General features: G+C 43.3%; 4 protein-coding genes across 12 annotated transcripts in view; all 4 read left to right on the top strand.

The window, feature by feature from the left end:
• The window catches only part of sema4c (sema domain, immunoglobulin domain (Ig), transmembrane domain (TM) and short cytoplasmic domain, (semaphorin) 4C), a 106,966-nt gene extending 73,116 nt beyond the window's left edge, over window positions 1-33,850 (top strand). The window contains exons 3-16 of one of the 4 annotated variants that reach the window (XR_014600585.1): window positions 7,523-7,677; window positions 11,352-11,414; window positions 12,244-12,342; window positions 12,568-12,664; window positions 15,917-16,036; window positions 18,020-18,171; window positions 19,790-19,965; window positions 22,857-23,001; window positions 24,501-24,714; window positions 27,161-27,276; window positions 28,898-29,055; window positions 29,419-29,510; window positions 30,111-33,095; window positions 33,766-33,850. Coding sequence is in view for 1 of the 4 variants with exons in the window: in XM_084054269.1 (XP_083910395.1) it covers window positions 7,523-7,677; window positions 11,352-11,414; window positions 12,244-12,342; window positions 12,568-12,664; window positions 15,917-16,036; window positions 18,020-18,171; window positions 19,790-19,965; window positions 22,857-23,001; window positions 24,501-24,714; window positions 27,161-27,276; window positions 28,898-29,055; window positions 29,419-29,510; window positions 30,111-31,024 (2,501 nt within the window). In the remaining 3 variants the exon portion in view is untranslated. Of the gene's footprint in view, window positions 1-7,522; window positions 7,678-11,351; window positions 11,415-12,243; window positions 12,343-12,567; window positions 12,665-15,916; window positions 16,037-18,019; window positions 18,172-19,789; window positions 19,966-22,856; window positions 23,002-24,500; window positions 24,715-27,160; window positions 27,277-28,897; window positions 29,056-29,418; window positions 29,511-30,110 lie in introns of all 4 variants that reach the window. The other 3 variants (XR_014600586.1, XR_014600587.1, XM_084054269.1) reach the window with 3 other exon arrangements.
• Window positions 33,851-39,858: 6,008 nt separating this feature from the next.
• Window positions 39,859-54,788, top strand: cdca2 (cell division cycle associated 2). Of its 2 annotated transcripts, none has more exons than XM_084055917.1 (14): window positions 39,859-39,937; window positions 41,594-41,723; window positions 42,600-42,733; window positions 43,160-43,298; window positions 44,381-44,526; window positions 45,464-45,628; window positions 47,150-47,267; window positions 49,131-49,483; window positions 49,947-49,998; window positions 50,094-50,165; window positions 50,509-50,702; window positions 51,258-51,329; window positions 52,039-52,171; window positions 53,277-54,788. In XM_084055917.1, exons 2-14 carry the CDS (start codon window positions 41,597-41,599, stop codon window positions 54,311-54,313), a joined length of 2,742 nt encoding a protein of 913 aa, XP_083912043.1. In that variant the 5' UTR covers window positions 39,859-39,937; window positions 41,594-41,596; the 3' UTR covers window positions 54,314-54,788. The 2 variants fall into 2 exon arrangements, with proteins under 2 accessions (XP_083912043.1, XP_083912042.1); XM_084055916.1 differs by having other exon boundaries at window positions 51,255-51,329.
• Window positions 54,789-75,753: 20,965 nt separating this feature from the next.
• Window positions 75,754-123,977, top strand: kat6a (K(lysine) acetyltransferase 6A). 5 transcript variants are annotated; one of them, XM_084055908.1, is made up of 17 exons: window positions 75,754-75,864; window positions 77,994-79,491; window positions 96,806-96,914; window positions 100,233-100,348; window positions 101,654-101,735; window positions 103,327-103,441; window positions 103,923-104,254; window positions 105,004-105,116; window positions 105,841-105,956; window positions 106,614-106,755; window positions 109,405-109,566; window positions 111,537-111,630; window positions 113,600-113,831; window positions 114,472-114,673; window positions 114,954-115,763; window positions 116,917-117,187; window positions 118,046-123,977. In XM_084055908.1, exons 2-17 carry the CDS (start codon window positions 78,805-78,807, stop codon window positions 121,462-121,464), a joined length of 7,002 nt encoding a protein of 2,333 aa, XP_083912034.1. In that variant the 5' UTR covers window positions 75,754-75,864; window positions 77,994-78,804; the 3' UTR covers window positions 121,465-123,977. The 5 variants fall into 5 exon arrangements, with proteins under 5 accessions (XP_083912034.1, XP_083912033.1, XP_083912032.1 ...); XM_084055907.1 differs by having other exon boundaries at window positions 114,472-114,679; XM_084055906.1 differs by having other exon boundaries at window positions 103,923-104,260.
• Window positions 123,978-125,891: 1,914 nt separating this feature from the next.
• ap3m2 (adaptor related protein complex 3 subunit mu 2) lies at window positions 125,892-135,862 on the top strand. The gene is made up of 9 exons (XM_084055923.1): window positions 125,892-125,967; window positions 127,557-127,841; window positions 127,971-128,142; window positions 128,883-129,020; window positions 129,853-129,938; window positions 130,210-130,343; window positions 131,724-131,931; window positions 132,841-132,985; window positions 133,506-135,862. Exons 2-9 carry the CDS (start codon window positions 127,569-127,571, stop codon window positions 133,604-133,606), a joined length of 1,257 nt encoding a protein of 418 aa, XP_083912049.1. The 5' UTR covers window positions 125,892-125,967; window positions 127,557-127,568; the 3' UTR covers window positions 133,607-135,862.
• Window positions 135,863-144,179: the final 8,317 nt, after the last annotated feature.

Here is a 144,179-nt window from a genome sequence, read left to right as displayed (position 1 = left end):
CCTGTTATTATCTGTCCTATGGTACCACATCAATACAGCAGGGAATTGTGGACAAAAGTTCTTGGGTCTGAGAGGCTAAATCTCGTCCAACGGTTGTCCGTGGCTCAAATGCCGAATAAATAATGGACCTTGATGTGAAAAGGGTTGATAACCCCTGGAGTAGAGAACCTGCCTGGGAAGCAGAAGGTCCCAGGTTTGTATCCTGGCCACGGCAATGTGTGGAGCAAGAAACTTAACCCCTAACTGCCCCCCCCCCTGTGCTAAAGTGAAGTCTGACCACTTGGGCAGCAATCAGCTGGGTGAAGCCCAATGCTTCTAATTAGATGCAATCTAATTATTATTAGAGTGGCCACTTGGAAATAGATACGTTCCTGTTTCATTTGCTGGGTTTGTGTCGAAGTGTCCATGAGCAAGACGGTTAACCCCCGAACTGCTCCCAATGAGCAGGTTTGTGCTCCCTTGCATGGTATATACTGTGTATATATATATATATATATGTGTATATATATATATATATATATATATTGCACATTGTTTGGCTATTAAAAAATGCAGATATACAAGCTTTTAGATCTGCTATTTTTTAAACATCATGAAAATGTGTGAAAATCTCTGAATATATATATTTCTTAAAGCAAACATTTTTAACTCAAATCTTTGCTTCTGGGGGTCCCTGGGAATAAATCGGGGTCCTTGACATGAAAAAGTTTGAGCACTACTGATATAGCAATTGCTATAACAGGACTGACTCTGAGGAAGATGCAGTAGCATCGAAAAACATCAGTCACTACTCTATTTGTACTAGCACTTTAATAAAAGAGGCTTTAATTGTCCGAGCTGAACACACACACACACACACACACACACACACACACACACACACACACACACACACACACACACACACGTTGTGCAAGTGGATGTTTACAGACTTTGTGAGGTTGTGATCCTCTGATCATATCGGTTGCCGTGGCGATAACCTCAGAAGGGCTTCTCAGAGCAGCCTCTCTGATCTGTCCATTTTCCTCATCTTTCTGCCGCTCTACCCTCTGCTTCTGTCGCTGTTGGACGGAAACCTTGTATGTTCTTTTTTATTATTATAAAATACATATATTATTAAATAGTGAAAATAGCGTTCCACAAGCTCACAATGCGTTGCATGCTTGTAGGTCTGCTATTTTCACTGCTTTTGTGCAACACTCTTGCATGATGAAGTAGTGAATTCATTAACGAGAAAAAAGTTGAAATATGGAGATACAAGGTTTGTACCCGGCAGCAAGGTTCTATTGTAGTTGGTGTGTGTCATTACTGTGCTCTCTGTTTCTCCTCTGTAGTGCTGGAAAGAACCTAAGTACATGTACTAAAGTACTGTACTTGAGTACAATTTTTAGGTATTTATTTCCTTTGCTTGAGTATTTCTACTCACTACACCTGAGGCAAATATGTTTTACTCCACTGCAATTAGTTTGTAGATTTTAGATTATTATTATTACAAAACATACATTAACCAATTAAGTGAATATAAGCTTGTAGATCTATTTTAACACTTTGTACTTTGGTACTTTAATTATAATTTGATGCTAATACTTTTGTACTTATACTCAAATTTTGAATAGAGTACATTTACCTGTAACACAGCATTTCTAATTTGGTATTGCTACTTTTACTTAAGTAAAAAAATCTGACTACTTTTTCCACCACTGCTCTTTGTCCCTTCCGTTCCCTCTTTCATTTGTTTTCTCTTTTCTGCCCATTTCGGCTGGCTTTCCGAACTTTTGTCTCCAGTATCAAAGGCCTTGTAATTTACTCCACTCCGCCCTCGGACATGTACACATGCACACACTCATAAAGGCCCACCACACCAGTGGTGGAACAAGTACTCAGATGTTTTACTTAAAGGGGAAATCCACCCATTTTCAATATTTAACTATGTCATTAATATAGCATAAAGGAGTTGTGTGGAAATAAGAAAAAAGTTCCCCCCTTTCTGTGTTGCCTTGAACTGGAGGATTGATTTTGGGTTTAACATTGCAAATTACAACATGATGAGTCATCATGTTGTAATTTGCAATGTTAAACCCACAATCAATCCTCCAGTTCAAGGCAACACAGAAAGGGGGGAACTTTTTTCTTATTTCCACACAACTCCTTTATGCTATATTAATGACATAGTTAAATATTGAAAATGGGTGGATTTCCCCTTTAAGTAAAAGTAGCAATATGGTTTAGAATAGGGGTCTTCAACAGGGGGTCCGGGACCCCTAGGGGGTCCTCAGAGTTACTACAGGGGGGCCACCAAATCTTTGTGTGATAGGATTTATTTTATTTTATACTTTAACCACTTGAACCCTAGCATCTCTGTTCTGAGGAGAACTTGAACTAAAAATAGCAGATCTACAAGCCTACAACACCTTGGGCTACGAGGCCTTGTGAGCTTGTAGATCGGCTATTTTCGGCAAAGAGGTTTTGGTGTAGACACTCAAGTATTGAGTGTTTAAGTTGTTAAAAGTCTGAAAATACACATTAACATGAATCCAACACAACACTGATGATAATGCTGTTAAACAAGTCTATGAAGCTATCTATGAAATATATGAAAGAGTTTAATCTGCAACACAATTTTATACAATATGTAGTGGGGGTCCCTACTTCATCTCTCTCTCTCAGATATGGGGATAAAGAAAGAGAGGCAAGGTTGACATGGCTTTTACATTTGCAAAAGAGGGATGAGGGGTACATAGGGAGAAGGTCAGGATGCTGAAGATGGAATAGCTAGGTAAGAGTAGAAAAGAGGAAGGCCAAAGGTCGATCGACACGGTCACGACTTTTTTCTGTTCTGGCCCCACAGTGGTGGAATGAACTTCCCACTGATGTCAGGACAGCAGAGTCACTGCCCATCTTTCGCCGCAGGCTGAAAACCCACCTCTTCAGGAAACACTACCCTTCCTCTTTGCCTGGCCTACTTGTTGTTAACTAGTTGTACGAATGCTTGTTTTATTGTTGAATTGTTTATTGGATCTTGTTTAGTCAATACAATTATTTGTTTTTAGCTCCTGCTCATTTGACTACTTTGTCTCATCTGTTTAAGGAAATAGGTAGCTGATATATTGCACTTTTACCTTAGCGCTAGGTATGCTCTTGGTTGCTTGTTATTGCAGACAATGCACTTATAACCTCTGGTGATTAGTAGCTTTCGTTCCCTACCTTTGTTGATTGCACTTATTGTAAGTCGCTTTGGATAAAAGCGTCTGCTAAATGACTGTAATGTAATGTAATGTAAAGAGGAGGTTTATGGATGTTTTAAACCTGTGATGTGACAGTATAAACCTGTGATGTGACAGTATAAAGATGATTCTGATTTCGAGAGAGGACATGCAGGTGGCAGGAGTCTCAGAGGAAGACACAGAAAACAGAAGCAGATAGAAACAGATTATCCACTGGGAATTAGCCCGAAAGACAAAACTTTGAATAGAGGACTTGTATTTCTACATTGATACTTTCTGAGCCTCTGAGCAGGTAGTGTCAGTGCTGCCCCTGTGTGGCGCTAGGTAGTACATGCATCAAAATGACAGTAGATCAATGAGCAGGTAGTTTCAGTGCTGCCCCTGGTGGCAGGCTGTACGTGGTACATGCATCATAATGACTGCACCTAATGAGCTCAGAAACTTGTACTGGTACAGAGATGTGCCCACTGCAGTATGTATAGTGTGTGTGTGTGTGTGTGTGTGTGTGTGTGTGTGTGTGTGTGTGTGTGTGTGTGTGTGTGTGTGTGTGTGTGTGTGTGTGTGTGTGTGTGTGCGTGTGCGTGTGTGCGTGCGTGCGTGCGTGCGTGCGTGCGTGCGTGCGTGCGTGCGTGCGTGTGTGTGTGTGTGTGTGTGCGTGTGAGTGCGAGCGCAGGTATATGCACGCGCGCGCGCGCGTGTGTGTGTGTGTGTGTGTGTGTTTGTGTGCGAGTGTACTGTGAATGTGTTCTCTAGTAAGCGTGCCACACTTTTTTTGCCTAGTTGTGTGGAACAGCAGATGTGCTCAAATCTCCCCCGAGGATGTCTACTCTCTCTCTCTCTCTCTCTCTCTCTCTCTCTCTCTCTCTCTCTCTCTCTCTCTCTCTCTCTCTCTCTCTCTCACTCTGCCTCTCCCTTCTCTCATCTGTGTGTCTCTCTCATCCCTCCATCTTTGTCTACCTCATTCTATCTCTCTTCTCATCCAGTAGTACATCCATACATACATATCCAGCAATGTTTATACGCCACTGCTTTCTAGATAATAAGACAAGTACTTCAATACGTGTTCCCGCCTGTCTGCCTTCTCTCCCTCCCCCTCCCTCTCTTTCTTATTTCCTCTGAACATAGTGTGTGTGTGTGTGTGTGCGCGTGCGTGCGTGCGTGCGTGCGTGCGTGCGTGTATTTTATTGTTTTTTTTCTGTCTCTCCCTCTCACCTTTCACATTTTTACACGTACACACATTTGTATTGCTACACCTGTAAGGAGCTTCCACTGATTGTCATTGATTACATTCTTTCCACAAAGACTAACCCTAACAATAGCCCTTGTATCTTCTTAACACTGGCTTTAATCACACACATTAACTAAAAGAATTCCAGATATACAAGCTCAGAACCCTAAAACAAAAGATAAAAAAGTAGAGCCTGACCAATTTATCAGACAGTCGATGATATAGGCCGGGAATCTTTTGCTACCTAATGTCGGTGTCGGCATCAGCCAGAAAAATCCAGTATCGGTCGGGCTCTGCAAATAAGTAGAACTGCAAACCTCCTCAATGCTCCAGGACTTTCCTCACCTTTTTCTCCTTGAGAGGACAGAAGTTCCAGAACGAACACACAGACAGCACCTCCACCACGAGCAACCCACTTCCTCTCCTCTCTACAACCTCTCTCAATTCCAACTAGGCCACTCATCACCTGACCACTTTTAGCTTTCCATAAATCATATGCAACCCTTCGCCGCCTCTCCCTGGAATTCAGCTGCTATTTCGAGCCGTAAAAAAAAAACAGCCAGGGAAAGGGAGTACGTACGTATGTACATTCATTCTTCGGAGGAATAATGTTATAATTCCATTCACGAGAGCATATTTCTGCCAGGGGCCAGGTGTGTCAGTGCTGAAACACTGGGGTCCTCCGGGAGGCGTGCGATGGAGATAGAGAGGCGGGGAGGGAGGGAGGCAGGGGACACGACAGGCGACAAGAGCACTTATAATGAAAACTAACGGCTGGTCGCTAAGCCCTGCCTCGCTCCCTGACTCTCTCACTCTCCCTCCTTCCGTCTGTCTCTTGACTCTGTGACTCACTCTTAACTCCATCACTCTCCCTGTCTGTCTCTCTCTGTCTGTCTGTCTGTCTGTCTGTCTGTCTGTCTGTCCATGCAAGTATGTGCGTACGTGTGAGTACAGCATTTGAATATGTCTGCGTGTGTTTGACTGTAGAGGATTTTTCATTGTTATGATATTGCATCAGTGCTGTGGTAGTTTTGATGCTTTCAGATGCAGATATCAACCCCATGACCTAATACTGCCAGTCTTCTAACTGTGTGATCCCCTTTGTTGTCTCCCTTTCAGCTTCCCTTATGTCTAAACAAAAATACAAAATGGGGATGACTACCCAATTATAGGAAACTTTCATACAAAGAAAATATCCTTAATAATTCTCTGCAGTGTTTTGTCAATTCTGTTCAAATCTTTATTGTGCTGTTAGGGGACATTGGTGTGGAATACAGTTTATGACAGAAACGCATAAGAAATCATTTCTTAATATATCATATAGAAGCACCAAGATCAGTGAAGTGGTCAACAGCTCAGTATAATGCAAATTGCACTGATCTCATAGTCATACAGGCATGAAAAACTGCATGGTGTTATGTTTGCTGAACTGTAAACACAAGTTATGATAAATGGGTCTGCCTGCGGTTCACCAGAGCCAGCATGTAGACAATTAGTTATTTCCCCACAATTGTTTGCGTTGGTTTCAGGACAGGGAAATCAAATGCAAATGCATTTACATACACAAACAAATAGTACGCTGCAAATAGACAAATCAAGTTAAAGCAGTGGTTTCCAAACTTTGTAGCTTGAGGCCCAAATTACACATTTGGTATCTCCCCAGGACCCAAACGTACAAAAATACATTATGAATTAAGCCCTTAACCCCCTATTTAAATGTGAAAATAGCCGACCTACAAGCTCACTGCTATTGTGAGCTTGAACATCGGTTCTTTTCACTATATCTAAACATTGTTGTCTCCGCCAGGCCGATAGGCATGGCGAGAGAGTATGTTTTACCCTCCGTCCGTCCGTCCGTCCGTGTGTCCGTCCGTCCGTCCTTCTGTCTGTGACCAGCTAATCTCCGCCACCGTCGGCCCGATCGCTGTGAAACTGCACACACACGCTCCCTGGATGCCACAGCTGAACCTCTGCCCCAAATTTTTCAGATCAGCCAGTCATAGCGCCACCATGAGGCCGACTTTTGCAAAACACATTTTTTAATGTTACTCCTACAGATTTTCTCCAAATAACACACAAATCGGTACACAGTATCTCTATAGCCATGTGATCAACATGGATCTGTCCGATTTTCCATATTCCATCCTGATTGGCTAAGATTGGCTTCCAAAGTTAGTAGGATTGGTTTATTTTGAACAAAATGCCTCAAATCATGAACGCAACATGCACTTTCCGTGCAATTTTCCACGTACATTCCCACTTGGCCCAGGAAGAATTGTCACTTGAAAACTTTCAAATCAGCCTCATGGTGGCGCTATAACAGGCCGATTCACGTTTTTAGCTATAACTGCACCGATCTGCGTGCAACTTTGCATGCACACTCCTTATATTAGAGGCCAAGGAAAAGCCTTTGCCGTGCATTTTTCACATATGCCTTTTAGAGCGCCACCAGGAGGCTGAGATTTGAAAAACACATTTTTTGCTCTTACTCCTTCAGATTCTGTTCAAAAATCACGCAAATCGGTACACAGTCTCTCTATAGTCATGTGATCAAGATGGATGTGTCCGATACTTCATATTCTATCCTACTTGGCTAACATTGGCTTCTAAAGTTTGCAGGATTGGTCCGTTTTTAACAAAATTCCTCAAATCATGAACGCAGTGTGCGATTTCTGTGAAATTGTTCACGCACATTCCCACTAGGCCGAGGAAGAAATGCCACCCTTTTCACATTGGCCTGTTATAGCGCCACCAGCTGGTCTAATTTAACAAACCACATTTTTGGAACAAAATGCCTCAACTCATGAATGCAGTGTCCGATTGCCGTGCAAGGCCTAAGAAGAAATGCCCTTTTCACATTGGCCTATTATAGCGCCACCAGGAGGCCATAATAACCTAGCTGACCTGGCGGAGACTTGTGCTCCGAGGAGCACTTTTTCTAGTTTTTAATGGAATGGACATTAAATATCACTTATTCTATCTCTCTCTCTCTTTCTCTCTCTCTTTGTTCCTGTCTCTGTGTGTGTGTGTGTGTGTGTGTGTGTGTGTGTGTGTGTGTGTGTGTGTGTAGATGTGTTGGACAGCATGGCAAGGTTCAGCTCTCCGGGAGTGTGGAACTACACTATGGTGACACTGTCAGAGCACGAGAGGGTTCTGTATGTAGGGGCCCGCGAGGCCCTGTTTGCCCTGGACCCAAACAACATCAACAGACAGCTACGGCCACAGGTAACACACACACACACACACACACACACACACACACACACACACACACACACACACACACACACACACACACACACACACACACACTTCAATGCACTGTAATTGATTCTACTAAATGCAATTTTAATACAGAAGATTCAAGAATTAAAGCTGCCACAGTGCCTGGCGGCCTATTGCCAATGCCATTAAGACTGACCTCGTTGCTTAGGCAGTTAAATGGAAAGCGGTGCCAGTCTATAAGCCTCTATAACGCCCACTTAGCAGACATTCAACCATTGCAAATAGCATGTTTTGCAGCACATTAAACATCCCATTTTTACTACTTTTCAAAAATGTTATTTAAGATCCCATTTTTGACTACTTTTCAAAAATGTAATCAATTATTTAAGGTCCTTAAAAAGTTGATAGCTGACACACTTCTTTTTCTGGGCTCTTTTTGGGTGTAATTCCAGTTTTCTTGTCTGCGGGGAGAGCTGTTGAGTGAGTTTGCTGCTCCCCCACCTCTCCCCCGTTCTTCACCGCGTCTTTCCGTAACTGGTCGTGTCTCTTGGTTTCATGTCTTTGAAACCATATTTACATTGAAAGTTCATCTTCTAAGCATGTGCTCGTGGAGAGGTTTCCTTCTACAGACAAGACATCATTTCAGTGTATTGCGTAGCGATCTTTATAGTCTTTACAGGGGCAAATGCCATGAATTTCTTATGCTTGGTTGGGGATGAAAGGGCGGAAATGATGTTAATGCAGCTATACATTTGATTTTATCCACAACTTATACAGTTAGTATTTATTTAGTGATCTGCATGAAAATTAATGAAACATCGCTGTTACGTTAATACAGTGTGGCAGTGGCTCAGGAAGTAGAACGGCTGCTTGGGAAATGGAAGGTTCAATCCCCGGCTCCCCCTGAGTTATTTTCAAAGTGTCGTTGAGCAAGACACTGAACCTCTAACTTCTCCCGAAGAGCAGATTGATGCCTTGCATGGTTTCCTCCGCCACCGGTGGGTGAATGTCTGTGTGAATGGGTGAATGTAATGCACATTGTAAAGCGCTATAAATGCGCTATATAAATGCACCATTTATCATTTACTCTTCTAATATGACTTCACTCCGAATTATCCATAGCCAGCAATACACAGGCGTGTCATATTTTACTATTAGACGTTTGGTATTTTCCGGACCTCTCATGGAAGAATAGCCTCGGAAATGTAATTTCTCCCATAATCAAAGTGATGCCCTTACACTGCGGGGGGTGCAGAGTCGTCAACAATGAAGCTGCGGTTCAATATTATCCGGCGATGAGTCGCACAGAACATGGCAGTATGTGTAATAATCCATCTAGTTCACCAGTCACTAAGCCTTTGATGAAGGAGAAATGGATATTATGCCATCAATATTGTCAGTTTTGTTGGATAGAAGCATTTAACCATTGTCACATCTGGATTAGAATGTATAAAAAAAACATGCTAAAATTACTTTTCCAGCTTGAGGGATAGTATTGTTACAGAATGCTCGCAGTGTGCACTGCGCACCAGCAGCCAATATGCAATCCATCTCAGCTTAATAGAATGATTTTGAAAACGCCAAATGACTTGCCTCAACAAATTTGTTTATACAATGAATAATAGTAAAATATATCACTTCCATGCGGCTGTTCTTCTCAGCAGACAAAACGCAGGCAATGAACTTGACATTGTATATTCCTCACATGTGTCGCAGGCTCACAGCTATGGCAAAGTTCAAGTTGCAGCCATAGTTTATATCATGTTCATTCTAATGTTGATTAGCATAAATGGAGTTCTTTTGCTTTAATAATTGTTAATACCACCAAATAGTACACTAACGTGGTCAGGGTGGGAACCCATAGTTTTATGCATTATAATTTCTCCTTGTAGCAATTAGTGTTACATGAAATATGATGAAAACCAGTATGTTTCCTGGGGTGTCCAGGGATAGAAAATGTCTCATTTTCGGGGGAAATATTAAACCCTAATTTCCATTTGCCTGTGAGGCAACAACTGGCTAGGGAATCGCAATGACGCATAGCAAACTTTATAATCGTCACCTAAATATTTGTTTACATACACAACACTGACTACAATGCTACTTTCACGGGAGGGTATATCCTGGTTTTACAGACAACATGCAAGACCCCAAATTATGAGTAAAAAGAAAAATCATGTTATGGGACCTTTAACTTGGTGTCCCTATGTTGGGCATGTTTTTATAGGCAAATATTTTCAGAGACAGCATATCTACAAGCTCATAACACGTTGCGATGCAAAACGATATGAGCTTGTAGAATGGCTATTTTCACTATTTTTGCACAACACCGTTATGATGGCGTAATAAGTCATTTAACTTGAAATTAACAATCCATAGTCCGGATATTACAGTGCCCTGGGATCGTCAGCTTGCAGACATACTCAATACCTCAGATATGCATAGATAAGGGCTGAAGTTGGCTCAATTTGGCAAAGAATGATTGTCTGAAATGGATTGTGTGAGGGCACACACACACAGACTCATATTTACATTGAGCCGCCTCAGTGAGTCAATCTGTTTGGCTGTGCTCTCTCAATTGTTGTCTATTTGGATCAATACTGTTAAAACGGTGTGATGAAGGAGTATAGGGAAGCAGGGCTGAGAGAGACATACACAAAGCTGCCGGCTACGTACAGGGGATTGTTATCTGATTAAGCTCCTGCAACAAGCCTTTATTAGATGTGCACACACCCACCCACATACATGGAGACAAAAACCTGGCACGTGCAACACCAACATTAAAACAAACAACCGTCAAACTAACTCTTTCCACGAATGCACATACAAACAAACTCTCTCTCTCTCACACACACACACACACACACACACACACACACACACACACACACACACACACACACACACACACACACACACACACAGACACACACACACACACACACACACACACACAGCTGCAGATTGTAGCGAGTAGCGTGTGTTGTGAGCATCCCTTCAATCTGAGGAGCACATGTTGTCAGTTCCCTTGTTGAGAGGCAGAGGGATGGAGGCATGTAATGCAATGTGATGATGGAGGATTGGAGGGAGGGGTGAAGATAGAGGGAACATAGAAAAATGAGCCAGGAGGTAAAGGGAATAGTCCACCTGTCTCTCTGTGTCCCTGCATCTCTCCCGCCATCTGCCTGTCGCTCCCTCCTCATCCCTCTGCCTCCTCAGCTCTTTGTCTCCTAGTCCTCCTTCCTTTATCTTTGTCTTTGTCTTAGATGACCCCACCCTTTTCCTCTTGTTTTAATCGTTTTTCTCATTTTCTTTCCTGCCCCTTTTCTGTCTTTTCTCTGTTTTGCCCATTTTTCTTTGTCTTTCTTTCATTTCATGATGTAAATGTAATAAGATTGTTTTAGCCGGGATATTGTATCATATGGATCATTGGATGTGTGATATCAGCAAATATTGAATCATCTGACAAAGTGTCTGGTATTGTAATGAAGGTTGTAATTTACACCCCTACTACTGCACTTAGGTGTCACATTAATCAAATCCTATCTCTGTCTCTTTCTTTTACCTCTCTTACTCTCTACTCATCTCCCTTTGCTCTGTCACTCATGCCCCCCCCCTCACCCCCGCCCCACCCCCTCTTTCTTCCTCTACCTCTATCTCCTTCTGTCTCTCAGATTGACTGGCCAGCCCCCCAGGATAAGAAGAGGGAATGTGCCACCAAGGGCAAAAACAACCAGGTACAGTTCTCAAGTTGATCTGATTGTAGATTCAAAATCATCCTCTTGTTTCATGCCTTGTTCACAGCCTTGACCTTGACTGAGCCGCATAGTGTGTTTATTATATGCCACAGAGATCTCCTGTCTCTCTCCACTGTACTGTGGTGTAATGGGCTTGCCTACCGAGACCCTGTAACTAAAAGGTCAGGTTTGGTTCCTAGTGTGTGACCCCCCCTTGATATGATAGAATACAGGTTTACATAATGGTGTAGGTGCACTCTCTCCTGCTGGATTTAATGCTCCTATGTTTCTATATGATAGTACGTTATCTGAATGAACACTACATAGAGGGGCGGATCTGCCAGGAACTTTTCTCCCACATTTTTCTCTTCATTGATTGTGTGTTTTTGTGCACAATAAATAAATAAACATATACCTACATAAATAAGTCAATCACAAAATGGCCATAATTGCAGATGCTGTGATATACATATTGTGTTCCAATTGGAACATCAATATGATTTGGATGTGTTGTTCTGCATTATTCATTGCGTCGGTGCACACTTCAACAGCATCTGTTTTCAATTCATTTCAATTGAAAGAGTTTTATATTGTAGACAGAAAGGCATTAAAGTAGCACTTCACAAAAAAATTAAACAAGCTGAGTCAAATTAGCGTGGGATGATCCTGACCTCTCTCTCTCTCTCTCTCTCTCTCTCTCTCTCTCTCTCTCTCTCTCTCTCTCTCTCTCTCTCTCTCTCTCTCTCTCTCTCTTTCTCTCTCTCTTTCTCTCTCCCCCCCCCACTATCTCTATCTCTCTCTCTCTTGCTCTTTGTGTGTCTATCGACAGACGGAATGTTTCAACTACATCCGTTTCCTGCAGAGCTACAACCATACACACCTGTACACCTGTGGCACATATGCCTTCCAGCCCAAATGCACTTATGTGGTGAGTGTGTGCGCATACTGTATACTTGACACGAATACTATTGAAGAGCATGGTGAGAGCTGAGACTGTGTTACACACAGAGCTCACAGCTGTATCGTCACACACACTGACCACTGACCACCTGTTTCCATGCCTGTGTGTGTGTGTGTGTGTGTGTGTGTGTGTGTGTGTGTGTGTGTGTGTGTGTGTGTGTGTGTGTGTGCGTGTGCGTGTGTGTGTGTGCAGAACGCGGACTATTTTGTGCTCAACAATAACGCCCTAGAGGATGGGAAGGGCAAGTGTCCCTATGATCCTGCCAAAGGTCATACTGGCTTGATAGTGGGTAAGTGCCCATCTTTTTCTTGTGTGCGTCTGAGTCTGTCTTCAACTTTATGTATGAATGTTTGACGGTGTGTTCCACATACACGTAGTGTGGGTGTGAGTGAATCAGTTGTTTGCATGCATTATGTTGGATCAGATTTTTGTTTGCCCAGTATTGCTGCCGTGCACCTCCTGCACATTTATTCTAAGGCTTCATCGTGATATTCATATTATATTACTATGAATGGTGTTGATCATTTTAATATTTGTTTTCCAATTGTAATACGAATACGAGTAAATGCGGACAAAGAATTTCCAGCACAATTTCTTACTCTGTGCCAAGAATTGTTTCCATAAAACCTTGGAGAGAGAGCGAATGATACAGCTTAACATTTTTGTTTGTTTGTTTGAATAAGGCAAGGTCAGTTCATTTGTATAGCACATTTCATATACAAAGGCTTTAAAATGAAATATTTCCACCTTCATGCATCATTAAGAGAATTTATCAGATTCTTTACAGCACCTGAATCTAGTCCTTCCCCAGACTGCAGACCAGTGAGCAAACAAATGAAACTAAATAGCACTTGTTTATTGCCAGCAACATAAAATAACTGGCTAATAACAATAAGGGGTTTATACATCCATTTATTGTCTCCGCCAGGCCGAAAGGCATGGCGAGAGAGTATGTTTTACCCCCTGTCCGTCCGTCCGTCCGTACGCAAATTGATACACAGTATCTCTATAGTCATGTGATCAACAGGGATCTGTCCGATTTCCCATATTCCATCCTCATTGCCTAAGGTTGGCTTCCAAAGTTTACAGGATTGGTCAGTTTTGAACAAAATGACTCAAATCATGAACGCAGCATGCGATTTCCGTGAAATTGTGCACGCACATTCCCACTATGCCAAGGACAAATGCCACAAAACTTTCAAATCAGCCTCATGGTGGCGCTATAACAGGCCGATTCACGTTTTTACCTATAACTGCACCGATCTGCGTGAAACTTTGCACGCACACTCCCTAGAGGCCAAAGAACAACCTTTGCCCTGCATTTCTCACATCTGCCTTTTAGAGCGCCAGCCGGAGGCCGACTTTTGGAAAACACATTTTGTGCTCTTACTCCTTCAGATTCTGTGCAAAAATCACGCAAATCGGTACACAGTATCTCTACAGTCATGTCATCAAGACGGATGTGTCCAATATTTCATATTCCATCCTAATTGGCTAACATTGACTTACAAAGTTTGTAGGATAGGTCCGTTTTGAACAAAATGCCTCAAATCATGAACGAAATGGCACCCTTTTCACATTGGCCTATTATAGTGCCACCAGGAGGCCAAAATAACCTACCTGACCTGGCGGAGACCTGTGCTCCGAGGAGCACCTTTTCTAGTTGTTTATTGTTTTGTTCAGTGATATAGCGATAACAGTAGCTGGAGTATCACACCTTTATACTTACTTAATTACTGCCCTTTATTTAGCCTGCTGGAATGTAGTAGTGCAGCAACTAGTCTCTCAAGCCAGACTATCTCTGCCACAATCGGATGCCACAGAGAGCCTTATTCTGCCTGTACTTCTTCCCATGTACAGACTGTTAAGCGGAAGAACATGTTTGTCTAGACAGATTAGGTAGCAACAAAGGATTGCCACTGCTGTCTGTTCTGTTCTGTGTCTTTATAGTACCCCAGGTGTGATGCTGGGTCTTCAGCTCTTTTACGCCTAAAGGTTTTTGCAATCTAGGAGTGTGACAAATAAACAATCCAAAAAGGCGTCTGCGAATATTTCACATCAAACTATTCATCTAGATGATGCCTGTATGCCATTCATACAGGTTGATGCTTTTACTCGCGGTGAAAAATCTACCTTGTTTTGCTTTTTTCACCGCATAATATTGGCGTTCTGTGTGGATGCTGTCTAATAAACACTCCCGTCGTGTAAATGCCTCAGTTCATACTTTGACGTATGACGGTATCACTCGTCGAAGAAACTCTGTTTTTAGCGGTGCCAACCGCTAAAAACGTGGCTTTGACTCCGTGTCTGTGTGTCTGTGTTTCTGTGTGTCTGTCTGTGTGTCTGTGTGTGTGTCTGTGTGTCCGTATGAGCCCGGGATGAGCACGGCAAAGAAGCAACACATACAAACACACGCACACACACACACACACACACACGGACTTGGAGATTGCCTATGCCATCTCTCCTCTCATTGGCCACACGTGCCACCGGTTATCAAAGAGGGGTCCAGGGACCCCCAGGGACGTCCGCCCGTATGAGCACGGGATTTTAAACAGCTATAACTCCACTTTGCAACATGCCACCAAGTCCAACTTTGGTATGTGGACTTAGACCACCAATACGGGACGAGCATCAATTGCTCAAGCCCCGCCCCCTCTGTCTTCCCATTGGCTGGCCTTTAAACAGCCATAACTCAAGTTCGCAGCATGCTACGGAGTACAAATTTTGTACATGGACTAAAACCACCAATAGGGACGAACTGTAATTACTTAAGCCCCGCCCCCTCTGTCTGCCCATTGGCTGGCCTTTAAACAGCCATCATTCCAGTTTGCAGCATGCTACCAAGTCCAAATTTGGTAAGTGGACTCAGACCACCAATAGGGACGAACTGAAATGAGTTAAGCCCTGCCCCAAAGGCACCGCTTCCTTCACACAGGGTGTGATTTTTTACTTGAAGATCAGGTATTTTTGGCATGAGACGGAGTATAAATTAGGCTTTATCCTGCAATGTTGGAAGGGAGCTTGCCACAACAAATCTGGATCAGAATTATGTCACATTGCATTGTGAGTCTGAATTCAACGTTGATGCGTGTCAATCAATCGTTGCCTGTATGCGACACCTATGGTGCGTATATACATGTATGTGTGTGTGCGTGCGTGCGTGCGTGAATGGTCGTGCAGGTGCACAAATGTGCACACATTCATTTAAGTGTCCCGGTTCGGAGGCTTGAAAATATGGTTACCCTATAGTCACAGGGGGGCAGAGGTCTATGGTGCCCTGACGCCTGAATTATACTTAGTTGCACACAGGTGTCACACACTGAAAATAGCAGATTTAGAAGCTCTAAATGCTTCACATGCTATGAGTATAACTCTAATGATGATCTTAAGTATAGTTTTATCTCCACATACATGTTGATCCTGTAATGTGGGTACAGAACCTTCAACCTCTCTCTCTCTCTCTCTCTCTCTCTCTCTCTCTCTCTCTCTCTCTCTCTCTCTCTCTCCCCTCTCTCTCTCTCTCTGTTTGTCTGTCCAGATAAGGAGCTGTACTCTGCCACGCTCAACAACTTCCTGGGTACAGAGCCTGTGATCCTAAGGAACCTCGGACAACAACACTACAGCATGAAGAGTGAATACCTGCCCACCTGGCTCAACGGTGAGACAAACAGAGGGAAGGGTAATGGTGACAGAGATAAGTAAAAGAAGAGATAGAGAAGATAGAGAGAGGGACAGAGGGAATGATAGAGACGGGGAGGGCGAGATAGAGATAGGAAAGAAGGGGGGATGAATGGATGGAGAGAGAAATAGAGACGGACAGGATGGAAGTAGGGAGTGGGAGGGAGGAAAGGGGAGGGAGAAAGATCAAGGAAATGGAGAAAAGAAAAGATTGGGTAATGTAATGATGAGGGGATGGATGGAACAGAGGGAGAGAGAGAAAGGGGGTGGAAGGAGAGAGAATGAGACCTATAAGGAGGAATGACGAAAAGAGGGATGGAGGCCAGAGTGACTGAGAAAAGGGAGAGAGAGAGAGAGGCTGGAAAAGGAGGAGGGAGGAAGAACAGTAGACTGAAAAGAGGAGAGAAGGAGCAGGAGGGGATTAACTCGATAAAAGAGAACAAGAGAACTCAATAAAGACAACAAGAGAAAATCTCTAAGAAGGGATGATAGAGACAAGACGGGTGTGTGTGTGTGTGTGTGTGTGTGTGTGTGTGTGTGTGTGTGTGTGTGTGTGTGTGTGTGTGTGTGTGTGTGTGTGTGTGTGTGTGTGTGTGTGTGTGTGTGTGTGTGTGTGTGTGTGTGTGTGTGTGTGTGTGTGTGTGTGTGTGCCTGCGTGCCTGCGTGCCTGCGTGTTTGCGCGCGTGCGTGCGTGCGCATGCATGAAGATGGAGTGCTAAAGAGCGAGAAATGACACCAAAGAATGAGAGTAGGAAATGAGGCGCAGACTGAGGGAGGAAGATGACGAAAATATCATTATCAGGTGTGGGGACGTCGAGCGAGGGAATGAGTCAGAAAAGGAAAATAAGTAAAGAGGATGAAGTGTCAGTAACAGGAAATGTATGACTAACAGCCAAGAAAGAGAAGCAAACATTAGGTCCTAATGTTAAGATGATAATGATAACGAGATAGAGGGGGGTGGGGCGGGGGGGGAGAAGAACAAAGTCAGGTGATAGTAGTGAACCAGTGAAATATAGATACAGAGAGAGATGTGAAAAAGAAGAAATATAGGAGGGATTGAAAGAATCACTACGAGGAAACAGACCCACAAAGACTGCTGGAGAGAGAGAGAGAGAGAGAGAGATATAGATAGATAGATAGATAGATAGATAGATAGATAGATAGATAGATAGATGCATGAAGATAGATAGATAGATAGATAGATAGATGCATGAAGACAGACAGACAGACAGACAGACAGACAGACAGACAGACAGTCAACAGACAGACAGACAGACAGACAGACAGACAGACAGACAGACAGTCAACAGACAGACAGACAGACAGACAGACAGACAGACAGACAGATGGATGGAAAATAGAAGAGAGATAGATGGGGTGAGATCAGGTGTAAGAGTGGAGGAGCAGGCCAGACATATGAGTAAGACTGCTAATGGAGACATGCAGAGAGAGAGGGAACAGGTAATAAGCAAGACGAGGAGAGGATGGTAGAGGAGACAGGGAAAACAGAAAAGAATTAGGGAGAGATGATTGGAAAAAGGAGTAGCTCCTAGGAGGAACCTACGTGTGTGTTTGTGTCTATTAGGATTTTATTATCCTTGCTTCTCTTTTTCGCTCTCACTCTATATCTTTCTTTGGATGTGATTTATGTTTTTAATATTCTGTGTGTTTATATTCTTCCTCATAATCGTGTGTGTGTGTGTGTGTGTGTGTGTGTGTGTGTGTGTGTGTGTGTGTGTGTGTGTGTGTGTGTGTGTGTGTGTGTGTGTGTCTGTGCGCGTGTGCGGGCGTACATGCGTGGCTGCATGCTTGTGTGTGTGTGTGTGTGTGTGTGTGTGTGTGTGTGTGTGTGTGTGTGTGTGTGTGTGTGTGTGTGTGTGTGTGTGTGTGTGTGTGTGTGTGTGTGTGTGTGTGTGTGTGTGTGTGTGTGTGTGTGTGTGTGTCTGTGGTACTGTGTGTCCAGAGCCTGACTTTGTGGGTTCTGCGCTGGTGAGGGAGAGTGGAGGCAGTAAGGAGGGGGATGACGATAAGATCTACTTCTTCTTCAGTGAGCGTGCTGTGGAGCTGGACTGTGACACAGAGCTCACTGTAGCCCGGGTGGCTCGAGTCTGCAAGGTACAGGACACTTTCAATGCCTCCGTCTCACACACACACACACACACACACACATTTGTCATGTAATTTAGATATGATGCTCTTATACCAGTGAGTGTACATCTCACTGTTACTAGCAAGGATGTATTCCCCCATATCTTCCTTGGTGCACATTGTCTCAAGAAGCACTTCAGCTGTTGATGGATATGCAATTTGCTGTTGCAGGGATCAAATCTGTGATCTTATGCTGACCATCCTATCACATTAAACTCGACGGGGGTCGCATTTCAAGAGTTGTTCTACTTTTTCAACTGACTGGGTAGAATATGAAATGTATGAGTGCCTAGTGGCACAGCCAGCTGCACTAACCACATGTTCCACGAGGACCAGCGTTCGATCCGACTCCCATCATGTCTCTCTGCCCTCGGTTTCCTGTCTCTCTACACTCTCCTATCTGAATAAGTAGAACATTTCAAAAAATAAAGGGTCTGGGACTGGGGGTTTTTTTCACTCTTTTTTCCCCCCTTTATGAGGTGAACATAGAACAGAGCAGGACGGTGCAAGTTCAGGAACTTTATGATAATTCAATCACACCCACTGAGCGTATTATACACAGGATTCAAACATTCTAGAGGCTGAGCATTGCTTTATGAACTTGGAAGGATACAAGAAGGCATTGTCCCCACTGGGGATGCTCAGTGGCCAGCAGTAAAAGACTGCAGCCATACAGAACTGCTCCCAGGCATAATAAGAGGATGAGTGTGAAGCAAACGTTGTTTCTGAATAAAAGGTAGAGAATATTACTCACTTGCTTTCCTCCCACATGTTTTCCCTGCGGGACCAGGGATTCACACACTTTGATGTGTACTGTGTATTTAAACACACTGTCTAAGGCCCTTTGTCCGTTCGAGCACCTCTTCTTCAGCTTGTAGCTTTTCGAGTGCAGTTTTCCTTCTGTATACGGTTGAAATATCTTCCAACTCCTCGCCTTCAGCGCTCTGAGTGCTGAAAACAAACCAAGCTCGATGCAATATCAGGAGATTGCAATAACATGTCCTGGTCCGTAAGCCTGAATTACACTTGGTTGCACGCCGGTGTCACACACCGAAAATAGATCTACAAGCTCACAGTGTGACATGCTAAGTATAACTTAGGCTTCACACATAGCCACACACTACAGTACATCTACCTGTAAACAGCAAATACAGATGGCATATCCTTTGCTTTACTGTCTCTGTGTCACTGTACATGCAATGAATGTTTTGTCTGCTGTTTGATAAATGATCAACTATCTGAATGTACCTTCTGAGATGTTACTGCACCATTTGCCAAAGAAAATTCCTTGTGAACAATAAAATGTTGTAGTGGAATATCATGAAAGCTATCGCTTTGTAACGGTTTTCAGAGGTTTATAGTCAACACAAAACCACAATAGTGGATAACTAGCCCCCAGCCAGAGGACCGAGTTCCATGTCCCAGTGTTTATCCTGCTCAAGTGCCCTCGAGCAAACGCTGAGCCTCGAGCCCTTAAGAGGCACCATTATATTCCTGACCTTGCAGTCAGCCTCTCACATGGAGAGCGGCCTTCAATGATAATGATCATACATAATTAACCTCCTGTATCCTTCCTCCTTCTCAGGGTGATTTGGGGGGTACCAGAACCCTACAGAAGAAATGGACGACATTCCAGAAGGCTCGTCTGGTGTGCTCGCTCCCTGAGCGTCATGTCACCTTTAACAGCCTCCGGGCTGTGTTCATCCTGCCAGGGCAAGACTGGAGAGGGACTACCTTCTATGGCATCTTCCATGCACAGTGGTGAGTGAGAGCCCACCACTCAGCACTGTTGTTATTATTATTGTATACTTAAGGCAAAACTAAATGGGGGAAAAGCATGTAGTATCATATATTAAAATAAGCACTGAAACTAACACCACAGAAGGTGACTAGAACTATAATATTAGCTAAAATACATCAATGAATAATACAAATACTTACAGTATGCCTATATTTACAGTTATATTTATTAATAGTTATCCACTGCGCTAACCCTTTCGGTCCAAGTGCAAACTACCTACTTTTATTTTTGTATTTTTTAAATGTTTTGTTTTTTTACTTTTATTTAATCTTAGTTGTAATTCACTACTCTTAAGTATATCTATCCATTTTTTCATCCCTACCATGGTGCTGCTATGACACCTGGATTAAAGGTCTATCATAACTAGAAAAACTAAAGCTAAGAAAATCACAATGAGAAATATACTAGTTAAACTGATATACTTCGAACGTTATTTCTGGTCCTGTTTCAATAACATATTTTGTTATTAGGGTTAGTTAGGGTATAATGATTCCATGGACTTCATAATTTATACATGCTAAATCACTATCACATCAAGCTGTACTGAATAAAATATGGATTTCTTATCAATTTGATACCATTTGTAGTAGAGTGAAACCATATTATGGCAATGCAAGGCAAATTAGTTATATTTCTAGTTTTCTAATTAGAATAAGACCAGTCATAACAGATTTTTGATAACTTATGTTTCGATACCAATCAATGAACTATGTCTTAAAATGTATTTGGATAACAACAAATGGGTAGCCGCTTGTAAATCAGGGCCCCATGAAACGCATCATGCTGAGCTCACTATATGTATGAAGATTTATCTAAAAAACATGTGTCTTCCTGTCCATGGAATCCTCCTAGATTTTCACCTTTGGGTTGCACCCCTTCCAACTATTGTTACAGTACTGGTGTTGTTTTTAATATTCAGGTGTCTGTGTGCATAGCTTGCATGGTCCTTTGGTGCTACCATGCACCCGCATGGCTCAAAGGCAGAAATGGAAGCAGAAATGGAAGCAGAAATGGGAGCAGAAATGGGAGCAAAGGAATAGCAGGGGGTTAGTTAGATGAAATTTGGGAGTTGGGAGACTTGTCTCTAGCGGGCAATGCCCTTTCATGTGAACCCCTTTGTGTTCAGATATCATATCACAAAGGGAATCGTCTTTTGAACTGGAGCCTTTTAATTCTGTTTCCACATCTCCCACTGTCAGTATAAAAAGCTGAATCCCCGTTTATCCTCTCTGGGTAACGTGCTTAAGGGAATCCTTAAAGCCCTCTAGCTTTTTTACAGATAGCATTGGGGATAATTGGACCTTATGTAAATTACTACTTGAAGTTCAGCTCAGCAGTCTGAGCAAACAGATGAGTGTTTTACAGATCAGAAGATGACAGGCACTGTGCTCTGGTGTGACGTGTGGCTGATAAAAACATGTTTTGTGTGTGTAATCGTGTTCTCAATGACCCATCTCAGAATCTACTTCACAAGACCAAATCAAATTATTTCAATGAATGTGACCTTTTCCTTTCTCCTCTTACCAGTTGTTCTGTCACAAGGTGGAAAAAATAACAACAAATAAATAAAGTTTCCTTATTTAAGATGGCTTATTTCAAGTTAGATTTAATGTTGTTTCCAAGTGTAGGATGCCTGCAGAAAAAAATGTAATGAACGTAATGGACGTTCCCGCAAATAATCACATTAAGATAATGAACTAAGGAACGTTTGTCAGCTGCTGAGTACGTCGTCTTTCTGCTGTCTGGTTCAGAAAGTTTATTGCTTGTACATCAAATTGTCTTAGGCTACACAAACAGCAGATACGGGCTTCTGTCCTGCAGTTTAGTTCGAGATGGCTGCCGTAAATTCTCTTTCCAGACAGTATTTCTTAACCACTTAAACCCCAGAATCCGTATTTTGTGGGGAAAGCTTTAGCTGAAAATAGCAACTGTTTTTCCCCCCTTTCACTAATTTAGTCGTTATGCCAATTACCCTCATGCGTATAGTCCCTGTCACTGCCAACCCGTACTGTTGGTCTGCGGAGGGTATAGACAAGCACATGTCTTCTCTGATACACATGGAGCTGCCAACTGCTTCTTTTCACCTGGCAGTGGGGTATTTCACTGGGAAGGGCATGAGGCATGTGGAGGAACATGCTATCCCTCAGAGTCGTTCTCCCTGCTGAACACCTGTAGGAGTTGCCAGTGCAGTGACAGACAACACCCTACCCTGCTGGCTTCCCACCCACGAACGCAACCAATAGGCTCTATGCACAGCGGCCGTATCGGACAGAAATTGGGCTTCTTCCTTACTTCCCTCACAGGTCTTACCAATTATACTAATGAAGGCTCTGTTTGATGTTGGTCAAACAGAGTCGTGGTGCTGATATTGTGCATGTTGGCTCACTGAAAACACTCTGCTACACCAGTGGGTCTCAAAAGTGGGGTCCAGACCCCAGGGACTCATGGTTCCTTCAGGGGGTGCAACTCAAAATTAAAACGTTTGAGAACCGTACAGATCTAGTACTTAATCACTGTACAAACCCTGCAGCCACAAGAATTTGACAAAATGACATGCAGTATGAGGGTACCACCATCATATAGTGCCATACGTATATCAGCTTAGTTTTACAGTACTCAGCCCTATAATAGTGCCCATAACCTTCCCAATCAGATTATATTGGATCTATCGCACTCCCAGTTTTCATATGGTCCCTCTAGAGACTAGAGAGTAGAGAGTGAGTCTCTGTTCTTTTCACAATACATTTCCTCTGAATAAAGTCAGTCCTACTTTTGAGTTAATAACAAGAAATGATTAACATAGCAACATACTAATGGTTGATTCTCTGCTTGGTTCTTGTGTTTGTCCCAGGGGTGATGTGGACGTGTCCGCTGTGTGTCAGTACCAGATTGGGGAGGTGAAGAAGGTGTTTGATGGGCCTTTTAAGGAGTACAGAGAGGCCTCCCAGAAATGGGCAAGATACAGCGGCAACATCCCCAGCCCACGACCTGGAGCGGTAAGAATGTTGGATGGATGAATGGAGAGAGGGAGGGAGAAGCGAGAGAGCCGAGAGAGAGAGAGGGTGAAAGGGAAAGGAAGGAAGGATGTGTAGAACTCATGATTGAACGATGGATGGGGTGAATGAGGGAAAGAGCGAGAGAGGGACGGTATGATATAGAGAAGGAGACATGATGGGGAGACGGGGGAGGGAGCCATGAGAGAGGGAGAGAGAGAGACAGGGGGAGAGAAAGACATGGTGAGGAAGGGATGTGGAGAGAAGGAGGGCTGAAGTAGAGAGGCGCAGAAATCGCATATTCCCTGCTTAGTCATCTTTTTATTTGTGAAATGGATTTTTAAGCCAATAAAAAAAGAATACTGATATAAAAACACATTACACCAGATATGATCCAATCAGATACAGACACTTTCCTTCAAAAGACTCTCTCGCTTCCAAATGTAACAAAGGATAACAACAATAATAGGGTAACCGGGGGAATGGACAGAACAAGTTGCAGAAGAGGAAGGCGTAGACACAATAAGCAGAGGGAAGAACCTGACGGATAGAGGGGAATGAGGGATGAATATGGTATTAGGTGAGAGAGGATAAGGGGATAAATGCATGAAAAGTAAAAGAACTGGAGGGCATGAAAGCTGTATAAGAAAGAATAAGAGGAGTGAATAGATGGATTATACATAATGAAACAAGAGCTAGGGGTTGATAGATGGTATGTGAAAGAGGACAGAGCAATAGATGGTTGATAATAAGTGAGTAAGTACAGAAGGGAGGATGAGAGGTGAGTAAGAAGGAATAAATAAGACTCAAGAGTAAAGGAAACAGTAGAAAAGGGAGGAGTGGATGAAAACGAGCGAGGAAAAGCATAATAAAGGAAATGATCTTAGGTGGGGCGATAGAACGATTACTTTGGAATGGTGGAGGTGAGAACGGTAGTGGAATAAAAGGCGAGTGGAAAGAATGAGGTGGTTTGACAGCCATGGCGGGAGAGAAGAGAGGAAGTGGCCCAACAAGAGAGGAAGAAGTTGGACTTCTATAGATGGACTAAATAATGCAAAAGAGATGAGGAGAAGAAGAAGAAAAGGGGATGTGGAGCGAGGAGGGCAAAACTACAGTGCAGTGGAAGAACCACAGGAAAAAGAGCAAGAGAGCACAGTGAAAAGGCAGTGAGGGCAATGTGGGCTAACGAGCCATGACAACCTGTCCCATCTGCAAGTAACAGGTTTTCTATCTCTCTCTCTCCTCCCTTTATCCCTCCTCTATTCTCTCCCTCTGCCTTTCTTTCTTTCCTTCTTTCTTTCTTTCTCTCCTGGCCTCCTTCAATTCTACTTACTTTCCTTACTCCTGTTATCAATTCCTTCTCCTCCTCTGTCCTCCTCTATCTCTGACTTTCACCCACCTCCACTCTCCTTCTGTTGTCCTTTCCCTCCCCTCCCTCCTTCCCTTCCCTTTCCACATCCCCTTTCCCCCCTCTCTCGTCCTCCTGCCCTCATCCACTTCAGTGCATCACCAACTGGCACAGGGAGAACGGCTACAACAGCTCACTGCAGCTTCCTGATGCCACACTGAACTTCGCCAAGAAACACCCTCTGATGGAGGAGAAGGTGGTGGGGCGCCCCCTGCTGCTCACCAAGGGCATCAACTTCACCCGGCTGGCGGTGGACCGTGTCAGCGCCCTGGACCAGCGCTCGTACAACATGCTCTTCATCGGCACCGGTAAGGCTTTCATATTTTACATACACTACAGACGTTACCTTGACTCTGAGGAAGACCAAATGTCAAGTCGAAACGTCAGTCACCCCATGCAAAATAATTAATACGTGCAAACCATTCGAGTGCTCCAGCATTTTATTTGGGTAGTCTCTTCTGAAGTGCCCAGGTATTTTTCTTTCTGACTACATTACGTTATGTTTACCTTTTTTTTAATTAGTCGAGCTGCGAAGCGATGTGAAACCACTACAGTTACACTGTTTACTGCACTATTGCTGAAAACGGCACACAACAAACTTTGGGCTGAAACACAGTACCAGAAACCCCAAATGAAAGACAATTAGCCAAGCGGCTCAAGCACAGGCCTGGCTTAATGCACAGGCTTTAGGGGCTGCAGCCCTGGGCACCAAGCTCTGGGGTGCAGCAAAAATGAAAAAAGGCCGTGCTGTTGCAAGTAACAGCGCCGAAAGGTTGTCCTAGGGCTGCTGAAGTAGCGCTAAAGCGATACGCACCGGTAGCCTCACCAATCACCCTGCTGGTGAAGCAACACTTTTATCTCGGAAAGGAAAGGAATGTGAGGCATTTGTTGAAGAAATTAGCCCTCATACATCCACCAACGTGCCATCTGGATGGGCATCAGTTTGTTTTCAGTTAAGGCTTTTACTGCCATGCTGGGATTACAATCTCTCACACATCCAAGGAGATGTGGATGTATGCATCTCCATTAATCTCTTCTGTCTGGAGCCGCAGGGCCCGTACGCACGTCATTCTCTACTTTGGCACAGATATGGGATGAAACGGCCCACACACCCCCTCCCCTGGAACCTTAATCCTAGCTATCAGAGTAAATAAGCGGCAGGCTGACAGTGGATTTGCGGAGCGTCTGTATTTGAATGCAGGGCCGCCTCATGAATGGCGAAGGCAGAATGCAGTGCTTACCATTCAGCTTGGTGCACAGTCAAGGCTTCTGTGGGGACTGTCAGTGTGACAGCGGCAAGACTCGGGTCTTCTTCACCTGCCAGCACAACATAAGCACACACACACACACATGCACGGACAGGCACACGCACGCACACACACACGCACAATTGCACACATAAACAATTAACCCATTAAGACCGGGAACGCATCAGTGTCATTTTAGATTTCTTTGGCTACTCAAAAATAGCAGATCTACAAGCTCATAGCGTGGCACCGAGTGCCACGCTATGAGCTTGTAGATCTGCTCATTTTGAAAAATTGTGAAAATGTGTGCAAATCTTTGAATATATATTTTTCAAAACATTTTTGGCTCTCTTACAACTTGTGGGGGTCCCTGGAACAAAATATTTTGAGATGGGGGTCCACGGCCATATCATTTTTGAGAACCACTGATATTATAGCAAATATATTTTTTCAAAAAAACTGTTAGGATTTAGAAGACATTTGTAGAATCCCCTGGAGCAAAGATTTGAGTTACAAATGTTCGCTTTAAAAATACATATATTCAAAGATTTGCAAAAATGTTTTCACAAAATGTTTAAAAAAAATAGCAGATCTACAAGCTCACAGCGCGGCCGCGCTGTGAGCTTGTATATCTGCTACTTTTTGAATAGCCAAAGAAATCTTAAAATGACACCGATTCATTCCCGGACTGAATGGGTTAAAGCTGAACCACGTATTCACACGGTGACAGTCATTCAGTAAGTCAGCCAGGCACAGTCATCGCTGCGTGTCGAGCTTCATAGCACAGGCTCAACAGGGCCCTTGGCATACAAACACTCAGTCTGCCAATTGGGCTGCAGGGCTTGATTAGCTATTAACTGCAGTGAGGCGACAGTTTAGAAAAGAGAGAGCGTGAAATAGAGAGAGAGACACTGAGACATGGAGAGGGCTAGAGAGATGACGAGAGAAAGAGAGAGGGATTTACTGTATTTAATATATACTGTACATATATATAGTGAGCGAGTGAGCTAGAGAGAGAGAGAGAGAGAGACAGAGATTACTTGTTGAGGGTGCTTTTAGTTGACACTGGTTGCTAACAATGAGAGGCAAGCAAGAGGGTGTGTGTGTGCGTGTGCGTGTGCGTGTGCGTGTGTGTGTGTGTGTGTGTGTGTGTGTGTGTGTGTGTGTGTGTGTGTGAGAGAGAGATCTTCTCTCTCTCTCTCTCTCTCTCTCTCTCTCTCTCTGCAATGCACATGTGTGACAGATATGGACACATACAATATGTGCCCCCCCCCCCACACACACACACACACACACACACACACACACACACACACACACACACACGCACACGCACATCAAGGTCACCCCACTAGCATGTGCCTCAATCCCCTTTGATTGCAGGTCCTCCTTGATCACAATACCCATTACCCAACATGAAAAGAACACAAAATCTCATTTTCCTCTCCTCTCCTCTCCTCTCCTCTCCTCTCCTCTCCTCTCCTCTCCTCTCCTCTCTTGCCTGTAGCTGAGGGCTGGCTGCAGAGGGTGGTTATCTTGAACTCGGAGGCCCACGTCATCGAGGAGATCCAGCTGTTTGAGACGGCCCAGCCTGTGGACAGTCTCACCATTTCCCACAGCAAGGTACTTGAATGAGAGACCGAAAGAATATCCTTGTTTTCAGTTTCAGCGCTGAGTGCAGATCTTCTCAGATCCACTTGGGTATTACACATAATGATAAACAGGCCAGTATTAACCCATTAAGACCGGGAACGGATCTGTTTGTTGTTTGGATTTCTTTGGCTATTAAAAAATAGCAGATATATAAGCTTGCTCGTAGATCTGCAAATATCTGCTATTCAAAAATGCTATTAAAAAATAGCAGATATACAAGCTTGTAGATCTGCTATTTTTTTTTAATTGTGGAAAATGTGTGCAAATCTTTGAATATATGTTTTTTAAACCGGACATTTTTAACAACAAATCTTTGCTTCTAGGGGTCCCTGGAACAACATACTGTATTTTGACATGAAAACGTTTGAGAACCACTGATATTATAGCAACATATGTTTTTTCAAAAAAACTGTTAGGATTTAGACGACATTTGTAGAATCCCCAGAAGCAAAGATTTGAGTTACAAATTACACTTTAAACAATATATATATTTTCAAAGATTTGCAGAAAAAAATCAAGATTTTTCAAAAAGAAGAGATCTTAAAATCTTAAAATGACACAGATTATTTTTGGTCTAAATGGGTTAAACAGAAGGTAATAGAATCTGAACCGACCCGAACCCTATTGATAACAAAACACCGACCCGGACCTGTATGGGTCTCAGGCATTGTCGGGTATTTTCAGTACGGGTAGACCTGTGAAGACCTCTGGTCCTTGTGTTCTCTGCCTGGCTGTGTTGCTGCCTCCCTCTGATTCCACCCCAGTCCCTAAACACAGTCCCCAGTCCTTATCTCATTAATGCCGACTTATCCAGGGCCAGGCGTTTCATAACCAGCTTTGTGAGAACACCGGAACCAAGATTGGATTGGTAGAAACAAACAGGGGAGCAGAATGTTATTTGTAATTGAGAGTGATTATCCAATTATCTCCGCTAACCCTGTCTCTGAGTGATTCTCTCCGTCTCTCTCTCTCTCTCTCTCTCTCTCTCTCTCTCTCTCTCTCTCTCTCTCTCTCTCTCTCTCTCTCTCTCTCTATCTCTGTCTCTGGTCTCACAATTTTTGGTGTGTTTATATTTTCTTTTTTTCATCCCTCTGGACAGCTGCAGGGCTGGATTTGTTCTTTGTGCTCTTTTCCAATTCACCCTCCTTTTCTCTCCTGTTTCCTCTCACTTTCTGAGTCACTGTGTTTCTGTCTTTGTCTCTCTCTCTCTCTCTCTCTCTCTCTCTCCCTGCCTTTTACAATGTCCATCTCTTACTACCTCCTGACTACTACTCTCGCTTCCCCATCCCCCCTTTCTCGGTTTTTCTGTCACTAACTCCTCTCTCCCTCACTATCTCGCTCCAACACATCACGTCTTACTCTCTCTTCCGCGATTGCAGGTGAAATGTTCCAAATAAGACACGCTTACATTGTCACTCAAACAACTATGAATATTTACACACTGTTTCTCTCTCCCCACTTCGTCTCCTCCCCTCCCTCTCCCTTCACCACTGTCCCTCTCTCCCTCCCTCATGTTCTCTCTTTATCTCTCTGCCCCTCCTTGCTAACCCCTCTGTCCATCTTTGCCCCATGTCTCTCTCTCTCTCTATAGAAGTATTTGTACATAGGCTCTCGCTCTGAGGTTCTCCAGCTGCCCTTGGCCAACTGCAGCCGCTATCAGTCTCAGCCAGACTGTCTGCTGTCCAGGGACCCTTACTGTGCCTGGGACAGTGAGGGAAGGGCCTGCGTCCGCATTGACCTCCACAGAGGGTGAGCCTGGCATAGCGCACGTGGAGTGCCCTGGTGCTCGCACTACGTGAAGTTGTATCAGTGGTTGTGCACACGTATTAGTTTTGTTCATGTGTAATAGTTGTGTGGGTTTTGTGCATGTGTAATAGTAGTGTGGGAGACCACATGCACACGCGTGTGTGTGTGTGTGTGTGTGTGTGTGTGTGTGTGTGTGTGTGTGTGTGTGTGTGTGTGTGTGTGTGTGTGTGTGTGTGTGTGTGTGTGTGTGTGTGTGTGTGTGTGTGTCTGTGTTGTACTGTCTATCTTGCACACTTCTCATCTGGCTTGTATTTATGTGACTGTCTAGACTGTCTCTTCATGTCTCTCCTTTCTGGTCCTATTCAGGTCCACCTCGTCGCTGTCACAGGATCTGATGTTGGAGAGATTCAGCCGGGGGAAAGCCAAGTTCGACAAGCCGGTGTCCATCCCCAGCCCTGGTGAGTAGGAGGCAGGCTGGGACTGACAGGAACATTTAAATTCTGTATGCTGCTTTGGTAACAGTTTCTGAAAGGCATGCCAACAAAAGCACTGAAATTGAATCAAACTGGTTCAGGAGGATGAGAGCAAGAGGGAGGGGGAGGAGAAACACAGGGTGAGAGAAAGAGTGAAAGGGAGAGGAACAGGACCACAAAAAGATTACAGACCTAATTTGTTATTTTATCTTTGAGAATTGTTATAATAGTGAATGCAATCTAGTTTGTCACCTTCAGCTGAATAATGGCATCTGAGGCACCTCACTACTGCCCCCTCGTGGCCACAGATGGTCACTGCAGGAGGAAGGGAGAGAAGGAGGTGGAATGAACTCAGACTGGAGTGAATCGTTTTGATTGAACTGAATGAATTGAATTAAGCAGAGAGAGAAACGTTGGCCGCGGCAGTTTGTGAATGAGAATCAATACACTTGACACTTGCCCCTAACTCTCTCCCTCCCTCATCTATTCCTCCACTCCTCCTCCCTTCCCACTTACCCTTTCCCTTCTTCCTTCACCATCCCCACCTGCTCCACCCTCTCTCCCCCTGTCCTTCTCCCCTCACAGAGCACTCCCGGTTGCGTAACGTAACGGTTGTGGTTGGGTCAGACATGGTTCTCCCTTGCCAGCTGGTGTCCAACCTGGCTCAGCCTTGCTGGGTCCTCAACGACCGCGAACTGCAGCTGGGTGGCGATCCCGAGGCCGGGGGCCCGCGCTTCGACCGCACCTTGAAGGCACTGGTTGTCCCCGAGGCCGGCCAGATGCAGGCGGGCCGCTACGTCTGCTACTCAGAGGAGCAGGGGGTTAAGTTCCAGACAGAAAGATACCAGGTGGCGGTTGTGGCCAGTGCTCCGGTCTTCATGGAGGCCCGGGCACCGGATGGCAGCATGGGCTTGTTCTGGGTGCTGGTCATCACTCTGGGCGCTGCGTGCCTGCTCCTCCTGGTGGCTGCACTGTACCTGCGCAGGAGGCTGAAGCTGGCACTGGGTAAAGGGGCAGACATGAAGCCACTGGAGAGCACGCTGGTCTACCCCATCACGTTGCCCAAGGAGCCGCCCACCTTTGTGCCCAGCAAAATGCCGAGCGACGAGGACCGCTTCTGGGAGACGGGCGCCAATTACTACTACTCGGACGGCTCGCTGAAGATCGTTCCCGGCCATGCCCTGGGGCCCAGCAGTGTCAGCGGAGGTTCAGCCGCATCCCCCAATGCCATCCCCGGCCAGCCCATCCACTCCCCCAGCCGACTCAGCCTCACTAACATCAGAGGCTCCGGTAGCAATGGTTACATCCGCCTGAACCTGAGTACGGCAGGGGAGGAGAGGGCTAGCAGTGCTGGTTCTGGGGGCTGCGGGCTGGGCTCTGGGCTGGGCTCAGGGTTGGGCGGGAACGACTATTCGAGCCCCTTCAAGGAGGAACTGAGACGTACACTGCAGCAGAGGAGCGTGCTCCCTGACGCTAACCCAGAGGAGTCATCTGTCTAAGGCCTCCCTTCTGCTCCATCTGCTCCTCCTCTTCGTCACCTGTCCTGCTCCTTGTCCATTCCCCTGAGTTGGAAACAACGAAAAGCAACTAACCTACCTCCTACCTTTTCAGAGGACGCCGCTCTCTCTCTCTCTCTCTCATCTCGCTCACTTTCAGCGGCTCGCTCTCTCTCGGATCCCCATTGCACACTCTCTCTGCCAATATGCCTGTTTGGCACACTCTATGACTCTATGAGACATTAATAGCACACACACAGCATGTGACATACCCACTGACATAGTACATTTACACACCGTGGTCCACCAGTGCCCGTTCCTGTTAAGCCTGATTAATACTTAGTTGCGTGCGGGTATCACGCACCAAAAGTAGCCAATCTACAAGCTCACAACGCGTCGCAGTTATGAGCTACTTGAACGGCAATTTTTGGAACGCGACACCCGTGTGAAACTAAGTATAACTCAGGCTTATTAATTGTATTCCTGGCACCACACAGTCTCGGTTTAAAGTCCTTCTGCTTCCACTGTGCAATCTCCCCATGTGTAAATTGTGTATTTATATGGAGAGGCATATTTGAACACTGAGGAGATCACCTCAAGCATGGAGGGTAATGGAACAAAATGTCAGTTTGCTTTTCCTGAAGGGCACATCTCTTATGTTGAGTGGACCAATTAGACAAGACAAGGTTTTCAGCATCTGTGCTGAAAACCAATGATGAGCAGGCAAGTGCAACAGACTGATCATATAAAAGTAGCTTGCTTCTTTTTCTTCCTTGAGACTTTAAGAGCTTTCTGCACTTAAAAAGCCGGGGAAAGTGGCCTCCTGTTTTTTTTTATACCTGTGAGCCAAGTGTGTTGAGAGAGGAATAAAAAAGACTAACGAATCTCGAAGCACGACGACAATCATGTCCTCCTGTCTCAGGAGCTTTTTTGCCTGGAACAGAAAGGACGGGATGAAAGGAGAGAAAAAAAGAGGGAGAGTCAGGGTGAGAGAGAAAAAAAATGAAGTGAACTTGGATTGAAAGAAAGACAGACGCAAGGGGGTTTTGAATGAAGGACACACTCTCAAGACTTCCTCTTCTGCTTGATTTGTATTTTTTTCACGTGGTCTTTACTCCCCCCTGCCTGACAAAGACCTCGAACCCTTTCCACTCTAATTTGTTGTGATGGTTTGAATTAAGACGTTTCATGTTTGTTCTTTTTTTCTATGTCTTACAAACTATTGCAGTGTTTTCAAACGGCGATCAATGGAGGCTGTACGCCACTACTCTGTGAATGAGAATGTGAAGGTGGGCACTTACATTCTCCCGCTTAATCACGATAACCTTCAAATGCACCTTCATGTACAATAAATAAGTGCATTTGTGGCCACATTTATTACAGTCACAGCACATAATGGATATTTGTCTTGCTTGGGGTTAGACCATTGGGACTCATAGATATTCCTCTCTTGATAGAACAGTTATTTACATTCAGCCCTTACAAAGAGACCAGTAACTGAGCACTCAATCCCAAATTGAAGCCGACGTGAAGGCATTAAAGCATGGAGAATGTAGGTGTTCCCTCTAACTGTTGCAGCCGCTGGATGTCTCAATAAGTGCATTATGTTTCAAGTGTTTGTGTGAGGGAGAGCTGGCAGCTCATGCTGCCGAGAAAGGAAGCACTTCCTCTCACTCACATCACATTATTCTGAATGCCAACTAGTCCTGAACCTGCTGTGGAGAGCTGAGCTACATCAGCATCTGGACAAGCACTCCCCTCCCTCAACCTGGCCCACCCCACCCCCCACCAACCCTCAACCATTGACCGACTCCCAGAGACTGACCTGGGGCTACTGTGGACAGAAACTGAAAATAAATGAAGAAAACTGACACACACAGTCATACTGCTTTATAGTAAGTGTGATGCGCTACTATGGGACAATAATGCAGAACTCTGAGACACATACATACTCGCACACACACATACACAAGCGGCCTGTGTCGACAGACAAATGGACGGATATACAGGTGGACTGATGCCCTGTTGACAAAGTGACAGCTCCAGGCAGGAAACAGCAGTGAAGCCGTCAGAGGTATTCTGTTTAATTACATTTCACACAGAAAGATTTGACCCAGCACTAACCTTTTAATCATTCCTGTTTTAGCTTCTTGTCTGGCTTCGGTTCAGTGGTCAGCGGTTCATTTCTCAGCCTTAAGCCACATGGATAAATCATATACTCTGTATCCCCAATTTGCTTTTAAGAGGATTTTGTCAGATCACTTCCAAATCAAGCCAAATGTATTAGTTAATCACCTTTACTTAGTTAAACAATTTTGCCACAAGAGGGAACAAACACATTTGAAATGTTAAACCAAAGTGTGTGTGTGTGTGTGTGTGTGTGTGTGTGTGTGTGTGTGTGTGTGTGCATTTGTGTGTTTGTTTGTTTGTGTGTGGGCCTCTTTGACAAGAATGAGAACACGCATGTCCTCCTGAGAAAAAGAGGAACAAACTACTAATCATAAATAGAAAGGTCATAAGCGATGCGTCACATTGTTGGCTTGAAATGTGTTATTTTCAACAAGCAATACCATCGTGCAACAGAGTATAAATTGGGTTTATTATCCCTACATTGTATTGTAGTATCAGAGGACACAGTTTGGTTCCCACACAACAACTTGTTCACTCTACTCCCAGCACTCTACTCCCAGCATCAACCATCACTGACCTGTCCCTCTTTGTCTCCCTGTCCTTTGTCCTAACAGAGGTTGACGGCTTTTGTTTTATGGGGGACAAATCTGCGGGGACCAGAGGAGCGCACACACACACACACACACACACACACACACACACACACACACACACACACACACACACACACACACGCACACACACATGCACAGTGCACACACGCACACAAACACATACACACAAGAAAGAAGGGGGAGGATGAAAATAATGTGGTATTTTTTTCCCACCACCTAGAGACAGCTGTAGGGGATGTAAAATATTGAACTGATCCCAAGGTTGAAGAGGTACATGTTGAACCATCATCAGCACCACTCTCCATCCTAGTGTTGCATGATCCCTTTGCAAGTGGACTGCACTGCCTTCGACTTGACCATAGGTCATTAAAGTGCATCATTGTTTGGACTTTTTACAGAGACTAGTGGCATTTCTCAAACACTAACGTACTCTCTTTGAACGTGTCTGATTTTATGATTCAAGACTTGTACAGGTTTTCATTGCACCATCTCACCATGTTTACTTTTATTGCTGTGCCTCTTCACCTTCCGGATAAGCCAAAGTAGACTGCAGTTGCTTTTGTTATATGTTTTCAAAATACATTATTTAATTTTATGTGATTTCCAGGTCAATATTTAAGTCTCAAAAAAGCCCGTCCATTTTTTGTGAAACTGAGCTGAGCTGGCTTCTGCGACTTTTGTGCATATTTTAACTTTGAGCACTCTTGTGAGCCTAAAAGAAAGAAGGAAAGAAAACAACTTGTTAAAAAACCTTCCTGTATTTTCTTTCTGTTTATGTCGGTAGCAATCTGTTGGAGTTTCTATCCCTGTTTCCCATGAATTACCAGAGGCGTGCATAAACCAACCAAAACTTTATAGAACTTTATACAAATTAACAGCCTGCCCTAAAACCAAATAATGTATCCCTTGATTTCAAAAGTGGATAAGAAATGTATGTGTAGCCTATAACTTCACAAAGTAGTGTTACATTTGTAACAGCTTTTTTCCTGAAGCCACTACCTAAAATGCACCAGTGCTTCAAGTTAGTAGTTGGTTGTAATACATCTTGAGAGTTTTCTCTATACAAGTGTAAAAATGGATGGGTCTATTTTTGCATTTTCAGAGTTAACCACTAGCCCACGAATAACACAAATAACCGATGAATAACAAAAATAACCGATTTACAAGCTCGCAATGTGAGCTTGTTCATCTGCTATTTTTGCTCTTTTTGCCCAAAATGCCCAAAGTATGGACATCGTAACAAAAAAAGAGAACTTTTTTTTTCTTAAAGGGATACAGGTCTCAAGCTTGACAATACCTGCATGCATGATGTACTGTACATGTACCAATCCTGCATCCGCTCAGTTATTACACATTTGTTCGCTCGTAATAGTTTCTGTCTCACAAGGCTTTAACTTCTGCTGTTTTTCCTGTTATAAGTTGTATTATTATTATTAATCTATTATCATCCTTATTTTTTATTTTTGCTCAATTTTTGGCTTGTCTGTTATTGATCTTTTATGTTTTGTTTTTAAAGGATGTTAAGTAACTTATTTTGCTTGTACAAACATGTTGATATTTATTATCATTGTACATATGTCCTTATTTTTTATATGTGTATATATACATGAATAAAAATAGAGATCTACTCAATTTGTGTGTGCTTGTTTGTTTGTTTGGGAATATGTCAAACTAGTAACAATGTATCAGAGCTGTTGTACAAAGTTATTTTAAATATTGTAAACATGTTATGGATTGTGCTACATTTTAAACAAGTTGCTATAATGGAATTTGTGAGAAATGCAGCATTCAGATGCAAACCAATGGATCACTGTTTTATAATGCATTCATTAACGCAACTCTCGATCACAAGGTGTAGAATGTAGAAAATGGTTTACAACTGTACAAAGCATTGTATGCAACTCTCCAATACAGAGTGTGTCTAATGCTCATTTCAAAACTGCTACAGCACAGACTGTGTTTGTCAAGTCTTGTGTTGTTTACTAGTGTGGCTTGTGACTGGGTGTCAAAAGAAAGAAACTTGCTTCATGTGGTAGACAGCCCCAGCTGTGGAGAATGGCTGAGTGTTGCAACCACATATCATTGTTGTCAGCTGGGCTGCAGCAACCAAGTCTTGCACGCACGCGCGCACGCACACACACACACACACACACACACACACACACACACACACACACACACACACACACACACACACACACACACACACACACACACACACACACGCACACACACACACACATGCACACACACCCATACACACATCAGTGAAGAATTTGATTAGTGTGACTTGTCAGTGAGTTTGTGGATGTGATTATTTAAGAGTGAGTGAGCATGATCAATATGTGTATTTTTCGTATTGTGCGTGTGCATGCGTGCGTGCGTGTCTGCTTGCGTCAGTCAGATGGATGCACGTGTGAAGCGTAAGCAAGGGAAAAGTCGAGCATAAACAGGAAGAGCTTGATGTACAGTGAGATAACAGAGAAAGAGAGCTTGGCAAATGAAGGAAGTCAATTCCCATGTAACAGTGTGCCTCTGCGGTCCAAAGCCAATCCCCTTCTTATGATATATGTTTGAAACAATCTGCTCTGTCACCCTGTGTAACCTCCTGCAATGTAAACAGTCTGTGAGAGGAGGTGAGAGAAAGCTGCCTGCCAGATCGATGGTTTGAAGGTAATTACCAGGTCAGCTGTCAGCGAACAGACTGGGAGAGGGAAACCAGTTGAACTCCAGCTGTGTTTGTTTGTAATAAGAGTGCAGGAGAGCAGATGGATCCAAGGTAGCAGAGAGGGGACCAGTGTATTCTCTCAGTCCAGCTGTATTGCTCAAAGGGAAGTTGTTAATTTCTTAATTCGCAAAACATCAAATTGAATTGATTTTCATTACTTAGTCGTAATGGCGTGCACCTGGGTAGTGGTGTTTGCTCACTATAAATGTGCTTGTCAGAGACTGGGAAACAGGTAGACCGACAGAAACAGACAGACAAGCCCCCAACACTATGATTGAGACCTACTGGTCGGATCGGCAGTGCAATGTACTGTAGGTGTGAGGGCCGCATAGCAGTCTGAACCTCTAGTGTACTATAATTACATAGCCTAGAGTGCCCAATTATCCAAGCTTTGGAAATAAAACTAGAGGAGGAGTTTGGTAAAAAAAAACTCCTCATCAAAATGTATTTCAGTTACATGCATTATAGTAATACATTCATTATGTATGTGTGTATGAATGATTCATACATGAGTAGAGAATGATTAGGCCTATATCAGAATCATCATAAACCAGTAAATCAATCAACCCATACTACTACCTGCCATATTTTTGACAGAGCTTCTATGGGCTTTAGCGTTAACATACACATACACCGACTTCAGGAAAAGTGTATCAGCGCTTCATCTGGGACTTCTCTGCAAGGGCAGCACCTTATCTGATCTTACCAGCACTGCAAAAAAACAAAACAGGAAAAGGCCTTAAGGACCTCTAAAAGAGGCCCTGGTGCCCATGCTGTTGATCTCACTTCAAACTATACCCTTCACAGTCCAAGCTTCTCACCGGGAGATAGGGGGGTCCTTCTTCAAGGAGATAGAGAAGAAAGAAAATGGCCTATCAGCAGGGATACTGTATCCCAGGTCAGTGTTGGACCACTGACACTCGCTTTACTCCAAGTAAATCTCCTACTGGTAGTGGAGATTTGGAAGCATTTTAACACTGACTTTAGAGAGATTGACGTTAATTCCTTCCTGCCCACCTTCAACATTTACTCACTTCAGTCAAATCTTCCTGTTAACCCTGGAATGCACCATTGCATTTTCATATCATCTACCTGCCCTTCAGACTGCATGCCCACCTGCTTTTTAAAAGCTGTATTTCAGACGGATGGTCCAGACCTTTTATCCATTATAAATTGCTCACTGTCTACTGGTATCCTCCCCTCATATTCTAAACATGCCACTTGTCTACCCCATCTATTTTAAGTCATTTTAGACCCATCTCCAAGCTGCCATTTTTATCGTAGACTTTAGAAAAGTTTGTCTGCACGCAACTTATTTCTTATATGAATAACAATCATATCTTTGAAAAAGTATTTGAGACAGAGCTGTCTTTTGGCAGGTGACCAAAGTGGTTAAATTCTGCTTTACCCAGTTGAGACAACTAGCACTAGTTAGGTCATTCCTTACTGCTGCAGACCTAGAAAGGATTATCCATGCTTTTATTTACTTGTTTATTGCAATGCACTTTATTCGGGTATCAGCAAGTCAAATATTTAACAACTGCAACTGATACAAAATACTGCTGCCACGCTCTTCACACAGCACATTCCACCTTCCGTCCTTGCTGCCCTTCACTAGTTACAACAACATGTTAGTTTTAGAATTGATTTTTAGATTTTACTACTTGTTTTTAAAGGCCTGAATGGTCAGGCTCCTGCTTATCTCTGTGATCTTTTAACTCCCTATGAGCCGTGCCGCTGGCTGAGATCATCCAGCAATGCCCTACTGATGGTTCCAAAGTCTCGACTTGTCACTAAAGGTGACCAGGCTTTTGCCGTAAGGGCCCCTCGGCTGTGGAACTCCCTGCCTGGGATCTCGGGCAAGCAAACTCAGTATCCTCTTTTAAATCTCTTCTTAAAACTCACTTTACAGCTCTTTCTTTATTGATGAACTGTTGTAACCTTTATGTTATTTTATCTTGGCCTTCTATTTTTTGCCACTTCTGTTACTGTAAAGCTTTGTAACTTGTTTTTGAAAGGTGCTGTGTACAAAAATAAAGTTATAATTATCACTCGATTACTCGGATCAATTTAACTAGCACTTACGTTGCCTACAGACTGTATTATGACGGAAGAATTTGGAAATTGTCAACAGTCTGGCTCAGAGACTAGGTCAACAACCTCGTGTCACAGGCCAGATCTGACTTGATCCCAGACTACAACGGAAGACCCTCTTTTCACAGTGTTATTATAGTAACATAATGAGGGCGGGTGGGTGGACGGACCTCTGACGTCACTCTGACTCAGCCATAACCATATGAGGAGTTCCCAATGCAGCTACGACCAAAAGTGTGTTGTCTAACTAACCTCAGTGTGTCATCAGCCGCAAACAAATCGGTCAGCTCCATATATGGGCACAAAATAGGGCATGCCCATACAGTATATGAGGATCAGCTATCTCCAAATATGGGCATAAAAGGGACAAGGACTGACAGATTCAGAGATCCTGTTTGTCCAGAGCGTATGGTCCAGAGCCACAGATCCGACTGCTATGCCCATATATGCACATATATGCTATATTACAGTACAGTAATATACATTCATTATGTATATGTATGAATGATTCACACATGTTTTTTTTATTTTATTTGATGCATATCAAGTAAGAAGGGATACATAATAGGCTATTATACTCCATGTGTTACTATAATTTACACACACACACACACACACACACGCACGCACGCACGCACGCACGCACGCACGCACACACACACACACACACACACACACACACACACACACACACACACACACACACACACACACACACACACACACACACTCACACACACACACACACGCACGCACACGCACACACACAGTTTCCGTATCCTCTCTAGGCCAATGAACACATGTTAACCGACCTCCTATTGGCTGCTTCAAACTGAGTCCCGCCCCCATAGAGCTAAAACCCCACCCCCTCTCCTCGAGTCACCGCCAGTGTTGCCATGTCCGCTGATTATAAGCGAATTTGGGCTTCTTTTTCTGCAATGTTGTTTAAATATTGCTAGTTGTGGCTAGCGGGTTTGTTTTTTTTGGGCTTGTTTCTTATATGAAGTGTAGTTGCTTATTTGGTCTTGCTTCTTAATGTTGTTTAAACCAGTGTTTAACATTTTCAAGTCAAGGACGGAGGACTCCCAAATTAATATGTATTTCTAAAATATTTTATGCCATACAAGATTTGTGTTGTTAAAATGTTTCAAAAAAATATTCAAATGTTCTTCCTTCTAAATAGCCAATAAAAATGGCTCGCTTATTTTAGGCTTGTTTTCATAGGTTTGTGGTTGCTTATTTCTTTCGCAAAATCTGGCAACAAAGGTCACCACCGGGCGCTGCTTAAAACCGAGGAAATCAAAATTCCTACGACCGACTACGTTCTGTGCTGCTATCCTCCTTCCTCAGGTATTAAATAATGCTGTGTTATCATCACTGCCACGTTTGTATACGTTTGCATTATAATAGATTTGTATAGAATATAGAAATGGTAAATATTTGTTGTTGTGGTTCAGAAGTTTGTGCGGACGGATCTTACGTCGTCCTCCACAGTTGGTTGGTTGTTCGTCTGAGGAGCCAAATTTGAACGTACTTAACGTTAGTTTAGCTGCTCAGCAAGAGTCAGCATTGTTGTTATATATATTTCAAATAATAATAATATATACAATCTAGTGAATCTACAACAAATCCTTGTTATAGCTCCTTGTGTCTGGCATGCGTTGTTTCTACGACAGGAATGAAGTTCGAATGCCTTGATAGTTTTTAGCTTAGCTTAGCATGTTGTTAATAACAAACAGGGCTGCGCTTCATCGTCTTGACTGTGGACGGCACGTTTATTTGAATATAACGTTGGCTTTGTTTGAACGGATCCAACTCACGCGAAAAGCAGCATACTAACTAACTCAGGACATAATAACATTAGATACAATGTAAACGATACCATCCAGACCGATGCTAGGTTCATTGTTTACCTGGTAGCCCTATCCTATTTTCTGTGAGGCATTATCATTGTTGTTCTCTCTTCAATCTACCAGTATATCTATTAACCATGTTTTATTGATAACAGTACTGTAGAGTTAATGCATACTCTGTGGGCTTTACATTTCAATAGCAGATTAATGTATCTATTATGTGTGAGTGTGGTACGTTACACTCATATCTATAATGTTTTGCATGCTACACTACTCTCCCATGCTGCTGAGCTTACTACTTGGTTGATACAATTACTTAGCTATATAAACTGCTTTGTTTAATACATATTCAAATATATAAATAGGTTTTATTTCTCTACTAGGGCAATGCCTGTTGGGAACACATGCCCCTCCGATTATGCTGTACCCGTTGCACCTGTTGTCCGACTACTTAGTACAGTACCCATTATCATTACATATCGATCTCCATATGTGGGCATACAAGGGCCACAGACAGGTGCAGAGATCTCATTATGTGCATTAAACGGGACACGCAAGTGGACAGACAGACAGATATTTGGATTTTCTGTTCTGAACAACCGCTGGTCCAACACACCCCCGGGTCCTTGGTTGATTGATTGATGTACTTTATTTAGTAAGACATGAGAAAATCAGTACATGGAAGTACAAATTCACAATACAAGGTACTAAACTGGAAGACTCATTATTAAGCACTAAGCTTGCTTAAGATGAGATCCCCATGCACACAAATCATGATGATTGCTGGTGATACACACAGCAACTGACTCTCTGAGCAAGTTTGAAGTTGATCGGTGGGGTGGTTCTAGAGTTTTGTGACAGACACACACACGCAGACATTTCTGTCTGTGTTCCTTTTATGTCCGACTTCACACCAGGCACTGCACTCCTCGGCTCCTGCCATACCCGTGACAGCGTCAGACAGACGGTTCTCGAGATACCCAAAGGACACGCATTCAAACTCAGTCAAACGCGTGCACACAGAGATTAGCCTAATTCATAGAAGGATGTATACTCATCAACATGTAAACCAAACAAGATTTTAAAAGATAATTCTGTTTTGACTATAACCTTTTGCATGAGACTGTCATTCAAGTGTTTTATGTTGCTGTAGATCATGGCCGGTGTAGAAGACCCACCCATGGGTGAGGGTGATGCCTCATCCCCACTGGATTTCTCTCTTACACCTATTCAGTTTGGCATCTCCACCCAGAGTTTCACCCCAGCATCTTCAAGCCACAAAGGTGAGAGCCACAGGTCATTTCCTTCATTCATTGTCATTTCATAGTAAATAAACATGAAGACAAACTTGGGGTTATAAGTCAGGGTTTCCCCTAGGCAATCTTTTTCCAAAAAATGTAACGGCCATATTTAATAAACGTCACGTACATGTCAGCAGATATGTGCATGTGCAGTGCACCTGCAAAAACAAGTGTATCGAAAGGGTAAAATACAATTGGCAAACAATAAAATATACTAAAACAAGGCTTAATCAATGATGTCTAGCATCAAGCCATCAATAGAAAATGCAATGTGAAACAAGGGAATAAAATGATGAAAAATAACAATATAATTATTGAAAGGGCTTTACAATAAAAAATGTAAGAAGCGACTGTTCCATCCTCCGAATCGGATGTCAAGACGATATATTTGATAAGAATCGGAGCAGCAGGAGTGGTGCTGCTGAGTTTTCTGTTCCGCACTGTTGTGAGGAAAAAGGGCTGAGCCAGAAGGCCAAGCTCTCCATCTACAGGTCAACAGGTCTTCATCCCTACTCTCACCTATGGTCATGAAGTATTAGTATTGCCTGAAAGAACAAGGCTATACAAGCAGCCAGGGGTGGCTGGCATCTCCCTAGTCCTGAGACATTCCTGCTGGCTCACAGAATGAGAAATATGAGGTAACGAGATAATTATGTTGCCTCATTTTTATTATGTGCTAGATCTTATCTAGCACACTGGCTACCAAAACCAATCCAGATCCACAGTTTTTGACATTCATAAACTACAAACAAAGCATAACGCAAAACAAATTTGTATGATCAACATTGCACGTTTGTGCTATCAATATGTGCATGCTGTTGCGGTGTAATCACATTCAAAGCTTTCTATTTACTGCAGACAAGACTCGTTTGGCTCAGCTGAAGAAGAGACGGAGGTCAGCTATCGGGGCCCGGGGCTCACCAGAAACGAACGAACTCATCCGGTTCATGGCAAAGCAGAGAATGAATACTCCTCCCACTCCACACACTCCAGTGAGTCACACCTCAGTGTGCTTTTGAGTAGACTGTTGGGGACTGCGCTGATGTCCCACCCAGTAATCATTGTTGATGCATGTCTATACTTGTACACAAACAATTCAACTTATTCAGATGCTTTCCTGGTAAAGATAACTGGGAATGTTTCAAAACTGTAATAAAAACAAAACAAAAAAAAAGTTTTATTTGTGCAAATGTTACTGTACAAATGCAATTTATTTTAAATTGTCCTTTTAGTATGTTTAGTTGTTATACAGGTGAAAGTCAAATCGATGGGCAAATGACAATTGAGAATAGCAAGGATGTTTCTAAAGATATTTGTATGCTTAACAGCTTGTACCGACAGACACCGTTAATTATCTTCGTTTGTCACGTTTTGTTCAGTCTTTATTTTATTTTTTTGTCCATCCTGCTTCACCACAGCTGGACAGAGGAAGCTCATTGCTTCCCAAAGTCTCGTCCACCCTGAAGCAGAAGATTGCTGCCTTCCAGACCCTGATGAATGTAGAGGACTGCGAGGGCTACAATACAGTTCAAAAGGAGGACAAAGATACAGGAGGAGGTATCTTTGCACTAGATTATCTCTCTGGTGAAATCTTCCCTTTAAAGGAGTAGTTCACCCAAAACATGACTTATTTTCTATTAATTGCACACCCCATGAAGCCTTGACTCCATGGATGTATTTGTGTTTTTGTCGCATTCCTAAGCTAATAATTCCTGTCTCCTACCGGCTAATGTATCCGATAGGAACACAAAGTAGATTATTTGTGTCTCCTACTGGAAATACACCCGGGCATCAAATTATTGGCTTAGGAATGCGACAAAAACTAAAATAAATCCATGTATTCAAGGCTTCATGAGTTCATGGGGTGTGCAATTGATAAAAAATAAATACTTTTTTGGGTGAACTCCTCCTTTAAGGCAGCTCTCCACTGCACCGATTTCGGTGGCAAAATGTTGCAGGCCAGTTCTGCCAGCTCTAAGGCATTAGCACAACAATGTGCACATCGGCCGACTGCTTGTGATGAACTAAATGCCAACTTTTGCTAACACACTACCAGTCTGTTGCAGTCTGTTTGGTGGAGAGTCACCTTTAGTGTATTAGAATAATGGCTTTTCTTCTCATTGGAGAAGAGGAGTGCTATTCCAGTAGGAATGTTTTGATGCACTATAGAGGCTTCCATCAGAACCAATGATTGAATTCTCATAAGCATAATAATAATACAACAAATGTATGTAGCGCTTTTCTTAGTACCCAAAGTTGCTTTACAACAAAATAAACAACTTTTATTAGGAGAGAATTCAAGAATGCACAAACACTGTTATAGATTCCTTCATTTATGCAACACCAGCCTCATCAGCTTGTAAAATCTCCACACTTCTCTTGTTGTTGCTGTTTGGGGCTTTCATTTTATTATTCTCCATTCACTTTGAACGTACTCAATGTCTCTCAAATTTATTATATTATTTTACAGTGGAGAGTCTCCCAGGTCCCTTTTGTATTCCAAAATATTTTGTAACGTGTGTATTGACGGGTGGGTACAATAAATTATAAAAATTCTTGCTCTCTGTCCCTGATGCAATTCTTCTCTTATTTGTGGTTTCTACTCTGTTCCTCTCCGTCCCACCCTCTTTCTCTCTCAGATGAGAGAAGCCCTGTTGGAGGGAAGGAGAACTGCCCGCCCCCTGTGAAGAGGAGGTACACGACCCCTCTGAAGGAGTGTGTGGAGGAGATTAGGGAGGCCGGCGCTCCTATCCTCCGGCACACCAGTGTGGTGGAGGAACAGGAGGTAACCTCACTATGACTGCAAACTTTACTTAAAGTGGGCCATTGTAAATAATTTATCTAAAAGTTTTCTTCTCTGTACACTTGGTTTACTTTGAAACAGTTTATTTTTAACTCCTGTGTAAGAGGATTTCTATGGTGTGCGTGTCCTGAGCTGAACTTCCCTGGGCATTGGTTTGAGAGGTAGATCTAAAATAATAGATGTTGGTCCAGTTTTCAGTTTGTGGACTCTTTATCCCTTTGTGCTTTATTTTTCTATTTTTGAACGGAGCTCCTTTACAAGCGCCATCAGGCCTTATCAGCGGTTCTTCTGTGGCTTTTATCCAGCAGATGTGCTTTGCCCTCATTTTTCCATTTGGTTCCACATCTGTGCCTTTTGTTGCCAGTTGTTGTTCTAATGCAGTGCTGGGAGAGTGGCCAGTGTCTATGGGGGGGTGGGGAACAAGTGTTGCTGATGAAGCTTGTGTAGATGAATCATTTGTTATGACTGATGAGCTGAGGGGTTTGTACAGCCTGACGGGTGATGGAAATGCTTAAATTTGAATGTGCTACGGTATCTCTAACATCAGGTGTGTACTTGAAGTCTGAATGCTGATTTCTGAATACTCGGGTAACTAAGTATCTAAATCGTTGTGGTGTGGACTCCTAGAACATATTGTAATATCCAAATGGTGGTACAACAGTGAGTTGAATATATTGCTGAAACTGGGATAATAAGAGACTATTGAGTGTGCATCTTGAAAGTGCTTGAAATGTGATTTGACTTTAGAAAGCCCTATACAAGTCCTCCGCACAGTGTAAATCCCGATGAGGACATCGGCTAAATGACAAAAATATAAATGTTAGCTACATGCTTATGCAGGCAGCATTCTGGTTCAGGTGGCACAACACTAATGATTGTTTACAGAGGGAAAAACACTGATTTCATTGATTTCCCACAGGTTGATAAAGGACAGGCACCACTGGTTGACACACGAGGACCAAAGCCGCTAAATGAGACGGTGAAAACGTTTTTTTTCAAACCCATCCGTCTCAACTCGGAGCCACACATGATGGGTGATCTCCTGGCCTGTCCGCTCAAGTCTTGGACCCCTCATAAGACACGGGTAGGGAGTCCAAGATACACATTGTACACATATGAAAAGTCACTAACTTGGCATTGCATTGCACACTGCCGTTGAACAGCATACACCAAAACCCCCAATCATTTTCCATGTACAACCTCACCCACACCAGTGGCTACTGGTTACTAATCAACACGCCAGCAACACTTCATGCCACTGTCCTGTTTCCAGCATCACTGGCACTGTACAAGAGCATATTCTTTGTTGCATCTGGGTATGTCTGCTCTGCTTCTGTCATGTGGCAGTTTCTCTTCCTCAACTCGCTGTTGTGTGTAGAAAAAAAACTTGTACTCCCTACTTTAAAAGTCAAAGTATTTAATCAATCAATGACAATTATAAAACTATTTTTTTTTTTTTATAGACATTGTCAAATAACTGTTGCCTGAAAAATCTGCTTTGTCAGTTTCTGCATAGGTCTGCAATGGTCAATGTCCTTGTGAAATTTCAGATTGATTGATTGAAGAACCCACTAAGCATAAAAATGCATGAGATCCACATAACACAGCCACATAACTGTATAAATGTAACCATCCGCCGATTGGTTGGTATGTCACTGTAGCACGCTGAGTGCTACTACTGTGGGTTCTTGCTGACACTTGATGAGACTGTTTTGTAATAAAAGCTTCTGCACTTAAGTACACGTACATGAACAACACAGTATTATATGGTGCGCCAAGTCTATGTAGCCCAGCCTTGCTGTGTCTGCTACTTATGCATATAAATCAAAGTCCTTTTATAACTCTGCACTGTTGAGCTAGCTCTCTTTCTGCTGGCCTTCTCTCTGGCATTGTGTGTGTGTGAGTAGCCCAGGTCCAGCACACTACTATAAATAAAAGAGGATTAGCCACAATTAGCCATTTGGAAACACTAGCCAATCTATTAAAGGGATGGTTAACCCAAGAAATGACTATCTAATATCTATCTATTGGATTCTTCTATTCGCCCAAAAAATTATCCTTGTATTAAGACATCGCGGGGTAAGTAAACGATAGAAATAGTCATTTCTTGGGTGAACTATCCTTTTAACCCTGGCACTGGTCCACAGAGTGTTATGAAGAGTGGCGGCAACAGAAGTCCAACATATTTGATCATCATGTAGGCATGAACGTACCTTTTTTAAAAGGGCACCAAATGGTCTATTCTGCTGCAACTCTACTGTGCTGCTAGACAGTGTTTACTGCTAACTTCAGTTTCAGTCCATGAAATCAAAAGAAACTCATCATCCGGAAATTGCAGTGAAATACTGTGTCCATTCAAGGTTATATTTATTTGATTGTGGACCTTTTTATGTAAGAAAACGGATGCTTTTTTCAAATTGCACAGGATGGTATCACATTCTGGCATCAGTATTAATAATAAATACATTTAAAAACGTACAATTATAGTGTAGCCTCATCTTTTCTCTGAAGCTTTCTCAAATCTTCCACATGCTCCTCCATTCCTGTCTCACAATCCCACCAAACTGAGAGATGTTACCCATGCTGTCTGCCTATCCCCCGACAGGAACCTCCATTTGAACTTCATGTTCAAAGTCTCAGCCGACCACTGCCTGAGGCTCCAGCAGCAGCGCCAGGCTTTCTGCCCACGCCACCCTCTCCTCCCTCCATGTTGGAGTCCACAGGTAAACACACACCTCTCTAATTGGTTCACACCAGAGAATCCAACCTGTTTTTATCTGTCTCTGTAACCCCAGCCTTAGATTTACCACGCACAGCTAAGTGCAGGGTCCCCACGGTCATGAAATTCCTGGAAATATTTTGAAATTAGAAAAATCTTTTTCCAGTCCTGGAAAAGATTTGGAATTTGTCTAGGGTCCTGGAAAAATATTTGGCTATGTATTGTTTTTGGCTATTGATTTTGTTAATGTATACAATTTTCTTCCAAATCATCTACAACATTACACAACATATGTTTTGTAATGATATAAAAAATATCTGAACGGGCTGCGTGATTGCAGCCTAATGTATACCGGACGTGACAAAAATAACAGATCTACAAGCTCACAATGTGCTGCAGCGTGATGCGTAGTTAGTAAATTTGGCACGAAAATGGAATTGTACCATTCTATGGTTTATTTTTGCTACACTGCCTGTCTTTGGGCATTGCACATAGGAGTAAGAGACTCATTATTGCGCTAAATGATTGTTCTACAGGCCTGGAAATTGGGTTAAATATTCTGGAAAGGTCTTGGAAAAGTTTTGGAAATTCAGTGGTAAAAATGTGTGGGAACCCTGTAAGTGCTTTATGGAGTGTATATACTCGGGAAGAATGGCAATGTTTTGTTTTTGAAATTGGAAAGGGCTTTCTATAAGGATATGGAGTAACAAGCCAATAGGAAAAAGCAGGGAGAGAGATGGGGAGGGGGGGGGGGGGGGTTACAACGCTCTCGTAGACTATAAATGTGAAGAATATGCATATAATCAATATTCACGTGATTGTGCCATGGGGAGATCCCGTGTGAACGCACGCGTCAGGGAAAAAGTAGCCACACAAGTATTATAACTTTAGGGAAGAACAATTTCATTTTACACTCCCCTGGGAATTTGTATTATATTTATCATGTTGCATAATATATATTCATTTATTAACTATAGCTATAAATATAATTCTAGCTCAAGTGGATGGCAGTGTCAGCCCACACCACAACTATATAACGTCTGATATAACATGAGTGTCGATGCTCACATAATTATCATTAGTTATCTTGCTTGGTGTGGACGGTTCTTAGTTAACACCTTCCTAGTATAAATGCAGTGGTGAGTTACTTAGTCACTTAGTAAAATAGTCAATTAACAAGTTGATTTGTTTTGTGTGGTGCGTGCACTAGTATGCTTTCATTGCGTGTAATTTAACTTATTTGGCTTGTTAACACGTCTGTGTTGTGTGTTGGCTTGTGGACTTAACCTATGATGTATGTTCATGTTCTTTTTACAAAATAATTTAAGTGATATTGCTCATTCCCTTCTGTGCGTATTGTTAGTTAAACCTTTATTTGCAGGGATTGGAGAGAGAAGGTTTATGTGTGTGTGTGTGTGTGTGTGTGTCTGTTGCTGTTCATTCCCTATGGTGCTGAAATTGTCCAACAAGTCTAGTCTTGTTATTGCAGGTGTATGTTGGGTAGTGGCATTCACCTGTGTTGAGCACCCAGCAGCAGCGCAACGACCATGGTGCAGTTTTTGGCATGCACAAGTTTACTATGTTTGTTTTAGTCTGACATCTCCTAATTCACCCAGCTGAGTTAAGATTTAGATAATGTTCAATGCGTCCTTGCGTGTGCCCTCTCCTTTGTGGACATACTTGACACCGTTGGATCCTGTTTTATTTACTGCTTCGAATCAAGCCTCGTGTGCAGCACACCAAACTGTATGAATTTAGAAGAATGGTTGGTCGTTAGATTAAGAATGGTACTTGTTTCTGATGGATCACAACAGAATCCCTGTGAAGTGTGCTGGTAACATTCTAAAGCACATTTGTCTCTCTGCAGCCAAGAGTGATTCTTCTGGAAGCCATGCTGAGGCAAAGGGACATCCAAATCAGAAGAGAAGGGTACATTTTGGCGGGCCACTCTCCCCGGAGTTATTTGACCGGAACTTCCCCCCGAGCACCCCACTGAAGAAGGGGGCCACCCCGGGCCGGTCTGCCACTCCGGGAGACCGCCTCCGTCCAGCGCTGAAGACCCCCCAGAGGAGTGAACCCCGAATAGCCACCCCCTCGGAACAGCCCGACCTCGGTAGCCCCTTCAACTTGGGAGCGTCGCCTTTATTGTCATTTTCGCTCACTCGTTCTCGTAAGGTACCGTGGACTGGTGGAGAGGATGGTGTGGAGACATGTGGAAAGGTAGGAGTGTCAGAAGGAAAAACTTTTTTATGTCTGCTTTCTTGTACTTTAATTGGAACAGAAGGCCAAGTGCCAGGGTGGCCTGATCATAGTTAGACACTGCATCGTAGGAATAAAAGGGTGCTTATTTCAATTGCCACAACAGCCAATATATGCACACAGCTATGCGTCCTATTTAGTATTATTGAGGAAGGCACTGTATCCATACTGGCTCAATCTTTGTAAGTGTGTCAGTTCAAAGCCTTAAATTAAAAAACACATACCGGTAATTGTAATGTGCACTTTTGACGTGCTTCTGGTTACTGAAGCCACACTGCCCGGGTCTGTATTTGTGCATCATCTGTATATTTGACTATTAGGTATTATGACAACAGAAGAGTAAGTTTATGTGACTATAATGTACAGTGCAAACAAAGTTTTCCTGCATAAATTAAATAATGACTGCTTTGTTACTGCTCCTTAGATTTCATTCCCTTCACTGGATGATATGGATGACTTGTTGACCGACAAAACAGGTTGGTGCCAGTGGCTACTATGATGGAAGAAATCGTATAGCATATTCAAACATGCTAGATGTGACAGCTCTTTCTCCATATTGTGTTTTCATAAGGCATGTCGGAGGCCCAGCCGCTGGATTTAAACGCTGCCTTCCAAAAAGAATCTCTCACAGACACAGTGACAGGTGATGGCATTTTATATTCGCTCACTTTGGACAACTTTAGTCAATTGTCCTCTTCTGAGGGCTTCTTAGCGGTGTGTTTGTAGTTTAATCAGTTTGTAGATTGGCTAATCGTTAAAGGTGCAATAAGGGAAATTATTTTGTTAAAATAAGTGTTAAATATCTACAGTATATTTTAATAATCATTGCTAGAGTTTTTATTCAGTAGTAGAGGTCTCCAGCTGTTTAGTAAACAAATGCACTCCTGAGTGTAAAATGGGTCAATGTTTAGACTGTTTTTATGGTCCAGCATATGATTTTGCAGTGCATCTCCAGTTCAAGATTAACGTTTGTCTTTGTCTTGTAGACTCTGTCCCAGAGCCTCAGGCTGAGCCCTGTGGCTCTGAGATTGGCATGCAAGAGGGGACGAAAGTCCATCCCCAACCAGAGACTGAGAACGTGGTGGAACTACCAGACCCAGCTCGCTGTTCCACCCGAAAAAGAAAGGTCAGCTGTATTCAGGGAGGGTCGGATCAGCCTGCACACTCTTTCTGTGGAAATGTAAGACATGGTCCTTTGTGTGTAACACACTCACACCTGGGAGCTGTCCAGTATAACATGCTGTTTGACTGTTGATGACCACCGAGACACTCCACAGAATCAATTTAGTGCAGCTGCAGACTAGTAGTTATTGATACCATTTGAGTAGTTGGTATTACCATCAATTGAATTCAACAATCTGATAAATATTATACTTGACCCATTAGACCTGAGGCTGATAATTGGTGGGGTCTTATCACTATAGAGATGGGGATCAACTCCCTATTCTATAGGACCCAGTTGCAAATTTATCAAAACCCCCAAATGAGTTGCTTTCTATCAAACCTCATCCCTACTTCTCACACTCTCATCTAATGAGTAATCCCACGGGATCTAGCCTTAAAGTCCAGAGGAAATGGCATTTTCGACAGCATCCGTGTGTGTGTGTGTGTGTGTGTGTATATATATATATGCATATATTGTATAATAGGTGGAAGTGTGTGGTGTATGTTGCATTTTTGTGTACATGACTAGTGTATAATCCATCCTGGTGTAATTTCTCCATTTCTCCAGCAGCCTGAGGACAGTGGTGAGCCTGTGAAGAGATTGGTGCGCTCAGCTGCCAAGTCTGCCGCTGGGAAGATGAAGGTGAGTCAGCCAAGGCCCTCCCCTCTCTCTCTGCAAAGTTCAACATGACATGGGGACCTGCGACTTATTTAACCACAACCACCACCTAGCATCTCTATTCTAGTTCATACTAGATGTTTGGTGAACATTTCAGCAAAAATGTACAAGCTCCCAATGCGTCACACTTATAGATAGCTATTTTCAGCAAAGAGATTTGGTGTACAGGGGGGAAAAATGAGGGCCCACCCAAGTACAGACCCGTGGGGAACCAAAGTCACTGCTGTAATTCCTGAGCCACTGAGTGTAATGTAATATCTCTCTGAGAGTATCTCATAAGCCAAATTCCAATACTATATAACTTGCGCACTCTGGAAGTCTGCAACATTGCACGGCTCCTCTGGCTATCCTCTGGTCTGTCCAATAACAAAACGGATAGTCAGTCAACACATCTGGTGAGTTGACAAACGGCGCTGAAGTGAACACTTGTACACTCACTGGTACACTCATCCTGGCTCAAAGCGTCTTGGGGAGCTCACTGTCTCTAAGGTCTCGGCTCCTCCAAAAGCAAATTACCATTTGCAACATGAATGATTTCCGGGTAAAACTGGAAGACCAAGTGCGGAGTGAGCAGAGAGTTTGGTATTGGAATTTGGCTATAGTCTCTCTGTCAGGGGTGTGGGTGTGTGTATGTCTGACTGGCTGTAAAGTTACAAAGCTTCTGCTTCTTAAGGCTGCCTCAAATCGTCGCTGGTCCAAGGAGGTAGACCGATCACTGTATGGCTCCAGAATCTATGCCTCCAAAGACCCCACCCTAAGCCCCGTCACAGAGACCCTGTCCGGATGCTTAGCTACACTACGCACAGGTATACAGAATTCATATGCACATCTGCTGTATCACTTATCTCATGTATTACTGTCTACATTATCTGCCGATCACACTGATACACGATTGCTAGAAACTCGTTACCAGCTAAAACATTGCTTTCGTTTCCAGCTAAAACATTGTTTTCCTATGGTAGGGCCGCATTTTTTGAGTGTTTTTTTAGGTGAATAAAGTAAATTCAGCTCAAGGCATGGAGTGGCACCATTCCACCATTCCTTCCTTTGATGCCAGTAGACTCGAGACTCAACGTCTGCTGAATCAATTTTCACCCATGATTCCTTATTTGATCACGTGGTTATGCAGGCAGTCCTGCTCCACAGGCGGACCATGTTTTGCCAAGGTGTTTCTGAAGGCTCTGCATCTGTAGCGACGAGTCTCGGTGTGATCACCCCCTTACTCCAAAGTTCAAAGCTGTTTTTAGAAGGGCTCCTTTTAAAGATGAGACATGAAATGCAAAGAATGAAATGCCCATTGCATACTGCAACCAGAACAAAATAAAGTGGTTCACGAAATTTAAAATGCAGTTATGTTATATCAAAAATGTGTTTAACTAGTTGAAGAGGTTTTGTTTAGGGTGCCTGGTGGTGCAGCGCTAACCACGCAAGGACCCATGTTTGAATCTCAAATTATTTTGGGGGTCCCTAGATGATTAGCTGACTGTGCAACATTGTTTTCTCACTCAACAGTAAACAGGGTATCTGTACATTTCTAAAGTTACAATTTAATGACCTTTAAGACCTTTTTAATACCAAATTGTCAAATATTACGTAAGAAAGAGGCAAACATTGTGAAAATAGTAGATCTACAAGGTCACAATTCCTCGCACTGTGAGGGGTTGTGAGCTTGTAGATCGGCTATTTTAGATGGAATTGTAGGAATTACATTTAGTTTGGCTATTTTCACAATATTCAAGTGCTTGTCATGGTGGGGGTCCCCAGTTCAAATATGACTATTTTGGGGGGTCTTGGGCCTGAAAGGTTTGGGAACACCACTGTCCTGGGATTGTTGTCATGATCTCTCACACCACCCTGAAACCCAACCGTAACCTCACTCCTAAACACAACCCTTTCCTTGCCTCCACACAGCCTCTAATGAAGAGTCAACTCTGTCCCTTCCTACTCAAGGAGAGTTCCTCAACAGTGATCCCATTACAGGAGTCCTCACAGCTGCCACTGAGCTGCATGACTGCTCCTCCGCCAATAATGAGAATGTTGAGACGGAGGACCTCAGTCCCACAGACCAGTTGGAAAAGCCCCCTGTTGAATCCTCTACCCCCAGGATAGGAAAGCTAACGCGCAAGAACAGGAGCTGGTCAATGCCGAGCTCCAATGCCAAGTTGGTGGTGAAGCGCAACAATGTGAAAGGTAGAGGAGGGAAGGGCAGAAAGGTGAGTGTTCCTGTTGATCCCTGGCTCAGTGGGGATCTACAGAGCCCACCCAAGACTGAAACAACAGGACATGAACATGGTGAAAACCACGCCACCATAAACCAAGGGTCAACAGAGTCCCTTTCCAGACAGAGTGTACCTGAGAACACTGAGGTTTGCAATGATGAGCAGTGTCCCCGAATATCAGTTCTAGATGCACAATGCACAGAGAGGGGTAAGAATGAGGAATGCCACCCAAGTCTAAATGAACCTGTCGACACTTGCTTAGATGTAGAAATCGCTAGCACTGTGAGTATGTCAGAGTTGGCACACCAAAACCCAGTTCAGAGACTAGCTGGAAATCACCTCATCGTGCGGGAGGGTAAGGTGGCAGCCAACCAGACAGAATGTGAATTGGTCCAGGGAGAAACGGGACCGCCAGCCAATCCACCAACCAGTCAGCTGGACTCATCCAGTTCTGACAACCAGCCAGGAAGCTCACATCTTGCTCCCTGGCAGGCCGACTTCAACGTGGAGGATGTCTTCAAACCGATAGCACCCAGGGGGCAGCGCTCCGTGCGTCGTAGCCTGAGGAACCGGAGCAAAGTGGATCTCAGTGACACCTGTGGGGGGAGTAGCTCAGGGATGGCCTGGGTCCCCCAAACCTCCCCAGAATCCATCAGAACGGTGCGGAGGAGGTCACGTCAACAGCTCAGCGCTGTCTTACCCCCCTCGGATGTTCCCACCTCATCCTGATTTTCCTGAGGAGGGACATGGGTGAGTTCTCTCCCATGTCCACCAAGCAAATCAGCTCCTTGGACTATAGACTTGATTTTACAGTGACACAGTTTTAGCAGTAAATTGCCGCCTAAAATGTGCATGTTCAAATATTGTCTTTTTTTTTTTTTTTACCCCCCCCTTTTCTTTTAAAATGTATTGCAAGTGCCACTCTGGAACCCTCTTTGATTTTCAAGCCCTACATGTCTAGGTGAACTTAGATGATAAGCATTTTTTTCTGAGTTCATTAGAACTTTGATATTTGCCATAAAACTTGCAACAATCTGGGAGAATGTTGATTTCTTTTTTTTTAATGATCATTTTTACACTGTCCTAGAATGTGCAAAAATTAAACTTTTTTTAGGATGACAATATTGTATGGTGTTTTTTTTTGTGGGGGTAGATATCCAGATGGCTGCTATTTCCCTTAGTTTTCTGCAAGTTTGGCTGCAATCACTACAATCATCAGTGTTTCATTGAATTATTTCCAGAACTTGCATATTGTTGCTGTCGGGCAGAAACCTTATATTTCAACTTTTTATGTTCTTTTGTAAATGAATGCGCTACTTCATCGTAGAAGAGAGAAGTGCGAAAATTGACCATCTACAACAAGCTCACAGCGCATTGTGATGTGTTGGTAGCTTGTAGATTTTCCCAAAAAATATGATTCTGTGGGTTTTATAAATATTGAACCAATGAAGTACTAACACAAGCTTGTGACTAAATAACTACATTGGAGAACAGGTTTTGTGTGTGTGTATGTATGTATGTATGTGTATCTATATTTTAAAAATGGTTTTGCACATACAAGGTTTTGACTTGACAGCAACGATATACTGCTATTTATCGAGTCAAGAATAGTTCTAACCAACCTTATTAAAACTGAGGCTTAGCCTAATTTGCTGGGCCTAGTTTGAGCTCGATCTGAAGATCTACTGCTTATTTGGTACATCTTGGTAAGTCTTTGCTTTAAAGGAGTTGATAACCTGCATTCTGAATACTTTTTTTGAAGACATGGTTGTGGGCTGAAGTGAACAAATTTGATAATCACCACCCGAAGCTTCAAACATCAAGACTGAAGGTTGTGAATTGGAGCAAATGAGACAAATATTTAAAACATGTACAGATAACAGATTATAGTTGATTCTAACAAGATAATTCAAGATCAAAAGTATTTTACAAGTTCCAATTCAGGGTGGAAAATTACCATATCCAAGGAGGTAGGTACGGTAAAAAAAGATTTAATTGTTCGACCTATGGTTCAAGAGTTCTCTGTCAAATAGAGTCTCCTGCACTATTGGTTTCAACTACTGTGTTATTTCCTTGTTACTTTGAGATGGTCAGTTGTATGAGAAACTAAATCAAAGACGTTCTTACCTCCAGTCCCATGTACCCTGAGGCTACTCCAGTTTTACTTTTTTTCTATGCTATCTTATCTAGTGCAAAGTTGTCTGATTTTTCTGTGACAGCTTGAAGCAAAAGCATCAGAGTTGAATACCTGTAGACTACATTGTAGAGGGATGTGGACGAATGTATTCTCTGTATCCTGACCAAATGGATTCATGGGAGGAAGGAATTAGGGTCCTTTAAAGTCGTTTAAACCACTGTTGCTGTCTTAAAAAAAAGTTTAATGTTTATTTTACTTTTCTATGGATTTGCAGACTGCTGGCAATCATTACTTGCTTATCATATCACCCTGAAATGTATTCCATCGAGTGTATTCATACCCTGAATGAGGTGGGGGGGAAATAGATCCAAATAGTTTCTCTGATTCCCTTTATGTTGGCTATATTACTCGATGCCTTTTTTTCCCTCCCTCTTGTGTAATTTATCAGAGCTGTTCAGTAATTTGTAGCTAGCTTCCCCTCCTGCAACTAAGGCGATCAATAGACTGAGAGCCCAATCATCTCTACTGACCAGTTCTGGATCAATAGGCAGCCTGTGTTTTGAATCACAGCGTGTTCAGCATCACCCTCCAAAGCCATTGGATTGAGTAGCTCCCAATCAATAACTCCTCTTCCTTTATGCATAGGTGGAGATGGATGTTGTGTTCTATCTATCTACGTCTGGCTTCCTCTCTCATCCATCCATCCACTCCATGGACAATAAATAAAAGTTGATCGGGCGATTGATCCTACTCCATCTCTCCTTGTCTATCTTGGCTACCGATGGTGGATGTTCTGCTAATGGTATTGTAATAGAGAAAATGTGCCTTAAATCGCACAAGTGAAATTGTCGACTTAGAAAAATACGTGACATGTGTACATCTCGGAGGCAAATATTGTACTTTTACTCCACTATTTATTTGAAAACTTAAGTTACTAGTTACTTTGTAGATTTTGATTATTATTACAAAACATGCATTACCCACTTCAGCCCTATATCCCTTTCGGCCGTTTGAAAAGAGCCGATTTACAAGCTTGCATTGTGAGCTTGTAGATCTGCTATTTTCAAAAGATTTGTATACAGTTTATATATTTGAAAACTTGTGAAATGGGACATTCTGCGTAATGAGTACTTTCTACTTTTGGTACTTTAAATACATTTTGATACTTTGATACTTAATTCTGGACTTACTAGAGTATTTCTACATTGTGGCATTGATACTTTTACTTGAGTAAAATATGTGAGTACTTTTTACACCACTGGAGGTCACCCTCTGCACTGAGGATCCAGAAGCATTGTTCTCCAAATACAGTACAACTGCTGTACAAGCAGGGGCACAGGGACACCGGAGGGGATACATGTGAAGAATGAGGCCATGCCATCTATAACTGGGAAAATTGACTGGCTCCTTATATCAAGTTGAACTGAGTTGGCTGAAGGACAGCAGAGGGTGTTTTGGCTCCTGGTCCATGCCATGGTCTCAGCTGAAATCCCTGGCCTAGTGGAAGATGGATGGCTGGGTTGGTGTACAGTTAGCTCCAATCGGAACCTCACCCTCCGCTGAATAGCTCCGAGATGAGGTTCCTCGTTTGTCGGTGCCGTTTGGGTGAGAAATTTCCGCACATTTTCCACATGTTTCTTACCCCTTTCTGCACATCGTATCCAAAAAGTAAAGGTTTTCTGAAATGCTCTCAGATGTTTGAAATTTTAACGTACAATAAAATCTATCCAACGAGTTGAAAAAAGCGTTTAAATCGCTTCTCTCCTCGGCCGGTTCCATAATATTATGCATTAGAAGATGCAATTCAACATTTGACCAGTAGGGGAATCAGTAATGTTATCTCTACGGGCGCAACTCTTGCGCAATGTCTTAAAAACATGTAACCGGCTGAGGAGAGAGGCGAATTAAACGCTTTTTTTCAACTCGTTGGATAGATTTTATGGTACGTTAAAATTTCAAACATCTGAGAGCATTTCAGAAAACCTTTACTTTTCGGATACGATGTGCAGAAAGGGGTAAGAAACATGTAAAGTGGAAAATGTGCGGAAACTTTTCACCCAAACGGCACCGGGCCACGTAGGACCTCATCTCGGAGCTACATAGCGGAGGGAGAGGTTCTAAATGGGGCTACTAGTGTACAGTAGGCCAGTGGTTCCCAAACGTTTTAGCTCGAGACCGAAAGGAGAAAATGTCTCCCCAGGACCCAAACTAGTAAAAATAGCATGATCACAAGCTCACAACAGCTGTGCAACAAGTTGTGAGCTTGTAGATCGGCTATTTTCACTACTTCTTAAAATGTGTTTTCTAATTCATGGAAATTCTTAGATTTTGTTTTAATTCATGAAATTATTTCGAAAAAATCATTGAATGTTTTTAATTCATGAAATGTTTTGTATTTAGAAGCGATATTTACTCGTGACCCATAAAAACGTGTCTTCGACCCACAAATGGGTCCCGACACAGTGTTTGGGAAACGGTGGTGTAGGCCTGGTGGTGACATGTCGCCATCTTGTGGACACGATGTGACACTGCATTTATAGAGACGCGATCCATCGCAGTCAACTTGACCGGCTGCTGGTAGGAGATGAAAAACTTGCTGTGTAAAAAAAAGTCTTACCAACAGAAAGGGGAATGCGTTCAGCAGTGATAAACATTTATTATTTCTCGGGGTAGTTAGTGCCTGGGACTTTTCCCTCAGTAGCTGGAGCTTTAATCGTTTGTCAATGTGTATTTTCTACAGCGGCAATTAATTAACATGACGGTTTCCCAGTGACTGCCCTAAAATGTTGTAGTTGGGAGTGTAGGGACGAATTGGCTTGTTTTGTGGTGGGTTTGTTTGTGGATAGATAGGCTGTACAAGTTAATTGCAGCACCTTTTTATGCAAGTGTGTGTGGGGTATGGGGTGGGTATTTACTCGTGTGTGTGTGTGTGTGTGTGTGTGTGTGTGTGTGTGTGTGTGTGTGTGTGTGTGTGTGTGTGTGTGTGTGTGTGTGTGTGTGTGTGTGTGTGTGTGTGTGTGTGTGTGTGTGTGTGTGTGTGTGTGTGCGCGCGCGCGCGCGCGTGCCGTAACTGCCGTGGTTAATGTATTGATGATCACAATGACTTTGTGGAGAAGTCTGACAGTGAGGGTGGTCTGGGTGTTCCCAATTTTGAATGGGTAAATATAGCTACGAGGCTCTCCCATCTGTTAAATATGTTGAACAATGATGAACAGTATGTTAGAAAGCTTGCACGTTCTTCTCTGTTCTTGGACCTAAAACGTCGCAAGGTCCTCCTGACATTTGGCTCGGATCCTAGCTTCCTAGCTAGGCTTCAAGAGGATATTTGTTAATTATAATAGAGAGATCCGGATATGAGAGCAGCAGCTGATGTACAACTTCATTAACTTTTCTGATGCTACATTAAGGACCTTGTCTCTAGTAGCCTACTTGCCTGTACCAGTCATAATGGCTGCCTGTCAGATGTCCTGTTCTGTTCTGTTCTGTTCTGTTCTGGTCTTGTACTGACCTTCCCACAAATGAAACAATCTCTTCATTATGTTAAACAATGTTGTAACTATCAACCCTACTTGACCAGACTGGTGCAGGTATGCTCTCACTCAACATTTGCAACTTGTTGTTCATTGATGTTGGTCTTTCTTACTGGAGTAGTTTGCTCTACATGATACATGATAAGATACCTTTATTTTTGAAGGAATATATATCATCTGTATATGGACACACCTTCATCTCTCTGTTGCTCTGTTGAGCAATATTTAGTATGTGTTGTTGAAGGACTTCTGCTGGATCTTGTTTCTTTCCTTTTTCTAATGTTTACCACATAGTCCAGGCAAAGTAGCGTTTCACATTAAAGTCATTGTAACAGATTTTTTTTCTTCACAGACCACTTCTATGAAGTCACCAGAACAACATACTAAAAGTCCTAAGACATCCTAGTTGCGGAAATATGTTTAATTGGCATCAATCCAAAATGGCCACTAATTATTGTCAAAAAGCCATATAAAATCATGGTGAGTCCAATTTTCATTCGTCTGAGATTTCAATTTAATTCCAATTACATTTCGAGGTGAAGAATTCATACAAAATATTAAAAAAATATTTTAGCCATTTTTAACCAATATGTTATATTGGTTAAACATGGCTAAAATATTTTAACTACAGGGTGTTATTACCAGATATTCTACAGCATTTCACATCAAAGTAATTGTAACAGAATTTTCAATTTCAATGAGGTGTTCAGAACAACATACTAAAAGTATGGTATGGTAGTTGCTGAAGTATGTTTAATTAGCATCAGTCCAAGATGTCCACCAATATTATTGTCAAAAAGCCATATAAAATTATGGTGAGTCAATGTCAATTAAACATGTTTCCACAACTAGGATTTCTTAGGACTTTTAGTATGTTGTTCTGTATACCTCATAGAAATGATTTATTGAGAAAAAAAATCTGTTACAATTACTTTGATGTGAACTGTTAGTTTGCTAGACTATCTAGTAATTACACCCTGTAGTTCTGTTATATTGGTTCAAAAATGGCTAAAATATGTTTTTGATATTTCATCTGAATTCCTCTCCAAATGTATTTGGAATTAAATTGAAATCTCAGACGAAAGATATTGACATTCAAGTTTTTTCTAGAATGTAGAGGGATGTCCTGGCTTCTTGATGCCAAATGTTAAACCTCTCAGAGCTTTCATTGTGAATCTACATGAGTTTATATGCCTTAACCCCCAGACGGCCAGGCTTCATTTTTAGTTTAGGGTGTATAACTATACATCAATTTCACCACTTTTGCAGTAAAATGTTTTAGACCAGAATCCATTTCCAATCCACTTTATTTATAGAGCACATTTAAAACAATAGTGTTGAACCAAAGTGCTTTACACTCAGTAAAAATACTAAAAATAAACAACATTTTATGTAAGGGCCGGCCTTAGAGATGAGGAAAAACAATGTTGTGTTTGGTCCTACCTCCGGTAGGGGTGTCTTGAAAACTAAAGCCCTTTTTGTCTGTTTGTCACTGCCCTATTTGTGGAAAGCTGGACAGTCCTTCCCCGGCTTCGGTGTGTGGTCAGACTGGCCAGACCTAAATTATCTGTGCTGCTGGGCTGAAGTTACCTTGGAGTGGGTAGGGTCTAACTCTGAGGCTGTGGCTGTCTCGGCGGATTTTATATCTGATACTGTGTGTGGACTTGAACACTAACTTCCACTGACTAATGCCCGAGGTCGCCTCCTATGCCCATAGGACCTATGGGCACAACAACAAAGGCAGCGGCAACATTGGACTGTGTTGAGACTGCAAGGGAAGCTGTACTGTATGTCTCCCTGCTGCGGACCATTCTGTCTCTCACTCTGTGTTGCCATATATGAGTGCATTGTTGTCTTTACTCTGAAAGCAAGGTTGCAGGTTTTACCATCTAAACTCAATTTCTCCTTCTGGTTTCCAGGCAATCACGCTCCTCAGTCCTCACTGTATACATCAATGATCATGGTCATGAACAGATAGCTGAAACCATGTCCCACATCTTAAATGGGTGTCATGTATACAGGGGACTCTACGTAGGCATGACAGAATAGTGGACTTAATATCAAAAGATATCTCTCCCATTTTCAGGCCCTCCATCATGCTGTATAAGCATTCTACTGTGAAGCCAAGCATGTTTAGCCTGTGTAATGATGATTCTGTGTTCTCTAACATTACAGCTAACGCCCCTGATGTCATTGTTGTTAATGAAAACCATAGGGAGGTGTTCATTCTCGATGTCGGCTGTACCTTTGATTACAGCTTAGAGGAAGTCTTTCTAAACAAAGTGCTAAAATATCACCAACTAGAGCTGACCATCTCAAAGTAAGACAGATGTAAACCTTTAGTTTTTATCTTTGGCAGCCTAGGGCACGTTCACAAGTTGGTTGTGAGGAGCCTTCAAATGGCCGGCCTCTCCAAAGGGAGGGCCAAACAGTATCAGCTATTATAGGAAGCCGCTCAATTTGGAGGAGGCGTTGTTTCCTTTATCCATGATTGACGTCTGCTGTGTCTGACAAGTATGTCAACTGTATTGTATGTAACAATGTTCTGCCTTATAGGCACTTTGTAACTGGCTGTTTTCCTATTGTCTGACTGCACTGGCAGTGTGTGTCCTTTGTACAAGGTATTCTTGTACTTCTGTGTATGTGGACATAAACAAATATTTTGAGTGTGTGTGTGCGTGCGTGCGTGTGTGCGTGCGCGTGTGTGGGGGGGAGTTGGGCAGATAGACCGATTGCATGATTGTGTGTACAAGTGTGAGTAGGGGTGTGAAGCCAGGGCCCTAGCTGTCCTCGGCAGGCCGCAGACGGGCATAGAGAAGACGGCTTAGCAGGAGAACAATGGGCTCCTTTGACCAAAACGACGCCCCCAAGACATGTGGCCTCCTGTCACCGTGGCAACCCCCCATGGGACGGGGAGCGGACTGACAGCTGGAGAGGGGGACTTACAAAAATGGAGTCCATTTCTTTCCACTGAAGCTACCCCTGCACTACTCTATCAATCTCTCTGTCCTCCTCGTCTCCCCTATCCTTCCCCAAACTGGTTCCCACTCTGAATGTGTGTGGCTTATTAGGCCACACTTCACTTTACAGCTGCCGCAATGAAAATTCATGTGACTGACCTTAATGGTTTGATTCACGGCCAGTAGCCCGTGCTGCTGCTACGCTTTCAGACAACGTTACAGACACCGGGCGATAAATCAAGTCGTTGTAGTTTGTTCTACCAGTTAATAACGGCCCGCATCGATCACATTGATAAATATAGCGGTGATCCATGAGATTTCACACTGTATCCTCGATTTTACGGCTCATTCGAAAGCGGATGGGGACTTTCCTGCACGGGCACAAAAAAAGACAAAATGTGTCATGTGTACTTTTCTGATTTACTGCAGTCTTTCAAAAAAAAAGTGTGTTAATTGGTAATTTGGTAGCCTATTTAGTAGGCTACGCTGTTGCGGTTTCTCTGCTCAGTGTGTTGTGAACCTATATTATTATTGATGCCAGAGGGGCACACTGCACTCTTGTATTGACAGCGGGAGAGCGTCAAACAAATGCAAGAAAGAATATAAGTTACTCTGTTCTGGACTGTTTCTCTTTAGCAACCCCTGCTCCCACATAATGAATTTGTAAAGTGGTTTAATCAAGGAGCGGATACAACACATGCTGTATTTTCAGAAAATAGAGTGGATACGCTATTGCTTGCTACATTTATTTAAAACATGTCAAGTTTATTACCAAGTGCTTTACAGAAAACAATGGGGGCAGGCCATATAGGTCCTATAATTGCAATGTCAAACCAAGAACATGCACTTAAGATATCAGGACAGACAGATCTAGAGCAAAACAAGTCAACACACTAAAAGTATTGTTGTTATGTATATTATATTTTAAATACATATTTATTACAGTAAATATTAAATATCTATGGTAGTGGGCCTACCAGTTGCAGGCTTGTTTTATAACAGCGGTAATAATGAATCTAACTGTTATAGTCCAGTAACACATACCTGTACTAAGCTCTCCACAGAGTCTGGGCATGTGTCAACTTGATCAACTCTAGACATACACCTTGAAAAGGTGTCTTCTCTATGAGATGAACAGAACACCGTCATCTTGCCTACAGGAACTTCAGTTCTTTGAATGGCAGCACATATACACTGTAAAATCCCTTTTACACATAGTTTACACAGAAGCTTTTACTGTGTAGACAAGGCTTGCCACACATTGTTAGGAAGGCTTAGTGATTCTCGCATATTTGGAACTATCCACAAGGATCATCCCACCCCACCTCCTAGCAACAATCATTATTTTTGAACAATCCTCAAGGACCATCCTACACCACCTTCCAGCAATATTTTTTGTTCATATTGAACATGAATCTAGATCATGAATCTTAAAACTGGATTTATATTTTGTTGCAAAAATAGCTGATGTACAAGCTCACAAAGCATAGGCCTACGACCACGTGCAACAAAGTATATAAAACCCTTAACAGTCAATATTTCATTTCAAGCTTCTTTTTTTATCACACTATGCCTATTAGTTTACATTTTTCTTAAATTTGATGTACTAGTTTTTGATACATGCCATGGACCAGTGGTACAGTGGTACTGGTTGAGAAACCGTGAGAAACTGCCTAATAGGTCAGTGGTTCTCAAGCATTAGGTCACAAGTAATAGAAAAGGAGACCACGCTTAATAGGCAAGTGGTTTTTAGGAATACAATGTGCACATTTTGTATCTCAATGGGAACTCCTTCAGATAACCTGATGAAGGTCTAATAGACCGAAACATTGTTGTATTCCCATGAAATCTTTTTCTTTCATTTGAAGACACTCAAGACAGTGAGCGGGGAGGTTCTTCTTTCAGTACGTTGGGGCCCTCGTCTGGTCTTCTCCTACACACCTGTCGCCTTTGTAGGTGTGCAAAAGACTTGTTTTTAGCCGCGAGCTGAAAGCGCTGCGGCTCTACAGACAGCCTCAGACATCGTCACTCGCGACACGACATGTTTTCGACATGTTTTCGGGACACCTATTTGTCTATTGGCTGTCCTGGCTGTCCTTCACTACTTTACAGCCAATGGGGAGACACTACTTTAAAGCCCATGGACGGCCCATGGACGGCCAATGGACGGCCGTCATTCACAGCACCCGCCTCTCCTCGCAGCACCCCCCCCTCCGTCTCCATCTGTCCCTCTCCCAAGTCCCTCTCTCTCTCTCTCTCTCTCTCTCTCTCTCTCTCTCTCTCTCTCTCTCTCTCTCTCTCTCTCTCTCTCTCTCTCTCACACACACCAGCTCCAGCGAAAAGTTTGTGGTTGCTTTGTTGATGTGTTAGCAACATGCTATGCTAACCGTAATAGTGAGAGGACAGAGTGAGAGGCTGAGAGTCATAAAGTCATTAAGTCATAAAAAGTCGGCCAGCGGAGAATCTTCTAATCATCTGTGATTTACAACAGCCGCAGGGCTTCAGTGTTGATTTAACTCTGAGGAGCAGTGGAAGTACTCAAATGTTTTACTTGAGTAAAAGTATCAATACTGCAATGTAGAAGTACTCTGTTACAAGTAAAAGTCCGCAATTCAAAATTTACATGAGTAAAAGTACAAAAGTGTTGGTATCCAAATGTATTTAAAGTACCAAAAGTAAAAGTACACACATGTTTGAAAATAGCAGATCTACAAGCTCACAACGCGTCGCGATGCGACACTTTGTGAGCTTGTAGATCAGCTATTTTCAAATAGCCTTGGTATAAAATAGGGCTAAAGTGGTTAATGTATGTTTTATAATGTAATAATTTATATCTGCAAAGTAACTAGTAACTCAAGTTTTCAAATAATTGTAGTGGAGCAAAAGTACAATATTTGCCTCTGAGATGTAGTGGAGTAGAAGTACAAGTACTGAAAACTGGAAATACAACAGTAAAGTGAAAAATACCTCAAAATTGTACTTAAATACAGTACTTGAGTACATGTAGTTACTTTACACCACTGATGACATGCCTGTCTAAGACAAGTCCCAGAGTATTCCTAAAACTGTATATATCTGTAGGCTATTTTTATTTAGTTATTATTGTCCATTTTATTTTCTTGCTTAATATTTTCTTTTCTTCATTATATCAATTATATGTAGAACCATCTGTGGTACAAGTTCCAACAACATTTCGCTGCTTGTATCTTTATGAGTCAGTAACAAATAAAGCTTCTTGAATTCTGCACAATCCTAATGTTGTAATTCACTGCAGAATGACTTCTTTTGTACCACAATAGGTAGGCTAGTCCTATAACGGTTACTTATTTTTATTTTAATGTTAAGACATTTATGCTTGAATGACAGTGATTAGGCCATAACATGTTACAGCACTATAAAAAAACAAGACATGACAAAGTCATAATATAGCCGCAAAATGTCATATTGAGGTATGCCATTTTTTGGCAGAGTTCTTCTACATTGCAGTATTGATACTTTAACTTGAGTAGTTGGGGGGACACACACACACACAATACAGCTGCTAATAATATGAATGTCAAATCATATTCAAAAGGACATATATTTTTTCACTTTTTTTTTTTTTTTTAATGTTTTCTCAAAAACAATTTTTTTTTCCATTTTTTTTTTTTAATTTCAATTTCTCAACGGCAGATTGGGGCAAAAAAAGCCTGCCGCTCGCGGCTATATTATGACTTTAGTCATTTCTTGTTTTTATCTCGATGTGAAACCTTGAGAACCTTTACTTAAGGGACTGATACTGGTCTCACCAGACTCCAATTATAAGTAGTAGACACCCCCCCCCATAAATAAATCAAGAGGTTTCTTAAACAAGATAAGTATACTTGCTCTACTCAGAACCAGCACAAGCACTACAGTGGGAGAGAGAAGAATGACAAGAGAATGAGCCATCTCACACTACACACAGTAACAGCTCAGAGAAGAACAACTATCTAGAACAACATGCCTTAGTTCATAGAATCATTCATTTACTGTTTTCCCTTTAATGTTCAGTGTGACTAAGATATGTGAAGAAGGGGTTCTTCCCTGGACTGACTGGGGCCTTCAGAGATGTCATGTTCTATAGATGTTATTGGGGGTTCTGTGATAAGCTGTCATGTAGTCTAGAATTACATGTGACACAATAGTGTGCCGGACAAAGAAATGGTTTAAATACAGTAAAAGCTGTTTACTTTGGGCCGTTAGATTTCTCTTAAATTTGGTTTGTATTACACATTTAGAAAGCAACCTCCATAAGAGGATAAAAGGAGAGGGCTCCCATTTGCCTTTGTTGGTCCTTTCTGAACTCTGTCGGGTCTCTACTCTATATGTTAGGTGTCTTGAGACAACTTGTGATTTGGCACTATAATAAAATTTAATTTAATTTAATGACTTGTTGGCTTACCAAAAGGCTGTTTGGTTTATTAGTTGACTATATTGGGCTTGCTACTTGGGCTGGCTGGCTGGCTGGTCAGACACGTTTACTTGCTGGAGGCACTGGCTGGCCAACTGCAACTGACTGTAGTGTAATGGCTATATAGATCTGGCTGACTTGTTAACTGGTTTGCTGGGCTGGACTCACTGGCTGGCTGGTGAGATTGACTGGGCCTGACTATGTATGAGAAATGGAGTAGGCTGACATGTGTCAGCCGTGATAAATGAGCAGGTGTTGGGGTTTGTGTTAAGTACATGGAGTCACTTGAATACCTTAGCACTTGCTGTATGCTGCCAGTATCAGAGATCCTTCCCAGACTTTGGCTGCAGTAACAAGGGGTTGTTGTGATTATCAGGGTCAGGGAGGGTCTTAGCCTGGGGCTAGGCTCTGTCTGCCTGCTCTGGAAGGGTTACGCTGTGCTGGGCCTGCGCTGATGACCTAGAGGTGAAGTTCACTGCAGTACCGAGGCAATATGTCAGTATCCTATCAATCTGAGCAGCCATGACGCACTGGTACACCTGCTGTCCCAGAACACATGAGAGGTGCTCCGAAATCGAGTGGCTGTTTCCAATCAGGAAATGTTTATGAGGAAATGTGATGAATGAGAAATTACATTATCCGTCCTGTCATATTTCCTCACATGGAAAACACTATAGGTTTTCTATCACTGTCAACAACTATGGCTGTTGTTACCCAGCAGGTCTGAATATATTTGTCACCAATACTGTGATAACTCTAATCCGCCCATATTGTTATCCTTCATTCCTCTATCATTTGAGATTTTAATTGACATCAATATAATTATATAACATCCCCCATCTGTTGCCTCTCGCTAGCACCGGGGGGAGACAAACCACACATATCTTCACACAGCCCTGAATCTAATTATTCAATTACAGATCATATTGGACCAAGAACTGCTTCATCATGGTTTACATAATAACAAGAGAGGTCTTGATTGCCCATGTAATGTAATTTAGCCCCATAGAGCACCACTCATCCTGCATGGAATTGTATACATTTTGCCCTCATTACCCCTGAAGTGTGTGTGTGTGTGTGTGTGTGTGTGTGTGTGTGTGTGTGTGTGTGTGTGTGTGTGTGTGTGTGTGTGTGTGTGTGTGTGTGTGTGTGTGTGTGTGTGTGTGTGTGTGTGTGTGTGTGTGTGTGTGTGTGTGTGTGTGTCTAATTGAAATGAAAGCTACATGGTGCATGATGATGACATGGAGGCTTAAACGTCATTTGGGGTTCATTTATTGATTAAACCAACATATCCTCTTTGTTATAAATCTCCATCCTGGTCTCCTATAATGAATCTGATTGAGGGGATCACAAGAGATTCTAACACTGACTGAGGAGTCCATGAGAAGGATAGATCATTGTGTAACTGAGGGCCTTGTACAAGGAGAAGGTTGGTGGGTTGCGGGGGTGGTGTGTATAGCTTAGCGTGGCTTGTGGTGGGCAGAGACAAGAGGTGGGGTGGGGTAGGCTAGGGTGGTAGGGTAGAGTGGGGGGCGGACTGAGCACAAAGCCTCCCGAGCACCAGAGGTTAAGTCCCCCCACCATCACCAGGCCCACAGGAATGTGTGTGTGTGACTGTGTGTGTGTGTGTGTGTGTGTGTGTGTGTGTGTGTGTGTGTGTGTGTGTGTGTGTGTGTGTGTGTGTGTGTGTGTGTGTGTGTGTGTGTGTGTGTGTGTGTGTGTGTGTGTGTGTGTAAGCGCACGTGCACGCGCACGCACAAGAGAAAAAGAGGGTCCTGGAGGGTGCATTGTTGTCTGAGGTGCATCCTGCTTGGCAAACATGAGACCGCTTGCATACTTCACTCTAACTTGGACTTGGGAAGGAGCCTAAAATGTGGGAGGTCTGAATACCAAAACATGCAGACTGACAGACAGGACATAAACATATAATATAGAGGCTTTTTGGGAAATGGAGTTTGGAATTAAATGAACAAGCTTGTGAAATACAGTTTGGTGTTCAGAACTGAAGCAAAATGAATCCCATTATGTTTATCTGCTGTTGGTGCTGCATGGACAAAAGCGGTCCAATAGAGCTGTTCATTTATAATCTGATTAAATGATAGATTAATTAGTGTGTGTCTTGCTGCAGGGTGTAGAGCAGAGTTTCTCAACTGGTGGGTCATGACCCAAAAGAAAGTTGCGAAACACTCGCACAGGGTAAAATTTAGAACAACGTTCATAGAAGAACATTGTGTTACAAGTATGTTGGGTTGAGACCTCAAGTCATAAATAATCTACTTTGTGTGTAAGAGCAGACGAGTCACTAGGTAATAAAATTGTGTGTATCTATTCAAACGACATAGATAAGCAGACCCTCTTTGACATGTGTATACATTTAAACAAAACTAAAGAAGTAGTGTGGTTAGCTACTGGGAGAGTAGGAGTCCAGTGTGTAGGTATCCAGTGTGTAGTCCTGGTATTTTTTTCTGTTTCACCTGGACAGCTGCTTGAGTGTATAGACGTGTATGATAAATAGGTGGAGGTTGCTGCCAGCAGCATGGATTATTGCCCGTAGGAGCATTTCCAAAAGTGTGTGTCAGGACCCAGATGTTGGTCACAAGACACTCTGACAGGGTTGGGGACCCTGAATAACTCTAATAATGTATAGCAATAATGTGTTAATAATTTACATGGGTCCCAACTGTGACGGTCAGTGTTGATCAGTGCAAAATATAAATCCTAGTGAGAAATCAGTTGAACACTGTGCTAGAGGTTAGCAGTAGAATGTGACTGAGTGACATGCATGGCAAAATGTTAATGGCTTATATTGTGGAACAAAAAAAAATGCACAAAAAGCAGGAATTTATGTGTTTGTTTGTGTGTGCTTCTGCGCTTATGAGGACCAATGGGACCAATTTTGTAATCAGTAAATCTTTGCAAAGTGAAGCAATTTGGCTAGCCTTCATTTTAAATTAGTTATTTAAAGTTTGATCTTAGGTTTAGGATAGATTTAAAACTAACATAACTTTATAGGCTTATACCATTGCTTTAGGACAAGAAAGGGGTGCTCAGCCAGACCGGTTGGCCTAATTTAAATGTTTGTTAATAGTTAATAGTTAATAGCCTGTTTAGATCTAAGAGCACAACACAACAAGAGAGTGTTCCAAAAATGTTCAGTTTATTGCTACACATATACATTTATATTTACAAGAATAGCGAACCCCTACTGCTCCGTGCAATGCATTATATACAGAAAGGGAAAGACAGCAGCAGGAGGCTAATGTTAATAAATGGTTCATTTGGTTACTCTCAGAGCTAATCATCCTTAGTACAATAAACTGAAAAACACAATGCAGTCAAATCTCACAGATTTATAAAACACCAGCAATTACACCAGGATATATCCTCACAAAGAGAAGATACAAAATACAAATGTAAAACTAGAAAATGTGCTCCTCGGAGCACAGGTCTCCGCCTCCGTACTGTACTGTTCCTGATTAATCCTGTCTTACCTCACTTCAAAAGATATAAATGATCTTTTGAAGTGACACACCTATTTATAGGACTCTATTTCATCATGCGTCCTGCTAGCCAATCAAAGCACACCCTTTCAACATATTGTCATGTGTCACGTGAAGCTTGACCAATGTTAGCTTGGTGGACACACGGAAGGACGAGAACGAAAACATAGTCTCCTGGCGGAGACAACAAAATTGGGTATCCGTAGAAACACCCATGGATGTGTGTCTGTCTGTCATAATGCTAGAGGATTCTCTGACCAATCAGTAGTCAGCAGTGTTAACACCTCACCATTCGATATTGCCTCAGCCCGCTTGGAATTTGGACGCTACAGGCACCTAAGAAGTACCTGTTTACCTGTTAGTACCTACCAGGTATTAATTATAATGTACTAATGGAAGGTACCAGGTACTAATGGAAAGGTAGATATGGAGTTCCACTTGTCTCCAGACTGGTGTCCAAACTGATGTCATATTGATGACATCAGTCTTGCCCAAATATGGAGTTCCAAAGTTCTTCCTGTATCAAATGAAAACTAGAAAAAGTGCTCCTCGGAGCACAGGTCTCCGCCAGGTGCTCCTCGGAGCACAGGTCTCCGCACAGGTCTCCGCACCTGCTGGTGGCGCTATATCAGGCCAATGTGAGAAGGGTGGCATTTCTTCCTCGGCCTAGTGGGAATGTGCGTGTGAAATTTCACGGAAATCGCAAGCTGTGTGTATACTTTGAGGCTTTTTGTTCAAAACGGACCAATCCTGCAAACTTTGGAAGCCAACCTTAGGCAATGAGGATGGAATATGGGAAATCGGACAGATCCGTGTTGATCACATGACTATAGTGATACTGTGTACCGATTTGCATGACGTTTGGATAATCCAGGGAGTGTGTGTGCACAGTTTCGGAGCGACTGGGCCAACGGTGCCGGAGATTATCTGGTGACAGACGGACGGACACACACGCACACGGACGGACGGACGGACGGACGGACAGGGGGTAAAACATACTCTCGCCATGCCTTCGGCCTGGCAAAGAAAATAAATGTTTTTAAAAGTTTGATATTTTTAAAAATATAAAACATATGTCCTGCGGGTTTGTGAGATTAGCCCCAGACAGACAGACAAACTCACATATACTCACAGACTTCACAGACCCTCTTCTAGACCGCTCGTCCCCTAGGAGCCACACCGTAAAAATCTGAAGTCCTACAAAAACAAAAGAAAAAGCACACTTAAATGTGGTTATGAATCCTGACTGCTGATAGAACCAACACAATTGACTGCTTCAAGGGCCGCCTTGGAATTGTTACAATTGAATAACACAAGGGACCAGGTAATATCTATCACTGTGACGGCTGGCTATGCTCCGCTGTGATTGCATTAAGGTCTGAGCTATTTATGCATGTTTATTGCCTTGTCAGAGTTCCCCCTCGACTCCAAATGTACATACACTGAAGAGACTGTTCACAGTGGCAGGACAATTGATTTATCAAACCGAGTACCTGGTTCTCAGCTCTCAAAAGCGAATGTCTTAGGCAGTTACAAGTGTACTCCACCGCTCTCCTTGAACACTCTGGAGATATGAGTAAAGGAGCTAGTGTTTTCAGATGGAAGAAAGAATTAGTGCTACTGGTACCGATATGCAAGACGGGCGGGGAGGGGGGTTGATGTTTTGAACCAGGCAAGGCCAGGGGAGGCTGCCACTCAGTGATCCAACAAGCGATGTACTTCACCTTCCATGTCCATTTGGGCTTGAACATGCTTGGGTATAGCACGGGCCATGGGGCGGTGGGAGTACAGGGAGTGGGAGCTAAGCACGGGTGGGGGCACACTCCTGGGCAGACACAGGCACTGGAAATTTCCGTTGTATGTTTCAGCCCTTTTCCATGATGGGAGGAGGTGGGGGTTAGTGGTATAGTGGGATGAGCAGTTGGGGTTTTGGGGAGTTGGCGTGGAGCCAGCCACAGCAGGAAACTTGCTAGTTCACACGGACAAATAGTGAGTCCTGGTTTCTGCCTAGCATATAGTTAGTTAATGCATTATAGCCCTCCTTCCAGTCATGACACAAATAAAACACAAACACACCAAAAACAGGAAATGTGTGCAATTACAGTACAGTTTACACATTTGGCCCGTAGAGTGACTGCTCTCAACACAATAAGTGGCATTTCAAAGGCGGCTTTGAAATGCTGGGTAGTATCCCCCTGCCCTTTTCTTTGGTCATATTTAGCTGAGTAAAAAAGTTGCCAATTTTGTAGCATTACTGATTCATCTACGATAGAGCAGGTCACAAGTTCACAACAGGTACTCTCTCTGTCTTATCTGTATGGGTCACAGTAGGCTGACATTTGTCATCCAGTGGGTCAGGATCCAAAAGTAGGATGCAAGATATTCTGACAGGGTCAGGCCACTTCAATAGAATGTTTATGGTCCTAGCTTCGTGGTCAATTCAAAAGAACATGCAGCACTTATCCAAGAGTTTAGTCACATGTCAAACACATTTGATTGTACTAGACCTCTTGCTGGATGTAAACATCCTGTTTTCTGAACCTAAACAGACAATCAATCAGATCTTATTTTAGGACCCCCCCCCCCCCCCCCCACACACACACACACACACACACACACACACACACACACACACACCCACCCACCCACCCACACACACACACACACACACACACACACACACACACACACACACACACACGCACGCACACACACACACACACACACACACACACACACACACACACACACACACACACACACACACACACACTATTCGGCACTGAGGGTAGAGGCAGAGCATCAGCAGGCACTTCTGGAAAGCAGAAGGCACTTGTGCATCAGGTGGCAGGGATGTGGGAGGTTCGGGGTGTGTGTGTGCAATGTGCATGCCTGTGATGGGGGCAGGTGAACACTGTTCCGTTTTTATGTGGGTGCGCGTGCAAGCAGGTGGATGCAGGGTGGATAGAAATAAGAACAGGACAGGGGATTAAGGAAGATGAAAGACCAATGAGGTGCTTCTTCTAAGTGAGACAAAGAATAGTAAAGGGAAGGGTTTCATTCCAAAACGCAAGTTGCCCAGGCTACATAGACCCATGTTGGGAGGGCATTATTTTGTGTACTTAATGAAATACTTTCCATACCCAACATAAATGTAAAATGTAGCCTATATTTTCCCTCATAATTAAAGTAATCTAAAGTTCTGCCTATATTGTTTTAGGATATACACAATCAATATCAATGATCAAGCTTTCAGCGCTCAAGTCAAATATTTTGTTTCTGTTTGTTTGTCCATGAACAAACAAGCAGGCTACACCTCTGCCTTGGATCATGTGACATTATTTATTCATGACCAGCAAAAAACGGATCTGATGCTATGGGCTCTCCTGAGTGTTTCAAGTCCATCTGTGTGTGATGTAGGCCTATATAAATTTGGCCTCTGGAGGCAAATATCTCACAGCGTGTTAATGGGTACCAGTGCTTATTTGCAATAACAATTCATCAACTTAATTAACACATTAGTTTCACTGTGACATACTGGTCCCTAAACAAACGGAAGCAAAAGAGCTAATAAAAAATGTGTAACATGGGATAACCTGAGGCTTAATTGGTCCCTATAAGACTAACTTACAGTACAAATTCCTCCCAAAGGACTTATGTACACTTTGTTTTGCTACAAAGCTTCAGTTAATTTGATTTGCACACGAGGAGTCTCGTCATTAGCCCGTAATGGAAAAGGACAAGTGCTTGTGCTTGCCATGATTTGCTCAGGTAACACAGGTGCATCTCACTGTAGGCCAATCATTAAATTGCATGTGCAGGCAAAATTCATTTTTATTGATTGTTTTTTTCTTCTGAATAAGCTCATAGTGAATTTTGAACACCTCCTGCAGCTATTCCACATGGACAGGTTAGATTATATTGCAAAGCAAAATATTATTATTACAATGTCGATATCTGACACATTTTATTTAAAAGGTAGGGTAAGTGATTTGCAATTATTCAAATAATTGCAAAATGGGTTTATGTTCTGATAGTGCTCGTTACTAGTGTCTTGTCCATATAAGGAGTCTCCCATGTCTCTCCAGCTCTTTATTAAACAGAAAATGCATTTTCAGTGCTCTCTCCTGATTGGCTTAAAATGTGTCACCTACCTGAAAATGTACTATATTCTGTTTACTAAAGAGCTGGTGAGACCCCTGTGACCGAACAAACGCTCAGTAGCAATGATTACTATAAGTATATAGTACTTTAACCTTAAAAACAATTTAAAAAATAATAATAATCATATTTGAACTGGGGACCCCCCACCCTGACAAGCACTTGTAATGTAGGTGTTGAGGCATAATCTCTTTTTTGACTCTGTTCCACAGATAAATATTGTGAACCTTGTGCGAGGCGTTGTGAGCTTGTAGATCAGCTAATTGTGTTTCACAATTTTTGCCTCTTTCTTACATTATTTGATAATTTGGCCAATGTTTGACCAGTTAGTTTGTTGATAACCTTTTTTTTTCTTAGCTTTTTTATTTACGTATTAAAAAGGTCTTAAACGTCCTTAAATTGTCACTTCACTGCCATCTGGGGACACCCCAAAAATCATGTGGGGACCCCCCTGGGGATCCCGACCCACATGTTGAGAACCACTGGTCTATTTGACACTATCTCGACTAATTCCAGTCGCTTGTTGCGCATGTAGAGTTAATTAGCCTACTTTTTATGGGATTAGATAATTAAAACGAGAGTGATGCCTGACTGTCCATATGTCACATATGCTATATTAATTTTATGCTGCGCTCCTGTGAACCGTAAAAACTTCGTTTTCTAAATGTAAATAATGAAGAGAAATAATTGGGTCCTAATTTATTGTAATGGAAGACGCGTGTTGGATATTAATCATTATGGGGATAGTGGGGGCATTGCGGGCAATTTACATAATCACTTTTTTTGGGAAGATATTAGCCACGTTACGTATCATAATAATCTGCCTAGCAAGGCACTACTCCACATAAAAGGGTGTGCATTATCTGGTAATAGCATACTACTGTAACCGTAGCACAACATCTAAATCCATGGCATAGTAGACCTATATCTGTGTGTGTGTGTGTGTGTGTGTGTGTGTGTGTGTGTGTGTGTGTGTGTGTGGCTGGCAGCTGGCTCCCAATCTTTCGCAAAAATACAGCTGCTACAATAGACTGCAGATCTCTCACACCGGGCAGTGTGTGGAGGGTGTCTCACTTTGATCTTTAAATACCCTCTAACGTTAAACCCCACTCGCTTGCTTTGATTTTTTTTCCCCTTGTAAGAATAAAATGTAGACGTTCCCTTGGACTGCTCCCGTGTCTGTGTGTGTGCGCACAGCGGAGAGAGCGTGAACACCTATCCCTTTTCCTCCTCCACCATCTGTCCCTTTCTTCCATTTCATGTTGTTCAACCGATATCCACCCCTCGCACACACAGCAACAGCTCCGCCGTGCCCACCACCACCCCGCTCCCCTCGCAGTGCGTCTGCAGCCCAGTCCTCCTCCTAGTGCACGATGCAGACGGTCCCTAAAGCTCCCCCCTCCCCCACCAGGCAGCCTGAGCCCGAGCTCCTGTTTCACTCAAAGATGGCGTCAGCTTTGGAGCCTCTAGTCCCTGCTGGCTGCATTTTTGGGCTTGTTGTTGTCTCCGATTCGGATGATTTTTGGCACGTTCTCCGCGGCAACTCGACACGGAATTCCGGTGAGTAGCGGCTGGTGGGCTAGAGGACATTACACGGTTATCCGGGCTGGCCCTCCCTAAATAAAACCCCCGAACTGGACCCACCAGTTCTATAGAGGCTTTCTGGGAACCGCGAGAGGTAGAGGGTACGGAGAGATGATGATGATCGCGGAGGGAAGGAGGAGGGGGGCGGCACGGGGGTGGGGGGCGGTTGGATGGAGGGGGAGCCGAGGCCTAGCCAGCAGCGGCCTTGTCTTCTCTTGCGCACCGCAGAACAGAGGCGATACGTGGGAGGGCGGCTGGCGGAGGAAGGAAGTGAGCGAGGTGGGGAGTGTTTTGGATGGAACAACGCCACTGCTCGGGGCCACCAGTTGTCTTTTCACCCGCTACCTGAGTCCGAGGACTGAGAAGGAGGCCGTAGTGTACCAACACAACCCAGATCGTAGGGAAAAAACCGCCTCTGTGTGGTGTATACATTTTTTTGCACTTGCCCGTTAGCCTGTCTTACAGTCGTCTGATCTGAGTCTGGCAACTTGCATTGGGGAAAACAAGCCCAGAAGAAGCAACTTTAGGCCACATGAGTGCTGAAAATAGCCGATTTACAAGCTCACAACGCGTCGCGATGCGACGCGTTGTGAGCTTGTAGATCTGCTATTTTCAAAAACTCTTTATATTGTATTATGCACTTGCCCGTTAGCCCCCTTCCTACGGTCGTCTGATCTGAGTCTGCAACTTGAATGCATTGTTGCCTCCCTGTCGGAAGGCCGCGATCTTGCCATTAATTTTAACCGTGACTTTCCGGGAAATCAGATTGTTCGTGGTGGCCGTTGTTGCGATTGTTGCCCGTTTTGAGAGACTGCGGGCCGCTGTGGACATGATAATGGAATCGTTGTGGCAAACGTTTGTTTCACGCTGTTTACCTTCTGGAGGGCTAGCGGCGGATATAGTAGTAACATTAGCCTGTGTGTATGATGAGGAATGCTAACGGTGAGTTGTTAGCAAGGTGTTAACGTTAGCTGGCTAAACAACAGCAGCACTTTAGCGGGAAGGGAAGGTTTTGCTGTCACATAATTGCCCGTCATATCAGTGAGAGTCAACAACAGTCCGGGGAAGGCGGCATTCGACCTGGCTTTGATTTTCAGTTGGATTTGTAAGCCAGTGTTTGCTAACAACCCGTGTTTTGACTGCATCGTGTTTATGTTAGCACGCCAGGCTAACTGGCTTAGAAGCGTTGTGTTTGTGTGGGACGGTTGTGTTTACCTCTATGCTAGGGGTTGATAGTAAAGAACATGCATTAAACGGTAAACACTAGCTACTCGTTTGAGTCGTCGTTAACCAGATATTGCTGGTAAAAATTGTGTTGGTTGACAATTGTGTTTTTGCTTGTTCTGAAATGACCAACCTTTTACATGATTTCAGACTGAGGTGGCTGTTACAAATGGTCGTACAAGTTTAGGAATTGAAAGATGGATTGGTTTTCTGATGTACACAACATTATGGTGTGTCAGAGTATGTCCTGAACAGTCATAAACCAAGACCCTGTCTGTCACCTACTTTCCTTCCAAAGAATAAAATAGGATTTATTATAATGCTGATAACTAAAGTACTACGCTAATGTTTGTGTGTGCTTGTTGTAATGTTACTGTCTCCAGTGTGCATTTTAAAGTAACTACAACACTGATACTTTCGCTTTAGCTGGTGTCTCTAGCTAACTCTCAGACAGGCTAATCTGTGTTTTGAAAGTAGATGCATGTTGTAACAGGGTCTTGTCTGATGTAGATTCTGGAGGGAACCTGCCTTGAGATTTATTATGATTTTTGTGGACAAGCATGGCTTTGTTTACATTCTGCAGTGATAACACTGGGATGGGTGGGGAGATTGTTTGTTTGTGTCTGTCTGTTTTGAAGGCATGTGTTATTGAATGTTATTACATGGAATAGGACATGAACTTGCACTATGCACATGAAGTTTATCCATGCAAATACAATGGGAGAATAACTGCATTTCACCTGAGTGAAACACTATTTTCCCCTTTGCCTGCCTGGTATTGTACACAAAAAATGAACGTACACACAAAAAATAATAATCATTTTTGTATGAAGGTTCGCTGACCTGCTGTCTCTGTATGTGTTTTGTCCTTGTTTCTGCAGGGTGCGGCGACTGCTGAGGTGCAATCGGCATGAAGGTGATCAGGCCCGGCTGCTCCCTGGGGTGAGATATCCATTCCGTCCCAGAACCGAAAAGCTCAGGCTGCCGGAAGAGAGAGGGAGAGGAGGGAACAAGCCAATTGGGACATAAGGAAAATTATCGTGTTCACCTTGTCTTTGGAATTCACACTTTTTTTTTTAACTTCTACCAAACGACTACGGTCACCTCTAAAAGGCCATGGTCATTTGTGTCACAGTGAAGATTGGCTAATTGCTATTGACAGAAGACTGACGCAACAGGTTTTATTGGGCATACCTGTGTATGTGTGTCAGTATTTTGCAACAGGCAGAGGTGGGTAAACACTTCTTTTTTTTTTTTTGCCTAAACCATTCATATTGTGTGTGGTCCAACTACACTTAGACTCATAAAAACACCACTACCCCTCTGCTCTCCTCCAGGCTTCTTATTCCTGCCTGGAGAGGGTAGTGGGTAGACCACTTTTTGCTTCCTTTTTTTTGCTGGGTTGGTAGGTGGGTTGGTTTATGCTATGGTGAACTCCTCCCTGCCGTGCTACTCATACTTAGGTTCTGAGGGACTCTCTGTGCGGCCCCAGGACAAAGGATAGTCACCAAGTGGAGGAGGGAGGAGGAGGTGAAGGAAGAGGCGGCGGCAGCGCGCTAGGGCGCAGGCCGGGCCCTTCCTTCCTTGGCCTACAGGCCAGTTTTTTCATCAACTTTTTTTCCCTATCTATAAGTTTGTGGTCGTTGCAGTGAGACCTGCAGGGGCTACCGCGCCCACTCTTAGACTGCAGCCATGGTGAAGCTGGCTAACCCTATGTACACCCAATGGATCCTGGAGGCCATCAAGAAGGTGAAGAAGCAAAAGCAGCGGCCGTCGGAGGAACGCATTTGCAATGCCGTGTCCATGTCGCATGGCCTTGACCGCAAGACAGTTCTGGAGCAACTGGAGCTCAGTGTCAAGGATGGCACCATTCTTAAGGTCTCGAACAAGGGCGTTAACTCCTACAAGGACCCTGACAACCCTGGGCGCCTCGCCCTACCAAAACCACGAAGTGGCGGTGGTGGAGGCTCCGTAGGAGGAGGCAGTGGAGGAGGAGGAGGAAGTGGTGGGGGAAGCTCCCACTCCCACTCCCACTCACACTCGGGGAAGAAGCCCGGACTGGACTGGAACAAGCTGATCAAACGCTCACTGGAGGGTCTCCATGAGGCTGGTGGCTCCAGCCTGAAGAGCATCGAGCGTTTCCTCAAGTGCCAGGCTGACGTGGCGGCCTACCTTTCAGGCAGCGGTTCCATGGGGCCTGGCCTGTTCCACCAGCAGCTAAGGGTGGCCCTGAAGAGGGCTGTTGCCCATGGCCGCGTAGCCAAGCAGGGCCCACTGTTCCACATGGTCAGCCGCAGCAGCACCCTGGATGATGGGACGGGGACAGTATCCCTGGAATCACTCCCACCTGTCCGTCTGCTGCCCCATGAGAAAGACAAGGTAATGCCTTCACGCATGCATGTGTACATAAAACAAATGGTTAACAGACGAGCAGTAATGTATGCATACGTGACAAACACAGTGCAGTAACATGCAATAATGTATGTATATAAATAACATTTACAGAAATATTTAAATGCATATATACATTAAGCTAACACTTCACAACTATTCACATTAATGATGTACAGAATAGTAAGTTGAGGCTAATTCACTGACTCATGATGAAACCAATTTTAGAGGTATGTCTCTGATTTGGCGGAGCGACGCTGATCAGACAGCCATAGATGGCCCAGCTTTGCAGTTTTTCCAGTCTAAACGCATATATCGGAATCTGAAGCACTTCATTGCCAGCTAGGTGTATACACGTAATTTTACATTTATACATATGTGCAGTGACAGCTAGGCCAGCCCAACGTTGAAACTCTAATGCAGTAAAGGATGACATTGCAGAGCCCTCATTTTGGCATTTGACAGCAGACAATATAGCAGTGTAATATGTAGAGGAGAGAAACTGAAATCTAAGATTAAAAACAGACACCTCACTCTCACACGGCTGCTTTTACTACAAATGAATGCAACGCTGCATGCTCTGGTGGCAACAGATGTTTTATTAGATCACACAAATCCTGTTTAAATTACAACTGTGGCAGAGGCACAAAGCACGGGTGATTTGTTTCTGAGAAACACGTGTGCTCTGTTAAAATGTTTTGAAGCGCACAAAAGAAGTGTTCAGTGTCTATCTGTAGAAATGATATGGAATCATTCCAAATGTTCCTCTTAAGTGACAGGCATTCTCCCTTTCCTGAAGGTGCAGCCCAAATTTCTTTTTAGGAACTAAGGATGGGTCAGGTACTGGTACACAATAGCAGATTGAAAAGCTCACAACGCGTCGTGACACATGAGCTTGTTGATCAGATATTTTCAGTGAAGATCCCTGAGGGACTCCACTCAACAATGTATGGGGGTCTAAGTGGTTAAGTCTCTGGGGTATGTTGTTGAACCAGCCTACACAGTCCATGGCAACAATTTCACTGGCTAAAAGGCTGCTATGAAATCTATAATAACTTCAAAACGACCGCAACGTGAAGGGGGAAAGGAAGCTTAGTATTATATACGTGATTACGTATGAACCCCACTTCTGTTTTGAAGGGCTCAGATTTTAGCAGACTGTAGCTTGTAAAGAGTCAGACAGCTAGGAAACTACAAGGCAGTGGGAATAGTGGGCAACATTTTGAGAAAAACAGATGATTGTTGTTTCATTTTATTTGAGGACTGTTCACCTGGTAGGCTCTCTGTCTATACCGATACGGTTGGCTTAACGTCACGTGGCTTGTTAACGCTATTTAAGCGTTGAAGTCGATTATGCTATATACAACTCAATGATGCAGTTGTGTCCAAGGCTTCAGACATGCACTGCAATGTTATGTTAAATATGTCATACTATCTTAAACCGGTAACACTCCCAAGTGTATGTTTCCAAAAAATGGCCATCCTTATTAGGAACAAGTGCTTTTTAAATGTGAGATTGTGGAACTCTTAATTGGACTAAAATACACCGATCCTCAACCCAGCTGTTGCACTCATGCAGAAATGTAAACATGTATTAATAAGTAATGATCACAATGGAATCAATACAGTTGCTCCGCATCTTCAGACTCATCGTGGCCTATTTGGCCCAGCGATTGCTGATACCACGAGGAGGTGCTCTATGTGTTTATTCACTTATTCATGATTATGTTTCAGGAACTAAATTAAGGTTCTGAGTATATAGCAAGTAGGGTGTGTGTAGAACCCAATTGCGAGAGACGGGACAGGATGGCATGTCTGAACTATATAGATAATGGTTTTTGCTCCGATTGTTTTCAAATGACATGACTACCAAACCATTAAAAACAGCTGCCCCAACCGTGCACAGTCGGAGAACCTTTTTGCCATAGACCTCTACGTAATGGCAAAAACATGCCAAACAGAAACGATAACATTCCCTGTCGTGTCTACATTCGGCAACACCACCGCTATGCAGACCTCAAACCATGAGTGTAAGACGGAGAGACAAAGTCTCTTATAGCGTACATCATATCCTGACAGAAGGCTATAAAAAGGTGTCGAAGGAGGAAGGAATGACAGCCTTTGCGTCTGAGGCATATAGGGTTAATTAACTGAAGAAATGTCACTCTAAAATGTGCCACAGAGTGCATTTAAATCATGGATTCCCCCCACAAAAACGCAGATAGAATCCAAAGATTGTCAAACCCTGGTTGCATCGGCCATCATGCGGCCTGTGGCCTATAAGAAAGTGATGTAATTAGAGAGGGAAAATAAACGTCAGCCACCAGTCAGATACTGTGTCTCATTCTGAGCTGTGGCTACTAAGCTTGTCGGAGCTAAAAATGCATATCCCATCTCTGCAGGTAACATTGTTTTAGACATTCTAAAAATCTGTTGAGTTGTGGCTTGGTTTGAACATGGACTGGCCATTGTGGCCTGGCCAAGTTGCCTCTCCAGGGGGAATAACACTATGCACAGACTTTGTTTGTGTGTGAATTAAAGCTCTCATACCATTTGTGTATACCATGCTACCATGTCTGTCCTGAGGCATCAAAGCTGGCAACAGAGAAGATCTCAAAGGAATAAAGCGACTGTGTTTTTAAGGTTAAATTGCGGGTTAGGAGGACAAGAGGTCGAGAGAGAGATCAATGAACACCGATAACTAGTGTAGCATTGTGTGGCAGGCTGTGAGTGTGTCTGTGTATGCATTTTGTGGTCCAGGGTGGGCATTGTGAAACGAAGGTGAGTGGTTACTACCAGGGCACTTCTCCAGTCCTTGCCTGCAGTGGAGAAGAGTGAGGAAGAGACAGAGGAGGTCAGGGTAAGAGAAGGAGGTTACCGAAGAGAATCACGTGGCTCCCAGCCTCCTGCAGGGCTGTGGACCAGCTGCAGGGCTGCTCCCTGTCAGGAGACGAAAGAAAGAAAGAGAGGGAGGGAGGGAGTTACAGAAAGAGGGAAGGAAAGAGAAAAAGGGTGAATGAGTGACGAGTAAAGGCAGAATGAGACTGAGAAAGCGAGAAGGGAGGAAGTGAGTGGGAGGCTAGAGGAAGAGGGCGGAAGGTAGAAATAGAAACGGTGAGTGGAGAGAAGGACGGGCATGGAAAGAGAGGACGGAAGGAAGAACAAAGTGAGGGAGAGAGAAAATAGGAGGTATGTGTTGGAGTTTTAGAGGCCTCGATGAACTCTGCTCTGACTGAATACTGAGTGAAAGGAAGTAAAGAAAAAAAATGCCCGAGTGAGTAAAAGAGCAAGTGTGAGCAACAGGGAGAGAGTGAGGGGATGATTTGGAGTGTGTGAGAGCAAGACAGAGAGTTAGAGAGCATGAAAGAGAGGGAGAAGGGTAGAGAAGGACTGAGACAGTGAAAAACGGGAAGAGGCAGACATGCAGGCGACAGAGGAGCCAGGGAACACACCCACTGTTGTAACCTGATCAGAGAAAGCAGCCGTTTACTAACCTCCCCTGCTCAGGGCCATGGACACACAGATACACAACTCATGCACACATACACACAGGTTTGTAAATGAGCATTACATGAACGTGAGTGTCAACCATGACTTCACTTGAAGATTTATGATGTCCCAGGTATTATATATTGTATACACGCACTCAGATGTGCAGACGCTAATTATGTCTGACACAGACACAATCAATTCTAAACGATTCTTTACTATACGATACATGCTGAATGATTTGTGCTACATTCACACCTAAGGCAGAAGCCACATTAATACATAAATGAACCCACAAATGCCACACATTAGCACACCCTCTGCCACACAGATGCATGCATGCCCACAGGGAGAATGGTTTGTAAACAAATCTTCGAGTGCCACTCACAGGCAGATGAATAACAGGCCATCATCATGTGTTAAGTTGCAGGCTATGAGTCAGGCACAGGCAGCAGTAGAGGGGGTCTAACAAGTAGAAACACTTGGCAAAGCTCTGTTTTGTACTGGTCCTGGCTTTACCTGGTCGTTGTTTTGTGTCATGTGCCTGTGTGATCTCTCTCTATAGATGGCCCATGTCTGTGCTCGAAATTAACCTTTTTACTTGCTACCACTTGAGGAGGAAATTGAGGAGCACCAGAAAAAATGTAGGAGCACCCACAAAATTTAAGGACCACCAACATGTAATCGCCCGGTCCGTTGTGTCAATGAGTAAACTACACACCACAGGCTATTAGATTAACATCTTAGCCACTGCAGCTCAGAGGGGAATGCATGTTAGATGGCATGGAGCGCTCGCTTTGGTTCACTCGATGTACTGTTAGTCGCACCACAGCAATTTGTTGCAGTCCCAATTATATTTTTAGGTCGCACAGATTAAATTTCAGGTGCATTTTGACCAAAACGGTCGCAATGTCGAGCCCTGTATCTCAGGGTAACTCATGCAAACACACACACAGAGTAGGATTAGCCCAGAGAGCGAGTGAACAGGCAAGGGTCACATAGGCCTGTTTAACACAGTGACCCGTTTGGCGCAGATGGTCAGTTGGTCACCACCACATAAGATTAGTAGCCATCATTTCTCCTCCCATTTCCCACCACTGTGTTCTCTGACTAAGCTACTGAACCACAACTGGCACTGCTCATTTCATTTCTGCTGCACTGCTATAAGAAGGAAAACGGGTCTCACTAACTAAAGCCTCATGTAAAGGTTCTTGATGAGCTCAAAACGTGTGCAGGAACGAGTTTTCATTGAAATGCAGGTTGCAGCTCTGACTCGTGAAGAAATGTGACAATAATTGAAGCTGTGAGTAGAGTATGTTAGCTGAAGACCGTGTGTAAGTGTCATTAGGGCCAGTTGTATTGGGTTCTATTTTTGATAAGTATTTGGCAAGAAGAATCATTAAATAAATGACATTAGGAATACAGACATCTGGAAATGATTAGCTGCTACCAATCCCCCCCCCCCAGTGGTGAAGCCGCTCTTCACAGGATGTCCATGACGACTAGTATGGTGACGGTTTCCTTTGGCCAAATGGAATTGGTGATCTTGATTATTAGGTTATCGTTTTTGGGCCTTTCTGACTTATTTCAGGCTACTAGGCCACCGGCCCCCCAATACATTATCTTTAAGTACAAACTTAGTGCTTAACAAGAACCATGGTGGTATAACTACAGAGTTCCACCCATGGTTACGTATTTTACCAGCCCTAGTTTATCACCTATGATCCAGCAGTGAGTTTCACTTCCACTTCTGTTAATGCTGCATTCGTTTATGGCATGCGTGTAGTGTGGTCTACTTTTGTCAGGACAGACATGCATATAAACAGATAAAGCCTGTTGTAGACGGCTTTATCTTTGGCCACAGTATACAATTGAAGAGGACTGTTTTGGTTTCACACGTTATCTTATAGTGGTTAATTTAGATCATGAGTCCTTTACTTTGTATTTTAAATGTTTTTCAAATGCCATGGCCATCCTTTGTTCCGTGTACCAGACAGAGGATACAGTTGCTGCAGTACAGAGGAGGGGATGTTGACATTTGTGTCTAGCAATTCATACATAAGCTCTAGTCCAGACCAGCTTGTATTCTCACCTTCTGCTGGATGTTTTGATGCTCTGAAATCTATGCCTTTGAACAGGGCATTACTGTGGTCCCATCACATGATGTGTATGCATGTGTGTGATATTGTGTATATCTCAGTAATGGAAAGTGTGTGTATTTGTGTGTGGGATCTGTATGTCCTACAAATGATGCATGAGAGAGAGAGACTGGCATTGCTGACGATCACTCACAATCTCTCTCCTCGCTCTCTTTCTCTCTGTCTGACAGTCTCATCAAGGCCGTATTGCTGCACATGATTGCTGGCTGTTATGATTTACCAGAGACCACTCATGCTGTGTGAAGGAAAAAAATGAAAAATGAAAACAAATGGCCAAACACTGGCTCTGACCCTATCAGAGGGAGATTTGTGTACTCAACACCCCAATGGCTGTGTCAGAGGACTCCCATTCAAACAAGACGTCCCCTCTCCCCTGCACACCCACCACCTCTCCCACCCTTCCATGCTCTTTCCTCTCCCCTTTAATAGGAGGTCATTGCCAGGCCATGAAGGGGGAGGTAAATGGGGGAGAGAAGTCAACCAGAGGTCAGGGGTATATAGATAGCAAAGCTCATTGCCTCCCTGAGCACCCGTTAGCCGTATGAGGCTATGGCCATTAGGTGGGATGGGCCGTAGCGATCGCTCGCTGAGCCTTCGAGTGTATGTGTGCGCGTGTGCACACGTTCGTGCATGTGTATTTGTCCATCCGTAAACATTTGTGTCTATATGTGTCTGCGTGTGTGAGAGTGAGTGAATGGTGTGTGTATATGTGTGTGTGTGTGTCCCCATCCCGTCATAGCAGAGAAGAGGGATGTTGCTGCCCTGCGTATGCCCTCTTCTCCAACAGCTGGAGTGGGGTCACCCAGAGTTCCCTCTGCTGATTTGCAGTGTCATGGTGGGGACGTGTGAAAAAAACCCAAAAGCTATACACTCAAGCATGCACACATGCCTAAGATGTATACAGCATGTTATACATTCTTATTGATGCAAGCTAACATATATACACACCTACACATGCATAAACATACACCCATACATGGACACACACATAGATATACGTGTGTGTGTTGGTGATTTCCTACCCAATGTCCCACTGACCCTCTTAAATGGTTTGGCTAATGCTGGCTGCCTGACTAATGAGACCACTGCTCTGGAATGGTAATTGAGCTGCTACATTAAGCATCCAGCCTTTATGAACCATAATGGATATATTTATCCATAGTCAAATTCCCTTTCACTACTTAAGACATGTTGTGCCGCCCAACACACACACATTTTCTTTTGTTAGATTGTTCTTATTTCACAGTAAAATCCTCAGTGTTCATTTATCCATTTGTAACTGAGTAACCAAATATAAACAAATGGACCTGTTATTTGATAGGTTGGATACTCAGAGTCAAATTAACACTGAGGATTTGACTGTGTACCTCTGATTGTGTATAGCCAAATGTGAAGACATCAAGGCTAGTCACTCAGGGGACAATGAATACCAAATACCCCCTTTGCTGACGTTTGCATTATATGCCTTAGGTGTAACCACTAAAACTGCACCGAGCTGTCACCCACCGAGAAAAATCGTCCGATGTTCAGCTGATTGGCCGGTCATGAGCGGTGCCCTGCTGGTTTTTCTCATAAATCGGATTTTATGCTGGTTATATTTACATGCATGCACAGAACACGACTCGCACTGTGTGCACATCATCATGCCGTCTGTGTGAAGGTTTTTCAGCGTGAGCAGAAATGTTGAATTGTGCACTTGAATTGCCTGGCAACCACTGGTAACAAGAGGAATTTAAATATGTTTGCTACTTGTCATTTGATCAAAGCATCAGAGCTTTATTTGGCTTCTAAACAGTTTGTTTATACGATGACCCAGGGTGTTGCATATCAAAAATAATTGATCTACAAGCTAAGAATGCGTTGAGGTTCGACCCGTTGCATTGTAGATCTTCTCAGTGTTGCCTAGAAATTACATCTTGGTGAAGTCTTAAAGCAACAGTACCCTATAGATGTTATACCTACATTAAACCACACCCAACAAAATGCTTATTGAAACATAAACAAAACAGTTTCTTTCTTCAATATTTAGCCATTTGTTACCAAACAAAACGTGTCACCTGCCTTCTGTCTGGTAGAATAAGAATTTGAGCCTAGTAATGAAGTGTATTAATGATTGCATCGTGCCAATCGGGCCAATATCATTTGCAAACTTCATTCATGTAATTTAAGAAATAAAAAGCAATACAGTTCTGTTACTAAATTCTTGTAGTAAAGTTGTTCATTTGAAATGTTTTAATCAGTGTCTTAAACATTTCCATAAAACACGTATTTTTTAGGATTAAAATTGGAATTGGAAGAAATCGGTATCGACAAGTCAGACTAAAAATAAAAAACGTTATCAGTAATCAGCCAAGAATGTTCTAAATGGAGCACCTCTAGTATCCACCCACTCTCTGCTGTTCTGTCTCTCTTCAGCTTGCTCTGTCTGTCTGTCAATGTCTTTGTCCCAAAGGCTGTGTGTCTTGGTCTGTTTCTGTTGCTCCTTCCCGCCAACAAACGTAGTTCTGCTCCATCATACTTAGCAGCCAAAGAAGAGGAATGTGTTAGAAAGCCTGTCAGGGTCAGTGCCATGCAACTGGAATGTCAAGAGAATGACTCATCTCTCTACATAGGACAATCAGGGGTCACAGAAAGGGCCCTCCACACCAAGACTGTTTAAACAGTTATTCATAAATAAAATTTTAAGGTTTTTACGGTGTGGCTCCTCAGAGGCGAGATGTCTAGAAGAGGGTCCGTGTATCTGTTTATAATCTCACAAACCACTGGACCAATCAGTGCCAAATGGCTTGTGCACTCTACCACTAGGCCACAGATGTCCCTCCACTAATCTAATTTCACATGTTCTATACTTAACTTAAATATTTAATTTTATTTTTACAATAGAAGTCAAAGGGGACTCTGAACGGGCTGAAATCTTGCCAAAATCAGCCATACGTCATAGATATTATTATTAATCGCTTCTTTTTTTTTAAATAGTAAAATTGCATTTTCCTTTTATACCAATACATTTACTGTCCTGCCTAAACCCTTTGGCCAGTAGTGGTGCCTGAATACAGGTGTTTCCATTGGGTATCATTAGCATCAGAAGGCAACAGAGAGCAAGCAGCATGGCAGCATCTGGACATTAGCTTGCTGAGATTGCCCCACAGCCCTCAATCTCAGCCGCTTGCACCAAGAGGGAGAACCGTTAACCGCCTCAGTCATGCCATCCTCACTGTGCCAGCTGCCATTCAGCATCGTAGTCGCAAGTGAGTGTGATGGTTAGTGGTGTGTGTATGCGCGTACCGCTAACCCCCCGCAACCCCCATAACCCTGCAAATGGAGGCAATGTGTTGAGCAGCTGAGGGAAGTGAGGGCCTGGGCCTGGGGCCAGTGTGGCTTCAGTGTTTGATGCAGTGATTTAGCATGGTTCTTCCTCGCTAACCTCGCTGTAATAAGTGGTGGGCTGAGATGAGGGCATACTGGTTCAGCACAGGGTGTACAGCTGGCTGCTGGAGTGACAAACAACCTCAGATGTACACTAGAAACTTAAGACTTTTTCATCTGGAGGCCAGAAGGGTCTAGTACTGTTTCTCAGTCTTTGGGGCGAGACCCTAAAGTGGGTTGTGGGCTTTGTCTTTACAGGCTGTTTGTATTATTTCAATGGTACAGTAAATAATAACATAATTATTCTGGTTAGAACCACCAAATAATATTAACTGCCAAAGTGGCTGGGTGAGTGAGTATACAGACAGAAATTATGCTTATGAAAATGTATACTACTAGCGGCCCGAACCTCTAGTAGCCTGGCCCTCACATCTAGTAGCCTACAATATCGGCTATATATAGTATTATTACAATTATTGTCGGCATACACGTGGCTACATATTTAATGACGAACGCGATGCAACAACAGAGGAAGCACAACAGATGAGCACAGAGTGCGGGCACTCAAAATATTTGCAGACTTTTAGTTATGTGTGGGCAAGGCGTGTGTTCCTATGAGTCGATGTCTGCCTGGTGACAGTTACCACACACACACACACACACACACACACACACACACACAGTGCAGCTTCACACGTGATTCACAGAGAGAATATTTAGGCATGAGGGATTTTTAGGCTAAATGTGTAGGCAATTGGACACGTGGACTGCTAGAACATAACGTAGCAGAGACAAAGAATACGACTGAAATTATAACAGCCAAACTCCGCCCTTTTGCAGATAACCCGGAAGTCCTACCACTAGGCATCCATGAAAAGATAAACACGCTCGTGTCACATCTGGATTCCTTTTCTTACTATGTCTATGCAGGTGCCTATGCAGGTGCATGGATGCTTGCCTAGTCGCACATGCATGTGCTTCTGGGTAGGGGGAGTGTGGTGGTGAGATGTCTTGTAACTGTCGTGTTGAGAGGGTCATGACTGTGATCAATGAGGTTATATACTGTATATTGTGCGTGTGTGTGTGTGTTTCGGGGGTGACTAGTTATTGGGGAGGTAATGGTGGGATGGCTGAGATTGGCTTCCCATGTTAATGAGAACCTTGACTTGAAACAAGACAAGGACAACAGGAACGCCTTTCCCTCTCCCCCTCGCTCTCGTCTCTCATCCACTCATGCCCATATCCTACTGTCTCTCCCTCTTCCCTTTATTTTTATCCGTGTGTCCTCTTGCCATTGTTCTCCCTATTCATTTTACGCCACCTCTACCCTCGTTCTCCTGCCCTCTGTCTCCTGTAAATTGGCCAGTTGTGTTTTAAAGGACATGGGAGGGAGTAGACCAATGGTAGCCCAGCTCATCGATCTATTGTCTCCCTACAAGGCCTCACACAATAGGCTGCTTAGCCTCCAGTATCATTGCACTTGATTTGAGTTAAAGAAAAACCATAAGGATGTCCGAGAACTAGGCTAGTGCTACACTCTGCGTTGCTCAGGGCTATAGACTGTGCGTGTGTGTTTGACATTGTAGTGCACGAGTGTGAACAAAAGTGGCTGGGTTGGTGTGTTAATTAGGGCAGAGGTGTGTGTGTGTGTGTGTGTGTGTGTGTGTGTGTGTGTGTGTGTGTGTGCGTGTGCGTGTGCATTTCTTTGTTTCTTACATGTTTGTGTGTGCTTAACCCATTCAATCCGGGAACGCAGCTATAACCATTATTTTATACTTTGGGTTATTCAAAAATAGCAGATAACAGCTCATAGTGTGCGACCGAGTGCCACGCTACAAGCTTGTAGATCTGCTATTTTTGAATAGCCAAAGAAATCTAAAATGACACAGATGCGTTCCCGGATTGATTGAGTTAAATCTGCTGGTGTTGGTCCGTGCTTGTGTGTATGAGCAAGGTCAGAGTCTGTTTCTCTTCCTGTGTGCGTGCGTGTGTGTGTGTGTGTGTGTGTGTGTGTGTGTGTGTGTGTGTATAAGGATTTTGATAGGTCGTGGCTGTTCTTGCATGGTCAGTCCATACAGCTGGAGCTGTTGTTGACATGAGGTGTGTCTAGTTGGCCTCAACCAACAACTCCTGTCACTTATTTAACAACGCGTGCACGTCACGACTCTCTCTCTCTGTCTCTCTGACACACATTCACACACAAAGGCTTAAAATAGATTTGTGCACAACTGGATGAATGTTGGCCACCGCAGACAAACAGTCTGTTGGTGTGAGGAAACAGTTGAACGTCACTGTGCTTAATAACTGTCCTCCCTGCCAGCTATGTCGGGTAGAAAAGGGCAAAAGAGGAGGGATGGAAAATTGGAAATATCTAGTGCGGTGAATTTTGAACATTGTCATTCACTGTCCTGTCCCCATATCGGGGATATCATTAAAAATAAAATCTATCAGATTCATACCGGAGTAGGACTGTGTGTTTGTATGTGAAAGGAAAGGCGATGTGATGCTGGCTCTCTGTCTCTGTTTACTCGAGCGAGCTAGAGCGATTTACCTGGTGCGGCAGGGAGAGGGTTAAAAGTCAGGAGCGATTGAGGTGTTGGTCGCATGCAGGCCGCACAAAGGAGTACCGCTGCAGGCTTTTTTTTTCTCGTTCTCCTTCTATTTCTCTCTCTCTCTCTCTCTTTCTCCTTCTCTCTTTCTCTTTTCATGTTCTCGCTCTCTCTTTCAGGCTTTCTCACTCCTGCCTTTTGTTTCTCTCGCAGCATTTTTTTTTATCTCTAGGCTCATCTGCCACCTGCCCTTCCTCTCCTCTCCCCTTCCCTCTCTCTACCTGTTTTTTCCCACTTCCTTCCTGTTCCATGAACTTCCCTCAATCTTCTCATTCCCTCTCTTTTCTCTATCACCTCTATTCTTTCTCCCTTTCTCTCCATCTCTCACTCTCTCCCCTCCTCTGTCCTCTTGCTTCTCTCTCGCTCTCTCTCTCTCTCTCTCTCTTTCTTCCATGGTTAGATGTATCTCTGTGCTGTGTTCAGGGAGGGTTAGGAGGGGAGTAGAGCAGCCTGAGTCAGAGGGAAATGAACCCAATAAATCAAGCTCTTGTCCCTGTCTACTTCCTCCCTGAACCAGCCAGGCTGGCTGGCTGGTTGGATGCCTGTGTGGAGCTATGTGCGAAAGAAACCAGCCAACCTCCAATACAATGTAGTCCACGAAAACCTAATTCATTTAACTTTACAATTTGATTTCCAATTTTGGTGATTATTATTATTTGTACTTTTTTGCGGGTTGCGCTCAAATGCTCTCATCTCATGTCCACCCACGGAGCCCCATTAATCAGATATTTACAAACCAGTTTATTATCTCCTTTTCATCGGACACCACAAATCTCCATATTGATGTTTACCAAAATGTTTCACTGTACGAGTAGTTCATGTTATGATTTGGAGTGGGATATTAAAGATAAGATAATGTTGATACTGTGACATTGTTGCACCAAGCACAGACTTGTAAAAGGGAGCCATTGTTTGATCAATTTAATAACAAATGTCTCCACTAATTTTAGCTTATCACACTCAAGTTGTCCATGCTTGCATTGTTTTCACTGAGCTCTGTACTGTGGCCCCCTGTAAAAGACGAGAGAGTCTTATTTACTCCAATTGTGGTCTTAACTCTGTCAATAACAGGTCAACATCAAGTCTCAAATAAATGTCTTTGTCTCTGCAAGCCACAGTTGTGAAAACACACACAATCCCCTTTGCACTCCCCATTACCGTAATTCCTCTAACACACATGCTTGGAAAATCTTTACCGTATATCACCGCCCCCTGGTGAATCATGCTATCAAAATGCTCAAGCCTAATGCAAATACATCTGCCTTGCCTGATTAAAAGGTGACACAGATGGACAATGTTGTCACACCATAGGAAGGATGCAAGTAGCGTTAAGGTACCCCAGTTACTGTCCTGTAACTGGGAGATCGCCGGTTTGATTCCCCACAACAGCCAATGTAATGTGTATGTATGTCCATCATAGTGCATTCCCCGAACCGGCTCACTCATTGGAATTCACACTGGAATTCACTCACACACATTAGATAAGAGAACAAAATATAGAAATGTCTCCTCCTGTCCATACCCGTATCAACTCCAGAGGGAGAGCGAGAGATGACGATAAAGAAGACAGAGAGGGGGAGAGAAAGACTGGGTGGTAGTCTCAATGCCTTGAAGTGAAACCATCCTGATTTTCAACATTAACACTATGTTATTTGTAGAAGGGATAGTGCGCCATTTGCAACCATAACACTGAGCAGTCTGCATTGTCTGAAATGCTGCTGAAGGTGTGCTGAAAGCAGTGTTCATTTTGTTGACTAAGACTAAAAGACTAAGATTTTGATATTTAGTCGACTAAGACTAGACTAAGACTAAACAATTTCAGATGACTAAAACTAAATGGTGTGTTAAGACTAAATCAGAATTTGCTGTCCAAATTAACACTGGCTGAAAGAATACTTTTGAGAAAGTCAGAGAATATGAAAACATTTACTAAACTTTTAGTGGACACTGGCACTGTCATGGCATTGTCCCTTTTCTCTGTGTTTACGGTTAACTTGAGAAAATATAATAAAATCTGATAATATCAGATTGCTGTAAGGGCAGCCATACTCAGTATGGGAGTGCCAGGCTGAAGTAACACAGGACAGTCGGAATGGAAAGAAAAGGGAAAATGGGTTGCATTGTAAGTACTGTTTCTATAGACTGTAATAATCAACAGTGAACTGAAACGCACACCTACAGCATGTTTCCTTTTAAAATGTACAGGTTACTGTCTCCTGTAGTGACCTGCCTCAGTTCCACACCCACCCCACCTTGTTTGTGCTCCGCCAAACCTACCTCCCTCTCTTTCCAGTTAGAGGCAGCTGTTGGCCTCCTCCGCTCCCCTGTCTCTGCTCCCGGGCCCAAGTAATTGTGAAAGAGAGTCATCCCTTCTCTCCGGCCTCGCATTTCCGTGTGCGTGCGTGTGCGCGCGCGTGTGTGTGGCATGAATGTGTATCGTATCTAGTGTCTGAGTACACCTGCAGATTAGTCTTTCAGAGACATGATTTATTTGTCAGGGTTTTTCAGCTTCTTCGGCAACCAACAGGCTCATTAATTTCTGATGGGAAAGTGCTCTCTCTGTGTTGTGTTGCAATTTCTCGTTGCACCTTTTCTCTTGTATTTGGGTGCAGAGTATACTGCATACACATGCATTTGTCTCCATTAATGTCAGGATACTGGCACTTCAAAACAACTTTGACACAATACTTTGAAAAGTATTGATATTAGCCCAGATGCATTTTTTTAATACTAATGACAAAAACGGAACTTCATTTGAGGGCAGCTGCCCTGTGTTTTAATAAAGTATTATTATCATCATACCACTTGTATTGCAAAGTAGTGCAACAAAGTTGGTAATTACTGTATCTTGACATCCTTAGTTGACACTTCCCTGTAGCATTGATTGCAAATCAGCTTGCTGGTATCGTTTACCTTTCCTTTTTAATTTGCCTTGTTTTCTTTTTTTTTTGAATGAGACACCGTTCTGGCCACAATTAAGCCAAATAGTGTGAGGGAGAGATTGTTAGAAGCACAATTTGGATTGTCTTGCCCAGAGTGGCGCATCATACCGTGACCAGCACTTGCCATCTTTGGCAAGCTAACACCATGTCTAGACCTACTATATGTTCTATTTGTCACACAACACTGTTGTGCAATGGAGTATTAATTAGGCTAACATTAAACCAAATGTAATCATTTGATTGGAATATGCAACAGTAAATCACACTAGTCGATATATATTTGTTGGCTGTTTTTTATATTAAAAAGTACTTGATAAAAAAATGTTGGTTAATTAAATACATAATCAGTAGAATGATCACTAAGTAAATAATAGATAGTTGCAGCTTTACTTGCAACTTTACTTGGACTTCTTTGAAACTTGACTTGGATCTACACTGAAAGACAACTCTGGAGTTGAGAGAGCAGCAGGGGCAGGGTTGCTCCCTATGGGCAACAATGTGTGTCGGCTACATGTACCCCTGCAGCTAGTCTTAGTCTTTGACAGGCCGGGAGGCGAAGACTATGTTTTCACCACTGTTCGCGGCATAAATTTTGGCACAGGAATTGCACATATTTGAATTGATTACCACAAAGAGTCTCACACATATTTACACTACAGCGAATAATATAATCAGCCAACTTGAATGCGAGAGGACTGGCTGCCACTGTATAGGTAGAGTTCTCAACGGTCTGGAAAATCAAAGTCTGGAAGCCAGAGCCCCATCAGAACATGCATTTATCAGCCCGAGCCTGACCCGAAAAGACAAATAAATTAATTGATAATAATGCAAACGGCTGTGCATCGACAAAGCCTCAACTCACATAGCACTATGGAATGAGGATGAGAAAGAGATGGAACGTTACATAATAATGCACAAGAGAGAGAGAAAGAGACATGGCAAGTGAGGGAGAAAGCAATAGAAAGAGACAGTGACATATTATTCACATCGGACCAACTTCGAGGTTAGTTTATTTGAAAGGCGCCGTGTAGTGGACACAAAAGCGCATGCACAACATTTTTGTTAATCTCCTTGGAAGGCAATCCACAGAGTTGCTGCTCTTACTGGCAGTCGTGAAGAACAAAATACAATCAAACATTCCCTATTCCGTTCTTGCTATCTCGTTGTTGTTACTTATTTAGCGCAACCAAGGGTGCACACCTGTTTATTATATAGCTTGTACGCCTTGTAGAGCTGTTATTGATGATGATGATGATGATGATAATAATAAAAATAGTTGTTTTACAACCCGAGCCCGACCCGACCAACTTGCATAAATTGTGTTTTTTTGTGAAAAAAACACCAGACCAATACTAATGCAAACGTCTCCTACTAGTGCAAACGTCTCTATTTATCTTCCACATTGCGTTGTCTGCCTCGTTCTTTTGTTCCTATCCATCTGTTTCAGTATAAATTAACTTTTTATATATATTGTTTTCCATGGCAACAAATTCCACTTCAAAGCCTTAAAGATAAGACAGTGTGAAAACGGAACAGGAGACAGTATGATCCCAGGCCAGCAGGAATAATGTGGTTCTTCTTCATGACAGGCACCACTGAGCAGCTTCCTGATGAAGTGAACACAGGAACTAACAGAGACCTCAACACACAACAATGGTGGCTTTACACCACATGTTGCATGAGTTATACTCATCACAGAAGTCTCAGTCTCCATTAAACGGTCTCTGTTCACCAACCCAGTCTTTAGCACTGCCAGCACACTGTGTTCATAGTCTTTGTTCTAATGCTGGGACACAGTTGTTGCTGGTCATGCACAATGACACATTGTCATATGCCTTTTGTCCAATGCAGATATATTAAGTTGACTGACTATCTCCCCAATTCCTCTATTTCTTATGTGTGATCATATTCATATATCTATATACTAGAGTTTCGGGGGGCTACGCCCCCCTCAACCCCAGCCGCGCACGGGGCGCAGCGTGGCCGTGTGTATATTGGGGGACCCAAATCGCCGGAGTAAAACTGTGGAAAAGTTTTTTTGAAAAAGGAAAAAATTTGAAGAAATAATATTTGTTATGTTTCAGGGGGTCCACAGGGGGTCCGCGGACCCCCTGATGGTCCACTGACCCCCTGTGGAGTGTTGGGACGCGCGGGGACACCCCTGGAACAAATTTTTCATGAAGGTGGTTGCTTGTTTCTGGCGCTGGCTGTGCAAACCTGGCAACCCAGCGCATGCTGCCGCACAAACGTGGCAACCCAGCGCATGCTGCCGCACGTTACACCAGAAATGGTGCCTGGAGAAAATGGTGACCAAAAAAAAAGTTTTGAAAAAAAGGAAAAAACCCCCGCAGCGGCTGCGTGCTGTTGTGGTGATGAGGTCGTGCGCAGGGTAAACGGTACGAAGCTGGCTCCCCTTCCGTTTTGTCCGACATTTGGTGAGTAGAATTAATTATGTTGCGCGGTGGAAAAGGTGTACTGAGCAGTGAGATGTCCCCTACGCGAGGCGTAAATTCAGCGCGGCCGCCGTGGCGAGTCAGTTGCCGAGATGTGGTCTGGCGGTGCGTTGTTTAGTCGATAACAGAGCTGTGGGGTGTGGACACCGAGGGTGCGGAAGTTGGTCGCCATTTATATAGTTAGATATATCAACCTTGCCATCCATCTCTCTGTGTTTTATGTAACAGTACACATATATTTGTACGGCACTCACTCTTTTGTCTCTCTCTCTTGTCCACTCCAGCCGGTTGCAGAGCCCATCCCCATCTGCAGCTTCTGTCTGGGCACAAAGGAACAGAACCGCGACAAGAAGCCTGAAGAACTCATCTCCTGTGCCGACTGTGGCAACAGCGGTAAGTGGAGGTTATGACGTCTGGTAGAACCACAGCCAGGCTGCCACAATCTAAATTATTTATGCCCACATGCAGAGCAAAACAAGCAAAGGATGTAAATACGGGGCATACAAAATAACAATGCATTGACATATCTTAGGTTTTCATGGCATCATCATGATCTCTCACACACACACACACACACACACACACACACACACACACACACACACACACACACACACACACACACACACACACCCTGCTCTTGCCCAGGAAGCAATCACATCAACACACAAACATAATCAAACAAGACATAGAAGGGGACAGAGCCTATACTCTTACAGAGATAACACAGCCATCTCTAGTTTGAGGGGCGGTAAACTGGCTCACTTAGTTGGCTCATAACTAGTAAGCTCAGTGTTTTCTCCAAGTTCCAACTTGGAGAAAACCTTGACAGCACAACATTCCTCAGCAGCAAAACGACATACCCCTTGTTGCTGCTCAAGCAAGCGTTTTAACACCCTTTCCCGAGACAGCCTCCTGACCTTGGAATGAAACTGCAGGTGCTGGTGCGAGCTCATCTCATGGCATAGGGCAGTGAACAGTCATGAGGAGAGAAGCCTTAATCGCTTTGGCTATTTTGATCGCTTACTGCAGCACGTTGTTGAGCTCCGGGTTCAGTTTCTTAATAGCAGGGGCTTCTCTGTAGCCAAATTCCAATACCCAAATCTCTGCTCACTTGCTCACTCTGCACTCGTTCATCCAGCTTGACCCGGAAATCATTAGCGTAATTTTCTTTTTGAAGAGCCGAGACCGGCGAGAAACCGCAAGTGAACATGAAGTGTTCACTTCAGCGAGTTTTGGGGAAGTGTTAAGTGACTGTTTTGTTATTGGATGGACTGTCTCCTCGAGCTATGGGATGGAAACTACACTTTCTGGGAGATGGGGTCTAAAAGCTGTGCCATGTTGTGGACTTCAAAGAGATGATTTATAGCCGAAAAAGTTTAATTTGCTCATATGCTAATGTAAACGTAACTCATATCCTAATAGTGTTAACATAACACATTGCGTGCATATGTGTTTATCAATGGTCTGAGAGTGACAGTGTCGAGCTTGATTAAACTTGAAGAGATACTGAAGTGCATTTATATCTATCTGAGTAACAGTGATCAAACAAATTGATCACTGTTATTTAAATTAAATAATGATCTTTATTTACGCAATGATGCGGTTTGTTGTGCATGGGTGTGCGAAAATGCATGTCAAATTGCTCAATTCAGGCCCAGATCGTTGGCCTAGCGGTCTGGGCACTTAGGCTCCAATGTAGCCTGACAGTGCATTGCATGTTCGAGGCCCAATCCCGACGATCTTTACTGCATGTCTCTCCCCATCTCTCTCTCTCTCTCTGTTTCCTGTCCATCTCCACTATATCTATAAATAAAGGCAGAAACGCCCCCCCCCCAAAAAAAATTTTTTAATAATATAATCAATTCACAAGAGAGAAATGCAACGTCCAATATACTGCACAACATGCAGGATGGAGGAGGAAAGCAGGCAGAAATGTGAGTGTTGGAATGCGACATGTGAATCAGTCTAACCTGCTCGATTCCTCCGGACTCTCATTTAATCCTTGCCTCCTTGCTCAAAAGCGGGACTAAGGTGCGAGTGGTGGACGAGAGTGAAGTGCGCAAGTGTGAAAGTTAGAGTATTGGAATTTGGCTTAAGTAAATAAACAGTGGGCAAAGGTAGCTGATGGGGCAACCTCTTTGACTTGAGCAACAAGGCAAGGCAGCTGCGTTTGCCCGTCATTGCAGCAACTGAGTTGGTACATACGTAGCCCCACAAAGTTTACCAACTGGAGTCCCTCTGCCAAGATGTAGTTATTCAGTTCAGATCAAAAGTTCTCCCTTTCAGTTTTTCACAAATCATTAAGTTCTCAACTATGTCACCATTTGTTGTTTTTGCCAAGTTGTTGCACAACCACTAACAGTTTGTCATCACCCCAAATAAATGTATTCAGTCAGAAAGAGGAACTTTCGCTATAGTCCCTGCAGCCTCCTTACCTACCGGTAATTTAGAATCATGAATGCTGACAGCAGAAGCTCCTCGCTGATTGTGTGTGGCTTTTTTGTGATTTGATATGAAGCCAGAAATAATGCCCAGTTGCCCACAGTGCTTTGTCTAGGATGGTAGTTGTCCCTTCATCAACTTTCACTGCTTAAGGTGAGGGGAAACAGGATGTCCCTTGATAAATATGCCACTTTAAGTCATGAGATGTCATTCTACAGTTTGGATGGCTTCATGCTAGCACCGGATAGCCTTATAGGCATGCAAGGCCTTTTGCACTTTTGGCATGGTCCTTTTTTGATACTTTCTTGGCCTGTAGAGTTGGCTGAGGTTCTGAGGTGTTTGTACCGGTAACAAAAAAAAAACAACTAAAAACATACATTTTTAGGTTCTTCCAGCCAGGTTCTTGAAGCATGCAAAGAGCCAAATGCATGGATATCAAACTTAAGTGTATTCAATGAGGTCAAAATTACAGTAGTTGGCCAAAAAGCGAAAGTATTTGCCGAGCTGACCACTGACAGTGGGACAACACCCTTCAACAAAAGTAAAGCTAGAAGCCATTTATTGATATACATTCTTGATATAAAGAATACAATTTTTTAAAATCAGAAATTCAATCATTTCCACACTTTGCACTACCCACTTACTCCCACATTTTGAAAACCGCTGGAGAAGATTGAATAATAAAAAAATAATTAAAAAAACGGCAAATGCAATTAAGCTTTCAACATCCTATCATGTTCTGTAGCATATATAAAAATGCTGCGCAGGCCCACTGCTCGATTTTGGAGAAAAATATCGAAGTGACAATAAAAGAGGGTTCATTATTAGGGAGTTGTGCAAAAACTATAGGCACCTAGTCTACAGATATTTGGAAAAAAGTTATCAGATGAGTCATCCAAGCGAGCGAGTGCATGTGAGACGTATACCAAAAGAACGTACAGTCCTGTATTCTTGATGCTGAAAGTGAGGTGGTAATGGTGGCTCTGTTTTGCTGTGGGGGCATTTTCCTGGCATGGTTTGAATCCACTTGTCCCCTTAGAGGGAATGGTCACTACAAATCAATGCAAAGTTACTCTTGAGTGATCACCTTTATCCTGTGATGAAACAACCTTCCACAGGGAGCGAGGGGTCACTGAATGGTTTGAGTATGAAAATGATGTCATGATGCTATGTTATACAATGTTATGATGCTATAAACATTGCATGTGCGTATGCCTTTATGACTAGGTATGTGTGTCTTATCTTGTACATTTGTGTCCTCTGCAGGTCACCCGTCCTGCCTCAAGTTCTCCCCTGAGCTCACAGTGCGAGTCAAGGCTCTGTGGTGGCAGTGTATAGAATGCAAGACCTGCAGCAGCTGTCAGGATCAAGGCAAGAACGCGGTGAGTCAGGGAGACAATGACATCTACTCTTCCTTAACAGAATCAAAAGTCACTTTCAGACATGCACTGTATTATCGAAGTTTTCCAGACTTTAAACGGAGGGGCTGTATACGTATGAACTCAACATTCCGGCTCAGTAGGATCGGACATGCAACAGACTTTATGCAGACTTCAATGTGTGAATGTATGTGTGATTGGCTGGTGAATTTACATTCAGCGAGTGGACGTGTTGATGGCGCTTCTAATAGGTGACGAGTGGAGCTTCCCCGTCTCCTGAGGTGTTCGGAGAGAGATACAGTAGTTAACTGAAATCCAGATTCATTCTGCTTTTTTATAAGCGTTTCAGTTGGAAATATTCACAAATCGAAGTTCCATGAAATGGTTCATAAGCGAAACAAAACATAAACGTCTCTTTAGTAATTGTAGACTACGAGTAACACCTGCTTCCCTGCACAGTACGCACTCTGTACATGGAGACCAATGTAATTTTTCCAGCTCTGAGGATGGCTTATTTTGAGGATGAAAAGTAGGTTATAGCTCGTTGTCTACATTAGGCATACTATGGTATGTTTGTGTTTTGTATGGGTGCATCAATGGGAGACCGCATGTCAAGCAATTCAATGTATCTGTTATGTTCTGTGGAAGGAAGTAAAATCCTCGTATCTCCCTTGCGCTGTTATATTTAAGTGGGAGTAGCTAATGTTTAGCTATTTACCTTCATGTGTGAACACATCTGAAACGGACATTCTACATGTGTGAAAGGCCAACACCGGGCAATGTCCCGACCTGATTCCTTGGACATTTTCCAGTATTCAAATGAGAAAGCGGCTACTTAATTTGCCAAGTGCTTTAGCTGTACTGTGGTTTGTCTCTGTTATGCTGGTGCAGGGACACAACACTAGTGAGCTGTACCAACACGTGAACACTGTCTTCAAGAACCTAAATGAAATCTCAACAAAACATCTTTATTTTTTTGCTAATAGGTTAAGACATCCATTGTTAAAATACAAACATATTTTATGTTTTATTTTCCATTTGAAAATGGCATGACTCAATGGAAGATCATGGTGATAAGTTATCTGTGGCCCTGGATTCATTGAGGCATTTGCCTCTTTTTGCCATTTGCCATTTACCATTCAGAGATCTGTCCTAAGCCTTTTCCCTTGGATTTTGCCACATGGATTCCATCTCATCTCTTTCATAATCAGTCTTCATCGTTATATTACATTGCAGATTATATTATATTATATGGTATTATGTCTTATTATGTCACATTGTTTGAGTTGGTGTATTTCTCCTCTACAGGAGAACATGTTGTTCTGTGACTCCTGTGACCGGGGCTTCCACATGGAGTGTTGTGACCCCCCTCTCACGCGGATGCCAAAAGGTAAGCTCTTTTTTTCTGTGCACTGTCGCTTTAATCTAAGGTAAACATTATTATTATATCCACCAGGCGGAGATCTTGCGATTGGTCGTGTCTGTGTGTCTGTCCACTACTTTGTCAACGACAACTACTGTACTTAATTTGTTTGACTTCATAATCACAGAGCAATCATCCCTCCAGGCTATGGGATAAGCGTCCTGCCAGACTATAGACGGGGCACTAGATAATTGCAGATATGCAGCACAATGGGTGGTGTTGCTGTATGACAATCTATAAACACATATGTACCCCCTCTTAAACCGTCAACTTTGTTTTACAATTTGTCCTGTTTGAAATGGATATAACGGATCATACTTGTTGGAGTACAAACCGTCAACTTTGTTTTACAATTTGTCCTGTTTGAAATGGATATAACGGATCATACTTGTTGGAGTACATGCCTGTCTCTTCCACACAGTGCCTACTGACACACACACACACACACACACGGTACAGAGCGAGAGAGTGTTTTACACCACCAAACCGCGACTTCTATTTTCTGAAAGATCCAAGTTATGTTTACATCACAACTCGTCTTAAGTCATGTTGCATACACATTTCCAATATTCCCAACTTAATCATCTGACATAATTTGTTCAAGTGGCACTTACTGTTGGAAAACTTGTGTAGGTCGTATATCTGTCCACAGATCACAGCACTATGTTTTACAATTTGTCAGAGAGAGAGGGGTGCAATTTGGCTTATGTCGTCAGACAGTACAAGTATTATTATTATTATTATTAGAGTATGCCTCCTGGTGGAGATTTGCATTCAACTGGGAGCACCTTTTAGTAATTTCTTAAATTAGGATGGACATCCTCATGTTTAGTCTCATGTAGCCAGACGATCAGACAACGCCGCTTAATGATGAAATCAATAATCACTAAACTTAGTGAATGTTTAAAATTGGGTGGAAACAATTCAGAAAAAATAAATAATAATAATAGTATTGCTTTGCAGAACCATTGCAAGGACTTTAGGCCGGAACTTCATATTAGGATGGTATCAGTATTGCATTTTAAAGCAATAGGCGTAGGTTTGTTTAGCACTTGTTTTCTCCACTGTTCTAGCCCACATATTGAATTTAGATTTCCCCAGACGTGCGGAGATCTCTGAATATCTGGCCACACAAGACTAACTCATGTTTATCTGTCTGTCTGTCTGTTTATTTAATTTGGGGTAACAATTATTGCACTAATCAAATTTTTGTCCTTTTGGTCATTTATCTCCACCCATTTCACTCTATAACATAGCCAAATAAGTATCTTGGATCTTGTTTTTTCTGGAAATGTTTGCTTTAAATTATTCCATTTCTTATATGGCCATACTGGTATTCACAAAACTAATGACAAAATCGTAAGGAGGACCTTAAGGAATCTTTCCCCTTCTCTAATCTAATGAAGTGCATAATACCTTATAATTTAGTGTTAGTGGTACTAGCTAAGTATCTAGTAGATCCCAACATATGTCGATAGAAGCAGTGAAGCACATCTCTAATCCACTGTGTGTGTGTGTGTGTGTGTGTGTGTGTGTGTGTGTGTGTGTGTGTGTTCAGGCATGTGGATCTGTCAGATCTGCCAGCCCAGGAAAAAGGGAAGGAAGCTCTTACATGAAAAGGCAGCACAAATCAAACGCCGCTACAACGCACCGCTGGGACGGCCCAAGAACAGGTAAAAGAAGAACTGAGGAACTGGGGCCCATCTAATGGCGTCTTCCTTCACTGTCAGCCTGGCAGACTGTTACACAGGCCAGAAAGCCATACATCACATCCACTGGAGCACAACAAGCTTTAACGCTTTGTGCTTTTAAAGGCCTTGGAGTTGATAGTGAGAAGAAAGCTATTTTTGGCTTGTTGAAATATAAGTGATTTTTTTTTTTGTTATTCGGAGAGACTACTTCTATTTGCATCCAAGCAAATGAAATTGGTTGAAATTTGGTGAAGACAAAGCACAACACACACTATATACAGTATAATTACTATCCGTGTGTGTGTGTGTGTGTGTGTGTGTGTGTATATAAAATTAAATATAATTTACATCAGCATAAAAAAACAGAGTGCATTAAGTAAAGAAAATAAATGAATAAGTGAAATTCCAAACCATGTATTCCTATATCTTCTCCCCTCAATCACTCCCCTTCCCTCCATTTTAGACCGGGTCGGCCCTTCAAGAAGCTGGGTGGGCGTGGCCGACGGAAGCGCTCCGCCTCCCCCAACTCTTCCTCCAGCTCGTCTTGCGAGGGTTACCCTGGCGACGACCGCCTGCTGTTCTCCCTACGCGAGGACGACGACTCGGCACAGGGGGGTGGGGGAGGCGGTCTGCGCTTCAACAAAAAGACCAAGGGTCTGATCGACGCACTTACCAAGTTTTTCACGCCCTCGCCAGAGGGCCGCAAGGCGCGCCAGGAGGTAGTGGACTACTCTCAGCAGTGCCGAATTCGCAAGAAGTCCATGCGCAAGGGAGAGGGAGACGGAGATCGGACAGGTGAGGGTGAGTAAAGGGGAGAGTGAGCAGTCTCTGGTCTTGACATTCACTCTCAGTATTTTCAGCAGAAGAATGTGTCATTCAACACTATTTCCTGTTGCAAGTGTGTTTTAGTACATCAATGCTTTTGGGTGACACTTGTGCTGAAGTATAAAATTGGCATTAAGAAGGGACACAGTATAGTATAGTATCAGCCTGAATCAAACCAAGCGAGCTTAGCGTTGACGTTGTGATAACTGTATATATTTGACATACTATCCCACCACCAACCTTTTAATTATTCATGTGCTATTATTACCACAGTTTAAATGTACAGAAATGTAACAGTGTTTGATTGTACTCAAATGTGTTTAACTTGGTTTAGTTTGTACTCACAGATGAGTTTTTAAGCACAGTGACACAAATAAAATGGACAACAAAACCAGGTCTTGAAAAAACATGGGACCAGGGAGCAAAGCACGGAAGTTGGCATATTGTCTGTATCAGCTGAGCACAGAGAACGTCTATCCCCTTGGCAATGTGCTAGACCCCTTGGAGATGGGATTGCTAAGGTGCTCTTAACACATCTCTTAGTTAACCAAGCCGTGCTACTCGTATGCTGAGTGCCGGTGTCCAGGATCGAACCCAGAACCTTGTAATTCAAAGGCGAGTGCTCTACCGACTGAGCTACCTGGGCAGCCTGTGAAACATATGGTATATTTTTGTCTCACATTGTGGGCCTGTGTTAAAGCCAGCTTTTCTTTCTACAGACAATCAGGAGGGCAGCGACTGGCGCGACGATGACGACAAATTGTCGGGACATGAAAGCCTGATGGAGAAAGACATTGAACTGTTCAGACACATCCAGGAGCTGGCACTACAGGTATGCGCACGTAATAAAGATTACAATAGAAAGATATGCACACCAAATATCTCCCTTTTCAAGAGGATTTTATGTAATACAATATGACGTTTTAAGCAACAAGCTATTCTTCAGACTTCTGAGGATTTGTCATCCATCTGTATATATGCACTGTAAAGTCACGTATAGTATATACAGCATCATACACATGACAGAGTGGAGGTTGTGGAAATGGTGAGCCTAAATTCCCGGGTATTTAATGTACAGGTCTGTATTTGAGTGTCTGTGTTAGAGTTGCTCATGTGATTGGGGAAAAAAATGGGGGGAGAATTTTTATCAGTGCAAGAGCCGAGGCATAATGCACATACTAGCATGTGGTGCTGGTGTGCGTCCTACCAACAGACAGACGGCCAGCAGATGCTGAGAGTTTCCCTTCAGCACAGAGCGTACGACTAATAATAACCCTGCTGGCACTATCACGCTACTGGGACGTGTGTGTGTGTCTGTGTGAGACAGAGTCAGTATGCTTGCATATTTGGTGCAGCTCTGTATGTGCGTCGTTATGTGTGTTGGGTTGGGATTTTTGTGTGTGTAAACAGGATCTACTGTTCATGGAAGGTTGTGGAGTCCTGCCAGTATTCTCCTAGTGTAATCTGTCGACCAATGCTTTACTCTTTCCACCATGAAATGAATTGGTCTTGACCCACCTTTTTCTCTGTCTCTCTCTGTCGCTTCCACCTTACAGAAGGTCGGGGTGACGGGTCCCCCAGACCCCCAGATGCGCTGTCCATCTGTTATTGAGTTTGGCAAGTTTGAGATCCAGACTTGGTACTCATCTCCATACCCACAAGAGTACAGCCGGTGAGCCCCCACACACAAGTACATGCAAACATTATATCTTTGGAAATTGGTATATTATACCAAATTCCAGGATTGGGAAATTATCCCCATGCGATGAGGCCAATGATCACTGTACTCATAGCCCAAATGAGCCTAGATACAAGCAGTAGTAGAAGTCAAAACAAAAATAGAAGGCAAAGAAAACATCAACTGAAGGTTAAACCTTTAACACAGTGTGTATCTACTTCATACAGTACATGCATATAGAGTTGATCTTGATTACATACATGTAAGGAACAATTTACATAATATGTGCATACTGTATGTATTCATGCAATAAGTACAGCAAGTATATATACTGTATGATATGTGCAAATATACAGGCTGTATCTAAAAATGAATATAGATTGCTCAGCAGATTATGTCTATGGCTGGTTCAGTTGTCTACTCTATTCCACCAGCCACTGCGCCAGGTATTTGTGTGAAATAGCATGAATTTTGGGATGTACCAGCCTGTTTAAAACGGAAGCTAGGTTACCTGTCCACTGGGAAGCTCTTTTTGGAGCGCTGGCTTCTTTTGCTGAGTTTTTCAATAACATTCCCTTCCTCCTACCCTCTGCTGTCCCCCTCTTCTATACCCTCTCCCTCTGCTTTGTCCTCTCCCTCTCTCCATCCCAGGCTCCCTAAGCTGTACCTGTGTGAGTTCTGCCTGCGCTACATGAAGAGCCGTAGCATCCTGTACCAGCACATGAGGAAGTGCTGCTGGTTCCACCCACCGGCCAACGAGATCTACAGGAAGGAAGAAGTCTCGGTGTTTGAGGTGAGACGTGGGCGGGCGCAACGGGATGGAGAGACGCACCCGCAGCAGAGGGGGCGGGAGCGGGTAGAATAGGACAGAGGTAAACAGAAAGGTGGAGGGAAGAAATTGTGTGGAGTAAAAAAAAAAAGAAAGTCAGGTGTTTAGGAATTAGACTGAATAAGAGCACACGCGTGGAAGGAAAAGAGTGCGTGATCAAAGACAGAGTAGGAGATTTTGATTTGTCATTCAATATAAAATGACACCTCAAATAATTAAAATACATCCTCAAATGGAATAAAATAATTCCTTATAACCCATTAATCTGAATAGGCCTGCTTATTTTCAATGGGGTCAAGGTTAAAGTGTACAAATAAATGGATAAGACAAGCAATTACACCACCTGGGTAAAACACTTTATCATCAATCATTTTACATAAATAAATAGGAAATCTATGCTAATATTTTATACAAGTGGAAATGTCTCTTTCATTTTTATGAATGTCTAAGGAACTCGACATTATCCTCCAATTTTGGTAAGCACAGACTGGAAGGCTCCCCCTGTCCAACATGAGATCTAGGGCCTGGTTTACTTGAATAAATCTGACCATGTTGATATGCTTCATCTGGAGCTTCTGCTTAAGGCTTCTATAGAGCCTGGAGTTCCAGGCAGGAAGTGGTTTGTCAAAGTCAGACAATGGATTAGGGCAGAACAAAGCCTTTTTAATCTGTCAAGAGTCGAGCTCTTTCCTTGTCACTACAAAACCCTTAGCCTTGCATTTAATCTCTGAATAACACTTTTAGCAATACCAACACATGAGGCAAACTGATCAAAAACTATGCCAAAGTACTTTACACAACACTTATACTTCATGTGTCCTTTGGAAGTTATGTTAAAAAATAAATAAATTGAGACCCACACAGGCTACTTTTATTTTTTCTTTTATTTTTTTAATTATCTATTGTCGACAGCCAGTCACAACATGAAGGCTTTACTCTACCAAAGTTGTTGGAGATAACAAAAAAATCACAACAGCAATTTATAGTTAGGTTGAACTTGATGATACTCTTTGGACGATAAGAGTCAGATTTTACTTTGATTGTACCTGAACAGATTCTTAAAATGTAGAAGCTTACTGACCAGGGACTTAGCTACATATGTGGAGTGATGGAAGATTTACTAAAGTATTAGAGGAGAGAAAGATAGAGGACTGAGTTAGAGGAAAGAAAGAATGTTTGAGAGTAGAAAGACAGGGCGGGCGGCAGGCAGTCAAGGCCTAGCCCACAAACCACAGGTCTGCTGCAGCCACCGCCCCTCTCGTCCACATCCTCCTCCAGAGGTGTCATTTACTCCTCCCCACCCTGAAATCAAACAGCGTGACACCCAACACAGCCCTCGTCCTCGCCTACACGCCATACACAACCGGATCGTCACAGTTACACAATACAACCTAACAATCTACCATAAGTAGCACGCCTGCGAGTACTATCACACAACTTATGCAAGTATTCTAGTACACCTTGCCACGAAACAAATTTCCCACTTGGGACAATGACATTTGAACCTTCAGCTCGATTTACTGCTGAACAGGAAGCGCCGTGGGTTAGCATTCTTAAACAATGCAGCCTGTGGGGGGAAGATAGCTTGCCTTGTGAATGAAGCATTTGAACTTGTACTTGAACCTCTCGTACAGGCACAACCATTTCAGGCCAGAGACGTACTGATCTGGTGTGTGGTGTTTTATTGTGTGGGGCTGTTCAGCAGGGGCTATCAGCGATGTGTTCAGGCCTTGGTTACTGCATCTTCTCTCTGCAGACTGTTCTCAATCAGTGCTGATGTTGAAACTGGTCCAGGAAAGCACTGGCCAGCTGCCAACCTCCATCTTTCTATTGTTCTTTCCTCTCGTCACTGTCCATAGCTGTTTTCTGTCCTTCCTCTGTATTTGTCTCTCTCTCCTCTCTTGTGTGTGCACTCGCTCTCGTGTGTGTCTCTCTCCAGAGATGTAGCTGAGATCATTGTGTTCGTCTCTCCTCTCCTTGTCTTCTCCTTGTCCCACAGCTCTAATGGCACTTTAAAGATGTCCACTTACAGATACCCTCGGGGAGCTTTGTGAAGTTTTCACTGTAGTTCATATTGATATCCTCCCAGTGTGTGCGCGCCTGCATTTTTATTTGTCTATGCAAATTTGCATTTGTAGGCCTAGATCATAGACTGTAAAAAAGAATGGACAAAGTGACGCCATTGGTTTCTACAGACCCGTTTTGAAGCCTGTTTTTCAGCTATTTCAAATCCAACATCTTTCTATATCCTGTCCGAAATGCTACCGGAAACGACTGCTATTGGCTGAAACCACAGCAAGGGCGGGTCTTCACTCGGTAGAACCGGTAGAAACCCTAGAAAAATAGTAAAATACCTTACTTTATCATTATTTTTTTGTATTATTGGGACCATAATTTACTAAACGCATATCACGATGATTTAAGAAACACTTTAAACTAGCGATTGAAAACAAAGTGTTTATGAAAAGGTTTACTAAGGTAATAAAGAAAGGGAACCCGGATGTGAGCTTCAATTCCAGCAGAGATTCTTTGCCGCCTGGCCTAGATGTTTGCGCATGCATAATTATTGTATGTACACATGCACTTACATTTGCATTCTATTTTCCCCTTCAGGTGGATGGCAATGTGAGCACAATCTACTGTCAGAACCTGTGCCTGCTGGCCAAGCTGTTCCTGGACCACAAGACACTGTACTATGATGTAGAGCCCTTCCTCTTCTACGTCCTCACCCAGAACGACAGCAAGGGCTGCCATCTTGTTGGATACTTCTCTAAGGTGCACACCGTCACAGTCCCCCTACTACACAAACACAAGAGTCATGGCATTAGCCACGACATTATGTAATGTGAGAAATAGGCTTAGATTAGATGACATAAGATAGACTGTGTCATGCAGGTAGCATGCTTATCACACAGGCACAGACCCTCTTGCAACTTATGCTTTTGAACCCGACCCCATCACAATGTCATCCCCTCTCTGTTTGATCGCTACTTTCAGTCTTCAAAGTATTGCCAATAAGGCAGTAATGACTTAAAAGGTCATCGTCAGGAAAATAACACTTTTATTGACTTGAATTGATCCCGGTGGGGAAATTGAGTTGTCACAGCAATAAGTAATAAGGTACAGATAATACAATGGAGAAATGGGGCTCAAGAAAGGAAAACTACAACAAAATGTGTTGACTGACCTGTTGTAATGAATTCTAGTGAATTGGGAGCATGTTTTCCTGATGCAGGTGCTCCCATTAGCATGAGTCCTCGCTGCCAAACGCAGCATCTAGTGAGGGTGTGTGGTAGTACACCTTGATCAACATCCAGTACTACAGACTGCCTCCTGTGTAACATGCATGCACAAGATCATTGTACACCAGGGGCCCCCTACCTTTATGTACCACAGACCAATTTGATTGTGACCAAACATCTGAGTAAAATAACCAATTAAAATGTGTTAGTTATTAACCAAGAATGTAGAGAGAAATTTACTCTCCTCATACTTGAATGATGGTGTGGACGTTGGAAATGGAAGCAACATTTTCAGTTACTTTTGTAGCTATTCAAACGTGATTTTAATCCAGAATGTCAGCAGAGATGAAGTTATCTCAAACATAAACATGCCACGGTCATTTGCAACCTCAAGGAGTTGATCTTCCTCCACAGGGACAGACAATTCCCCAGGGACATTCACAAATGGATCACGGATCCATTCCTTACACTTCGTGGGTCTTAAGTGTGTTGTAATGCTCAATCGCCATTGATAACGAAGGTTTCTGATCGCGCATCAGTGGGGACAAGGAATTCCCAGTCTCAGTTTCTCTCATGTGAAATATGCCCCTGTTTTACTCGCCATACCCACAGTTCCAGTTTGGCTTTAACGGCAGCCGCTTTATCTGCCAACTTGACTTCAGCTGCCATTCTCCCCTAAAGTGAAAGACTGAGTTCGCTGATCAGGTTTAATATGCCGCACAGGTTGGCGAGTTTTGAAACCCATTCATCGTCATTGAAATGCGCTGCCAGTTTGGTGACTTTTTTTTTCTGAACGAAATCTCTACAGCGGTTCACGTATCTAAAACATTGACTTCAGCGTCTAAGAGTAGGAGTTTGTGCTCTTCATCCATTTCCTCGCAAAGCTACTCAAACTGACACGAGTTAAGGACATGTGCTTCTTTGTTGTTGATCATTTCAATAACATCATTCAGTACGCTGTTAAGTTCAGGTGACATTTTTTGGCTTGCCAGCATTTCTTTGTGAATGACACAGTGCGTAATTCAGTTTCAGGTTCAACCTGTTTAACCGTTTAGTGAAACCAGACAGCTGTCGAGTCATGGTAGCTGCCCCATCCGTGCATAGGCCAACACAGAATGACCAGGCAGGCAACACACTCTGAACACTGCTCACGCAGATGGCAGTAGGAAATGATGAACTCGCCTGAACTTGTGGCACTTGAACATTACACACAACACTGTGCAAGACTAGGGAGAACAAAATATAATTTATCGTTTCCATACTGAATGTGCAGTGGAACATTACCATGCCATGTAGCTGTGTTTAAAGTCCTATGATCTATGCCACACTTCAATGCTAAATACTTCTTTGTGTGTGTGTGTGTGTGTGTGTGTGTGTGTGTGTGTGTCTCTCTCTCTCTTTGTCTGCCTGTGTACGTGCCTATCTGTTGGTTTCTGTGTAACATGTATGCGTGTCTCGCTCTGTTTGGTGTGTCTCCCCGTGTGCGTGTCTTCCCCTCTTCAGGAGAAGCACTGTCAACAGAAGTACAACGTGTCCTGCATCATGATTCTTCCCCAGTACCAGCGCAGGGGCTACGGACGCTTCCTCATCGACTTCAGTAAGGCCTGCAGCCTTCCTCAAAGCTCAGATAGATACACACTGCATACACACAAAAAGAGATGGACACACCCATACAACACACTCATGCCGTCATACACACAGAGTGATGTGCAATTGCACACAGACAGACATGCTTACGGAGTCATGCCTGTTTAATTTTGATTCCTCTACTGCAGAGTAGTTGGGTTGTTGCCTTTGGCATTCCACTCGATAGCAAGGGATCGAAGTACACGTGGCCTTTCAGATTGAAACCTGCCTGTATTGAACACTCTCTATGCCTGGCTTGATTCCTGAATGAATTAAGTGAATGAAACACACTGACACACATTTCCTGTGCTTTGGAGAGCAGTTGTGCTTGTTGCTAGCTTTAAAGTGTTTAAACGGTGCTGATTGGCTCTGAGACACCTATTTACTTTTTGGGAAACATGACAGGACAATGTTCTCACATTTCTCTTATCCGACGAGACTTGCATAATGAGTGAGCAAGTGGGTGCGCTGTGCTTTGCCCAAGGACACTGCCAAAAGACACATGGTTGTCGATAGATGAAAATTGGATGTTGTGGGCTGTTGTGGGCAGTCTCAGTTGCACTAAAATTCCCCCATCAGCAACCATTGCAAACTTGGCAATAGGAACTGAAGGGAGGCCTGGTAAAAAAAATAATTATGAGAATCTTTTCTGAACTGTGTAATCAATGCCCGGGTTAAGATACTGCCCTAGTAGAATACTAGAAATGCATTGTTACGGATCCATGTTCACATGCTTAAAAGATTCACTGGTTCTGAAAGAAGACCTGTTTGAACATGTTTCTTTGTTGGATAAAGGCATATTTCAGTATGCAATAGAATTCATTATGTTCAGTTTGGGGCGCCAATAGCCGAGTGGTTAAGCCACGTACCACATAGACTCTGATTCCAGCTTACTCTGATCCCGGATTCGATTCCAGAGCCCTGCGGACCTTTGCTATATGTCACTCTCTGACTCTCACCCAGTTTCCTGTCTCGTATCAAATCTATCTATCAAAGGCAAGAAAAGCCAGAAGTTAAAAAAGAAAGTGAAACAACACTGTGCTTCCTTCGCTCTGTACAATTTGTCATTAAGAATGGTGATATCCAGTACATTGTTTTCAATGCAAAAATCAATAACTTACAGAAGGGTGTAATTTTGTTTTTAATTCAGCCATGTAGTGTAGTCCAACATTAAACCCTACCACCTATAGAATTCAATGTGACCAGTGACCATCCACTCTGGATGGTCACTGGTCGCTCTGGCGCCGGAAGAGAATTTCCCATTCATTTACTCAATACAGGTTTCAGAAAATCCTTATAGAGTATACGCCTGGAATCAAGCCATTGACCTGGTGAATCATGACCATTTAAAACATTTGATCCGGTTCATAAAAATAATTGGGAAATTACCGTAGACACATTTTAAGAATGAACTACTCATCCCATAAACCATTGTACATGCATTTCCAATGCTTCCAATCAAATGATCATTTAGCCTGCTTGTTTTTAACTTTAACCATTGTGATTATTATAGTGTTTATAGTAATAGTGTGCTAAAATATTGTAATTGACTTTTAGGGATTTTCAGCGACAATGTACAATTGTGTCTCTGAGCTATGTAATCTAGTGTAGCATAAATTCACGTGACATTCGTGGGGGCAGTAACATTTCCATGGTAACAGAAGCTTCACCAATCATTGCTGCTACATTTTAGGATTGTGTGTAGTAAATGTGATTACATACAGACATGTGGCTTCTACCGGAGCCTATAGCATCGTTTTACGACCACGTCGCTCGTGGTAAGTCTACATTCGATTGTTACGACATGGCTGATAATTCAATTCTCTATGCAGAAAATGAATGGGATTTTTACTTCCGGCACCACACTGTTGAGCTCATTATCTTCATCACACTTTTTGAGTCAAAGGAGCGCTGGATGTAACCTCCCAACCTCCCTGCAGGCTATCTGCTGTCAAAGCGTGAGGGCCAGCCGGGCTCCCCGGAGAAGCCCCTGTCTGACCTGGGCCGTCTGTCCTACATGGCCTACTGGCGCAGCGTTGTCCTGGAGTGCCTCCACCATGTCCGTGACCGACAGCTCACCATCCGCCACCTCAGCAAGCTGACGGGGATCTGCCCCCAGGATATCACCGCTACGCTGCACCAGCTCACCATGTTGGAGCAGCGAGGAGACAGGTTAGAGACGAGAGACTACACACAGTTTAACATACTGAACTCGGCATGCTGGAGCAGCATGGTAATACAGTTATCTGTACACACCTAAGAACCAGCGGTGGAAAAAGTACTCACACTTTTTACTTAAGTACAAGTATCAATACTGCAATGTAGAATATACAAGTAAAAGTCCAGAATTCAAAATGTACTTGAGTAAAAGTACAAAAGTATTGGTATCAAAATGTACTTAAAGTACCAAAAGTAGAAAATACTCATGCAGAATGTCCTGTTTCACCAGTTTTCAAATGTATAAAATTCTTTTGAAAATAGCATATTTACAAGCTCACAATGCGTCTCATTGCGACGCATTGTGAGCTTGTAGATCGGCCATTTTCAAATAGCCAAAGTTTAAATAGGGCTGAAATGGTTAATATATGTTTTGTAGCAATAATCAAAATCTACGAAGTAACTAGTAACTAAAGTTTTCAAATAATTGTAGTGGAGTAAAAGTACAATATTTGTCTCTGAGATGTAGTGGAGTAAAAGTTAAAGTACCTAAAATTGTACTTGAGTACATGTACTTAGTTACTTTGCACCACTGCTAAGAACACGCATGCCAACACAGACTTTATTCCTGACTTCCCTCCCTGGTCTTCTCCAGGTTGGTACTGGTGCGGAGAGAGAAGCTGGTGGCCAACCACATGGCACGTCTCCAGGCCAGGCCCAGAGAGCTAGATGTAGACCCTGAATGTCTCCGCTGGACGCCAGTCGTTGTCACAAACACTGTGGTCTCTGACGCTGACGCAGATGACGACGACGACGATGAAGAGGACGACGAGCCAGAGGAAAACAACCGCAAGGAGGTGAATGTGAGTTTTTGTTGACATGCTGCTTGGTTTTCATGGAGGTGGCCGATCGTGTTCCGTTTCTCACTACCGTCTTGTTTGTTTCTCTTTCTGTTTATCTACTTATACAGTGGCTCCTCGGTCTGCATTCATAAAATAAAAACGATGGCACTGAGGAGGTTTTTGTATTTGTTGTAGCTCTCGCATATCAGAGCTTTGACTGATTTCAGGCCTCCTTTCTCCTAGATTTGCAATTGATTTTGTTAATTTTTTTTGTGTAATGTTTATGTGTAAACAGATCAAACCCAGCCACAAGGTCTCGCCCCTCTCCTGGCACTTGCCCCAAGAAAGGAGGAGGAAGGAAGAGGAAGAAGAGCATGACGAGGAGGAGGAAGAGGAGGAGGAGGAGGAAGAAGAGGAGGAGGAGGAAAGAAAGTGCTTCCCAGGCTTCCCTACTAGTCAGAGTTCCCCGGTGACCACCTCCCTTGCCGTCGCCCGTTGCCCTGCTCCACCCACCCCCGCCCAGGAGCCCTCACGCCCTCCTCCTCCTGCCAATGGAGAGCGCCGGCCGCGGGGCCGACCGCCCAAAAACTGGCCCTGGGGAAAGGTGAAGGACGGACCACGGGTGGGGCGGCCGCCCAAGATCCGGCCACCTGAGGTGGAGGAAGAGGAGGAGGAAGAGGAGGAGGAGGAGGTGAGCCACGATGGGAGCAACACAACACAACACTTCTCTACTAGCCCACCGTCCCTATTCTCCCTGGACCGACGGGCTGACTCTGCCTCCAGCGTGCGGCCAGCGGACATGGCAAGACACCCGGCCGTCACACCTCCACGCCGTGGTCGACCCCCCAGGAAAAAGAGAATTCCTCCTAAGCCCAGACTGAGAGAGGGCCAAGTGGAGGGACTGTCCCAGCTAGCCCTAGGGGCCAGGCTCAGCGAGCAACAGCTTCAGCCTGTCAGAAAGAGCTGCTTCAGTGAGAGCAGCGGATCCGAAGAGGATGATGATGATGATGACGATGATGATGAGGAGGACGACAATGAGAACGAGGAGAGAAGAGCATGTTCCCCACCCATCCTCACCAAACCCGCCATGGGGCTAAAATGCAAGGTGAGCAGTCTGATGTACATACTGGTGTTCATTCAGTTAAGTGGTCCAATAATAGAATATCTAGGAGAGAATAGTGATTAATGGAAGAGATTATTTTTTTTAAAAGTCACCGGATTCAGAGCGGCCCCTCATACAACTGTCTGAATTGTAGATCAAAGTTGACTCACTTGTGGTTTATATCTTTTCTCCATTTCTCCAAATTCAACATGTTCTCAATTTCTTATGAATTAATACTTGCTAGCTATTTGAAACTATTTGTGCTATTACCAGTTCTGAACTGGTGATAGCACAAATAGTCAGGGGTGCACATAACTTTTTAGGTCTAGTACTCAGAAGAGCACCTGGAGATGTGACTTGGTGCGCAACAAATAAATGGTCCCGTCCTGTTTTGTCAACGGGGGGGGGGGGTGGAGTCAGCACGGTACCCACCGGACAGTTTTGTCAACGGGGGGGTGGGGGGGCTGCTGCGCGGAAAAAAAAGACGCTCTGCTTCCAAATTCCGCCGATTTTCGCCGTTTTTTTTTCCTCTCACACCGTTTGGTGAAGCCCCCAAGGTTGGTGCCCTGTGCTGCGCTGCTTTTATCCGCCAGATTGGGACGTTCACGGCATATTTTGCACCATCACGGTGCGTTCATCATCGGTGACAGTGCCGCAGCGAGGCGATGCGAGACACTCATACAATCACGTGCAGCATGCGTCCTCTCCCCCTCCGCCTAATGGCTGTGTATGGGGCCGACGCATGCTTCAGCGTGATTGTGTGAGTGTGGTTTCAGGAAGTAAATTCCTAGCCTCGATCTCCAGGCTTTTATTTTTTTGTTTTGCTAAAAAATAAAAGCTTGGAAATTCCTGTCCCAGCTGTTGGTACGCAAAAGCGCCTCGCGTCGTCTGATGTGGTGCGCATTTTTTATTTTGGGTGCGCATGCGCACCTGCGCACCAGTTATGTGCACCCCTGCAAATAGTTTCAAATAGTGATTCTTCTTCTGGTGAAGAAGAGATGACGAAGACACAGCAAGAGACTACCTTGACCCCACTTAAGTTGTACTTAGCAGCAACCCGTTGGGAATATGTGTAACTGAGTGTAAGCATCAAGTAGTGTGTTACTGTAAAAGAAAATCAATGCTCAGATGACTTTACCTTTGTTTCCCCCACCAGAAGCCCCTGAGGAAGCGTCGTATCCGCCAGCGGAGCCACCCTCACAGCAGTGTAGTGACCGAGACCATCTCTGAGACAACTGAGGTCCTGGACGAACCCTTTGTTGACTCGGATTCAGAGCGGCCCATGCCCCGCCTGGAGGAGGAAACTCCCCTTGGGCACCACCACCACCCTCTGCGACGCTATCCCCCAGCCCGCTCTGCCATGAGGCTGTCTGATCCGGGACCAAAAAGGGGCCGACGCTCTAACCTCACTGAGTCAGAGGACGACGGTGAGTTGAGATATTTTTGGGGGTTATTAGAAACTATAAGAAAAATAAAACTGGCACATCCACTGGACGGCAGGTGCAGGTCCAACAGTCGATCAAGGCAGAATAAGAAATAGAAGTCCGCACACTGAGACTTTGCAAAGCTCCCAATCAAGGCTTTATTGATTATTAATGGTTATTGGAAACTACACTTTAAAGAAGAGCTGAAATAAAATAAAAAAATCACCCTTCTAGAGCATATCTGTGATCATGATGAGGACATAGTTAACAGTAGATGCCAAGAAAATGAAAATGAAAAGAATCCCATTTTCCAGTCTTAATTACTTCCTAACCACTATGCTAACCACTCCAGAATATGCAAATATCTTTAACATTAAAGTATAACTGGCGTCGTCGCATTGTCCGGCAGTATCTGTAGAAAGCCATGTTTCTATGTACTGTTCTGTGTTCAGATCCGGTCTAGAGCCACAACTCACATACATGCATGACACGCACACAGACAGTTTTCCGTATCCTCTCTAAAGTGGATCGGTAGAAAAGGGCAGAATGAGTAGCCATGCAAGTCAGGAACCGGACAATAAACAAGCGAACATCCAAACCTTTTAATAAACCTTCAAATGTCAATGTAATGATCGAACCTTTGGATGTTTGGGGCCAGCTCTAAAAGAAAGTAGAAGGTAGATTTGTCACCGTGAATAAAAGCATCAACATATATGAAGGAGGCATCACCAAATGACTAGTTTGAATATTCAGACACATTTTCGGTTATTCATCACACTTCAGTGTATAAGAACCTTTTGCCTTGTATCTACCTATATGTGAATGTTCATTCTGGTCAATCTCTTCTCTCCTCTCTGTCAGACCTCACCCCTGTCCTGAAACCTGTGTCCACACTTCCTGCGGCCCCTTCAGAGTCCACAGAGGCCAATCCTGAAGTTCCTGTCAAGAAGAAGAAAGGTTGGCCTAAAGGCAAGAGCCGTAAGCCCCTCCACTGGAAGAAACGTGGTCCAGGCAGGCCGCCGGGCAGCGGTTGTAAACAGCGGGCGGCTGCAGAGAGCCTGGCATCCGGAGTCCCTCCACCCACAAAGATCAGGATGAAACCTGGACGCAAGCCACAGAGCTGGTACCTGCAGCAGGCACAGGAGGAGGCAAAGAGGCAAGAGCAGGAGAGGCAGAGACCCATGGAGCAGCAGCAGTTAACGCCTGCCCAGCCGTCCCAGGTAGAGAACCGAGCTGCAAAGAGAGCCTGCAGAGCCAGCATTGACAGCGCCAACAAGCGCAAAGACACTGATGATGAAGACGACTATCCGCCCAAGCCCGTGGAGCAGAAGGTTCCCAAGAGGCGTGGCAGACCGCCCAAGAACCCTGCACTTCGCCAGCCACCTCCGCCCGCCCCCAAACCGCCTCCTGTTTCTGAGCCCGAGGAGGAAGAGGACGAGACCGAGAGGAGTTGTTGGGGTGACGACAAGCCCAGTCGTCCACCGTCCCGTCCCCTGCTCTCCCCTTCCTCGTCCTCCACCGTGGCGCCCCGGGGCCCTCTGTCCCAGGATGCAGAAATGGGTGACAGGGAGGAAGAGGAGGATGACGACGAGGGAGAGGAAGAGGAACCTGGAAACGGCAGACGACCGGAGGCTATGTCAGCATCTGGCAGCCGGCGTAGTGAAGACCATGACGCCGACGACGAGGGAGACGGACACCTGGAGGACAAGAGCATCAGCAGCAGTAGCAGCAGTAAGAAGAGGAAGAGCCAGGAGTCAGAGGAAGATGAGGAGGAAGATGATGAAGATGAGGAGGAAGAACCTGCCTCCCGCGCCAGCTCTCCTCCTGTCAAAGAGGAGCCTCAGGGTGGAGAGGCTTTTTTAGACCTGCAGGACAGTGCAACCCGCAACTATGTCAGCAAACAGGAGGAGGAGGAAGAGGAGGAGGAGGCTGAGGAGGAACCGCAGCCGCAGCAGGAGGTGAAGTGCCGGCCCTCCTCGGCTGACCCTGAGCAAGAAGAGAGGAGGCGCAGGGAGCAGGAGGAGTCGGCCGCGGCGGCCGCGGCTGTTGAAACGGTAACGGCAATCTCTGTGCCAGCAGAGCCCATGGAAATCCAGCCTCTTCACCCAGAGGACAAGGCAGTCTCACTGCTGATGGAGCCCCAGCACCCCCACCCTCACTCCCACCCTCACCAACAACACCCCGACTTCAAAGAGGAGCTGGGCCACCACCACCCTCACCACACCCATCACCACCACCACCCCCACCACTCCAATGAGCTGGACCTGGAAACGGTGCAGGCTGTGCAGTCTCTAACCCAGGAGACTGCACAGGATGAGGAGGCTGAGCCCCACCCACATCATGGAGCCTACCAGGACTGTGAGGAGACCCTGGCCGCTTGCCGCACACTGCAGAGCTTCAGCCACACAGGGGAGGCAGAGGAGGAGACTCTGGCTCTTGTGGATGAGTGTGGGACCTCCCAACACAGCAGCCCCCTGCCCAACACCCCTATGCCTCCCCTGCCCAACCAGTCTGTACGCTCGGTCAACAGCCCAGGGCTGCCTCCCGGTGTGATGTCGCCGGGGCCAGCAGGAGCACAGAGGGGAGGCACGCCTGGCCCAGCGGGGACACCGGGTGGAGGGGGAGGCGGAGGAGGAGGATACACCCAGATCACGCCGGAACATCCCAGCTCCCTCTCGGCCCCTTCCCAACAGAACATGGAGACATCCCCGATGATGGACGTGCCGTCGGTATCTGACCACTCCCAGCAGGTAGTGGACAGTGGCTTCAGTGACCTGGGCAGCATCGAGAGCACCACTGAGAACTACGACAACCCTAGCAGCTACGACTCCACCATGGGTGGAGCAGCCAGCGGGGCGGGCGGTGGTGGTGGAGGGGGAATGTCAGTGGCCGTTGCCGGTCCGGCCGCCTCAACCACTTCTGCTGCAGCTTCTGCCGGTTCTTCGTCCTCTAGTTCGGCCACACCCTCCTCTTCTTCCTCCCAGGCTAACAGCTGCTCCTTCGTCCCCACACCAGGCCTGGCGTCTTCCTCGGGCCCCGTGGGTTCACAACTCTCCATGGGCAGCTGCGGCCTCATACAGCAGACTGCACCGGGACCAAACAACGCTGGCCCGGGAGCCAATAATGGAGGAAATGCTGTACCACAGCCCCCGCCACCCCCATCCAACACCCCGAACTGCGGCATTAAATCTCCCCAGAGCTGTGTGGTCATTGAGAGGCCACCCAGCGCCAACCAGCAGCAGCAGCAGCAGCAGCAGCAGGCACCACAGAAGAAGGTGTCTCATCAACAACCCCCTCCTCAACAGCAGCAACAACAACCTCCCAACCCTCAGCCCCCGCCCTCCGCACTGCCACCCCAACAGCAACAGCAGTCCCTGTCTCAGTGCAGTATGGGTAATGGCTTTTCTTCCACTCCCATGATCATGGAGATCCCAGAAAGCGGGGGTGGGGGAGGAGGCCGAAGCCTGTATGAACGCATGGGTCAAGACTTTGGCACGGGGGGATACCCTCAGCCCTCGGCTACCTTCAGCCTGGCCAAGCTCCAGCAACTCACCAACACTATCATGGACCCCCACTCCATGCCCTACTCCCACTCCGCGGCCGTCACGTCCTATGCCACCAGTGTGTCTCTGTCCAACCCAGGGCTGGCTCAACTTGCCCCCTCCCCCCACCCTCCCCTCTCCCAGGGACAGTCCACCATGACCATGACCAGCCCTCCCAACCTCAGCTCTGGGTCCATGAACTTGGGGTCGCTGCAGTTGCAGTGTAACATGCCTGGCACCAATATTGGCCTGCCGCCTCCTCCTCACACTCAGCGCTTACAGGGCCAGATGGCCACGGTGAAGGGTCACATCTCCATCCGCTCGAAAGCCACACAGCAGCTGGCCCCGGCCCCACACCAGCAGCAGCTGTACGGCCGCAGCTCCGGTGCCGTGGCTATGCAGGGCACACCGCGAACCCTGGCTGTGCAGCGTGGCATGATGCCCAACCTGATGCCTGCCCCGTCAGCCTACAATGGCATGAATATGACGCCCCTTAATGCCATGTCAGCTGGGTACCGCATGCCCCAGCCGATGATGAACAGCGGTTACCATGGTAATCCGCCCTACATGAACCAGCCAGCCCAGTACCCCATGCAGATGCAGATGGGCATGATGGGAGGACAGGGTTACCCACAGCAGCCTATGCAGCCCAATCACCACGGCAACATGATGTACACGGGCCCCACTCATCACAGCTATGCCGGTGTGCCCAAGCAGTCACCTTACATGAGCAGATGAGCATCTGAAGAACAAACTGCAAAAAATAAAACTTCAGCCAGGGGGGCATGGCAGGCCAGCGCTCATACTGAGCTGTATTCTTAAATATTGTACCGTGACTCTCATTCACCCTCTCTACAGCCGCAACAGGCACAAGAGACGGGACAGAGAGAGAGTTGGAGAGAAAGAGAGAGAGGGTCTTTGGCTTTCTTGTATTTCTATGTTGTCATTTTGTTCCATTCAGTCAGACTTCCCCCCCCTCCCCCCCAGCCAGTTGTTTTATGGGAGGCAGCTGGCAGAATAGCTTTGTGTTTGCGTATACCGACCTTTAAGCACCCGATGTGAGGCCTATACACTTCTCTCCGAAACGTTTTTTCAAGTAGACCAACGGTGTGCCTACTTCCGCCTGGTGTCAGTGGTTCACGCAACACATGGGAGGAGAGATGAGGAGCAAGAGAAAGAGGGGGAAAAAGACAGACTATACGGGAGGGACCTCAAAATGAGGAAAACATTCAAAACGCGGTTAACTGAATATATTCAACCATGCACACAATCTTTTAAATGACATAGGAAGCCTTATCTTAAAAAAGAGACAATGAGACATTGTAGATGGACTGTTTTGTTTTATGTTTTTTTAAAACAACTTTTTATTTTTTATTTTCATTTGTTTCATCAACGTTTAGTTGTAACGGAAATACTCCTATACTACGCTCATACACTTGGGTGTCCATACGTGCGTGGCGTCCATGGAGCAGTGGTTTGCTCTTTCACCAAATAAAACATCTGCGTCTCCCGTCTGCACTCCGAGAGGGAGAGGAGCTCACATGGTTGTAGACACAACATGCATAGAAGCAAGGCCTTCAGCCCATGTGAGGAATAAGCCAGTTTCCTGATTTCTGTCTTCCTGAATGGACGCCGCATGTGTGTCTATCGATGCACAGCTAAATAGAAACAGGAGACAGGTGAGCAGGGTCATGTTTGATGGATAGTATGTCGCTAAAATAAAAGAAGTAGCAGTTTTCATTTGTTTTGTTTTACAATATGCCGCCGTTCTGAGAAACATTTTAGATGTAAATATTCTGGTACTTCCTAATAATCCAGCAGCAGCACACACATACACACTCTAGCTGTCTCCCTCTGGTGGCCAGCACTTTTAAGTGCTACTCTTTTTTTTCTTTTTCTTTTTTCTTTTTTATATATCTCACTCCACTGACAAATTCTTTATATATAATGTCAGCCCTTTAGCAGTTTGGGGGAGGGGGCTACAGAATGAATCGTGGAAATCCTGCCTTAAGGCAAATCAGTTGCTAATAACAGTAGCTGAACACAACCCCCTCCCTCCACTCCCCTCAATTAAGTGTTGATGACCCAGGACGGTCCAGGGGTTCTATTTTTGAATGGCGTTTCTTCTGTTCAAACTTTAAAACTCTGCACTCCCATTGGTTGGTGACAGGGTGAGGGGCAGTTCATCCTTCAGCAGAGGTGTGCCTACTGTACATGCATCTTGTGTATTACTGGCCCCTCCCACAGACCACACACTGCCTCAAACGGGGTTAGTGTGTGTGTGTGTGGTGTTGGTGGGGTCCTGGTTGGTTAAAGGTGTTAGATGGGAGGGTTGGAGGAGTTGGACCCAGTTGCTCCATGTTCCAGTATTCAGAGTCAAAACCATTTTTTTTCCTCCTTACAGACCAGATGTTTTCATATTTTATTTGTGTGTATTGATCTGTTCTGTTTTGTTTCTCTATGAATTCTACCTGACTGGGCAGCTTTCTTTTGACACAAGCTGACTCTTTTTCGACTTTAGGAAGAAAAAAATATATTGTAGAGAGAAAATGTTTTTTCTATAATATACAATGGAAAAATTCTGACATTGATATTGGTACTGTCATTTTTTTCACTTCTGTTTCAGGAACAAAATCAATACATATTTTTTAGCTCGACTTCTTGGGGTAATAATTACTAAGAAATTCAAAACGAAAAAAAATTACCACTCACTTTTAGTGACTTTAAGATGCCTTTAACCTCTCCATTCCATCTCATCTCTAGAGTTTTTCTATCTTTGTGTAGTATATTAATGCTATTTTAAACAAAAGGAAAAAACGGATATCTAAAGGTCACTTAGCGTTCTTTTCTTTTTTTTATTTTTATTTTTTATTTTTGACTTTGTGTGTATAGGATGACTTCCTTACATTTAAGAGGCATGTAAAAATGAGCTCAGTATATTTCTGTCTGTTTATATCGCTTCCCTTTTTGTATCCTTTGTAATTGTACATGGTGCGTTGTAAGCTAAGAGAGCGCAAAATAAAAAGAGAGAAGGACCGATGGCCGGGCACGCAGTGAAGGTTGAGTTGCACTCGGCACTGCCTCGACTCTCTACTTTGTCCCTGTATGTATTTCTCATTTATTCGTTTGTTTGTTTTTGTTTCCTTTCTTAGCAAGTACTTTCAAAGAACTCTGTACATTTTAACATAAAACAAAAATAAATTATGTTGAGCCATTTATGTTTCATGGTGGCTTCTTCAGTTCTGATGTGATTCAAGTCTGTTCCATTTCTGATCAGCTCAACGAAGATAAGACACATTTTAAGATGTACTAAATGAATAATTGACGGAAATAATTTAGATATGTATACCTCACACAGGTCCCAAAATGATGAGCCCATACCAAGCATTTGTCTTGGAAATGTCTTCTGATGAATTTTGGTCTGGCTCACCATTATTTTCTTGAGTTTCCGGTTTTGAAAGCCTCAACTGTAGTGTCACTGTGTAGGGAAGATAGTTATTTCTGTTATTTCTATAGGCATACTCGGATGGTAATCATTGCCATATAGTGTTTGTTCAGTGGGTTTAGCGGGTCTCCCCATCTCTCCAGCTCTTTAGTAAGTAATTTTTCAGGTGGGACACCACTTTCATCCAGTTCCTATTTTGTTTGCTCCCCCCATGACTTCCAATTTACTGACTACTTATTTATCATGCATCATGTATGAGTTCTCCCCTGACGTGAAAATGAATTTCTGATGACTATAGAGCTATTTGCCTCTTATTTTAACAAAGCAATGTCACTTGCAGGACTGAACCATTAAACCCTGAAAGTATCTGTTTAACCACTTTAACCATTATTTTATACTTTGGCTCTTCAAAAATAGCAGATCTACAGCTCATAGCACGTCACTTTGTGCCACGCTATGAGCTTGTAGATCTGCTATTTTTGAAAAATCTTGAAATATTTTGTAAATATATTTATTTAAGCAAACATTTTTAACTCAAATCTTTGCTTCTGGTGGTCCCTGGAACAAAATATTGTGAGATGGGGGTCGGCGGCCAAATACATCATTTTGGTGGTCCTTGACATGAAGAAGTTTGAGCACCACTGACTGAACATAAGCTTTTCAGAATTATTTAGGATTTAGAAAACATTTTTTGAATCGACCTCAGGTCTTAATGGGATAAGAAAGAATAACTATATGATTATAAATATAATACAATGATGTATAAATGATTGTTTTGACGCTGTGAGTCTAAATGGTGATGGATGGGCTCCAACATCTCATCTGTTTTCATCTGTATCCCCTGCAGAGCAGCTGAACAAGATGAAATCTGATACTGGATACAAAATGTCAGACCAACTTTATCGTTCGGCCAATCAACAGGCAGCCTCGGCGGTGTTTACTGAATACTGTCCAATCACAGCCCAGCCAGGAGCAAAAGACTGACCCACTTCCGTATCGTTCACCAATGCCAGTGTTGCCAGGTCTGCTTATTATATGCGACTTTGGGCGTGTTTTTCTGTAAAGACGTTGCTTGTAAATATTGGTTGGTTGCGTTTTTTTGGGCTTGTTTCTAAAGTGTAGTTGGGCTTGCTGTCTAATGTTGTTTAAACCAGTGTTTCTCAAACATTTTCATGTCAAGGACCCCCATATTAATATGTATCTGTGCTAGGGGCCCCGGACCCGCCCATACAAGATGTGTTTTTAAAATGTTTTTTAAAAAAAAAGTCAAATAGCAGATCTACAAGATCTACGAGCTTATAGATTGGTTATATTCAATTAGCCGATAAAGGGCTCATCATGTAGCCCAGTTGCTTTTGGGCTGTTGTTCTTATAGACCTGGTTGAGTATTTCTCTCGCAAAATCTGGCAACACTGCAAATGGCTCTTTTCAATGGGTGGGGTTTGTTCCAATTTCAGTACCTGATTGGTCGACTCTGTTGTCAAGCTTCCCAACAGGATTAAGCTCCATCTCGACTGGGATCGATTCACTTTGCAGTTTGCTGATCCGGTCTGGGCTTAGTGCGGAAACTGTGCGTGCATGCACGCGTGTGTGTATGTGCAAATGACCGGATACAGTAAAGGGTTACGGACCGGATCCGAGCACTGAGCAGTAAATAGAAACTCGTGCTGCGGAAAGCCTGGTGGTGACGTGAGGTTACGTTAGCTCCACCCACCTAACGGGGAAGGAACGACGGCCTCTTTATCTTTCATTCAGAAAAGGCGAAAGGCGAGACAAAACCGTAAATTGAGTCTACGGTGAGTAATTGGTGATTTAACAACTAAATACGTAGCGAGCTGTTAAAAGAACAAACAAATGGTATCATTGTTGTTAACGACGGTATAGCTGTTTCCCATCATTGGCTGTGTGTATCACGGGAGCTGTCACAAGACTGTGAGGGAGGAGGAGGGATGTTTATATTCTCTGACTGAGATGAGGGCCTCTATGGCCTTGGAAGACATCTAGCTAGCAGACAGTTAACTAATATGTATTCATGTTGTATCATTAAGTCTATGCGACGTATAAAGCAGCTGGTTAGCAAATTAACTATTGACACCCGATAGCCGTGTCGCATATTTAATGAATTCGCCCGGTATCACCTTTCCCTTCCTCCGACACACAACTTACTTATACGACGACTTGCTACTAGTTTAAAGCTGTTATCTGTTACATTAGGCCATATGTCTATTTGGCAGAACATGCAAGACTGCCCCCATTCTCTGATTTGAGCCCATGCCCCATGGTACTACAGAACCATCGTTTATGCCATATGACTCGAGCATCATGTGAGGGAAGAAGGGACTTCATTATTAATCCTCCTTTCATCTCTGGTAGCATCTTGGAATGAGTGAATTTTTAAATGGGGATCATTTAGGACTTTATGGTGCTCCATGACGTGAGAAATACAGCTGCAGCTAATCAAATAATAATAATAATAATAGGTGTGTTAGGTTGACTATACTTGCACATTGGTACACCGTTCACCCATCACTCTGGGAACACCTACATTTAACACACCCATTATTAATTGTATCAGCTGCAGAGCTCTGTTGCTTACTAACCTGCCATGTCTTTAATTAGCTGTGTTGCTTATTAGCCGAATGTCTTTAAAATGCTATACTGTAGTTTTTAACCTGAAACTGAAAAAAACTATAAAATCAGCCTAGGGTTTCACAACAATGGGAATAAGCTCTTGAGATGTTTTCTGTTTGTATCCTTTTGACGGATATGCACAAATACACACAGTATGTTGACATATACTATATATGCATTTTGTGGCAATACAAACCTCAGTCAATCCATCAATGAGGGTATGGTTGCTGTCACACATATGCATTGGAAACTTGTACCCAAAGCCAACACAAGGCAAGGCATCAAATGTTGATGGCTGTGCCGGTTTTCCGGTGGTGTAGTTTGACTTGCGATGTAGTGGTTGGCTCAATGAAAGAAAACTACAAGCTGAATACCTGTCAAGTGGGGTCAACCCCTACGCTTCTTTCCTGTTGGTTGACACTTGGTCAAAGTTCACCAGTGGTGAACTCCAAGTTTCAGACTCATTGAAATCCACCCTTTGCTCCCATAGAATGGGGAAGTGAACGGCAGGCTGACGCTTGTGATGTGACCATACCTTTATTACATGGCTTTGTTATTTTGGCCACTGAACCTGTGATGTATAAGTTACACTGCGGCTTGACACTGATCCAACTAGTCCCAATTCAAGACATCTTGTATTGGTCTTCTAAATGCTCACTGACTGACCATCTGTAACATGTATAAAGTTTCCCTGTTGTCTAATGAAATGTACCTTTATCTTTACCTTACTTTCTTAATGGCTTCCATCTCTCAGCCTCCAGCCAAAATGATCCACAGCCTGTTCTTGGTCAATGCCTCTGGTGATATCTTCCTGGAGAAACACTGGAAGAGTGTTGTCAGTCGCTCTGTGTGCGACTACTTCTTCGAAGCTCAGGAGCGCGCCACGGAGCCAGAGAACGTGCCGCCGGTGATCCCGACACCGCACCACTACCTCATAAATGTGCTCCGCCACCGTATCTACTTCGTGGCCGTCATTCAGAGTGAAGTGCCTCCGCTCTTCGTCATCGAGTTCCTCCACAGGGTTGTCGACACGTTCCAGGTATATTTACCCCCAGAATCTTCATTTGTTTGTGTTCTCCAGAGCCAGCAATTAACCAATTTTTGTCTTTGACTTGAATGATTAGGCTATTGATTGAGTTCCTCATCCCTTCCTTGTGTTTGTTATTAGGACTATTTTGGAGTGTGCACAGAGGCTGCCATCAAGGACAATGTTGTGGTGGTATATGAGCTGCTGGAGGAGATGCTGGATAATGGCTTCCCGTTGGCCACCGAGTCCAACATTCTCAAAGAACTCATCAAACCTCCAACCATCCTCCGCACAATGGTCAACACCATTACAGGTACAGGGGATTACGTTTTTTATTAAAGCCGATTAGCCATGCCTAATGATGGCAGACTGGTTAGGACCGCTCCACCTGCAGACTTTCACATTATCTTCAGCTGATCTGGGGTCAGATCCTGCCAGTGCCTTCTCCCTTGTGCCCACTTCATCATCCCCTACTCTGTTGTCTGAATTTGTTTTACTGAGCGAGACAACATGGAGGAGGCACAGATGACAAGGCTCTTGTTGGGCACATGGACACAGAGGTTTTGATGACTTCGGGGTCGTAGTCATTGAAACCGTAATCTATAAAGATATCGTTTTAACAATTGTTCTACCTCAAGTGGATGGAGTCCACACCACAACTATAACAAAGACAACGGTCAACAATATAGTTATATTTATAGTGCTTGGTGTGCATGGCCCTTACTCCATCACTAGGCACTGAAACTTAACATGTACAGTATGCCGACAGGCCTCAGAGGCTTTTACTCCAGAATTAACCAAACACGTATGTTTTATTATCAAACCAAACGGTAAATTGTGTGTGTGTTTGCTTTGGCAATGTAAACGTATGTTTTCTCATGCCAATAAAGCCCTTTGAATTGAATTGAATTGTGTCCACCCCACTTTGTGGACATCAAAAGTATGACTGTTATCCCAAGTGGGGCACCTGGCCGGTAGTAGATTGTGGAAAATGGCATAGTAGAGTGAAAAACATTCTGTTCATGTTACATTTGTTTTGTGTTTGTTTTACAGGCAGTACAAATGTAGGAGAACAGTTGCCCACAGGCCAGTTGTCAGTGGTGCCATGGCGACGGACGGGTGTGAAATACACTAACAATGAGGCGTACTTTGACGTAGTAGAGGAAATTGATTGCATCATTGATAAGTCAGGTACATTGATTGATTGATTGAATACTTTATTAGTCAGAAATGTAAACAGCACGAGGTACAGTCAGACATTAAGGCTAAAAGGATAACACAAAAAAGTCCTGGGGACTTGTTTCCATTGTGGAAGAAAATGTATATATATTTTTTCCAAGTAGTTAATATTACATTACTATTACAGGATACTGTTACTATTGGTTACTTTTAGCATTGTTCTACCTTGTATTATTAGTAATAGAATTAGTAGCAGTAACAATAGCAGAAGTAGTAGCAACAACAGACATATCTGAATTATTGTTAGCAGCAGTAGAAGCAATTGTAGTTGAAGGAATACTTCACCCCCAAAATGACTATTTTCTACCAATCCATGGATAATTCGTTTTTGTCACATTCCTGCTCCATGAATGAAGAAATGCTTAATGAATTAAAGACACTAGGGGTCCAAGATTTAGAATGGCAAAACGGGTTCAACACAAGCTGAGTTCGCACAACTTGAGGTGTGCTCCTTGTTGATGCGTGAGACTGTTTACACTGGAAGTGTTGTAAATGGACATTTGGATACTAAAATACTGGATACTTGGATTATACTTTGAGAGTTGTGTGGGAGTTTATAAACATAATCATTTATATAGTTTTAGTTAGTTAATTTTGCTCAGCTGGTTTCTTCAATTCATCAAATATTTTCTTCGTATTTGGATTCTTCATTCACCATAAATGAATGCAACATAAATTCTACATGAATTCAGGGCTTCATGGGGGGAGTAATTAAAAGTCATTTTGGGGTTAAAGTATCCCTTTAATAAATGTTCGCATGATTTCCCTGCATCTCCAATGTCAGGTTCCACCATCACAGCAGAGATCCAGGGAGTGATTGATGCCTGTGTTAAGCTGACAGGAATGCCTGACCTCACCCTCTCATTTATGGTGAGTTCAGTGACCCTTTCGTCAGAATGTGGCATCAATATACAGGTGTCAGAAATATGAATAGTTTATGACTGTTTAATTATATTAAAAGTTGTCTATCTAGCATTTTTCTAATGGGCGTTATTTATGGAGTGTGTCCTGCACAAAAATGACACAAACGCACCTGGCAATCATTGAAAATTATACAGTGTGTGTGCACAATTAATCATTTAATAATAAATCGACCCTTCCTCTTTCACCCATATGATCCTCTATTCCTTTCATCTCCCAGAATCCTCGACTGCTGGATGATGTCAGTTTCCACCCCTGTGTACGGTTCAAGCGTTGGGAGTCGGAGAGGATCCTGTCCTTCATCCCTCCCGATGGAAACTTCAGGCTGCTGTCCTATCACGTCAGCTCACAGAAGTGAGTCCGTTAACTCTTCTGTTTATCTCTCAAATAATGCACTTACTGCCTCTTTGTGAATTATGTTGTGAAAAATAAATGGAAATGCGTATCTTTTCCTAGCTCCTCTCTCTTATAGAGGTGTTGATATGGTGTGGTCAGCACCTAAATTACTAGCAGTGAAATGGTGTACCTAGCTCTAAACAAAAGTCACCACTCGTTCAGTCAACACAACTGCTTACACAGACTGACATCATTCATTGTTGTCTGCCGTCTCCACCCTGTAACCACCAAGTAATATATTCATATCATGTGTACTGTGTATTTACATGATGCCTGGAGTATCACCTGTAGTTACAACAGTAACACTGAACAAAATGAAGCAACATATTGCACACTAGTAATGCGGGTAATATGAGCCCATTAGTCAAATTGTAAGTTGGTTACTATAGAGTTTTGTAGTGAACCTTTCTTGGAGACCAGGACAGAGGTGTATGATGTACGTAGAGATATTTTTTGTATAGCTCCACCACTTCAAATTAATATTAACTCCATGGGTCAAAATGGTTTTGGATGCACTCAATTAACATGTAATATTTTCCAATTATTCCAAGAATTACAAAGTGCAAAACGTAACAGAAGGTAGGGCTGCACAATGAATTGTATATTAATTGAGATCACAATTTTGTCTGTTGCAATAAGCTAATCGAATACTGCATTCCATTTAGTATAGGATTGGGACAATAACTCATTACCGCTTTATTTGCTGCATACCGCGGGGTTGAGCTCATAACTGCAATTTATGAAACTGTTATTTGTTTTGCTGATGGACGTTTCAGGAGTGCATGTGGTGTGTGATAAATGTAAGATTAGCTTTCCATATTTACACAATAATTGTTTAGTTATAATCACTGACTGTCTTGTATGTGCAAGGGCTTTTGGGGAGAAAAAAAACATTCACTTCAGCTTGGCAAGGGGGAGGTTCTATGGGAGATGTCTTTTGTGTGTGTCCGATTATTAATTATGTCTTTGCTTGAGTACTTGATATCTACACATCCTCTCTCGCTCTCTCGCTCTTATGTGTGCCTAGACACACATACAGTATGTGCACACACGGAGGCGCTTTCTCACAGGTGCAGTTTTATAATGGTTTTCTTGGCAGTGGCCTACTTCAGACAGAAAACAGTGCCATTGTTTTACGTTTTAAAAATCGAATTAGGCCTATAATTGCAGTTGGGACCACAGATTCAGTTTTACATTGTAATTCTATCAATCACAATTCATAATTGCAGTCACAGTATAAACTAAATTAATTTATATTAGCATTTTGTCGTAATTATGCAGCCCTAACAGAATATTATAATGATTATAATACACCCACAACTTTTCTCTGTTGTCCAGTCTCGTGGCCATCCCAGTTTACGTTAAACACAACATTACCTTCCGTGAGGGAAGCTCCCAGGGCCGGTTCGACCTGACGCTGGGCCCCAAGCAGACCATGGGCAAGGCAGTGGAGTCCGTGCTGGTCAGCAGCCAGCTTCCCCGTGGGGTCCTCAACACCAACCTCAACGCCACCCAGGGAACATTCACCTTTGACCCAGTTACCAAGGTAGTCATGATGGAGCATGGGTGTATGTGTATGTTAACCTATTTGGGTGTATGAGACGGAGAGACTGTGCATGTTGTTGAGTGTGTATGCCCCAGGTGACTGTATGGAGTAGTAGTAAATAAATGGCTAGCACACTATCAACAGGCCTGAAGGGAGGTATCGAGGGGAGGACGCATTTGTCAGTGTGTGTGTTTGTGTGTGTGTCTTTTCATTTCTTTTAATAGTGCTTTTCTCATAGCGACTTAAAGTGCAAGATCTAACTAACTAACTCTAGTCAACCAATTAATTGGTGCTAATTAAAAGGTTTTAGCTATTGGATTGCGTGACTATATCCTGGAACTGTATACCCCTCCCAGCAAAAACAAACTGTTCTACAATATCCAGCAGACAGAGTTGGGTTGTTAGAAGAGATGTGGAGCCTACTAACCTACAGTTCAACAATAAATTGCTTTGAATTTAAATGTACTGCAATGCTCTACATATTCCACACAACAGCTCTAAGGCATAATAACATATTTTAATGTTGAAAATGAGTGGCATTCCCTTTTTTAAGTGAGTATACAATTCTGAAACAAATAATAACTTTGAATTTTCCTTTTATTTGAGATCTACTTGTTTTATATTAACATTTTATAGCTAGTGACAGTGCGGGGCTGATAATATTGGTCATTTCAAACCATGTTGGTCCAGTTGGGTGTAAGGAGCAGCACTGTCCCTAGGGGCCACCAGCAGGGCGTTTAGTTTAGTCTTGTTACACTCAACTGAAGATTTTGCTGTGAACCATTAAGTACATCATGCTACCAGGAGTCTGGTGGACATTTTGCAATCTGTTTTGCGGTTGGGGTTTGGAATAAACCCCAAACAATCAGATTTGGGAATTAAAGTGTTGATGTCTTGTGTTTTGCACAGTTGTTGACGTGGGATGTTGGGAAGATTAACCCTCAGAAGCTGCCCAGCCTGAAGGGCTCCATGAGTCTGCAGGCTGGAGCCTCCAAACCAGACGAGAATCCCAGCATCAACATTCAGTTCAAAATACAGCAGATGGCCCTCTCAGGTATACACACACACACACACACACACACACACACACACACACACACACACACACACACACACACACACACACCATTAACATTTTTTTTTTTTTTATTTTTTTTACTTAATTTCCCAAACTTGGCATCAGCATTCAAATTTGACTGGTTGGTTAATAACACATTATTCTGTGATGTGACGAACTGAGAAAACATCATTATTACATATAATTACTTTACAGCCATTTTATTTTCATCAATGTAAAATGAATTGACCCGAGCCCTGACACACACACACACACACACACACACACACACACACACACACACACACACACACACACACACACACACACACACACACACACACCCATAAACAGGCACAATTACACTTGCCATCAGCTGTCATCTCAACTGACCACCAACAAAGTGACACTAGATGGCGCCAGCTCCAACAAAGACTGCGACGGTGAACAAAACAGAGTTGCATCAAAACCTGTCTTGGTAAATTACACTTTTCTGTGTGTCTCTTCCTTTTAACAGGCCTGAAGGTGAATCGGTTGGATATGTATGGAGAGAAGTACAAACCTTTTAAGGGCATCAAGTACATGACCAAGGCTGGCAAGTTCCAGGTCAGGACATAGAGTGTCATTGCTCTGTGGACGTCAGACTAAACCACAACTTGACAGAGGGGAGTGTCTCGATGGAGGGAAGCAGACGAGGAAGCAATGGTACATTCCCAATGTACACATTTCAGGATTTGTGCACACACACTCCCCCTTATCTGTTACGAATGGAGTCACACATTAAACCTAATAAAGTAAAAGTCAAATATACAGTTGCAATATTAGTTTGGTTCTGGTTTGAAAATTTGGTTCGAACCTGATCCAAAATGTCCGTCCAAAGTGGTCCTGGGGAATTGCAAAGAATATTACTGTTGACACATTTTTTACCAATCAATTGAGGATAACCATGTTTTTCAATAATATTTTTAAACCCGAGTCTGACCCAAATCTGGACAAAATTTATTAGAAAGTCAGGCTTACCCAATCAGAGCCCTTTGGGTTGAGAATGGTCTTGTCCAGTTTTAATTTCAAGTTCTAAAATGAATAAGGAAGGCCATTTTCTCATAGTGTACTGTATTCATTTTCATTGTAAGTGGTGTAAGTGACCCTTTCCTTAACTTTCCTGTGGTCTTATTTTTTCCCATTCGAGTTGCTTCTGACAGATGTGTGCTGGTGACTATTTCTTCCCATCATCATAAGGAATTATCCTTCAGTCGATGCAAAGTGCAATGTTCACAACATACAGTTTGCTACATTTCATGTCCAGATCATACAATTGCAGCGCACGTAAAGTCACCTTTTCTGAAGGAATGTACGATAAAAGAAAGCTGGTGTCTGGTATTGGGCTAATACTAGGTCAGAATATCAGTAACAGAAGGTTTGTTACCAAATAAAAGCAAAGCAACTTGATTTTCTGCCTTTTTTTAGACTCAGGAGGAGGTTAATAGACAAATAGCTTGGATTGCACTTGTTTTTGTTCAGTGACCTCAAACTATGAGAACCTGTATTCTTGGCTAAAAGTGGTCACTATTCAGTGCTCTAAACTGGTAATGGCTGTCATGAAATTAAAAGAAAGATCATGTGCAATTTGAGGTTGAAAGTTTGACAATGTCAGTTTTTCTTGCAAATCGTGTTCATAATCTCATTCCTACCTTTCTTTATAACGGTCCTAGTTTTTCATTTTAGAGTAACTACTGTCTGCTCCTTGGAGAAACCTCAGACCGCTATGAGTGAGAAAGTTCTGGCCTTCAACTCCAATGTCTTTCAGTTTTTGTACAATTCCTCTATTCTTTCTTCTTATTTTTTTTTCTACTGTTACTCCTTTGTTTATTTCCAACATTCCATTTCATTGTTATCGTCTTGGTTTCTCTCTCCAATAATGCGATGAGTTTGGCACCAGGCCAATGGAGACAGCAGCCCTGGCAAGTGAAATTCTCCTTGAGTATGTTTGTTTGAAAAGTACACTGTCACATCGTTTGTCAACCAGTGGATCAAGACCCAAAAATTGAGATCTGACAGGGTTGTTTGGTCTGACTCCATTAGCAAGACAAAATTTGGTTGTCAGTATTGAACCGTTGACAACCATTGTTCTACCTAATCTGTTGGTATAGACATTTTTCCTTTTTTCTTTTGCTAATCAAAACTACTGAAGTTGTATTTCCACAAGTGTTTGCTGATTTCTTGTAAGATTTTAGGTATGTCTTCTACTGTACCTATTTTATTCATCTCACTAACTGAAATGGTTATTTATTTGAAGTGACGATTGATAACTGAAATGTGATCCGACTGCTGAAGAACCACGCCTTGAATGCTGGGCAGCCCAGGGCAGTGGCTTGGACCTGTTCTCTGTGTACACTGAACTATGTTGCTTTCAGTCTGACGTATTTACATGCACAATGTATTCTAGACACTTTCTCAACATGGCAATGAAATACACTTGTTAATGTTTTCCCTCATAATAAAACTATTTAGCTATGAAACAATAATTGGAATGATATCAGAATACTCAACTGTTAAATAATACTCTCATACATTTATGCTGACTATTCTAAGTCCCTATTATAGCCAAGTGTTGTGTTACATTGTCTTGGGGCAAGACACTGACTTCCACCTGTGCACTATTAGCAAGCCACTGCAGAAGAGTCTCACCAAAATGGCTAAAGTAAATAGAATATCAATATGCATGTAAACGCACTGACTGACTGACTACATATTGCAGTGTAATGGAAATGTAACCTGTTGAATTTAAGGCAGGTGTTTTTTTTTGTTTACAGCTTTTTGTTTGTGTGTTTGTCCCAGAAGTTTTACAATAGGAATAAAGAAAACAAGGTCTGAAGTGCTATATCTGAGTGGTGATAAAGTTAATTGATGGAAATGCATGGACCTGTGTTACGTTACTAATTGCAGGTTACTTGGAAAATATCTGATTTCATTGATAATCTTTCATATTGCAATTAATATTTTTTATCACAAACTACTTATTCCAAAAAGCAAAAAATGGCAGAAATGTGGGATACCCACATACGTCTTTTGAGGTTAAAGGGAATATACACTCTAAAATGCAATTTTCAACTTATTAATATAATACCGGTGCCCAACTCGAGAACGATGCAAACTGAGTGCCACTTATTGTATTGTAACGACTGGTCGGTTTCTGATCTGAAGGAGTAGACAACTTTTCATTCAAAAAGCAGATATATAATATAGCATCAGAATCATTTTAACCACTTTATCCATTTGTCTATTCAAAAACAGCAGAGCTCACAGCGAGTCACTTTGTGCATGCTGCAAGCTTGTAGATCTGCTTTTTTTTTTTTAAATATCGAACACAAATCTTCTCATCTGGCTGACGGTCTCTGGCATAAACATTTTCAGATGGGGGTCCGCGTCCAAATACATATCAATTTGGGGGTCCTTGACACGAAAAACTTTGAAAACCAGTGCTAAATTGTTTGTTTTTTTACTGTGATTTAGGTTCATTTTCTGATTCAGAGCTGTATGCCCAACGTTCAAATAAAACTAATTTGGATCCATCTCCAACCAAAAATGTGTTGAGCCCACAAAGTTAGTCACGAATGTCTATGGAGCAACTCTAAAACGGGAATCCTGATTACATCAATTCAAGTGTTGATACTCTGAGTTTCAGCCTAGTGCAGTTACCATTCCCTGCCAATGACGTCTTTTGACTTCAATAAAAAAAAAAAATGTCCCCCTGTTTTTCACAAAGAACCAGGAGATAACGCGATCCAAAGATTTACTGCTCAATTCACTTCCCTGTTAAAATAATAACGGAGAAAAAAAAATCCCTTTTTTCCTGTGTTTTACTATGTATAGGCGGACAACAAATGTCAACGAGGTCGCGATGACCTCGTTGACAATCACACAGTGAAACCCTCAGTGATTAGCAACCATCAGGGGATCAATCATACTGGAGATAAGTATTCTGTGACTACTTGAAAAGGTAAGAGAATCGTAAAATCCTGGCAGTGGGACCACAGCCAGAAATAAGTTTGGCACTGAATGAGTTAGTGCTCTTTCTAGATATATTCAATCAATGTCAGAGATCATTGGAATTGTACAATGTAACTTATGTTTTAGAGTGGGGTTTCCCTTTAAATTAAGACATAAATATGGCATGACATTCATTTATGTTGTAGTTGGTTCTTCTACTATGATTCAGTCATTCAGTTGTGAACTTGTGCTCCTCAATTTGTAGTATATTGAAGGAATTGCATTGTGGCCAGTGGTGTAAAGTAACTAAGTACATTTACTCAAGTACAATTTTGAGGTATTTTTACTTTACTGGAGTATTTCACATTTTCTGTGCTTTTACTTCTACCCCACTACATCTCGAGGCAAATACTATATTTTTACTCCACTACAATTATTTGAAAACTTTAGTTACTATTACAACATTCATTACACACTTCAGCCCCATTTTGGCTATTTGAAAATAGCCAATCTACAAGCTGTAGATCTTCTATTTGTTTTTGTTTTTTTTACATTTTATACATTTGAAAACTTGTGAAATGTGACCTTCTGCTTAATGAGTACTTTCTACTTTTGGTACTTTAAGTGCATTTTGATACCACACTTTTGTAATTTGACTTAGTCAAATTTGAATTCCAGACTTGTAACAGAGTATTTCTACATTGCAGTATTGATACTTTTACTTAAGTAACAAATGTGAGTACTTCTTCCACCACTGATTGTGGCATTCCCTGGTGGCGGCTATAGATGGCATTGTCGCAACATTGTAGGCACACTTTTGAGGAGGAGGTTGTGTGCTCAAACTTTCAAACTGAAGATAATTGTTACTGGGAGCGTTTTTAACCCCTTGTTCCAGTGTTGGAACTCCACTCCGTAATTTGGTGATCACTTTAACCTCTCAGTGTCCGCAGCCTACACCGTTTTTCTCCTCTCTGCTTTCCCTCACTCACTCCTCTACTCCTCTCTTCTCTTCGACTTTCTGAACTCGAAGAGAAATAGTTTAAGTGGAGTTATACGTATGGCAAAAGTTTCTTCTTGCTTATGTTAATCCCACTAAGAATTGCAAAAGGCAATAGGTGTATATTGTTGTCCTCACAATTAAGTTTGTTGTAGGCTACTATATCACCAGTCATTTTATTTTAGGCTAAAGTTTATTGTTTATAACTTTATTATTATTATTATTATTAGTGCACTTATAGTCCGTAATCCGGATCTTTTCTTTTTCTGAATATGTATTTTTCATCTAGCATTGGGCTGTAGCCTACACATGCAATTTTAACCAAGCTGAAGAGGAGCATCGCGGCATCATTTAAAGGACTCGTCACGCGTGGTATGTTGTTACTTAATCCTTCACTATCTCGTATTAATTTGTCCACTTATGCAAGTGAAGTGATGTGATTAGACCTTTTTTTTGTGAGTGAGTGTGTGTGTGTTTTTTTTGGGGGGGGGGGGGGGGCAATAATAGCCCAAAGCTAGCTGAATGTGTATTCGAACCAGTGAAAGTGCCGAGTTTCTCACTAAAGTCAATTAGTCAAATGACCTCACTAATAGATTTGTTTTGTTTAACACCGCTGCTGCCCACCGTGGATAGATAAGGAAGCTTATTATCTACATGTAAATCTAATGACATGTAGACTATATCTTTGTGTCTCCTTCCTTTGATCGTCATCATGCACGGGCCGGCCGGCCGGCTCCCCGGAGTGTCTGTTTAGAAAAACCCTGGGATGTTTGTTTGTTTGTTTGTTTGTTTGTTTGTTTGTTTTTCTCTACTTCCGACGCCGTTAAAACGGACACGCATCATAGTCGTTAGGCTACATAACGATAGTGCTGCTGCTGACATGCTTTTCAGTTGCATCATGACGGCGTGCTTTCAGGTTGCCGCCTGTTAAAGTGCCTGGTGCTGCGATGAAGAAAAAAAACTGCTGAATAAGCCATGTGCTTTAATATGGGAAATTGGTGGAGCGCGTGCTACTGGGTGGCATCATGGCTTCAGTCTAAGCCGGTGCCTTTCAGGAATCTTTCTGCATGCAAAATAATGTAGGCAATTTTTTAATGCACTTCACATTTCTAATTCAAGCCGTTGGACGTTCTCATTTAGTGCATCATAATAGGAATCTGAATTAATGACACAATTGACTTATTTGTCTCAAAGGTCAAACCGACCTTCATGATCGGATGTGTGTGTGTGTGTGTGTGTGTGTGTGTGTGTGTGGGGACTGGGGACAGATAACTTTTTATCTGTTTGATTATATACAGTATGTAATACAGCATGCCCACAACCTGAGTGGGCATGCTGATGCCCTGCCACTGCCAGAGAACCAGACGACGTCACACTGCTAAGAACCAGTATGCGTGCAACCAGTGTGCGCGCAATGAAACCCATTCTGTCAGGTCTCGCTAGGACGCGCCTCACTAGCCAACACACAAGAGGGGGTTGCGGTGTTCTGAAACCAGCGCACCCCGAAACAACAGGTTGAGAATTGATTGCATGAAACAGTCACCTGTGCATCCAGTCTCAATGTTGGTAAACAAATAATTGGTCTATAGCCTAAGGCCAGGTATAACCTAGTACACTTTGTTAGATAGTCCATTTATTTCCCTTTCATGTTGGAAATAGTTGTGAACAAATTCTTATCGCCATATTGGATGTCTCAGTAAATAGGCAAGCCACAGATAGGCTTACATATTGTTAGTGTTTAACTAAACTGTATCAATTCGAGTTGGATAGTGCGTGCTTACTATCTACTTAAATGTATCAATTTTGCGAGCGAAACTTCTTTGGATTAGGGATGCAGGTGCACAGCTGGATAGGGCATTTGCCATATAAAGATAGGCTATTATATATCCGACATAACAAGGCAAGTGGATATCATTGGCCTCCGTTGTGGGGAAGTTCTGTATGGTGTGTCTGTTCTTTAGATACTGAATGGCTCTGGATACAGACAGTAGGTTACTGCTGAAAAGTTTATCTCCTGTCCCACCACAAATATTATAGGAGCAGATAGTAGCCTATAGGCTATAAGGTATGTAGCCTTTATTTTAGGACACAGCTGGTCTGGAGATTCGAACTGTTGGGCTGATGAGGAGCATAGTTTCTGATTGTTTTTATAATTATGTTCTCATCATGGTGGGAAGTTGGGAACTCATTTTAAATGTCTCCCTCGAGTTTGAAGAACCTACTAAGTCCAAATTTGTATATATGCACATACAATGAATTTCACTTGCCAAGGTTGGTGCATTGTAAGGAATTGCAGCAAATATGAATAAAAAATGTATTGTGAAAAACATTTATTATATTGGACAATAATCATAGCTAAATTCTGATCCATGTAAAAGGAAATTGAAGTAGATTCAAATGTCCTATACTGTGTTACTTAACTATAACTAGTGTCTGTTCTCATTCCACGTGATATTTGATTTTAAATCAAGCAGAAATAACTAAAATAAGCTATAAGTACATTGTTCATATAGTATATTTAGATGTATATTTAAAATCTCCCCACCACACTCTATCTCCCCAGCCCTCCAGTTGCTGTGCCCAGGCTGACAGAGCCATGGCTTCCCTCACTCCTGCCATTCTCTGGGTGTGGTGGACCCCCAATCCATCCCTCAGAGTTGCTCAAGAGGAGGTTCCACAACAGCACTGACAACTCTGATTCATCAGGCCACTCGGGTGACAGAAGAAACTAGATGGATTCATGTTAATGTTTGTCCCTAGAACATCAGCTACCAGATATGAAACTTAACTTTTTCACCAGTGGCCCACAGCAGCCACTAGATTCTAAATCTTGCCAGAAATGTCAATTTCATGGTAGCACAAGTTGTTTTTAGAAGAGAAAAGACTGATTAAATGCAATGCTCAACGCCTACCAAAGTGACCAGTGAACACTTGACAGACTTTCCACACAAAAACGGTTCACAGATTTTTCTCTAGTGACTTGTCTACCTGTGAGCTGTTGCGTGTGGTGTTATTATCTCAGTCCATCTTAAACCAGGCGTCGTGGTTATAGCACGGCCATTGAGCTTTAACAGTTGTCACCATGCCCAGGCCAAAGGCAAGGCCTCGTGTCCCACCCGAGGATGAGACTAAAGCAGTCTACAAACCATCACTGAAGGTTTCCCCACTAAGCAAGTACATCGACTCCGAACACCAACAAGCTGGGATGTTTTCCATGCCACCTTTTGACACATCGGATCCCGCCAATCCCCAGAAGAAGAAGAGGACAAAATGTCGCATGTGTACCCCATGCCTGCGTAAGGAGAACTGTGGCACGTGCACAAACTGTGTGAACCGCAAGACGGGCAAGCAGATCTGCAAGGAGCGCAAGTGTGACCAGCTTAGGAAGAAGAGTGACTGTGAGGTGAGTGACTTACCAATACAGTCTGTCTATCTATCTATCTATCTATCTATCTATCATCTATCATCTATCATCTATCATCTATCTGTCTATCTGTCTGTCTGTCTGTCTGTCTGTCTGTCTGTCTGTCTGTCTCAGTCTTTTTTATTTTATTTATTGACTCATTATTTATTTTGTGCGAACTATACAAAACCTTTCCATTTTCATGAGGCCAGGTTATAAACAAGTTGTGTGGGAATTTAATCCAGGCTCTTTGAAACTAGACAGGCCTTCCAGCCACTGTCTGGACCCTCCCTACTGTAGGCATTCCTCAGCTTACTAGTTCTGACAGGCTTCTCCCTACATTATAGGTTAGATAGTAGTTACTTTTGGAAGTTACTAGCTTGCTTATTGCTTACTTACTTCAGTGATTCTTAAAAATCGGTACAAATGTATCAGAATTTTAAAGTCATCAAGGATGACAAACAGTAACTCATTTGTTTCCATTCCCAAGCTACCAACACATTACCTATATTTCCATTTACACATGTGATCATTGTGGCTTTTATTTTGCATGCGTTATCTGGTCTAAATGCGCTTTATGAGAGTTCCTTCAGTGAGTTATACTGAGTTTCCTGTCTTTGGCTGTCCTGTACTTTGTGACTTTGAGCAGCATTCCTCATTGATTCCAGGTAGTGTGTGGTAGTTTTGCAAATATGCCAACCCATGAGAATTTATTCGGTCAATTTCAGATCAAACTAATTTCTTGAAGCTTTGTTGTGAAGTGGGTCTGTCCTTACAAGAAAATGTATCTCCCATTACCTCTGTAACCTTTATCATATTTGAAAGGCATGCATTAACTAGCTTAGTTTAGCCTCGCGTAGCCAGACAATATCACACGACACACTGCGTGCCGAGGGCTAAAGTGCATGCAATTTTGCAAAGGCAGATTCGTCTGGAACCAGGCTAAGCTTAGTTGAACTATTGGAATTTTGCAAATGCAAAAAAAAAAGTTAACTAACTTGAAGCTGTGTTGAGAAAGAGCTAGCAGGTTTTTTCCTTGCAGACAGACGTTGTAAACCCATTAAAGACACCATCATCCTACCTTGGTGGTCAGTACTATGTTGTTAACGGTCTGGGAAAGAAAGGCAACGCCCACCTGACTACATAGGCTTGTATGGAGACTTGGATGGTCTCTCATCCATGGTAAAGATGCCGTATTTGTAACCTGACTCTCAGTGGATACTGACCCAGATGGTTACAATAACTATTAACAGAAGAAATCCAGAATTAGGACTTTAAACATTGAGACTGACATTGAATATGATCAATGATTGGCTAAAGTTCAGTTTTTTAATATGCCGACAACTCAGTTTGTTGGCACCGATTTAAATTCAAATCATTAATAAGACCGCATTTCGCTTTGCAGTTAAAAGTATTGCTGTCTTGATGCAATCACATTTGCTGAAGTTGCGGTTGTGAGAGTGTTGTCCTGGTCCCAGGTTGTTTGTGTATGTAGAGGCAGGGTGTGTGAGGGTCTAACAAACAGCAGCAAAGGAGAATTCCTCCAGCTCCCTGTGTTTTCTCCTCCGACCCCTGACCTCTCACATGAGGGTGGGGGTTGACCTTAGCCCACAGGGTGTGTGTGTGTGTGTGTGTGTGCGCGCGCGCGCGCACGCACGTCCATGCGCAGTTGAGTTCTGCAGATGGGGGATGGGCTGTAAGTCAAGGAGGAGGACAAGAAAAGGCAATAAATGGTCAGCAGTATGGCGGGAACAGGCAGGCGAACACAGCCTTGAATAGTATGACAGGCAAGGAAGGACCCTAGCAACGGTTTGGGGTGGACTGGCAGGTACTAGGCAATACTTTATTGTCTAGATATAATAACTGATATTTATTTTGATTATCAAGTTCTTTCTTTTAGATTTTAGTTCTAATATGTAATATCATGTGTCACCTCTCATAATACTTCAACTGGGATATTTTGGCAAGATGATCACCACCAGGAGCACATTTAAAGTTTAGGCATCACTGTCTTGTTCAGTGGCGCAGTGGACAGATGCAGAAAAGAAAGGGTAAAGTCAGGGGATAACACAGATCTAGGACCTGACTTAAACTCAGGAATGTTGTGTGCATGGTATACATGCTATTCTGGTTGACCCACCAAAGCTCCTGACACCTTGAAAATATTTTGCTTGCATGCTACACCAGTGGAGTGTAGAGGACACTGTAGAGGGCATGTCAGTGTGGTAGACAAGGCCACCTGAAGGCCACAGGAACAGGCATGGGTGGGCTGCTGGTGGTGGTGGTGGTGGTACTACTAAGAATGTAGCAAGGTCTTTACTTAGTAACAGATTTATGACTAACTGGTGCGACCATTTCCAGAGTAGAGCCCGACTGGACTGATATGTCAGTTTATCTGCACTTATGTAGCCGTTGCGTCACAATTTGTAAATAAACAAAACATAGATTATTATGGTGCCTGAGCTGCCAGACTGCTAAAATAGCACTTTAATGAAAGTTCAGTGTGTGTATTTACTTGTTTGGTTGTTGTTCATTGTATAATCAAAGTTAAATGTTCTTGGTGTAGGTATCTCCAAAATTTGAATCGGCCATGCTCTAGTCCAGAGCACCAAGCACTATAGAAGTTCCTCATCTTTTTCTTATCTCTGTTATTGCGTAATTTGAAAACAATGTTCAGCACAGAAATTAGGCATTTTCTGTGTTTTGACAAGAAGGAAGAGAGAACAACAATTAAGACTCTTTAATTTCTTTTGTTGACATTCGCTGAACATAGTGGAATGTTCCCTATGACCGCCGTTAAC

This window comes from Gymnoscopelus microlampas, assembly GCF_963454915.1.
Source record: "Gymnoscopelus microlampas genome assembly, chromosome: 4".
NCBI lineage: Eukaryota > Metazoa > Chordata > Actinopteri > Myctophiformes > Myctophidae > Gymnoscopelus > Gymnoscopelus microlampas.
This window is presented reverse-complemented; position numbering and strand designations above follow the sequence as displayed.

Coding starts and splice junctions, on each gene's coding strand:
- ap3m2 (XM_084055923.1), top strand. CDS start 127,569: ATGATCCACAGCCTGTTCTTGGTCAATGCCTCTGGTGATATCTTCCTG. Junction 129,021..129,852: donor TTGCATCATTGATAAGTCAG/GTACATTGATTG, acceptor CTCCAATGTCAG/GTTCCACCATCACAGCAGAG. Junction 132,986..133,505: donor ACAGCAGATGGCCCTCTCAG/GTATACACACAC, acceptor TCCTTTTAACAG/GCCTGAAGGTGAATCGGTTG.
- kat6a (XM_084055904.1), top strand. CDS start 78,805: ATGGTGAAGCTGGCTAACCCTATGTACACCCAATGGATCCTGGAGGCC. Junction 101,736..103,326: donor TCTCACGCGGATGCCAAAAG/GTAAGCTCTTTT, acceptor GTGTGTGTTCAG/GCATGTGGATCTGTCAGATC. Junction 114,680..114,953: donor ACAACCGCAAGGAGGTGAAT/GTGAGTTTTTGT, acceptor ATGTGTAAACAG/ATCAAACCCAGCCACAAGGT.
- cdca2 (XM_084055916.1), top strand. CDS start 41,597: ATGGCCGGTGTAGAAGACCCACCCATGGGTGAGGGTGATGCCTCATCC. Junction 44,527..45,463: donor GTGTGGTGGAGGAACAGGAG/GTAACCTCACTA, acceptor GATTTCCCACAG/GTTGATAAAGGACAGGCACC. Junction 45,629..47,149: donor GGACCCCTCATAAGACACGG/GTAGGGAGTCCA, acceptor ATCCCCCGACAG/GAACCTCCATTTGAACTTCA.